The sequence below is a fragment of the Schistocerca americana genome, chromosome 1, assembly GCF_021461395.2.
Source record: "Schistocerca americana isolate TAMUIC-IGC-003095 chromosome 1, iqSchAmer2.1, whole genome shotgun sequence".
Lineage (NCBI taxonomy): Eukaryota > Metazoa > Arthropoda > Insecta > Orthoptera > Acrididae > Schistocerca > Schistocerca americana.
Window position 1 is genome coordinate 596,826,308 of NC_060119.1, and position 144,179 is coordinate 596,970,486.

At 39.3% G+C, this 144,179-nt stretch overlaps 1 protein-coding gene across 1 annotated transcript; it reads right to left on the reverse strand.

The window, feature by feature from the left end:
* Window positions 1-1,418: 1,418 nt before the first annotated feature.
* Window positions 1,419-110,910, reverse strand: LOC124606971 (cullin-4A). Its single transcript, XM_047139113.1, has 14 exons — window positions 110,377-110,910; window positions 81,957-82,130; window positions 81,674-81,863; window positions 73,651-73,839; window positions 73,334-73,480; window positions 73,004-73,190; window positions 65,232-65,424; window positions 42,490-42,626; window positions 38,731-38,895; window positions 36,508-36,735; window positions 36,320-36,427; window positions 31,144-31,314; window positions 4,519-4,671; window positions 1,419-2,162 (listed from the first exon to the last, which is right to left on the reverse strand). The coding sequence occupies exons 1-14, from the start codon at window positions 110,654-110,656 to the stop codon at window positions 2,067-2,069; spliced, it is 2,418 nt and encodes an 805-aa protein (XP_046995069.1). The 5' UTR covers window positions 110,657-110,910; the 3' UTR covers window positions 1,419-2,066.
* Between the last annotated feature and the right edge of the window lie 33,269 nt (window positions 110,911-144,179).

Consider the following 144,179-nt stretch of genomic DNA (forward strand, 5'->3'; position numbering starts at 1 on the left):
TGGAAATTTTGTCCAAGTCCTCTTGAATCTTCCTACAGTCACTCAACTTTGACAACTTACAGTACACCACAGCATCATCAACAAACAACTACAGACTGCCGCCCATCCTGCCTGCCAAATCATTTATTTATATAGAGAACAGTGGTACTATCACAGTTCCCTGAGGCACTCCTGATGTTACCCTTGTCTCTGATGAACACTCACTATTGAGGACAACATACTGGGTTCCATTATTTAAGAAGTCTTCGAACCACTCACATATCTGCCTGAACTTATTCCATATGCTCATACCTTCATTAACAGTCTGCAATGGGGGTACCATGACAAATGCTTTCCAGAAATATAGACATATGGAATCTGCCTTTTGCCCAACATCTATAGTTCTCAGTATATAATGTGAGGAAAGGGCAAGCCAAGTTTCGAAATAGCGATGCTTTCTAAAACCACGTTGATTCGTGCATATAAGCTGCTTAGCCTCAAGAAAGTTTATTGCACTCAAACTAAGAATGTGTTCAAGGACTCTGCAGCAAACATGAGTTCGGGATATTGGTCTTTAATTTTGCGGGTCCATTCTTTCACATGTACTTTTTTCCAGTTGCATGAGACTTTGTGCTGGGTGAGAGATTTATGATAAATGCAAGCTAGGTAAGGTGCCAATACTATAGAGAAGTCTTTGTAAAATCAAACTGGGATTCCATCCGGACCTGGTTATTTATTTGTGTTCATATCTTTAAGTTGCTTCTTTATTCCAGGTATGCTTAATTTCAATGTCGTCCATAAGGGAGTCTGTCCTATGGTCAAATGACTGCATGTTTGTATGTGGTTCTCTTGCATGAACCAATGAAGAACTTTGCTGGCTCCCATCATGTAAAGACCCAAGGTGGCAACCTAACTGAAAGCAAGCAGATGACAGAAAATTTGCAGGAACAAGACTGTAACGTTGTAAGTGGTCTGCAAGATGTTATGTCAAGAACGTGTGTGTACGTAAATGTATACAATAGAACTTTCGCAAATACCCAATATGGCCAAAGCTGTTTACCTTTTTTCCTTCCATTAATTGATGGCTTGACTCTAGTTCATTGATCAGGAGTTATGTTAATTATCTGACCATCCTGATTTGTGATAGCGAAATGTTAATAAATGTTTACATGTGCTGAATTATTGCACACTAAATTATAATTCAGTTTCAATAAGTCTTCCATCTGAGAAAAAAAAATTTTTTGAAGTTCTTTTTCTTCTTCTAATTTCAATGGGAGTGTTAGAAATATAGCAGAGAAAATAGATAAAATTGTGCACACCCATATCTGTATCTTTTTTGTGTAATATATTATAAAGATTAATATTTCTCTAATGTTTTTGCAAATTATCTTTTTGTCTGAGATCAAGATGGATCATGTATGTATGTGACAAAATCTCACTTACAGTTATATATTTTACAAGACTTTATTTTGTTTTGGAAAGGTGAAAATTATATTATTACATTCCTAGGTATCTATCAGCTACAGTCATTTGAATGTAAAATATGTGTCAGTGTATGGGAATTTTACATTATCTACAAATATATACTCCATCAGCACACAGAATTACTCATCTGTGAAACATTCTTTCCTTCCTCTACATAGTATGGACGAGTTTCAGTTCAATGTACAATCAATTAACAAAAGGTAACTCTCATATTATAGAATACCGTGATACAGTGTTATTGTATAAATAATAACAAAGTTTTAAAAACAGCTTCTTCAGTGGTTTTTATTCAAATCTTATGCATTATGACTTCACTTCATTTAAAGTCTCACATGTGTGTCTACACACACACACACACACACACACACACACACACACACGCCACAAGTGTGGCCTTCTAAAATAAAAAGTAAATACATTTAAATCTTCACATTTTTACACACACAACCACATTCGTGTTTCCTGCAAATGTACAGTTTTGTAAACCTGAATTACTTCCATTGCAATCATAATTTATTTTACACAAACTGCATTCTAAGAGTTAGTTTTCAGGTTTTTGAGAATCCACTTGCAAGTTACTGTTTCAAACAGTCTTTTGTATTTTATGCAACATAATTGTACTGATTAGGATTGTCCTTATCACGCTCCATGTAGTCTCTGTCAATTAAAGATTCAATACGTTTCTTCAGATCAGCAGGCTGAAAAGAAACAACAAGATGTGAGATCTTTGTTTACCACGGTATACTTACAGGAAAGAAAGAAAAATTTAATTAAACAGATCCATGAATGTGTATTGATAATGGCCTCTTGACAAGAAGTATTGTTTTTCAATTACTCTGATTACAAGGCATTTCTAAAGATAATACGTCTATAAATCAATTTACTTTGTACAAAAACATTTCAACAAAAAAATGATTTGAAGCTGTTTCTGAACAAGACATTAACAATCTTGCAGTTCCTGAGTAACAGCTGATAAAAGAACCTTGTTCCAGCGTGTGTTACCCCCCAGAGATGTCCTAAAAGTACATATTTTTCTACAAGTACATATCTGACAGAATGAAAATTATGTTCATATTCTTTATCAGGTATCACTAAACAGGTTTCTGTTGGTTGCTATAAAAATCCTTGAGTGTAAATATTCACAAGTGGTCATCCAAGAAAGAAGTAGCTAATAAAATCTGCACTTGAGCAATTCTTGAGCATTGCTCATAGTCTGAGGCCCTTAGCAGGTGGATTAACGCACAACATTCAATTACAAGCTGCATGTGTTGTTACAGATTTGTTTAGCAAGTGTGAGAGAATCGCAGAGATTCTCATCAAAATCCGGAGAGAAATGCTACAAGAGAAGTTTCATTCTAAGCACATACGTTCCAAAAACAATAGGACTACCTATTTCATCCCGCATAAAACTTACATGAACCATGAAAAAAGAGAGAGAGAGAGAGAGAGAGAGAGAGAGAGAGAGAGAGAAATTTGAGATAATACAGAGTTACCAACTGTATTTCCACACACCATTCATAACTGAACAGGGAATTAAAGAAATTATAATGGTTTCCAAAGTAACCAAACACTGTAAAATGGCTTGCAGAGGTTATGATAAATATTTGTGTAAAATGTCCTTTCATTAACCATGCAAAACATTCCCACAGTCTGCTTTTGTCCTATTAAAAATTTTTTCTATTTTCTGAGTTTCCAGAGATTATTAATTCACTGTACGAAAGGAAAGCGAATTCCTGCTTGATCTAAATTTCCTTAATTTGCTATTTTTGTGTACTAATTTTGTTAATTCATATAAGGCCCATTGAATTTATGTGTTGTTCTTAAATTAAAAAGACCTTAAAACACTGAATAGCACAAAATACTCTAATACTTAATGCCTGAACAATGTGTGCAAAGTATTAGGATCTCTGTGTAATTTGTGCAGTTGTTTGAACTAAGTCTGTAACTGAGGCACTTCCTTTTAGATTTTGTAATATCCAGAGAATATTTTAATAAATGGAGCTTATCCACACAAATTCCCAATGCTTTCTACTCTCTACATGTGGAAGTTAAGTATCCTCCTCTTTATTCTAAAAGCCTGCCCATATTCTGGTGAAACATTCAAGACATATTTATGTTTGATATATCTTTCATATCTTGGCTTGTCGCATACTTTCAGTAATAATGATAGTGTTTGGTAACTGTCTCTTCTTCACCCTAAATAATCTGGTCATAGGAAAATATAGCATTTGGAACAATACTGCGTAGTTTACGTGTCATTTGTGTGCCATATTTTCATTACAAACTGGGATACCTGTGCATTTTTTTCCTATAGTGGTCAGACAGAAGACCTAGTGTCAACAACGTTTCATATTTAGAAGAAATGCGTTGATACTTGAGTGGCTAACTTAAACGCATTACCTTATTAAAAGTTCAAAAAGAACCCAATCCTGCAAAAAGAACAGCAAGCCCAATTACTTAAAAACTTCATATTTTTGTGTGATGTTTTCTGAAAGAGGATGGATCAAATATAAATAAACCTTTGTAAATTCTGTGTCTTTTCATCATGTCCAAGTTGTAGGCAAGGAGGTTACATAAGGAGGGATACACAGCAGGGCACGTGGAACAGCCATTCTACAACCAGCATCTACTGTTACGAAGAGAGAGGACAGCAACTCATTAAAATAAATTTTCTCATGAACAAGAATATTAGTACAATTGAAAATCATAGTTATGCTCACAGTTTGAAGAAACCACTCTTTATGAGATTGGGCAAAGTATAACAAGGTGATCAATTTTTCTAAAGTTATCTGAACAATGTAGCAGTGGCACATTTGTGAAATGGTTACTCAGTAAAAACACACTTTAAAATTGCAATTATTTCCCAAAACACATTATGTTCTAGATAATTTAGATAAATAAACATTGCGAGCCTGCAGCAATTTTTTATACTTACAATGATCCCAGCATAATTAGACTTCTAGTTTTTTAAGTTGGGAGCAATTACAAAACTGATGTGTAAACAGTCAACTAAAATTTAGAAAATACATATGTAATTTATTTGGCAGCATTTACCTTCACTGGGAACTTTAGCTGATTGTATAACTCACTGATGAGCAAATTATGGCTGAGTGTTTTTCGCATCTTCATTATCCTAACAATAGCAGCATCAATCTGATATTGTCTGTCCTGGAAAACACGTTCTTCTGTGGCCTTCTGTTCTTCAGTCTGCAAAAGGTAACATTTAAGATCAGTTCCTTCTTACCAAACAGTAAATATTACACACAAGCTACATTTATTATATTATTCACCATTTATTTACAGCAAATTCTAACATTAGTACTAAAACAGAAATGCCAATTTCCATCATCACAGTTTTATCTTTCTCATGCAAATTACCCACTTTCTATTTTATTACAGGAATTACAAGTAAAATCAATTACAGAGATGTGAAGAAAGTCTTTTTGAGGACAGCTAGTTGGTGGCAACACACAGGTCAGGCCGCTATTACATTATCAAATTTCTTTGTCGAAGATTTTATCAAAGATGTAATCAAATATTCGTCAAATATATTTGACAAAGATCTTTGACGTAGCGCTAAAAAGGGGTATTACACCGTGATCATATTTTTCGTCAAAGTTCAAGATAGCTGACAACAACAACAACAACAACAACAACAGTCATTGACCACAGCAGTTGCATGTATCACAACTGCACTGTGTGCACATGCGGAAGAGAAGCTGGGGGAAAAAAGGAAACACCTGGGTTAAGCTGCGGGTTTTACAACAACATGATAAAATCATTCAACAAAACTTGTTACGTGAGCGTGGAGGATGTCAAGTCGTACATCAATTACTTAAGAATGGATGAGCACACATCTCTGGATGTGCTCAGTGAAGTGTATCCTCATATCACAAAGCACAATACTCATTTAAGAACTGCTATATCTGCAGAAGACAGGCTCACTGTAACACTCCGATTCCTTGCTACAGGAGAGAGTTAGGTTAAGGTAGGCTAGGTCAGGTCAGGTCAGGTCAGATCTCCAATCATTAATTTTGTATTCAGGGTGCCTCACGTTGTAATGCGCCTCATCAGTTTCGTACATCACTATTAATTTTGTAGTTTAGGTGCACACCAATTGTATTTACTGGCAATGTTTCTAAAAACACTACAGATGTTAGAACGCTGCAGCGATGCTAGCGCTCCACGTGGTAATATGTCACATTGCAGTGAACAGAAGACAAGCGACTTCTTTGAACAAATCTACAGCGAGGCCCTAGATTTGATAAAATATTTGATGTCACTTGACAAAGTTCCCTGTTACACCATCAAATTTCTTTGACAAAGATATTGGACAAAGAAATTTGATAGCGTAATACTGGCCTCACCACTGCAGGCTTTTGGCCTGGAGGAGGAAATGTGACTTTTCAGGGTCAAGGCAGGGAAATCAATGTAAGTCTTAGCTCTCTTTTTCCTTATCTCAATAAATGCCTATTGCTCTCAAGAAGCCTTCACCAAAAATTTGGAAGCAAGTTTCAGCTAGGCACCCTCCAACTTCCATCACCACCTTTATTCAAACCTTTATCATTAAATCACTAGTAATGGCACTAAGATGGCTACCCTCTCAAAAAATTCCAGTAAACAATTTCAGGATATTTGAGTGGATATTAGAATTATTTGTGAATAGTGGCAATCTTAGAATATATACTGAAACAAACTGGTGATGACACCTTTTTTTCCTGTAGAATGTACAAATAACTCAACCATGTTACTGTTGTCACAATTTTTTTAGTGAAGGAAGGAGATGAAAGTAAGGTTGAAGGAAGTGATGCTGTTCAGGGTACAAACATAAAAGTCACCCAGATTTCATTGTCAGAAAGAGACAACAGGACAGGATCTGAGAAAAATAACTAATGAATATATCAGCAAATATTTTACTTGCACATTCTACTGTCTTCCATGACTCTGTGTCAAGAGCAATCTTACTATTTTTTTCCTGAGTAGTTCCTTTTCTCTCAATATCATTATAACCAATACACAGAGTTAAAGAGGCTGATAAATGACAGCAAGTTCCAACACAAAATAATATGGTAGATTTTAATACTGAAGTAACACAAAAACTACAAATTATTATGTAGTGAGGAACCAGATTTTACACTAGAAATGACAGCAATCTTAAGTCAGTAGTTTTCGCCAAGAAGGACAATATATTCTATAAACATTATCCAGAAGAAACCAAAGACAGAATGGACACGGAAATGATCTCACTAGACAAGAAGTACAAATTGTACATTATGAGAATTTGTACATGCTGGTGAGCACAAAACAACCACCAGCTTAATAACATGTTGGCCCACCTCTGAAACACAATACAGCAACAATTCTATGTGACATGTATTTGATTAGTTAGTGGTAGGTTTCTGGAGATATGTGGCACTACATCTCTACAACATGTCATACAATTTCTGTAAATTACAGGCCAGTAGTTTGCAGCAATGGAGCTGGCACTCAACAGCATGCCAGATGCACTACATTGGATTCAGATTAAACAAATCTGGTGGCTAAGACATCAGCACCAGTTCACTATCAAGTTCCTCAAACGAATGTAGGAAGTCTTTCGTCTTGTGACAAGGACATTTATCCTACAGGAATATGCCATTTGCCTTTATGGAAGTCATCAGTTTGAAGGGAGGCAGGTATTCTGCAGTAATGTTCACATAGTCCACAGATGTTGTGGTGCCTTCAGTTACTATCCCAGCTCAAGTGGAGGTCCAGGTGAAAGTCACACTTATTATAATACTGCTCGCACTGGCCTGAACCTGTGGCACCTTCGAGTTGAGAAAGTAAGAAGTGCAAGCTCATCACTTCAACAGAGTGTTTATTTATGTAACTATAAAATCATATATAAAAACAAAGATGAGGTGACTTACCGAACAAAAGCGCTGGCAGGTCGATAGACACACAAACAAACACAAACATACACACAAAATTCAAGCTTTCGCAACAAACTGTTGCCTCATCAGGAAAGAGGGAAGGAGAGGGGAAGACGAAAGGAAGTGGGTTTTAAGGGAGAGGGTAAGGAGTCATTCCAATCCCGGGAGCGGAAAGACTTACCTTAGGGGGAAAAAAGGACAGGTATACACTCGCACACACGCACATATCCATCCACACATACAGACACAAGCAGACATATTTCAATGTCTGCTTGTGTCTGTATGTGTGGATGGATATGTGCGTGTGTGCGAGTGTATACCTGTCCTTTTTTCCCCCTAAGGTAAGTCTTTCCGCTCCCGGGATTGGAATGACTCCTTACCCTCTCCCTTAAAACCCACTTCCTTTCGTCTTCCCCTCTCCTTCCCTCTTTCCTGATGAGGCAACAGTTTGTTGCGAAAGCTTGAATTTTGTGTGTATGTTTGTGTTTGTTTGTGTGTCTATCGACCTGCCAGCGCTTTTGTTCGGTAAGTCACCTCATCTTTGTTTTTATATATAATTTTTCCCACGTGGAATGTTTCCTTCCATTATATTAACTATAAAATCAGACAGTCAACAGTATTATAAAAACATAGGTACGAAAATAAGTGCTCAGGACACCAATGTACAATATGCTGATCTTCCACATAGTGTATGTTTTGAGCTACCACTTGCTTGTATGGTGGCATATCTAGGAGCAACCATCAAGCTAACATAACAATAAACGTTGTTTACTTGACCAGAAGATGTCTTTTCACTGATACACAACCAAATTTGATGATCCTGTGCCCACTGCAATTATAACTGACGATGTCATCAGATGAACATAAAAACATGTATGGGTTGTCAGCTGAGGAGCCCCGCCCCACATTCAATAACGTGTGCTGACCAATATGCTCCGCAACACTTTTGCCAACACCAGCAATTTACTACGTTGTCAGATGCGCCCTGATTGCTGCCTATCTTGCTTTACAGAGTGGACAAACCTCTGACGTCCACTTCTTGTGATGACTCATGGATGTCCAACACCTTGCTGTCTATTTGTGGCTTCATCATCTTTCAACCACAGTCTGAGCTGCTGCTTCACAGCCTGTGCCATATTGATCCTTCCCACCAACACCAGCTTTTCTGAATTGCACAGGTGGGAACTTTCCCTGCAATATATCCTACTTTCCTGTAACCCTCCTAGCCTTAACCTTCGTTAGTCATTGTCCTCTCCCATCCAGCCCCTTCCCTGTTCCCATTCCAGCACTACACAGCCCTCATCCTCCATTGCACACAGTCTTTTTACTTCTCTCCTATTCTGCTATTCCCCCTCCCCACCTCTCTGCTCCCTTCGTCTAACCTCCAGACTGCACACAGCTGCCCTGCCATCTTTCCACCTCATCCTTCCACCCTCCCCAACAGCATGACACTGTCTGCCACACCTACCTTACTATCCCTCCCCCTGCCCACACCTGCATTCTCCTTACCCCCACCTAGTCACCATTCCCATCATGCGCTGGTACTGTGCTCGCAGTGTTGCCTCAGTTGCCTGAGACCGCTGTCGTGAGTGTGAGTTGCATTTACGTGAGTGTGTATGCGTGTGTTTGCCGTCTAATTATAACGAAGGCCTTATGGGCTGAAATCTATATTTGTGACAGTCTTTTTGTTGTGTCTATCTGCGGCTCAGCATCTCCGCTATATGGTGAGTAGCAACTTTCCTTTTCACAATATTGTTACATTTCATCCTGGATTTTCCACTGTTTGATTTCAACCACATTCCATAGGTGCTCACAACATTAGCTCAGGAACAACCGACTAGCTTTGCTGTTTCCGAGAAATATCATTACTGGGACTGAGCTATAAAAATTTGTCCTCTGTCCAAGTCTCTTGTATGTCAGTGGATTTTCCCATTTGCAACCCATAATATCACTGGAATGATTTCCTATTTGTCTCTGCTCAACTTACATACTTTCCTTTTCCATGTCACATGTTTGCAATGTCACCAAGTGGTACTCATTCTAGTGGTAGATAGTGGTCACAATTTTTGGCTTATTACTGTATACAAAGAGGAGGATATACCAGATTAAATTAAGGAAAAAAGCTTAGCATCTTAGAAAATGAATTTTATGTATAAAAAAGGTAGCAATTAAGAGAGGTACTTATATAATGCCTCCCACAAACCATGGGCCTTGCAGTCGGCGGGGAGGCTTGCATGCCTCTTCGATATGTACCGATGTACCGTAGGTGCAACCACAAGCTGAAAGCAAGGGAGGAACTACAGCCATAATTTTTTCCTGAGGGCATGCAGCACTACTGTACGGCCAAATGACGACGGCATCCTCTTGGGTAAAATATTCCTGAGGTAAAATAGTTCCCCGAGCAGAGACTACCCAGGAGGATGTTGTTGTTGTTTTTGTTGTTGTTGTTATGAGAAACAAAAGTAGCATTCTATGGATCAGAGCATGGAATGTCAGAGCTCTTAATCAAGCAGGTAGATTAGAAAATTTAAAAATGGAGATGGATAGGTTAAAGTTAGATACAGTGGGAGTTAATGAGGTTCAATGGTAGGAGGAACACGACCTCAGATCAGCTGAATAAAGGGTAATAAATACAAAATCATACAGGGGTAATGCAGGAGTATGTTTAATAATGAATAAGAAAATAGGAATGTGAAGAATCTACTACGAACAGCATACTGAATGTATTACTGTAACCAAGACAAGACATAAAGCCCACACTCGCCACAGTAACAGTAGGAAAAGGGACAGAAGGAAAAATAGTAGGTGAATATGGACTGGGGGAAAGGAATGAAAGATGAAGCCGCCTGGTAGAATTTTGAACAGAGCATAATTTAATCATCACTAACACTTGGTTTAAGAGTAACGAACGAAGGTTGTACATGTGGCAGAGACCTGGAAACACTGGCAGGTTTCAGACTGATTATATAATGGTAAGACAGAGATTTTGGAACCAGATTTTAAACTGTAAGACATTTCCAGGGGCAGATGTGGACTCTGACCAGTTTACTGGTTATGAGCTGTAGATTAAAACTGAAGAATTTGCAAAATGGCAGGAATTTAAGGAGATGGGACCCGAATAAACTGAAAGAACAGAGAGTTGTAGAGTGTTTCAGGAGCAGCATTACAGAATGATTGACAAGAACAGGGGAAAGGAATATGGTAGAAGAAGAATGGGTACCTTTGAGAGATGAAATGGTGAAGGCAGCAGAGGATCAAGTAGATAAAAAGATGAGGGCTATTAGAAATCTTTGGGTAACACAGAGATACTGAATTTAATTGATGAAAGGAGAAAATATAAAACTGCAGTGAATGAAGCAGGTGAAAGAGAATATAAACATTTAAAAAATGAGAGTGACAGGAAGAGCAAAATGGCTAATCAGGAACGGCTAGTGGACAAATGTAGGGATTTCGAAGCACATATCACTAGGGGAAAGAAAGATACTGCCTACAGGCGTGTTTAAGAGGCTTCTGGAGATAAGAGAACCACCTGTATGAATATCAAGAGCTCAGATGGAGAACCAGTACTATGCAAAGAAGGGAAAGCTGAAAGGTGGAAGGAGTACATAGAGGATCTATACAGGGGAAATTTACTTGAAGGCAATATTATAGCAATGAAAGAGGACACAGATGGAGGTAAGATGGGACATATGATACTGCATGAAGAATTTGACAAGGCATTGAAAGACCTAAGTCAAAACAAGGTCCTAGGAGTATACAACATTTCATTAGAACTACTGTATTGATAGCCTTTGGAGAACCAGCCACGACAATACTCTTCTATTTGCTAAATAACATGTATGAGACAGGCGAAATTCCCTCAGACTTCAAGAAGATTCCTATTCCAAAGAAAGTAGTTGCTGACAAGTGTGAAATTTACTGAACTGCCAGTTTAATGAATCATGGTTGCAAAATACTATCATGAATTCTTCACAGAAGAATGGAAAAACTGTTAGAAGCCGACCTTGGGGAAGATCAGTTTGGATTCCGGAGAAATGCAGGAACATGCAAGGCAATACTGACTCTCCGACTTCTCATACAGAAGATAGCTTAAGGAAAGGCAAACCTACGTTTATAGCATTTTTAGATCCAGCGAAAGCCTTTGACAATGTTGACTGGAATACTTTCTTTGAAATTCTGAAGGTAGCAGGGGTAAAATAAAGGGAGCAGAAGGCTATTTACAACTTGTACAGAAACCAGAAACCAGATGGCATATATAAGAGACAAGGGGTGTGAAAAGAGAGGCAGTGGTTGAGAAGTGAATGAGAGAGGGTTGAAGACTATCCCTAATTTTATACAATCAGTACATTGAACAAGCAGTAAAGGGAACCAAGGAAAAATTTGCAGTAGTAATTAAAGATCAGGGAGAAGAAATAAAGACTGAGGTTTACTGACATTGTAATTATGTTGGGGACAGCAAAGTACGTGGAAGGGCAATTGAATGAAATGGGCACTGTCTTGGAAGGATATAAGATGAGCATCACAAAAGCAAAAGAGGATAATGGAAAGTAGTTGAATCAAATCATGGTGATACCAAAAGAATCAGATAAGAAATGAGATACTTAAAGTAGCAGATGAGTTTTGCTATTTGGTCTGCAAAATAACATGATGGCCGAACAAAAGAGTATATAAAATGCAGACTGGCAATGGCAAGAAAAGCATTTCTAAAGAAGAGAAATTTGTTAACATCGAGTATAGGTTTAAGTGTCATTTCTGAGAGTATTTGTATGGAGTGTAGACATGCATGAAAGTGGAACTTGGATGATAACTAGTTTAGAGAAGAATAAAATAGAAGCTTCTGAAATGTGGTGCTACACTAGAATGCTGAAGATTAGATGGGCTGATCATGTAACTAATGACGGGGGAATACGGCAGAAAGGCAACCTGTGGCACAACCTGACTAGAAGAAGGGATCGGCTGGTAGGACACATTCCGTGACGTCAAGGGATTACCAGTTTAGTGCTGGAGGGAAGTGTGGGGGATAACAATCACAGAGGGAGACTAAAAGACTAATTCAGTAAGAAGTTGCAGTAGTTACTCAGGGATGAAGAGGCTTGCACATGATAGAGTAGTATGGACAGCTGCATCAAACCAGTCTTCAGTCTAAAGAACACAACAACACAACTTTTAGAAACAGCTGAAGATGTTATAGCAATGGAAAACCCAGGGTGGAATGTAACAATAATATTGCTAAATATGATGTAGGTATGAAGTGAACAAAAGAACATCTAACAGACTGGAGCGGAAGATATAATTATGAAGATAATGAATATGAAATGGAGTTAGGTGGGATGTGCACCAAACAAATGGATTGGTTTCCAACAGATAATAAAACACAATTAATTTGAAAAGATAGACTTTCATGTCATTGCAACACAACTGATTTCATCCCCAATGATCCATTTATTTCGTTTTGGTGTATTTAATTCATTTTATATACACCACCTGTGGCAGGGTAGGATACTGTCCTCCATCTATTCTGTACCCCAGTGGTACTATTGTCACATACTTTGTAGGAGAACCTCTGGTAGTTGGGTTCAGAAATCATAAGTAGAAATATCAGTAATAAAGAAAGTTAGCATCAGGCTTGGAGGAAGGCACTGATAGTTCAATGGTTAAATCTACTGCTTGCGGAAAGTAGATTGTTGGGTCTGAGTCCCAGTCTGGCACAGATTTTCAGTTCTCATATACTTTACACTGCAGGTTCAGCATATCTGAATGGTTAGCACTGATGCTGCTTCATGTCACTGTATATTTCGATGATTTGACTACAATCGATTCAGTCATTTCAATTGCGTCTATTTAATTCATTTAACATTTATCATTTTCTTGAATGCGGAAAGTAGATTGTTGGGTTTGAGTCCCAGTCTGGCACAGATTTTCAGTTCTCATATACTTTACACTGCAGGTTCAGCATATCTGAATGGTTAGCACTGATGCTGCTTCATGTCACTGTATATTTTGATGATTTGACTACAATCGATTCAGTCATTTCAATTCCGTCTATTTAATTCATTTAACATTTATCATATTCTTGAAATTTTTCCCTATTCTTTAACAGTTGTCTCAGTCTGTTTCGTATGTTCATTTACTTTTCTCTTTTCACACCTGCAATTACTGGTGTTTGCCTAATAATCTTTCTTAAATAATTGCCCTTTTTCCATATGGCCACATCATCTTCATTTTCTAAAACGCTGAGGATTTTGTTTAATTTCATCCCGTGTATATCCCAATTCTTCAACAAGTGCTCATAATCTAGATTTCTCACTTACTTCCTGTATAATAAGACTTTGTTTTAAGGTTATTACCCACTTTTACTATCCATGTTACAAGTCTATGATCACTTGGAGTTTGAAAAAGGCTTACGATCATCATTTCCTGTGCAATTACATTGCTGTCTGATAAAATATAAATTTTAGTCCATTTCCTCCTAGACAAAAGTAGTTTCTATTTTGTTCCAGAATAAAGTGTTACAGATAAGTATCATGTCTCAGCAATTCCACTAATGTAAAAAAAAAGTGCTAGGCTGAAACAGCACACTGGTGGCTTTGTAGTGGTGTAGATTGTGTAGAAGTGGAGGCAATCGTATGACACTCTCACTTACCTTAGTCACAGGACTGATGAGTAATGTGAGAGTCAGTTGGGTGGATAGAATTAGTGCAGTATAGTGGGTCAACATAGAGTCAAAACAGAATGGCAGAAAGGTGGTGGTGTATTTGGATGTGCCCATGATCAGATCATGAATGAAGCTGCCCAATTTGTTTGTGTACCATTCACTCACAAGCCATGTAACAAAGTCGTTAAAAGATCCTAACTGACTGGGGATGGCAAAGTTTCACACCTTTTCTATTACAGTTTCAGACCCAACAGCAATTGGTTCTGTCAATGGAAAGCTGGTCCACCTCAAGCAGATTCTGAGAGAACAGTGTGAATGGAACTGCCTGCAATGGACATTTGGAGACTGGCATCTTACAAATGGCCATTACTCACAGTGGTTAATAAAACTGCACATCATCAACAGGCCAAACAACATAAAAAATGGACACTAGCAGTCTGGAGATGTGTAGTTTGGCCTGATGAGCCACAATTTTTCCTCTTTACGAATGATGCAAGGCAATGACTGCACCAATGGCTCAATAAGACATTTAATCTGCTGTGCATGGACGTTATACTGCAGGCCAATGATGGTTCTGTGATGTTTTGTGGGACATGTATCATACCTGTACTGTGTCCCAATCATTCAGGTTACCATAAACATGAAGTTGGAAGTTTATTTTAACATTCTTTGTCACAAAGTGTTGAACTTTCTCCGACATCCTCATCATGAGTATGCTGTGCACACTCCTATCTTTATCCTATTGCACTTTCACTGGCTCACCAAATCTCAATATCAGTCTGTGCATGACAGTACATGGTACCACTAAAAATTACCATTTTTCAGGGCTTGTATCACGGGTTCTACTGATCACAGAGATAAAGGGTCAAGTGTTTTGGGCAGTTTTTGACCTGGTGATCACTTATGTACCTATCAGAAGAACGGGCTTACTGTAGGTACCGTACAGTACAGGGTCAACATTTAACTATTACAAACTTCCTCCATCACAGGCATATTGAGCAAATCGGATGGATATTTTGCACTAGACGTGGTCTACAGCAGACCTCAAGTGGTTTATAAAAGAACCAACTGTTCTTGGGCAGTTCCTTCGAAAACCCCAAAAAACTGAAGTAAATAAATTAACTGTCAAAACTTTACTGATGAATAAAATTAGTTACATACAAGCAGCACACACTGCTGTAACTTGGAAAAGAAGGGAACCAGCCAAAATATGCTCCTGTTGGAGCACCAAACAGGCAAATGTGTTCCTCTTTAAAACACTGATCAAAAAAATAGAGGAACTAGTTGTCTAAATCTTCAAGTTGTGCTGAAAGAGAGTAGCAGTGAGACAGTGACAGGAGAGGAAGAGAGCTGGCCCAAGAAAATGAGAAAATGGCAGTGGGAGACAAAGAGAGAGGAGATACCGATGGTCAGTGAGAGAGAGTGGCATGAAAAAAGAGGGATGGATAGAGGTAGAAGCAGCAGAAGCAAAACAAAGAGAAAACTGTGAAAATGAAAGAGAGAGATGATTCGAGACTATATATAGGTTTGGGGGTGGGGGTGGGGGAGGTCTCTATAATTAAGCCTATACCTGATTTTCCTCTTTAGTCTGTAATGAAATGTATGTCCTTATTTTAATTCCATTTGGACTTCATTTTTCCATTGTCTCTCTGATTACCTTACTACGTCCTTTTTCATATTATTTGACTATTATTGAACGCCTGTACACATTTAACTAGTTCCTGAACTTTTAGTGCTACTATGACATATGATAATTATTTTTTGAATGATGCTGCCGCCATTTGACTGTAATAATTTTTATTTTATTCTTATATGATCTGGATTTTGGCCTTAGGCCATTTTCAAGAATAAAAACTTATTTGTATGTCATAAAACATCAGACTGGTATGAGGTACAAGTCCTTGTCAAAACAGCATATCTGGTCATATGGGCCAGATTTGCCATTATTAGAAGTGAGATCATCACTAAAATGCATAAATATATTGAAGACTTTCCTTTCTGGACCCCATAGCACATCTGTTACATGAAACTGCTAACCAATAATACTTGTTTAGTGTTCTCAAATCACATCTGAGCTACAGAGAGCAGCAATGAGAATCTGCAATATATTTAGGTGTTTTAGAGATATTCCCACTTTACTAATGACAGATCTGGCCTGTATGACCAAATATGCTTTTTCAACAAGGACTTATTTCATACCAGTCTGACGTCTTTTGACATATTAATAAGCTTTTATACTTGAAAATGGGCTAAGGGTGAAATCTTGATCATATAACAATGAAATAATAGTTATTAATCAAATGGCAGCAGCACCATTAAAAAAATTTACCATGACTGTGGTTCCAGAAAAAAAAAAAAATAATATATATATATATATATATATATATATATATATATATATATATATATATATATATATATATATAAAGATGATGAAACTTACCAAACAAAAGCGCTGGCAGGTCGATAGACACACAAACAAACACAAACATACACACAAAATTCTAGCTTTCGCAACCAATGGTTGCCTCGTCAGGAAAGAGGGAAGGAGAAGGAAAGACAAAAGGATATGGGTTTTAAGGGAGAGGGTAAGGAGTCATTCCAATCCCGGGAGCGGAAAGACTTACCTTAGGGGGAAAAAAGGACAGGTATACACTCGCACACACACACGTATCCATCCACACATACACAGACACAAGCAGACATTTGTAAAGGCAAAGAGTTTGGGCATTTTTTGGGCAGAGATGTCAGTCGGGGCGGATGTACAGAGGCAAAGATGAAGTTGAAAGACAGGTGAGGTATGAGCGGCGGCAAATTGAAATTAGAAATTAGCGGAGATTGAGGCCTGGCGGATAGCGAGAAGAAAGGATATGCTGAAGGGCAAGTTCCCATCTCCGGAGTTCTGACAGGTTGGTGTTAGTGGGAAGTATCCAGATAACCCGGACGGTGTAACACTGTGCCAAGATGTGCTGGCCGTGCACCAAGGCATGTTTAGCCACAGGGTGATCCTCATTACCAACAAACACTGTCTGCCTGTGTCCATTCATGCGAATGGACAGTTTGTTGCTGGTCATTCCCACATAGAACGCTTCACAGTGTAGGCAGGTCAGTTGGTAAATCACGTGGGTGCTTTCACACGTGGCTCTGCCTTTGATCGTGTACACCTTCCGGGTTACAGGACTGGAATAGGTGGTGGTGGGAGGGTGCATGGGACAGGTTTTACACCGGGGGCGGTTACAGGGGTAGGAGCCAGAGGGTAGGGAAGGTGGTTTGGGGATTTCATAGGGATGAACTAAGAGGTTGCGAAGGTTAGGTGGGCGGCGGAAAGACACTCTTGGTGGAGTGGGGAGGATTTCATGTAGGATGGATCTCATTTCAGGGCAGGATTTGAGGAAGTCGTATCCCTGCTGGAGAGCCACATTCAGAATCTGATCCAGTCCCGGAAAGTATCCTGTCACAAGTGGGGCACTTTTGGGGTTCTTCTGTGGAAGGTTCCGGGTTTGAGGAGATGAGGATGTGGCTCTGGTTATTTGCTTCTGTACCAGGTCGGGAGGGTAGTTACGGGATGCAAAAGCTGTTTTCAGGTTGTTGGTGTAATGGTTCAAGGATTCCGGACTGGAGCAGATTCGTTTGCCACGAAGACCTAGGCTGTAGGGAAGGGACCGTTTGATGTGGAATGGGTGGCAGCTGTCATAATGGAGGTACTGTTGCTTGTTGGTGGGTTTAATGTGGACGGACGTGTGAAGCTGGCCATTGGACAGGTGGAGGTCAACGTCAAGGAAAGTGGCATGGGATTTGGAGTAGGACCAGGTGAATCTGATGGAACCAAAGGAGTTGAGGTTGGAGAGGAAATTCTGGAGTTCTTCTTCACTGTGAGTCCAGATCACGAAAATGTCATCAATAAATCTGTACCAAACTTCGGGTTGGCAGGCCTGGGTAACCAGGAAGGCTTCCTCTAAGCGACCCATGAATAGGTTGGCATACGAGGGGGCCATCCTGGTACCCATGGCTGTTCCCTTTAATTGTTGGTATGTCTGGCCTTCAAAAGTGAAGAAGTTGTGGGTCAGGATGAAGCTGGCTAAGGTAATGAGGAAAGAGGTTTTAGGTAGGGCGGCAGGTGATCGGCGTGAAAGGAAGTGCTCCATCGCAGCGAGGCCCTGGACATGCGGAATATTTGTGTATAAGGAAGTGGCATCAATGGCATCCCAAACCGAAACCTCTGTCCTATCCAAAGGCCTCACCTTCAGCCCCACTCCCAGATTCAACCAAACAGCCCTCGTCAAAGATTTACTGTCCTACACCCGTACTCTCTGCTGGAAATATCACTTTGCCACGAAGAAAAATGATCCTAATCCTACTCCTAAGGATCCAACTCCCCAAGACACTATACAAATTGAACCATGCCTGGAACAGTTCCGTCCTCCGTCACAGCGGGACCCACCTCCCCTTCCTCAAAATCACCCTCTCCTAACCTTCCAGGAATTTCTGACTTCCAGCCTTGCCTCTCAATCCTTTTTAAAAAACCTTAATCCTACTCCCAACATCACCACTGCTGAAGCCCAGGCTATCCGTGATCTGAAGGCTGACCGATCCATCGTCATTCTTCCGGCGGACAAGGGTTCCACAACTGTGGTACTTGATCGTCGGGAGTATGTGGCTGAGGGACTGCGTCAGCTTTCAGACAACACTACTTACAAAGTTTGCCAAGGCAATCCCATTCCTGATGTCCAGGCGGAGCTTCAAGGAATCCTCAGAACCTTAGGCCCCCTACAAAACCTTTCACCCGACTCCATCAACCTCCTGACCCCACCAACACCCCGCACCCCTACCTTCTACCTTCTTCCCAAAATTCACAAACCCAATCATCCCGGCCGTCCCATTGTAGCTGGTTACCAAGCCCCCACCGAACGCATCTCTGCCTACGTAGATCAACACCTTCAACCCATTACATGCAGTCTCCCATCCTTCATCAAAGACACCAACCACTTTCTCAAACGCCTGGAATCCCTACCCAGTCTGTTACCCCCGGTAACCATTGATGCCACTTCCTTATACACAAATATTCCGCATGTCCAGGGCCTCGCTGCGATGGAGCACTTCCTTTCACGCCGATCACCTGCCGCCCTACCTAAAACCTCTTTCCTCATTACCTTAGCCAGCTTCATCCTGACCCACAACTTCTTCACTTTTGAAGGCCAGACATACCAACAATTAAAGGGAACAGCCATGGGTACCAGGATGGCCCCCTCGTATGCCAACCTATTCATGGGTCGCTTAGAGGAAGCCTTCCTGGTTACCCAGGCCTGCCAACCCGAAGTTTGGTACAGATTTATTGATGACATTTTCGTGATCTGGACTCACAGTGAAGAAGAACTCCAGAATTTCCTCTCCAACCTCAACTCCTTTGGTTCCATCAGATTCACCTGGTCCTACTCCAAATCCCATGCCACTTTCCTTGACGTTGACCTCCACCTGTCCAATGGCCAGCTTCACACGTCCGTCCACATTAAACCCACCAACAAGCAACAGTACCTCCATTATGACAGCTGCCACCCATTCCACATCAAACGGTCCCTTCCCTACAGCCTAGGTCTTCGTGGCAAACGAATCTGCTCCAGTCCGGAATCCTTGAACCATTACACCAACAACCTGAAAACAGCTTTTGCATCCCGTAACTACCCTCCCGACCTGGTACAGAAGCAAATAACCAGAGCCACATCCTCATCTCCTCAAACCCGGAACCTTCCACAGAAGAACCCCAAAAGTGCCCCACTTGTGACAGGATACTTTCCGGGACTGGATCAGATTCTGAATGTGGCTCTCCAGCAGGGATACGACTTCCTCAAATCCTGCCCTGAAATGAGATCCATCCTACATGAAATCCTCCCCACTCCACCAAGAGTGTCTTTCCGCCGCCCACCTAACCTTCGCAACCTCTTAGTTCATCCCTATGAAATCCCCAAACCACCTTCCCTACCCTCTGGCTCCTACCCCTGTAACCGCCCCCGGTGTAAAACCTGTCCCATGCACCCTCCCACCACCACCTATTCCAGTCCTGTAACCCGGAAGGTGTACACGATCAAAGGCAGAGCCACGTGTGAAAGCACCCACGTGATTTACCAACTGACCTGCCTACGCTGTGAAGCGTTCTATGTGGGAATGACCAGCAACAAACTGTCCATTCGCATGAATGGACACAGGCAGACAGTGTTTGTTGGTAATGAGGATCACCCTGTGGCTAAACATGCCTTGGTGCACGGCCAGCACATCTTGGCACAGTGTTACACCGTCCGGGTTATCTGGATACTTCCCACTAACACCAACCTGTCAGAACTCCGGAGATGGGAACTTGCCCTTCAGCATATCCTTTCTTCTCGCTATCCGCCAGGCCTCAATCTCCGCTAATTTCTAATTTCAATTTGCCGCCGCTCATACCTCACCTGTCTTTCAACTTCATCTTTGCCTCTGTACATCCGCCCCGACTGACATCTCTGCCCAAAAAATGCCCAAACTCTTTGCCTTTACAAATGTCTGCTTGTGTCTGTGTATGTGTGGATGGATACGTGTGTGTGTGCGAGTGTATACCTGTCCTTTTTTCCCCCTAAGGTAAGTCTTTCCGCTCCCGGGATTGGAATGACTCCTTACCCTCTCCCTTAAAACCCATATCCTTTTGTCTTTCCTTCTCCTTCCCTCTTTCCTGACGAGGCAACCATTGGTTGCGAAAGCTAGAATTTTGTGTGTATGTTTGTGTTTGTTTGTGTGTCTATCGACCTGCCAGCGCTTTTGTTTGGTAAGTTTCATCATCTTTCTTTTTAGATATATTTTTCCCACGTGGAATGTTTCCCTCTATTATATATATATATATATATATATAATAAAAAAATTATACACTGATTGTATCCTTCTTCTTTCTTATTCTTAAGTGGTCAGACTCATGGGGCCACACGAGTCAATGATTAAGGTTCCCCATCCCAGTTAATTTCCTGCAATCCTCTTCCAGTTGTCACAGAATTCAGCAGTTGAAAGGCCTTTTTCACTATCCTCTCTTCCTAAATCTTCATATACGTCTTACGACATCTGGTCCACATCCAGAGAAAACTTTGACCACTAGTTTTTTTCATTCTAGCCATTTGGTCAACCCAGCTCTATGGTACTGCTTTAACCATCTCTACTATGTTGGGCTGCTTCATGGTGGAAAACTGTCCACCCTTCAGATTCACTGTCGCTAATAAGACCATAGGTTTTCTTGAGGATCCACCTCTCAAAAGTAAAGAGCTGTTTTAGTTCTTATGTTTCTCAAGTGTGACATTGATACAGAACAACAGAGAGTATGTAAGTCTTCTAGATTCTCAACTTGAGCCCTGTTGACACACTCCAGAAGAGTTCAGTAGTTAGCCAAGAAAACACATGCATCTATTATCAAGCAGGATTCTAATTTTAATCTCTGCTTCGCTTGATCTGTTTCTGACAGTATGGTTCCTCATATTTGAAATTATTGGCCCATTTATATTTATCGTCATGTATTTTTTGCAATTGCATTCCTCATAAATTTCTTCCCATCTGTTAGCAGATTAATTTGCTGGCACTATCTGACGAACGATAAGATTTGTTACACGCATATTTACAAGCTCAAACTGTTACACAAACTTTTGCGCAATACAATTTTACAGAATAAAAACACACATCTTCCTTGGTTATCGACAGCAGTGCAAAAGATTATTTAAGGAGTGAGGCATAGTTTCTAAGTTCTCACTCTATCACCATGTACTGTGATTTTAAAGTATTAACTTTTAACTCAGTCTTGCTGCTGCTGTTCATAGATCAGTGTACAATATCACTAAAATATCATCAGCATAAGCTAATGAGTGTGCAAAAACTTGGAAGCCTGGAACAATGTAATTACTTACAAGGGGACTTACAGATTGACAATCTGCTATTTTCTTTATACTCATAGCATTTAAAGCGCAGTGCTCAGACATTAATTTTCAAAAAAGAACCCTCACAAAAATTCAGGAAAAAAAAGAAATAAAATTGTAAAGTAACTGGTTCAAATCTCACTAGTAGCAACTTTTTTCACTCTATTTAAATTTCATATATATTAACAAGTGGAAATATTTAATCACAGTTCTTTAATAAAGATAATATCTTTTTATTTTTAATTATTAATCACATGAAAAATGTGTGTGTTCACAATTAATTCAAATTTTGTATAAGAATGAGGAACATTGAACAGAAAGTGAAATAAGGTTTTATTTGTAGATACTGAACAGTATTATTACTGTACAAAATTTTTTCATCTAACAATATGGCACTTTGCATGTCTGTACCAAATTTTAATTAATTTTCATACAATCAGTAATTAAAAATAAAAGATGTTTTATTAAAAATTACAATTTAATATCTATTGATTAACATTTCCATTTTATAATTGATATATAATTTAAATAACAGTAACAAAGAAGTTGTTAATAACAAGAACCTGACTGACTTCACGATTACCAGACCCGTACGTTATGCATTCAGTAAGCTACTGGCAATTACGTCAATGAGGTCAAAATTTTCTCTGCTTAGAAAGTATTCCAAAATATTCATGTATGTTCCTTTTTTTAGAAATACGTTGTACTATTTTAGGAAATTCACATAATGGGCAATGACCTCCAAATCATGTACGAATGTAGGGAACGGAAAGGGGCAGAAAAGCCCGCAAGGTTCCCTTGTTGGTTTAATCTTCACTTCTGTATCTGACACAGATAGAAACTCTGGAATATCTTGGTATTAGTCTGTGTGTATTTTAGGCAAGAGGTCTATCCATAGCCTTTAGATGTTCAGATAATTTTTCATCCTCTATAGACATTCTTTAGCTGTCATATTGGTAAGAGTGGGAAGGAGATGCACAGGCTCATGAAAGTCCTCTTGTCCTCCTTCAACTAGAGCTTTAACAAACCTCATTTTTCTCTTCTCAAAGTAGCTAGAGCTCTTCTCACTGCAACTGTATTTCTGTCCTTTTGCCTTACACCTTCTGCGTTTCCTTTTTTATCTTTACCTTACTTTACTGAACCACATTCGATTTAGGTTTACTTGTTTTAATGTAATTTTTGTAATATATCTTCGTAAGAGTCCAGATATTTTTTAAATCGAACAATGGAAAATCCAGGATGGAATGTAATATTATGAAAAGGAAGTTGCTACTTGCCATACAGCAGAGATGCTGAATCACAGACAGGCACAACAAAAAGACTGTCACAAATATAGCTTTCGGCCAGTAAGGCATTCGTCAAAATTAGATGATAGACACATACACTACACAAACGCAACTCATACACATGACTGCAGTCTCGGGCAACTGAGGCCACATTGGGACTAGCAGCACCAGTGCACAATGCTGCTTGCAGTGTGGCCTCAGTTGCCTGAGACTGCAATCGTGTGTATGTGTTGTGTTTGTGTAGTGTGTATGTGTGTGTCTGTCGTATAATTTTGACAAAGGCCTTTCTGGCCAAAAGCTACATCTGTGACAGTCTTTTTATTGTGCCTATCTGTGACTCAGAATCTCCACTATTTGGTGAATAGCAACTTTCCAGATATTTTTAGTTTTTCATAATTTGTACTGTAGCTCATTTAGGTATCAAAATGATTTGCCTAATTTATTCTAAATGTGCCTTATATCTTCTTGTACAATAACTTATCACAGTTAAATTCGTAACTTCTGAACCACCTTCAGTTCCCACTGAACACTCGAATATATGGTGACTAGAAAATCAGAGCTACATTCCACACCTCTTTCTGATGCTGACTCTACATTTAGTAACCAGTTTTTGTTTTGTTATTCAATGGCAATGTGATCAATCTGATTAATTGTTCTCCCATCTAGAGAGATTCATGTTTCTTTGCAGAATATTGTCCTATTACAACTATACTGTACCAATGATAACATGCTTTTTGAGGTGCCAAAATAGATTTAACTTATACCACTCTCATTAGTTTCATCTTTCCTTCTTTTCTGACCGTACCTACGAAAATAGGTCCTGACCACCAATTTTTGCACACACATCTCCTGTTATTATTATTATTATTTCCTTCACTTTCTCAGACGTTAAGTCCGGTTAAAAATGGAGTGACACGGACCTTGATCAAGCGTCACTTCCTTTTAACTGTACGGTATGTGTTATATTGCATTTAGGAACTTTCGGGTAATTGAACATGTATCAATAATTACGGATTTCTGTAGCTGTATATATATGTTTGGATGTAGCTGTATTGCATTGATGTACTGGTGGATATTGTGTGGTATGACTCCTGTAGTTGATAGTATAATTGGTATGATGTCAACTTTATCCTGATGCCACATGTCTTTGACTTCCTCAGCCAGTTGGATGTATTTTTCAATTTTTTCTCCTGTTTTCTTTTGTATATTTGTTGTATTGGGTATAGATATTTCGATTAGTTGTGTTAATTTCTTCTTTTTATTGGTGAGTATGATGTCAGGTTTGTTATGTGGCGTTGTTTTATCTGTTATAATGGTTCTGTTCCAGTATAATTTGTATTCATCATTCTCCAGTACATTTTGTGGTGTATACTTGTATGTAGGAACGTGTTGTTTTAAAAGTTTATGTTGTAAGGCAAGCTGTTGATGTATTATTTTTGCGACATTGTCATGTCTTCTGGGGTATTCTGTATTTGCTAGTATTGTACATCCGCTTGTGATGTGATCTACTGTTTCTATTTGTTGTTTACAAAGTCTGCATTTATCCGTTGTGGTATTGGGATCTTTAATAATATGCTTGCTGTAATACCTGGTGTTTATTGTTTGATCCTGTATTGCAATCATGAATCCTTCTGTCTCACTGTATATATTGCCTTTTCTTAGCCATGTGTTGGATGCGTCTTGATCGATGTGTGGCTGTGTTAGATGATATGGGTGCTTGCCATGTAGTGTTTCCTTTTTCCAATTTACTTTCTTCATGTCTGTTGATGTTATGTGATCTAAAGGGTTGTAGAAGTGGTTATGAAATTGCAGTGGTGTAGCCGATGTATTTATATGAGTGATTGCCTTGTGTATTTTGCTATTTTCTGCTCGTTCTAGAAAGAATTTTCTTAAATTGTCTACCTGTCCATAATGTAGGTTTTTTATGTCGATAAATCCCCTTCCTCCTTCCTTTCTGCTTAATGTGAATCTTTCTGTTGCTGAATGTATGTGATGTATTCTATATTTGTGGCATTGTGATCGTGTAAGTGTATTGAGTGCTTCTAGGTCTGTGTTACTCCATTTCACTACTCCAAATGAGTAGGTCAATATTGGTATGGCATAGGTATTTATAGCTTTTGTCTTGTTTCTTGCTGTCAATTCTGTTTTCAGTATTTTTGTTAGTCTTTGTCTATATTTTTCTTTTAGTTCTTCTTTGATATTTGTATTATCTATTCCTATTTTTTGCCTGTATCCTAGATATTTATAGGCATCCGTTTTCTCCATCGCTTCTATGCAGTCGCTGTGGTTATCCAATATGTAATCTTCTTGTTTAGTATGTTTTCCCTTGACTATACTATTTTTCTTACATTTGTCTGTTCCAAAAGCCATACTTATATCATTGCTGAATCCTTCTGTTATCTTTAGTAATTGGTTGAGTTGTTGATTTGTTGCTGCCAGTAGTTTTAGATCATCCATGTATAGCAAATGTGTGATTTTGTGTGGGTATGTTCCAGTAATATTGTATCCATAATTTGTATTATTTAGCATGTTGGATAGTGGGTTCAGAGCAAGGCAGAACCAGAAAGGACTTAATGAGTCTCCTTGGTATATTCCACGCTTAATCTGTACTGGCTGTGATGTGATATTATTTGAATTTGTTTGGATATTAAGTGTGGTTTTCCAATTTTTCATTACTATGTTTAGGAACTGTATCAATTTAGGATCTACTTTGTATATTTCCAATATTTGTAGTAACCATGAGTGGGGTACACTATCAAAAGCTTTTTGGTAATCAATGTATGCGTAGTGTAGCGACCTTTGTTTAGTTTTAGCTTGATATGTCACCTCTGCATCTATTATCAGTTGCTCTTTACATCCTTGTGCTCCTTTGCAACAGCCTTTTTGTTCTTCATTTATAATTTTGTTCTGTGTTGTATGTGTCATTAATTTCTGTTTAATGACTGAAGTTAATATTTTGTATATTGTTGGTAGGCATGTTATGGGGCGATATTTAGCTGGGTTCGCTGTGTCTGCTTGATCTTTAGGTTTCAGATATGTTATTCCGTGTGTAAGTGTATCAGGGAATGTGTATGGGTCTGCAATGTAATTTAGTTAGATGTGAATGTGTTGAGGTGAACTTCTTTAACCAGAAATTTGCTATTTTATCATTTCCAGGGGCTTTCCAATTGTGAGTAGAATTAATTGCTTGGGTGACTTCATGTTGCAAAATTATCACTTCAGGCATTTGTGGTATCATCTTGTATGTGTCTGTTTCTGCTTGTATCCACCGTGCATGCCTGTTATGTTGTACCGGGTTTGACCATATGTTGCTCCAGAAGTGTTCCATGTCTGTTATGTTTGGTGGATTGTTTATTTTAATGTGTGTGTTATCTATTGTCTGGTAAAATTTCTTTTGGTTTGTGTTGAATGTTTGGTTTTGTTTCCTTCTATTTTCACTTTTTTTGTATCTTCTGAGTCGTTTGGCTAATGCTTGTAATTTCTGCTTCTTTTCGTCTAATTGCTCTGTCGCTTCTTGTTGTGAGATTTTACCTAACTTTTTTCGTTTTTTTCCCGAGATTTCATTTCTTACAAATTGTGTTAGCTGTCCGATGTCTTTTCTCAGTTTTTCTATTTTGATCTGTAGCCTGTGTTGCCATGCTGGTTTTGTGGGTTTCTTCTGTGTGTTGGTTGGTTCTGATCTCTGCCTAGTGTGTATATTTAGTGTAGTGAGTGCTCCTATATAAACCAGTAGTTGTAACTCTTCCATAGTTGTGTTTTCATTTATTTTGTTGTGTATGATTGTGTTGATAGTTTTTATTGTTGTTTCGACTTGTGGGTTATTTGGTGGTCTATGCAAGAATGGTCTAATGTCTGTATTTGTGTCTTTGTATTCTATATATGTTAGCTGAAATTTTTCTTGTATATCTAACATCTGTGTCACTTTGTGTTCTATTTGTGCTTGTTCTGGTGGCTGTCTTAAGATTTCGTTTTCCTCTGATTGTTTAATTGGTGCATGTTGTTCTTTGTTTGTTTGCTCTGGGATGTTTGAGTCCATTACTGTATTTTCTTCTTCTTCTGATTGCACATTATTTTGTTCCAGTATTTGTTGTACTTGTTGTTTGATGTTTTCTAATTCTGACTGGGGTATCCTGTTATTTTTTATTATTACACGGATCTGATCAGCTAATCGTTGTTCTGTTAAAAATTTTAATTCTGGGTATCTGGTAATAAATGTTGTGTATACTTGTGATCTGTATCCAGTTGTGTTGGTTCCTAGGTTTGTTGCTTGGTAATAACAGAACATGAGGTGTCTAACTTCATCTGACCATCTCATCCTCTGTCTTTGTTTTCCTTCTAGGGTGGTTGCAGGAAGCATATCCTGCAAAACACCTCTATTTGGATTTAAATCATTTTCCAGTTGGCTAGCAGTGTCGTTTCCATTGTGGGCGGGCATAGGGTTCAAGCGTCGTCCCCGACCATGACGGCGCTTGTCCGAGGCTTCTTTAGTTCTGTCCTGAACCAACTAATCACACTAAAAGGGGGGTTAGCCCTATTAGTGGTTTGTTCTTTTCGTCGCCTTTTACGACTGGCAGAACATACCGGAGGCCGATTCTTTTCCCGGGCCTCCGCGGGGTTTATTATTATTATTATTATTATTATTATTATTATTATTACTACTACTACTACTACTACTACTACTACTACTACTACTACTACTACTACTACTACCACCACCTTGTAATAAAAACTGTCTTTAATAATGCCGTTGCTTTCTTGAGTAGAAACATAACAATTTTTGTTTACCCAGATTTTTTTTAAAAAAAAAAAAAAAAAAAAAAAAAAAAAAAAAAAAAAAAAAACCCCACATCATTCTAGTATTTATAGATCTAAAATCCAACATTTATTTCCCACATGCGATTTTCTGATGATGATCCATGAAACAAAACTGAGTTTTCTATTTCTACTAAATCCATTTGAGATCACCTTATCACTATAGTAGTGTGCATGTACGAAGGTGGCTATGTGATGCATTCTGTGCAGAGACAGATGGCATGCTCTCTGTCTCTGTCTCTGTCTCATACCCCACAGTCCAGCGCCATTGCCTACCCTGATAAATGGCAACACTAGGGCGACTGCTACACTGGGACACTGTTTCTGCTTCTGACTCTCTCATGTAGAATTTATATGCTCTGAAAACTGTAGATGACCCTACTTAACATAATACTTCTTGTTTTTATTTTATGCCCCCATAATAAACACTACAGTGGTTAAGCAACCTCAGCATACCTAAACTAATATGAAAATCAATGCTAAATGTTGTACATGCAACCCAAAGTGTTCGCTGTGGGAGGATGTGGCAGAGTGATGCTACTGACCGGAGCATCACGTGGTACGCAGTGCACACAACTATAGATCTAGCACATATTTATCAACTTCTCTTGTCAAACTCACAAATGCTCTGATCTATCAACAAAGATATTCAATTCATGAAAATAAAACAACTGGATTGATGAAAAAAAATCTACTCATCAAATGGTGGGGAAAAAAAAAACACATCTATATGAGGATATTTATTGTTAAGAGTCAGAATTTGGTGACAATATACATCAACATGTCTTGTTAGGGGGTTAGGGTTTTTTTTTTTTTTTTTTTTTAACGTCCCGTCGACAACGAGGTCATTAGAGACGGAGCGCAAGCTCGGGTTAGGGAAGGATGGGGAAGGAAATCGGCCGTGCCCTTTCAAAGGAACCATCCCGGCATTTGCCTGAAACGTAACCACTGCGCCACCTCGCTCGGTGTGTCTTGTCCATGTCCTATTTTTCTATGTAGTCCCAATCATGTTCTATGACCATATGTCAACGTCGTGGAAGAGCACGTATTCCCTGCTGGTAAAAGCTCATCATTTAGGTGTAGCAATGTTTTCACTGCATGACTGACACCCTCTTCAAAGTGCGTTACCCGTAGAGAATCTTTAAGCAGCCCAAAGAGATGGATATCTGAGGGTGTCAGGTCTGGGCAGTAGAGTGGATGAGGCAATGATGTCCAACCCAATTTGGCAATGTGTTCCTGGGTTCTCAGACTTGTGTGTGGGCATGCATTATCATGTTGGAGCAAGATTTCTGCTTGATTCTTATCCTATCGAGCACGTTGGAAATGGTTCTTGAGTTTATTTAGAGTCTTCATGTACGCCTCTGAATTGATGGTTGACTCTCATGGCATCACATCAATGAGAATGACAACATCACAATCCCAGGAGACTGTCACCACGACTTTTTTGGCAGAAGGGGTTGTCTTGAATTTCTTCTTTTGTGGTAAATGAGGACGATGCCACTCCATGGACTGCCTTTTTGTTTCCAGCGTAAGTGGTGCACTCAGTTTTCATCCCCCGTAATGATCCATGACAGAAAGGAGTCTCCATCGGTCTCAAACTGTTCCAACAATTCAGATGAAAAGTCCTTTTTTTTAAATCTTGTGGTTTGCTGTGAGCATTCGTGAAACCCACTGTGAGCACCTCTTTGAATATCCGAAAGTCTTGGTCATTGCAGACACACTTCCAACGCTGACTGACAACTGTAGAGCCAATTGTTGGGTTGTGATGTGCCGGTCTGAATGAATAATGGCGCTTCTTCTTCTTTTTTTAAGTAAGGGGCAATACTTATTGAACAACCCTCGTAAGTTATGGAAATGTGCAAGCTTCCAGAGGCAATTCTTCCTCCTCCTGGCAGTAGGGGAAGGAAAAGAGATGAAGGAAAAGGACTGGAGAGGTATTTTCCATAATTTGCCCCATTTCACAAACCTCATCAGGCCTCTTTCTTCATCTCTCTTCCTTCCGCTTCAACCCCTCTGTCAGAAGAAGGAGCCACTGGCTCTGGAAGCTTGCACATTTTCTTAACTTTGGATGTCCTGTTGTCACTATAGAGTAGATTTTTTATATATCATGCTATATCAGAAAAGCTCTGATTGGTGGAAGTTTCTTACGCTTTAGGTTTCTGACTACAGCCTAGATGGCTGTCCATCACATTACTTGTGTTGGTATCCTGCATTACGTTCTAAACTCATAGGTCCTAGTATAAAATTGGTATCATCATGGAGGGCATATATTTGTGCTCAAGAGTTTTAATCTCCTGTATCAGTTGCTCTCAACAGGCTGGGAGCCTGACCTACCACTTGTTTATTCTTCGAGTTCCTTCTCCTCCCCTGTGAGCAGGTAACTGTCTATACAAGGCAGTATGGGACAGCACTCTGATAGTATCACTTATTCAACATGTCACAACATTGTCACTGGACTTTGTGGTATTTGTTAGAAGTTACCTTGGCTCAAATGACTATCCCAACACACTCATAATGGTGCTGCCTCAGTTCTGGGCTGCCTATTAGGGTTCCCCTTATTCCTAACTAACCACAATATCTGTCTTACACTTAATTTTTGAACAGATTACTGCAGTAAGTTCTATAGGTTCTGATGTTCTATGAGAAGTGTACCAACTGTGTTAAGATTTTAATCACAATCCATTATTCGATACATTCAAATATTTGACAATGAGCACTGCACTTTTACTATTTTTTCCTATACTGGCTCATCTGAAACCAAATTTGCATATTGTGACAAGGCAAATAAAACATTAATAATGAATATTAGAAGAAACAAAGGGTGTAACAGATAAAAACTTTGGTGTACCATACTCAACTGCTTCAAATTCAAGAGTGCGTATCATTAAGTGATGGTGTCGCATGATGTTGGCGAGATAAGAACTTTAATAGTTGAAGTAGTAATACTGTAAAAAAATTGATCAAACTACTACACATTCTTCTCTGGTTCCTCTTTAAGGCCTCTCCCACACTACAAGCATTATCATCAAGATTTGTATACACATAGTTATAATCAGACTACATAGAACGATTTAATGAATACAATATGATTCACTTACAGTTTCCTTCATCTGAATCTGATTGATTTTTATTCGGAAAAGTTTGTTGGAGAAATCCTTGTTAAACTGGAACTTATCAGTGTCTTCCACATCTCGTCCTCTTGGTTGTTTCTGCAGTACTCGCGCTTTACCACATGCCAGGGACTGCAACGTCCGACGCAGCTCAATATCCTGAACAAACAAATTGAAGTCGGGACATTTTAAACATCACATTTATCTGTCAAATAAATGCAATAGTGAATTAAACTAATTTTAATTTTATCATTATCCATATTCAGTAAACTGAGAGAAAGAGACAGCTATGCATAATTAAGAAAATAAAAGTTACTCTGAATTATAGAATACAGAACAGAGCCTTGATGCTAAACCATAACACTGAAATAATGCAAAAGTGATATTTGTTAGTAACTTTTATGTTCACCTCGTGTCAAATTAATAAAAACCTGGACTTTCTTTCCATTGTTTGTGGTCAATTTAAGCAGCATTAGTCTGAGAGAAATACATTTGTTTCACATTATCTGCAGCTAGTCAGTATGAGTTGTTCCAGATAGTCTAGTCAGTCTAGGAAAGAAAATATTGTGAGGAAAATAAAAAGGTCAATCAAAGATTTGAAGAATAATAAAAATTTCTACATTCCTGAACACTTACTTTTATATATCTTTCAGTTGTCTACACCAGTTCATTCTCTCAAACAATTTAGTGAGGACTGCATTACGAACGTTACTTAGATACCGTCTCCTTCAATGACCCAAACCAATGAATTGTTGTTTTGTTGTGGTAGGACAAGACACCACACTCACCTTACTTCAAATGTTGAATGCCTCATTCCCAGTTTAGAGAGTATGGTGTACCTGAACTGCAAAACTTTCCCACTTGTGTAAGATCTTAAAGATGGCTGCTGGTCTATTTCCAAGAGTACACTGAATATGCTAGCAGATACAACAAACATCTCTTCAACTGTACAAGACATGAAACCCAAATCTTTAAAGTGGACACTGTTGGAGACACAGACCAACTTCCAACGTCAAGAAAATTTGACAAACCAGTAAAAGACTATAGTGAAGAGAGAGTCCCCAGTTTGAAATTGGCAAAACAATCATCACATGGAAATTTTTACGTTACACTTCTATAGGCCGACAGCAACTGAATTCCATGTACATCACAACAATGGAGGCCTATCCACTATCTCAAATAGCTAAAACATCAAAAAATAGATAAAAATATGGCAGATTGAAAGTACTGGCTGGGAGCATAAGGTCAATTCTGCAACTGGTCATGTTCTTTTGTTTTAAACTGCCATTTAGAAGCCTTTTGTTCCATCTTCAATTGTAAAAACATGCTGCTACCACAGAATCACTTCCACTATGGCCAACACCAAAGTAACATTATATCAAAACAAAGACCCTGTCACTATTCAACACTGCTGTACGGTATCAGCGCATAGTGTTTGTTTGTAGAGAGGGCTTCCATTTTCCTTGGGTATATTCCTGTTCTTTTTTAAGACTCACAACAGAACCGTCACGTTGAAATATGCTGTGTTTTTTCCACTGTTACCAAACTGCAAAAATGTCTGTATGCAAAATTTTAGCTGTCACATGACCTGGAAGTTACTCAAAAAATTAGAAATATGACATTTTTTGCATGGTTTCTGCAGCTGAAACTGTCTGGCACACAGCCCTGAAATCTCACATTGCACTACACGATACTCTCTTATCACTGCTTCCAATGGCTTATGAGGTGAGTGTTGAATCACTGACTAATAGCTATTGAAATTAACTATGTATTCATAAAGAGAAAAACTTATATTTTATTCATAGTGTTCCTTCTCAATTTGTAAGGGAGTAATATAAATAAATACAAGGTTTCCGACATGTCAAAATTAATTGTATTCCATGTAACTATTGTAAAAATGTGTAATATTTCAAACACAATTATTTGTACATCACGAACACGTACTAGTGTTTGCATATTGAGAATATGGTCACAGTGGAAGACAGGAAACTGCAGTGAGTTGTCAATGAAAATTTTCTTTGGGATTGATAATGATATAGAATCTTTTTGATCCAATGAAGAGTCTACATGGAGAAGGAATTTGTTTCCACAAAGTGAAAGAAAAGTCTGATACACGAAAAATGTAATGTTTCCATTTCCCAGACTCCGATGAGTCTACCACAAGGTCATCTGTTCAGAACATTGCTCTTTCCGTACATGCCTGAAACTTCCAATCACTTCTTGAAGATAAACATATAACACAGGTAACAACTAACCATACAGACAGATTATGGGCATTATCAGAAACTGCAGATGTGATGAACTGCTGAATGTGTCCTTTTATTACCACTTCTTTTTCAAAATCAGACTGATCTAAAACAATATACAAAAGATTCACTACAACTAGTGATCTCATGCTTTGCATTTCCAACAAAATCTTCGAAGTTCAGCCACTCTGTTAGTTCCCCTTCTTTGTAAGGAGCAGAATATGAAAACCAGGTGGATGTCGAAACAACTCCCTTACACTCAGCATTTAGTCATCTGGAAGCCCATAAAGAGCTGTACTCCACAGGAGCCATAACCCCAACCTCTACTGCATAGAGTTAACTAGCATTACAAGCCATAGCCCTAAGTCTACTACCTGTTTAAAAACTTCTTGTCTGAACTGGTCATCATCCATGTTTTGCTTCCATGCATGGCTACACTCCATACCAATACTTTCAGAAAAAGACTTCCTAACACTTAAACCTATATTTGATGTTAACACATTTTTCTTCTTCAGAAATACTTTTCTGGTCACTGCCAGTCTACATTTTATATGCTTTTTATTTCAGCCACAATCAGTTATTTTGCTGCCCAAATAGCAAAACTCTTCTACTACTTTAAGTGTTTTGCTTTCTAATCAAATTCTCTCAGCATCATCTGATTTAATTCAACTAATTTCATTACCCTTGTTTTGCTTTTGTTGATTTTAATCTTATATCCTCCTTTCAAGACACTATCCATTCCGTTCAACTGTTCCCTTCCATGTCCTTTGCTGTCTCCAACAGAATAAAAACGTCATCAGCAAATCTGAAGTTTTTATTTCTTCTCCCTTTGCACTGCTAAGGCTGAGCATCCAGCCTGCCCTACCAGCTGAGGGAGGCGATGTACTGTGCACCTTGCCAGCGGACCACTGACTCAGCCTTACGACTGTTGCAGGTTTCAGCCACTGTCAACTGATCACTCTTTCCAGTGCGCATAGAACCACTCTTCGATAATATTCTTTATAAAAATGGTATCACACTGTAGAGTCACAGTGATTGCTGTATTTTATAACCACAAAAGAGAACTTCAAATCAAACTGATCTTTCTCTTAGAAGTTTATCCCAGTCTGAGAAAAAGTTAGTTTGGAAAAACGATAAGAACTCTTTTTTTTACTTGTGATTCAAAAATTCTGTACTGTGAGATTTGCACTAGAAATATAAGTGCTGGTAACCTACAAAAACTCATTAATATTGGACCAATAATTTTCTAGATATAAAGTTTTAAAATGAATAATTACAAGCAAAGATACCCAAAATTCAGATAGTTAGCTGTTCCACATGGCAGCGAGTTGCTGAGAAACTGCACGTATTTTTCTGCAATGCTTGCCTTCTGTGTCATTTGAGAGGTGATTCTGTAAGATAATTCATCCGCTTTCACATTATATTTGTTTGTGTCAAATGTACTTTAGATTAGGAAGTCAAATTAGAGTTACTTAACAGGGTGTGCTGTTTTCTGTTCAGTGTAGTCATGAGAGTTGCTGAGATACTGCAACTGTTTTGACATACTGTTCATCTTTTGAAAGCTCTGATACATCAGTTCTGTAGGATAATTCATGCCCTTTCACATTATAAATAATTATATCATGTGTATTTTGTACATCAGGAAATCAAATTACTGTTACTTGACTCTGTTCGGCTCAGTCATTTGCTGAGTAACTGCAAGTATTTTGCTACACTTTCACCTTTGAAACTTCTGATACTGTAGTTCTTAGGGTTATTCAGACCCTTTCACATTATGTACTCATATGTTTGTATCATGTGTACTATGAGATTAAAAAGTCAATTTACATATACTTGGCTGTGCGAGAGTTACTGAGAAACTATAATTATTCTGCTACATTTTTCGCTTTTTGAAAGATCGATATGTAAGTTCTGTAGAATAATTCATGGCCTGCAGATTATACATGTTTCTATCATTGGTCTTGTGTACTTCAACAAATCAAATTGTACCTATTCAATTGACTCATAAGCAGAAAGGAACCAGGAGCAAATGAAAGCTGTAGCACTTTCCGGCATTACAAAGAAGAGCAGGTAACAATGGCATCGGCAGGAATGTTGAAATGTGGACGTCAGCAAGTCGTCGTTCTATTGTGCATGTTTACCTGCCTCCGTGCCAATCCATTAGGCCTTCCTGCATACCAAGTTTAAATGAGTGCCCTTGGCCACCTGGCCATTATACATGCTGGACATACATGTACACTGTAGCTGTCTAGCACTCAACCTACTGGGCATATATGTATGCCCGCAGCGGTGAAATTTTAATTTTGTTTCCTTTACCGATTGCTCAGTGACAGATTGAATGACATTGGCAATAGGATTCAACCCTGTCTCACTCCCTTCTCAACCACTGCTTCCCTTTCATGCTCCTTAACTCGCACAACTGCTGTCTGGGTGTTGTAAATATCCTTTCATTTCCTGTATTTTACCCATTTCAAAATTTCAAAGAGAATATTCGAGCCAACATTGTCTAAAGCTATCTTTAAGTTTACAAAAGCTATAAACATACATTTGCTTTTCCTTAACCTATATTCTAAGATAAGTCATAGGGTCAGTATTGTCTCTTGGGTTCCTACATTTCTCCAGAATCTACACTAATCTTCCCCGAGCTTGGCTTCTACCAGTTTCTCCATTCTTCTATAAAGTATCTGTGTTTGTATTTGCAGACCATGACTTATTCTTTTGGAGAGCTCCATACTCATAGCCTATATCTACAAACCGTGCTCAGAGTATATTAACTTTCAAGTAATATTACTTCCGTTAATGTAAAGGACTTTTCTTCAAAGGACATTTTTTCTCACGGTGTACAGTAGTGTGTAATATAGAATACAAATTTGATTTTTTTCATAATAGTGTTTCAAAATTTAAATGGAACATCTCACCTCGATACCTGTTGCCACTTTCAGTTCATCAAATGAAAGCTCATCTGATTCATTGAAGAGAAGTAAGACTAAGGCTTGGAAAAGTGATACCATCAGTTCTTTCTTGCCCTGGAAAAAAAGTATTTATAAGAGAACGAGCTCATAAATTGTTCTGGTACAGTTAAAATGCTGAAGATAAATATACAAACCTGTGTGAATGAAGCTTTCAGAACACAATGTCCTAAAGTAGGCTGCCACTGTAGCTTGCGCCCACTGTGCTTACCGAGATAAAATTTGTTAAAAATATTCTGATATTGTATCATCTCTACCGGCAAGTTCACATCCAACACGGGGTATGTTGGCCAATAACCCATAGTCAGAATATTCACAGTCAAATCAATATTGGCTAGTTGAGGATAACGTAAATTCCCCATATGCTGAAAATGATATGCACATCATTACAGATCTATTTTTTAAACACTACAAGATCTGTTAGAAAAGTAGCTGACCTTATTTTTTTGCGATACACTTGAATATGGTGTGCTTGCATGTGCTGTCTTGAACCTTCATGCACATAAGTGAATTTTTTTCCCACCTGTCAGTACCATCAGTTTCTAGCAAGCAGAGATTGAGTGAGGTGGTATGTTGTGCTTGCGTCGGTGTTTTTCACTGCAAGGGAAACGACAGAACGACCAGAGCAGCGCTACTGCATAAAATTTTTCTAGAAACTGGGCAACAGCCGGGTGGAAACCATTCTGAAGATTGAGATGGCTTTCGGCGACAGTGCTTTGAGCATTACACGGATTACAGAGTGGTACAACTGGTTTAAAGACGACTGCACATTGGTGGAGAGCGAGCCACGCTCCAGTCAGCTACAAATGTGCCAAAATGACCGGGTCACTGCCAAAATGAACATTGTGGTGGTGTGGGACTTTCATGTGACTATAAGAGAAGTTGAGGAAGAGATGGGTATCGGCACATTCCATTGCTGCCGAATATTTGGCTATGAAGAGATTGTCAGTGAAATTCTTACCAAAGCTGCTGATGATGGAGCAAAAGCAACTCCGTGTTAAAGTCTCACAGGACATGCTGGTCTCCACAAACAGTGACCCTGACTTTCTTAACACCATGACCACTGGCGACTAGTCCTGGAGTACGGGTATAGCCCGGAAACCAAATCCCAGTCATCACAGTGGAAGCATTCCTCGTCACCAAGACCAAAGAGAGCCTGCCAAGCACGCAATGATGTCAGAGTGATGCTGACTGCTTTCTCTGACTCCTGTGGTGTGGTATACAATGAGTATGCACCACAGGATCACACAGTCACCAAAGAGTACTACAAAACCAGACTCACGTGCTTCAACAGGCATCTTACTCTCCTGATTTGGCTGCCTTGACTTCTGGCTGTTCACAAAACACAAGATGCCATTGAAAGGAACATGATTTCAGACAAGAGAGGACATCATGGCAGCAACGACAGCTGAGCTAAACTCCATTCCAATAGAGGCTTTTTTGGCATGCTTCCAACAATGGCGGCACTGCTGGGAAAAGTGTATGGAGTCCCAAGGGAACTTCTATGAGGATGATTAGGTGTCCAACACTCCAGGTAAGCCAGCCCCCTCCCCCCCTCCGCCAAAGGTGGGATACTTTTCTAACAGACCTTGTATATTTGTATCTAGACTGTGTCCATAATACATGTACATAATGATCCATATTTATTTACAATACACAATATACTAAAACTCTCTGATGAATGGTGGTTGATTAACCAATCCCTAATTTTCAGATTAGCTACAGCCACCAAGAATATGTTTTGATGTTTTGAACGGCCTCAAAGTGAGCCTGCTCCCTCTCCTCAGAGAACAAACTGCAACCCCCCCACCCTTGAAAATCATATTTTGGGCTTCTGCTGTTGAACTGATGCCTGTGCAGGAGTATATCTTCCCATATCCTCGGTACAGCCTGAGTAGTTAATTTGTTATTAATTTAGTATCAATACCTATTAAAGGTTCTCTATACAGGATGCTGGCATTCTAAATATTTGCTCAATAGTACTGTCTTAGTATAGTATTTAGTAAACAATGTAAATGAAATTCTTGCAATTCTAATAAAAAAATCCCATATATTACAGAACATAATTTGTAAAGTGTTGGTTTTTGACTGCCGAACAGTCATCACTCACCATATATTCACAATATGCTATACAATGAACTGATGTATTTAATAATTATACGTAACAACAAAATTTATCTCCCTTTCTGCTCACTGAGATGAAACTTACAAGTTTAATGATGCCAATATAAATTGAGCTGTCACGCACTGGCGCGCAGAAAATTTTTGATTGCTTTATATCAAGCAAATAAGAGCACATTTAGGCACATCATTAATGTGAGAGAGTAATTCAAAAAGACAAACCTTCCAAAGAAGCATACCTGCTTGAAAGCAACATTGATATCCTTACTGAGCTCCATGTCTTTGAACATGCCTTCCAGTTTAGAAGTAAAACCACCACCGCATTCCTGTTTCAGTTTAGAAAGCATGCTCTTCTCCGCATCCACACTAGCTGACTTCCCAACTAGTAATCGTTTAGCTAAATCCTGCAGAGCAAAACATTTTTATTTATACCATATATCATAACTGTAATATAAAGCTATTTGTCATATTATGTAACTAAAGTAAAAAATATGTATTGTTTCACCATGAAGGTAACTAGACACATTCTATAAGATATTTTAACATTCTTCTAACATGCCTATTGAACCAATTATTCCATATTTCCTCAGGGGGTCTCTGAATTCATAATCAAATGCATTTATCTAACCTGTTTTAGAAAACCAGACCTCATGTATGCCAACAGCATATAATCATATGGTGTGCAGTCTGTAGAAAGGGGTACTTGGTACGTAATTCAAGCTGGATTACTCGAGAACCGTGGGTCATGGGAGACTTACAGTACAGAATGAGAAGGAAAGAGTCTTTCCTTCTCATCCTGTAAGGTAAGTCTCCACTGACCCGCAATTCTGAATGATTTTCCCAAAATCTACCCCTTTTCCTAGATCTCTCCAGTCCTTTTCCTCCACCCTTCTTCCCTCCCCTTCAACCCTTCTGCCTGAAGAAAAAGCCACTGGCTCTGAAAGCTTGCTTATCACAACAGTCTTATGTGTGTGTTCTGCCACCGTTTGGTGAGTAGATTTTTTATCTATCCAATTAAATAATTTGAATATCATAGGGAATCATTCCACGTGGGAAAAATATATTTAAAAACAAAGATGGTGTGACTTACCATACGAAAGCGCTGGCAGGTCGATAGAAACACAAACAGACACATACATACACACAAAATTCTAGCTTTCACAACCAATGGTTGCTTCGTCAGGAAAAAGGGCAGGAGAGGGAAAGACGAAAGGATGTGTGTTTTAAGGGAGAGGGTAAGAAGTCATTCCAATCCCGGGAGCGGAAAGACTTACCTTAGGGAAAAAAAAGGACAGGTATACACTCGCGCACACACACACACACACATATCCATCCGCACATACACAGACACAAGCAGACATTTGTAAAGGCAAAGAGTTTGGGCAGAGATGTCAGTCGAGGCGGAAGTAAAGAGGCAAAGATGTTGTTGAAAGACAGGTGAGGTATGAGCGGAGGTTGAGGCCTGGCGGATAACGAGAAGAGAGGATATACTGAAGGGCAAGTTCCCATCTCCGGAGTTCTGACAGGTTGGTGTTAGTGGGAAGTATCCAGATAACCCGGACAGTGTAACACTGTGCCAAGATGTGCTGGCCGTGCACCAAGGCATGTTTAGCCACAGGGTGATCCTCATTACCAACAAACACTGTCTACCTGTGTCCATTCATGCGAATGGACAGTTTGTTGCTGGTCATTCCCACATAGAATGTGTCACAGTGTAGGCAGGTCAGTTCGTAAATCACGTGGGTGCTTTCACACGTGGCTCTACCTTTGATCGTGTACACCCTTCGGGTTACAGGACTGGAGTAGGTGGTGGTGGGAGGGTGCATTGGACAGGTTTTACACTGGGGGCGGTTACAAGGGTAGGAGCCAGAGGGTAAGGAAGGTGGTTTGGGGATTTCATAGGGATGAACTAAGAGGTTACGACACTCTTGGTGGAGTGGGGAGGATTTCATGAAGGATGGATCTCATTTCAGGGCAGGATTTGAGGAAGTCTTATCCCTGCTGGAGAGCCACATTCAGAGTCTGATCCAGTCCCGGAAAGTATCCTGTCACAAGTGGGGCACTTTTGTGGTTCTTCTGTGGGAGGTTCTGGGTTTGAGGTGATGAGGAAGTGGCTCTGGTTATTTGCTTCTGTACCAGGTCGGGAGGGTAGTTGCGGGATGTGAAAGCTGTTTTCAGGTTGTTGGTGTAATGGTTCAGGGATTCCGGACTGGAGCAGATTCGTTTGCCATGAAGACCTAGGCTGTAGGGAAGGGACCGTTTGATGTGGAATGGGTGGCAGCTGTCATAATGGAGGTACTGTTGCTTGTTGGTGGGTTTGATGTGGACGGACGTGTGAAGCTGGCCATTGGACAGATGGAGGTCAACGACAAGGAAAGTGGCATGGGATTTGGAGTAGGACCAGGTGAATCTGATGGAACCAAAGAAGTTGAGGTTGGAGAGGAAATTCTGAAGTTCTTCTTCACTTTGAGTCCAGATCATGAAGATGTCATCAATAAATCTGTACCAAACTTTGGGTTGGCAGGCCTGGGTAACCAAGAAGGGTTCCTCTAAGTGGCCCATGAATAGGTTGGCATATGAGGGGGCCATCCTGGTACCCATGGCTGTTCCCTTTAATTGTTGGTATGTCTGGCCTTCAAAAGTGAAGAAGTTGTGGGTCAGGATGAAACTGGCTAAGGTGATGAGGAAAGAGGTTTTAGGTAGGGTGGCAGGTGATCGGCGTGAAAGGAAGTGCTCCATCGCAGCGAGGCCCTGGACGTGCGGAATATTTGTGTATAAGGAAGTGGCATCAATGGTTACAAGGATGGTTTCCGGGGGTAATAGATTGGGTAAGGATTCCAGGCGTTCGAGAAAGTGGTTGGTGTCTTTGATGAAGTATGGGAGACTGCATGTAATGGGTTGAAGGTGTTGATCTACGTAGGCAGAGATACGGTCTGTGGGGGCATGGTAACCAGCTACAATGGGGCGGCCGGGATGATTGGGTTTGTGAATTTTAGGAAGAAGGTAGAAGGTAGGGGTGCAGGGTGTCTGTGGGGTCAGGAGGTTAATGGAGTCAGGGGAAAGGTTTTGTAGGGGGCCTAAGGTTCTGAGGATTCCTTGAAGCTCCGCCTGGACATCAGGAATGGGATTACCTTTGCAAACTTTGTATGTGGTGTTGTCTGAAAGCTGACGCAGTCCCTCAGCCACATACTCCCGACGATCAAGTACCACGGTCGTGGAACCCTTGTCCGCCGGAAGAATGACGATGGATCGGTCAGCCTTCAGATCACGGATAGCTTGGGCTTCAGCAGTGGTGATGTTGGGAGTAGGATTAAGGTTTTTTAAGAAGGACTGAGAAGCAAGGCTGGAAGTCAGAAATTCCTGGAAGGCTTGGAGAGGGTGATTTTGAGGAAGAGGAGGTGGGTCCCTCTGTGACAGAGGACGGAACTGTTCCAGGCAGGGTTCAATTTGGGTAGTGTCTTGGGGAGTTGGATCATTAGGAGTAGGATTAGGATCATTTTTCTTCGTGGCAAAGTGATATTTCCAGCAGAGAGTACGAGTGTAGGACAGTAAATCTTTGACGAGGGCTGTTTGATTGAATCTGGGAGTGGGGCTGAAGGTGAGGCCTTTGGATAGGACAGAGGTTTCGGATTAGGAGAGAGGTTTGGAGGAAAGGTTAACTACTGAATTGGGGTGTTGTGGTTCCAGATTGCGTTGATTGGAATTTTGAGGTTTTGGAGGGAGTGGAGTTGGAAGTGGGAGATTGAGTAGATGGGAGAGACTGGGTTTGTGTGCAATGAGAGGAGGTTGAGGTTTGCTGGAAAGCTTGTGAAGGGTGAGTGAGTTGCCTTTCCGGAGGTGGGAAACCAGGAGATTGGATAATTTTTTGAGGTGGAGGGTGGCATGCTGTTCAAATTTGTGGTTGGCCTGTAGGAGGATGCTTTGATTTTAACAAGGAAAAAAAGTTATATAAAGCTGGATTATCTTGCTAAATCCGGGAATCACACAAATACACTCACCTTTTTATAAAAGGCTTCAAACACATCTTTTCCATGAATGAAACGAAACAACACCATGATTTTATCCAACAGTCTTTCCAGCTCTTCTTCAGTTGATTCTTTGTTGCCAGCACGAAGCTTTGAATCCACAAATTTGGCTGAAACATGTAAGATGGAACTGTAGCAATAATTTTTTTGAGACATATATGTAATTAGCACAAAAGTAACTTTTTATTATCTGAGTTAACCTAATACTAGGAGCTTCAAATGCCACAGTTTGGCCAGTTAAAACAATGTGACTGATTTTAAGAGTTTCCAATGGACAAAGAACATATTCAGTGTAAGGTATGAGATTTGGAGTACTGTTGTGATAAGGATTGAAATCCTTGCATGTTTGTCAGTGCATTGAGGATGCAATGTTCATGGACCTATGGCAATACCAGCTGAATCTGCAGCAACAGCAGCACAATCAGGAGAAACACTAGTTTTCTGACCTGCAGAAAAAGCCAATGAAGTACACAGGTAAATGGGACAATGTACGGGCTGTAACAGTGACATCACCAGTTGCTACACTTGTATTGACATCATCAATGTTTCTAGCTTTTGATGAGAGGAAGCCTGGGATACCTATCTGGAACAGTTTTTGCTGTTTACCCATGCCAGTAAGTGTTCCAATGCTAGTAATCAACAAGCATTGCAGTTTTCTTCTGATAAACATATTTATAAAATATAAATTATGGCCACTCTTTGTTCAGCAGCTTGTTACTTGGTGACTTGTGCAGTTTGTTGTCCTCAAATTTTAAGATGCAACCACATGTACTGGCTGCTAGTGAGAATGTAATGGACATATTGGAGATGGGTGTGCTGTGGTGTGGTGTGGGGTGGGGTGGGGGAGGGGAGGGTGGAAAAGGAGAAGGGGGTAGGAGGTGGGGGAAAAAGGGAAGGAGAGACATGAATAATTAGTTTGGGTAAGATGTGCATGTGAACTGGTAAAATTTTGGGTCACACTCAATATTTTGAGGAACAGAAAGACAGAGCAAGTGAGAAAGTCTTTACTTGACAAGAATATGCAGAAATTATCAGTCAACTGAACAAGGCGATCTATACAACCAGAATGTCACGGTAAGTGATGATTTCAGTATAGAGGTATGTACTTTATCTTGATCATTATATGAAGTTAAAAAAGGTGGAAGAAGACGAAGATCAAAAGCTTCTGCAGTTGCCAGTGCATAAAATGAATGAGTCCAAGTTACTATAATTGAGAAGCAGATATTTGATATGTTAGTATAAGGACTACAGTTTCATGTAGTAGCAGTTGTCCCATGTTTATATAAAAGTGTGACACTAACGAAGTAAGGATTGATTGATAATTAATGTAGCAACATTATCTCTCAGGTTTTCTCGGCATTGATCTCACTAACACACATTTGGATGTGGATACAGGGACGATCCTTGATGAAGAGCTAAACTTCATGCCAACTCCAAAAATGTTGCAAATAGTAGATTACATCAGCTGAGTATGTCACATCTTCTTTCCTGCCAGAAGCAGCAGATGAGGTTTGTCATGAAAACAGTAGAGCACTTACCTAGGTGCTAATACTGACGTTCAACCTCTCCAAGTAAGAACAAGTAACACTGAGAACTCTGTGGGAGGACAAGGAACCCAATTCTGCCAGCCTACAACACTATGGTTCTAATGTCGTTTGTGGACTGCAATAAGATTTTCAATATTTTGAATGACACTGCGCACAGATAGGTAGATGTTGATACTACGAGTCTTAGAATAGCGATGTCACCACAACTGTATGGTCTTCCTAAGGTACATTATGGTTTCCTCTTATCACGAGAATTTCACTTTCTGATTTCTTGGAACTATTTGGAGAAAAGTTTAATGATTATTTCACAGAATTTTTGAGACCTGTTCTGATGTCAACCCATTTCCTGTTCAACATAAAATATTATGAATAAACCGATGGCATGACAATAGTCTGTTATCAGCTGTTGTGGAGAATCTGTATTTGAATAACTTTGCTTCAAAGGCACTAGAATCAGTCAAATTGAAACCAACAAGTTTCTATTGGCACATGGCCATTTGTTTGCCATGTGGCCACGTGGATCAGAAAAACTTGAATGCAAATGTAGCATGTATTATTTGGGTCAGACTATCACAACAGTCGAAGAAAGGGGCAAGCAACATACTGTCTGAAATAACCAAGCAACCTGGTTGCCACAGAGCGCTGCATTGAATATCATCATGAAATGAAATACGACAAGACCAGTATCATGTTCCACACGGCAAATTTCTGGGACAGTGTAATTAATGATTCCAATGAAATAAAGATGTCAGAAAGTCTAATGAAGAGGGACAGAGGTTTCATTTTAAGCAAAGCTTCAGACTAGGTGCTTCATTTATTAACATCACACCAGCCGTTACCATGTAAGAGAATATGCAGTTAACGGAATGCCAATGTAGGCTCTGAAAAACAAGAGTACCAAATGGCATAGTGGTCGCCGAGACTCAAACTCGGTTATAAATAATGGTCCAAGACCAACAATATCCCACAGTCTGATTGGAGTTCGGGCAGTGACTACAAATAACAGCAAAACATGCTGCACAGCTGGGTTGATCATTGAAATACTGTGCATAAAAGTGAAACAACTCAGCAGAACACCTGGAAGCACACAATTAATTCAGCAATAACTGGTTTTGAAGGTGCCCTGCAAGAGCAAAGGGAGGATGGAATGAGAATATGAAGAGGGGGAGGAGGATGTGCACAGAATGCAGAAGCAAAAACGATTCGACAAGATACAAAGTTGACACACTCAGGGACATTAATGCTACAGAAAAATGAGACTAAAGGAAATATTTAGCTTGAGAGCAGTGAGTTAAGTACCATTAAACAAAAAATGTCAATAACACACTGCCATCATATATGGGGGTAAAGTTATAAATTCAAAGTGTTCCATTTTCCTTCAAAACACATGTGACAATTTTAGGTAAATGCTGACATATTATTGAGAGAAAGTACAGAAGAATATTATCTTCTATGTCATTAATATTTTGATGGCTGCTAAGAGATTGAAAGAGAACAGCAGTATTTTGACCAAAGCTTTAGAAACATGTACTACCACTAACAGTTAGAAAAGTCTGAAATGTGATACAAGGAGAGGTAATTTTGGATTCATAATAACAGTGGATAGGATTGTACACAGAAAATGAAATGCTATAAAGATATTTCCGAAGCCAGCATACAAAAAGTCAGGTAAATACTTCCTTTCTCTGGCTTGTGTAGTTTTTATTGCAAAATTGTGAAAACTCAGGTAATTGATGGACCAGCCATGAATAACACAACAAAGAAATATACTGCATGGTTATGGAGTGCAAACTTTCAGAACTTTCTGAAGTAATATATCCAGATTGGAAAAGGGAGATGCACATCAACAGTTTTGCAAGCAGTTTTTTGTTGTCAAAGATTGGGGAGGGCATGGGGGCACATTCAATAGCTCAGAAAGCAGCATTGTCAATGTACGTGCCCTTCCGTGTTTGCAGCGCTATGCTTGCCAGGAAAGAAAGTGAATGTGTATGTACCAATGGCTACATAATGTATTACCAGTTATTTGTTGACACTAGTCTTACAGAAATTTAATCTTAAAGTACATTATTGATGAGCAGATAAGTATTGAAGACATTATCGTGACTACTTGTAGGACTGGATAAGATGGTACCCACTGAAATACACACACAAGAAATGAAAGGTGTAAGAAAGTGTGTGCAAAAAGTGAAAGACAATACTTCTACATGTGTGCTGTAAGCAAGGACTACGATTTATTTCATGTAATGTCTGTGTGTTACTTACATTTACAGACATACTCTGAAAACCACTGGGAAGTGTATAACAGAGGGTGCTTAGCATGGTAGCACATAGTAGGGTTACTACTAATTCCAATCGCATATGGATTGATGGACAAAAGGCTTCTTAAATGCCTCTGTGAGTGCTGAAATTAGTCTAGTTTTTCTCTTCACGGTCCATACAAGAGTGGAAGTAGTGGGCCGAATACTACCCCTAGATTCTCCCTTAATAGTGGCTCTTGAAATTTGGTACACAGGCTTCAGAGAACAATTTGTCTCTGTCTTCAACAATCTGCCAATTTATGTAAAATAAGGGAAAGGCAATTACTCACCTATAGTGGACCAAATGCTTGGTGCACAGAAACATGTAACAGGAAAGAATACTCAAACTAGCTTTCAAGCTCTTGCTCTTTCCACTGTAAAGTACACACACTCATACATACGGCCACACAGACGTCCTAAATGTAGTTCCACAAAATTTCGGGAGAACTTGCCACAATATTTTGGTGCAGTCTTCTGGCCATCTTCAGGTGATACTGGCGAAAACTCATGGAGCTCTGGTATTCTAGGCCCTGCTGGCACATGTGTGGTGGATTCACTTGGTGTTGCATATGCACTTCTTGAGCGCGTTCGATTCTGCTGTGTCGCACAGCCTCCATGGTGAAAACTCACCAGATCAATGTCAATTCGATTGTCTTTCCACGGTTCCATCACAGAACTACACTGGCAAGAGAGGACGAAGTTTTTCAATGACTGGATTCCATGTCGAATTCAACTGAAAACTGCCATCAGAGTTAATAAGAGACTCACTGTCAGACAGTGGTATTTCCACGGATTCATTAATAACAGAGCTCCAAAAGTTAGACGTGTGGGCCACAATTTGTCTCACTGTAATTCATTACATGACCTGTGGAAATACAATGTTTGCCGATGGCAGACTTACAAGGCTGAAGGAGGCTAGTATAACGCCGATGTTCTACAATGCGATCCTGCACAGTACACGTCGTTTCCCCTATATAATATTTGCCACATTTGCACGGAATCCTGTAAACACCTGCCTTGTGCAGCTCTAGATCGACTTGGACAGATCTCAACAGCAACAAAATTTTTGCAGGAGGGTGAAAGATTGCTTCTAATTTATATATATATTTTTTAAATTCTGCCTATTTGCGCTGAAATACTACCAATATATGGTAAGTAGGCAGTCGTTTTAAAGGCCTCTTCCTCTTATTTGCTCTGTCGCTTATAGGTCTGAAGCACTCTCTCCACTTGCTGGGACGAATACCTATTCTACAGAAACACAGTTTGCAGGCACTGCAGTTCCGTTTGCAAACTATCGGCATCAGAGATAATGTGAGCTCAGTGAATCAAGATCTTCAGAACACCCATTGTTTGTGCTGGATGGCAACAACTAGCAGCTTGCAAGTAAAGGTCTATATGAGTGGGCTTTCTATATACTGAATGACCAAGTGTGACATTGCTCTTACATTGCACTAAGATGTCTAAAAACAACAAGCAACCCTCCTTCTCCAACACCATAGTAAATTTCATGTTTTCGTGTATGGAGTTGAGATGTTGTAGGAACTCTTGGAGACAATCCAAACCATGAGGCCAAACTATACAAGTATCGTCAACATATTGCCAAAATACAGTTGGTTTAAGGGGACCACACCGTGGGTCAGGTCCTAAAAATTCATCAGTTTTCATCATATTTTAATAGATTAAGGATTTATTTAAGTACTCTGAAAAGGATTTTGCTGAAAAAAATTTTGTCACGCATTTAAAGAGCATTTTCCTGCCATGTGTGTTTATGTGCCACACCCACTTTTCTGCATATATTTTAGATCTTTATATCCCCTACATTGCATGTTAGGGATTTTTTTTTTTCCCCCCCTCCCGAGTGTGTTGGCTATCCTTGGAATGCAATGGTTGGTATTCTTTTGTTTCTGCTGTTTAAAAACAACACGCTTTAAAACACACGGTTAGTTTTGTTCAAGTGTGATTGCAAGTAGTTTTTATACTTACGTTTGCAGTGTTCGTTTATGTGTGTTTTATTGTGTTTATTGAAGATGATGAAACGTAAAGGCATTTTGAAGACAATTTAGAGGAAACAAGTTTAGAAAGCTTTCTGTACAAGAGGTTATGTCACCTGGCAACGATGTTTCTAATTGTAATTCTTCAACAAGTGCATCATCAAATAAGCTCTCACCATTTCAAGAGAGTTACAAAGAATATACTGTAGGTGACAAGGGGTGCAGTAACATTATTATAAATTTGAGAATATTATCAGATGTAATTTCTAAATTTGTACCATGTAGACTGTCTGGTGAGTCACAGAGAGTGAAAATTTGTGAGAGTGCCAGTGCGAGAAAAGGCCCAGCAATTGCTTTGGATCTAATTTCCACTAAATGCTAGGCTGTGATTTCATTTATGAGTTCTTCAAAACCAGATGCAAGTGGCCCTTATGAAATCAATACTAGATTAGTTTATGCCTTACGATCCACTGGCAAGGGCATGGCTGCAAGGAGAACATTTTGTTCAGTGAGGAACTTACATCAACCACCAAATAAATTTGAAAAACTGACTGCAATGTTAGAGAAAGCTGTATGTGAGGTCAGTGAGGAAAGCTTGAAACTGGCTGCTAGGGAAGCAGTGGAAGAAAATAATGGATGTTCGGATATTGCTGTTTCACTTGATGGAAGTTGGCAGAAAAGAGGACATACTTCTCTGAATCAAGTAGTGACTGCCATGAGTGTAGACACTGGTAAAGTGTTAGATGTGGAGATAATGTCTGAATATTGCAAATGTTGTAAAGTCAATGAACTTAATGAACACAGCCATGTGGCTAATTTTAGAGGAACAAGTGGTGGTATGGAAGTTCGTGGAGTACAACAAATATTTCATCGCTCTGTAGAAACAAGAGGCATACGGTACACCGAATATTTGGATGATGGTGACAGTAAGGCATACAACAATGTGGTGAACTCTAAGCCATATGGAGATGCCATTATTAGCAAAATAGAATGTGTAGGCCATGTTCAAAAATGTTTTGGAACAAGGCTGAGAAAACTAACTGTTGATATAAGAGGAAAAATATTAGAAGATGGAAAATTATTGACCGGACAGGGTCGGTTAACTAAAACTGAAATACAAAACTTGCAGATATACTGTGGGAAGGCAATTAGGAGAAACAAAGAAAATCTGGAGGCAATGAAGAGAGATGTTTGGGCCATATTCTTCCATAAGTCCTCTGCTGATAAGCCAGGAGAAAATTCGTGGCTGGCCGGAGTGGCCATGCGGTTCTAGGTGCTACAGTCTGGAGCCGAGCGACCGCTACGGTCGCAGGTTCAAATCCTGCCTCAGGCATGGATGTGTGTAATGTCCTTAGGTTAGTTAGGTTTAATTAGTTCTAAGTTCTAGGCGACTGAAGACCTCAGAAGTTAAGTCGCATAGTGCTCAGAGCCATTTGAACCAAAATTCGTGATGCAAATACAATAGGGCTCAGTCAACTGGAGAATCTTATTCTCACCAGCATTATCTTCCTGCTGCTGTTATTACAGCAATTAAACCTATTTTCAGAGACTTGGCTCATCCTGACCTCCTAAGGAAATGTCTGCATGGGCAGACACAGAACCCAAATGAATGTCTCAACAGCATAATTTGGAACCACCTGTCTAAAAGTGTATTTGTAGGCATGCATACAATGAAAGTAGGAAATCATGATGCTGTTATTATATTCAATTGTGGTAATATTGGAAAGTGTTGGGTACTGAAAAAGCTGGGAATTAATCCTGGTGAAAATATGATAACTGGGCTGCAACACTGCGATAAAATGAGGATAGCCGATGCAGACAGGTCTGCATCTAATATGGCCAAGAAAGCAAGACAAACATCCAGGAAGGTGAAAAAGAAGCTGCAAGACCTGCTGGAAGCCAAAGAAGGGCCATCATATGCAGCAGGACAGTTTTAATTAACTGTAAGCAACAAATTTCAAAAGTTTTTTCTTTAAAGTCAATTTCCCGCAAACTAAAATTTTCGGTACATTGCCCCATTATATCAGAAACTATCATAGATAAATGAATGAAATATTCAGAGACTCTGCATAACATAAAACGCCACCTCTGGTACTACATTCATTAATATTCCCCCATTAGGAAGGTCACAAAAAATATTTTCTGTAGAAAAAACTTAATATTTTTTGTTAATAAATTTAAAAAAGTATTTCTTAAAAACTATAAAATGGATAAAGTAGATTTTAGTACAGTTGACTCTATTAGCATCATGTAACACACAGTAAAAATATTAAGGTCCTGCATCAAATAGTTTTTTTCAGAAATGGGTCAAATACCTGCCTAAATTAACATGGGTTAGATAGGCAGGGTGTGGTTCCCTTAAAAGCGGCTGAAGTGAGTGCTCGCTCCTCAAAATCTTCGATAAAAAGAGTGGCCGCATCCTAAATGTACACTTCTGCAGTTGTGGAGGGAGGCAGTGTTGTGGAAAATCAATGTGTGTGTGTGTGTGTGTGTGTGTGTGTGTGTGTGTGTGTGTGTGTGTACACTTTTGCTAGAGAAACAGCACCATTATTGTTATAATTGGCCAGTTTAGGTTTTTCAACATTTTACTAGCACACTGGGTAAATATCCACATAGTGTAAGCTACAGCAACCAGCTGGAAAGCACAGATGTGTTGATAATGTGTGATAGCAACAACTTACATTATTAACCAAATAAATTCAATTAGAAATGGGGACAGTCAATAAGGCAACATGGTTCCTCAGAAGGAGACCACACACTGACTTCAGAGGGAATGAAGATCACACTTACTTGTGCGAGTTGCAATGTACACAGTACAGAATGGATGGAGAACTGACACTGTGAAACATCTATGGACTTAGGGCAATCCAAAATTAACAATAAATTGTTACATAGATCTTGTGATGTGAATGCTAACTCAATGCCTGAGTGAGAACAGCAATGTGCTGTGTAATGAGCATTTTCAGTTAATATTTTTGTATTGTTTCTCTGAACAATCGAGCAATGGAAAAATAAAGCCAAACTATGGAAAATACGGGATAGAATCTGATAATATTATGAAACAGATAGTTGCTACTCACCATATAGTGGAGATGCACAGATAGGCACAACAATAACACCGACACAAAATAAGCTTTCAGCCAACAAGCCGTTTGTCAGAAACAGACGACACACGCACGCGTGCACACACACAAGCACAGTTTATGGCCACTGAAGCCAAACTACGAGCAACAGCAGCGCATGATGGGTGAGCAACTGGGAGGGGGTCAGGAGGTGGCTGCAGGGGGGAGAGGGAGGGACAGCAGGGTAGGGGTGGGAGATGGTGAAGTGCTGCTGGAGAACGTGCAGGGATGAGGTGGAGCTAGGGCAGCTAGGTGGAGTTGGGAGGTTAGATTGAGGACAGGGGAGAAAGGAGGGGTTACAGAAAAGGAGAGAAGTAAAAAGACTGGGTGCATTGGTGGAATAAGATGCTGTGTAGTGCTGGAATGGGAACAGGCTAGATGAGTGACGACAATGACTAATAAAAGTTGAGGCCAGGAGGGTTACAGTAAAGTACGGTATCTTGCAGGGAGAGTTCCCACCTGTGCAATTCAGGAAAGCTGGTGTTGGTGGGAAGGATCCATGTGCCACAGGCTGTGAAGCAGTCATTGAAATGAAGAATGTCGTGTTGGGTGGCGTGCTCAGCAACATGGTGGTCCATGTGGCCATTCATGTGGATAGACAGCTTGTAGGTTGTCATGCCCTCATAGAATGCAGCACAGTTGTTGCAGCTTAGCTCATAGATCACATGACTTGTTTCACAGGTATGATTCAGATCGGACTGGAGCAGCTGGTGGTGGGATGATGTATGGGATAGGTTTTGCATTTAAGTCTATTACAGGGATATGAACCATGAGGTAAGGGGTTGAAAGCAGAAATTGTGTAGGTTCAGTGGACAGCGGAATATCACTGTGGGAGATGTGGGAGGGATAGTGGGCTAGACACTTCTCATATTGGGGCACACCAAGAGATAGTCAAAACCTTGTGGAGAATGTAATTCAGTTGCTCCAGTCCTGGGTGGTATTGAGTTATGTGGCAAATGCTGCTGCGTTGCTGGACAGTGAGACTTTGGGTGGTGGTGGTGGTTGGTGACTGGAAAGATAAGGCATGATAGATTTGTTTCGTACAATGTTGAGAGGATAATTATGGTCTGTAAAGGCCTCAGCAAGACCCTCAGCATATTTTGAGAGGGACTGCTTGTCACCGCAGATGCGACAGTCATTGGTGGCTAGGTTATATGGAAGGGACCTCATGGTATGGAACGGGCAGCAGCTGTCGAAGTGAAAGTATTGCTGATGGTTAGTAGGTTTGATATGGAAAGAGGTACTGATGTAGCCATCTTTGATGTGGAGGTCTAGGAAGGTGGTTTGTTGGGTTGAGTAGGACTGATGTCACACAATCTTGTATCTCATCATACGAACACCCCCCCCCCCCTTCTCCGTTCTGTCCTGCCTGCCAGTTCACACCTACAAATTTCACCTAATCCAGTCACATCTACCATCCCCCTTCTTCACACCTATCCACCCTCAGGCCTGCAAACCAGAGAAAAATATTTTTCTATTTACATCTTTTCTTTGATCTCATTGAGACTTAATGCCAATTTTAGTGGTTTTACGCCTTTGTACTCCCTGTGATTTCATCTTGTTTCCCCTCATTTCAACCATTTCAAACTTTTCATGATTTTGCTCATATATTTTGATGTATTTTTGCGAATTTTTTCGGATGTAATTTATGTTATTTACGTATTTTTTCTGCGTTTTTTCCGCTAAAATGGATCCTTGCTCCTTCCATCTGCATCAATACAGGAAGGTTTCCTTATCCCAAGCCAGAATCCAGTCTCTCTTACTTTTTCTGCATTGTTGCTTGGCTCAAGGAATTCCCTCCCAACTCCTCAAATGGTCTTACCATCAAATTAACTGTCTCCGGGTGCCACCCTTCCTTCCACAATGGCCTCCATCTGTTCAGATTCTGCCAATCCTTAGCCCTTGCCAACACAGTCCTGCAAAACCATATCAATCAAGTCCAAACCCCCATCCAAGATTCTCCTGCTATGCAATCCCAAATCCCTGGACCCATAACATACATTGGAACACTTTCCCTCCATGAACTAGAGCAACACGCACAACGCCAACTCAATAAACTCTTCACCCTGCTTACTTCCTATTCCTGCCTTGGAGTACCATTGTCCAACACCTCTATGACAAACTCCAATCCTCCCGCCACATACCCTCGCAGCTGCCAAGCCCCGTCTCGCAAACCTACTACATTTACCCCACCCCACAAAACTCCCATCACCACACAGCATCCAGAAACTAAACAGACCTCGCTGGGTAACAGTACCTTGACAAAGCACTGTCCGTGCAGGTGGAGAGGCTTGCATATCCGCGTGTAACTGAGGGTTATGCCGAAGGTAGAGGACCTACTGCTGAAAGGCCTCAGCCAATGGATCAAACTACTAGAGTCCCACAATGTCCCATCTTCCCTATCCACTCCTAGTCCTACCCAACTCCCTGACCCAACCCAAAGTGTGATGCGATCCATGCCGAGGGGTGCGTCGCACGTGGGCAGATGTGTTGCAAACGGAGCCTCAGGGATACCAGGCAACCTCCCTGAGTAAGTAGCCTTATACAGCGTGGGGTATTCGTGGTGTGGACCTCGTAGACTCCCAAATCTCGTGGGACCAATATGGACTAAAGAAAACATAGAAAAACAAAATGATGGGCAAATTGAGACCTCAGATATCCAGACATTGGGGTCAGTACCGATGGAAGGCATTTCCACTACTGAATCAGGGTCTAGACCTGAGTCAGAAGTGGGACCTGTAACAGAGAAGCTAGACCAGATTAAGATCAAAGGCTTGTCTGGAGACCAGAGGAGGAAACTACTCAGGGAACAGAGGAAAAAGGAAGGGAAAGAATGGCATCCTAAAGACAAGTGGAGGGAAGTAAAGGGACTTGAACCTAAGACCCCCAAGAAGAAACTGTCTCAGGTTGAACGGGATACACAGACCCCCACAACATCAAAGACAGGTAGCAAGCGGATAAGGGAGGAATCAAAGACTCCCTCCTCCCTGGATAAGCGAGTCCAGAAAAAACTGAGGCAAGAAATAGGGAAACAGACCTATAGCACTGCAGTCTCTATTTCTAGGATGGCAGTTAACCAGGAAGGCTGATCCTGAATAGGGGCAATGAACCTACATTCAGGTATAGCAGAAGGGAAGAAGTAATTGACATAACCTTTAGTTCCATGATGACAGGCAGCTATGTCAAACAATGGCATGTGGTGTTTGAGCCATCCTCATCAGACCACATGTACATTAAATTCAAGGTTGAAATGGGAATCAGACAGACCATGACCTATAGGAATCCCAGGAAAACATACTGGGAGCCATATAGGAGGGACCTCGATTTAGGCTTATCAGAAATTAAAACCTCGATAATGAATCCAGTAGAATTTGAAGAAATAGCAGAGGCTTTTACCTCTTCCATAGTGACCTCATATCAATACAACTGCACAATCACCAAGAAGTGCACAAATAGGAGTGTGCCTTGGTGGAGTAACAACTTGGAAATGCCAAGAAAACAGGTACGGAGACTGTTTAATATTGCGAGACCTAAAGGACAATGGGCAAAATATCGTGAGGTCCTTGTCAACTACAACCTTGCAATCAGACAAGCAAAAGAGGGTTCCTGGAAGGCACTCTGTGAAGAAGTGATGAGCACAGCTGCTCAAGCCAGACTTCATAGAATCCTCATTAGAGTACCAACCAATCCAGGAGGTATGTTGAGGAAGAAGGATGGGGAATATACAAAGATAGCACATGATACACTGGAACTGCTCCTCAAAATTCGCTTTCCTCAACATGCTCTGCCGGACAACACAGACCAGAATGTGATCCCAGAGAGACAATGGTTCTCAGGCACCTGAAGAGAGGAATGGGAATGCGCCAAGGAGTGTGTGAACTTTAATAAAATCCAATGGGCAGTGGGAACATTCCAACTGTTCAAGTCACCTGACCCAGATGAAATTTTTCCAGCTCTCCTGCAACAGGCCGGAGAGAATCTCGTAAGAGTCCTATGCAGGTTACTCAGGGTTAGCCTAGCAGTAGGAATCATTCCCAATGCTTGGAGGGCAGTGAAGGTTGCTTTCATTCAAAAGCCAGGGAGAATTGATCATACCAAGGCTAAGGATATGAAACCCATCAGTCTGCTCTCCATTTTCAAAGCAATGGAAAAACAGGTTAATGCATATTTTGGGGAGAGGAAGCTAAGAAGGGCCCCTCCACATTCAAACCAACATGCATATCAACCAGGTAAATCATCTGAGACAGCTCTCCACCAACTCGTCGGGAAGGTGGAGAAAGCACTTCACTACCAAGAAATGTTGTTGTTGTTGTTGTTGTTGTTGTTGTTGTCGTGGTCTTCAGTCCTGAGACTGGTTTGATGCAGCTCTCCATGCTACTCTATCCTGTGCAAGCTTCTTCATTTTCCAGTACCTACCGCAACCTACATCCTTCTGAATCTGCTTAGTGTATTCATCTCTTGGTCTCCCTCTACGATTTTTACTCTCCTCTCTGAAATCTTCCTGGATATCGAGGGGGCCTTCAGTAACACGACCTTCGATTCCATGGTAAGGGCAGCAGAGGTGCATGACCTGGGGACCACTATATGCAGGTGGACCAGGGCCATGCTTAGTGGAAGGAAGGTAGAGCTACCATGACGAATGAAAAGATGGTAATTAACACCACTAGAGGCTGCCCACAAGGAGTTTTGTCCCCTCTATTGTGGAATCTGATGGTGAATGAGCTCATTGAGGAATTAAATTCCAGACAATTCTTCTGCCAAGGATATGCATATGACCTTGTCATAGTAATACTTGGCAAATTTACTGACAGTTAGAAATATGGCACAAGGAGGTTTGGACATTGTGCAAAATTTGTGCATTAAACAGGATCTGAGGGTTAATCCTAAGAAGAGAGATATTCAACACTCAAGTTGGAATCTAAAGCTCTTCGATGAAATTCTACCTGTGAAGGGGATAGTGAAATATCTAGGGGTAACCTTAGATCAGAAGCTAGCGTGGACCCCTCACATTAAGAGTTTCTGCTCCAAAGGAAAAAGTACTTTAGTGAGTATTAGAAGTGCTTATGGCAAAAACTGGGGCCTAAGCCCCAGAGGTATGCACTGGACATACACCACAGTGGTCAGGCCTAGGATTTCCTACGGGGCCGTAGTGTGGTGGAAGAAGGTAGAACAGCGGGTTGCAGCTAAGGAGTTTGCTAAGGTGCAGAGATTGGCCTCCTCAGCCATAACAGGCGGAATTAGCAGCACACCAACTGCTGGAATGGAAGCCAGGCTGGGCATGCTCCACTACGCCTTTGGGTCAAGGTGGAGGCAGCAGCTTGGGCACACAGACTTAAAACTGGGTTTCATTCGGATATCCAGAATCACACACTAAGATAGTGAGCGAGGTAAATATAGGAATGGCTGGGGAAACACCTGACGACTACATAATAGCTCCAAACTGCTTCGACAAGCCTTACAATATAAGAATTGGAAGCAGGGAGCAGTGGGAAAAAACAGTTCGACACCGTACGGGGGACATCATTTGGTTCACTGATGGGTCAAAAATAGACCAAGGCATTGGAGAAGGGGTGTACGGTGTTCAGCCAAGACTGGAGGGCATCATCTCTCTAGGAAAACTGGCCTCCGTATTCCAAGCCGAAATTACTGCAATCAAGGCATGTGTGGAGGAGAATATGCATAGGTGCTACAAGGATCATAGCATCTACATCTATTCAGACAGCCAGGCAGCCCTGAAATCATTAGCAGCTCCTGCAACAAGATCTAAGATTGTTGTAGAATGCCACATGGCTCTGGTGGACCTAGAGGGAAGCAATAGGGTAAACCTAGTGTGGATCCCTGGCCAATCAGGGATCTGTAGCAAAGAACAAGCCGACAGATTGGCTAGGATGGGGTCAACAACTCCAATTATTGGACTGGAGCCTGTCCTGACAATCACCAAGGCTGTGATCAAACTAGAACTACAGAACTGGCTTACCAAACAGCAAATAGGATATTGGAATAAGGTCCATAAACAAAAACATGGTAAGGTAAAGATGCCCAAGCCATGTTTTAAAAGAAGCTCTGTAATCCTGGGATTGAACAGGAAAGAGACCAAACTCATGATTGGACTGACGAACGGCCATGCAAATTTAAAAAAAAAAAACAAAAAAAACACCTACACACAATGGGTATAACGGAAGAGGACCCTAAGTGTAGGATCTGTGATGAGGGTGAAGAAACTGCATCACACCCAAGCTTCGAATGCACGGCATTGGAGAGTAAAAGATACAGAATCTTCAGGACAATTAGACCTGAAGAAATTGTGTCTAACAGAAAATGGTAGAGGGACTCTATGCATTATTTAAGGGCACTGGTTGGCTTTACTAGATATACAGGGAGTGATACCACACAATAAACTTAAGTTTCGGTGTGGGCAGTAGTGGGTTAGACCTATGCTGTTTTAGCTCCCCTGTTAAAACCAAATCAAATCAACTAAACGGACCTGGAACACAGTCATGAACCTTTCCTCCAAAAGCCATAGCCTCACAGAAAAATCAGTCCTTTCCAATGGCCTCACCTTTTGTCCTACTCCCAAATTCAGTGATGCAGGTCTTCTCTCCTTCTGCCGGCCTCTGCAGTGGAAACACTTTTTAGCCACCAACCCTACCAAAGAGACTCAAGTACAGATCCATTTTGAACCCTGCCTGACTCAGTTCACTCTTCCATTCAACTGTAACCACCCCCACTGACCCCAAATCACCCCGTTAACTTTCCAGAATTTCATAACCATGATCCTAGCCTCACAATCATTCCCCAGATCCACCAACACGCAAACTAACATTACATCTGCAGTACCCAACCACCCAGGATGCTCTATTGTGGCTGGTACTGTATCCCCACTGAGATAATATCTGCCCTCGTACACAAACACCTTCAGTCTATTACTCGGAATCTACCTTCCTGCATAAAAGATACCGATCATTTCCTCCGTCGACTCTCCAAATTTTTGTTCCTTTAACAGATGGTGCCCTACTCATCACTATTGATGTCACCTCCCTTTACACTAACATCCCTAATGCCCATGCCCTTATCGCTACTGAACACTCCCTTTTCCAATGCCTGATGGATTCCAAAACAACAACCTCCTTCCTAGTCGCCATGACCTACTATATCCTCACCCGCAATTACTTCTCCTTTGAAGGCACCTATAAACAAATACAGGGTACGGCTATGGGCACCTGCATGACACCATCCTATGCCAGTCTATTAATGGGTCATCTAGAAGAATCCTTCCTAAATACCCAGAATCCTAAACCCCTCACCTGGTTCACATTCATCGAGGACATCTTTGTGATATGGATCGACGGTGTGGACACCCTATCCATGTTCCTCCAGAACCTCAACACCTTCTCCCCCATTCGCTTCATCTGGTCCTACTCCAACCATTATGCTACCTCCCTAGATGTTGACCTCCACCTCAAAGATGCCAATATCAGTACCTCTGTCCATATCCAATCTCAGGGTGTATACGTGGACAAGGAAAAAAAATTCCCGGATTTTTCCCTGATCTCCCAGTTAAAAATATACTTTCTCCCGGGTGAAAATACACTTTTTTCATGTTAAGTGACTGTATATTTTCCCTCAGAACTGTAAAAATTGTCAGTCATTTAAATGGTTATGGTTTTATACAGCGGCTTATAATTTCCCGGAACTTTAGAAAACGAAACACAGGGGGGGAAAAAAAAAACATGTTTTGGAATGTTCTTTGATGTGCAGGAACATGTATGCTGCGAAAGTATTACGAAAGTATAAATTCGCGTTCCACCGAACACCGCATGTTACTTTCCGAAGCACTGAAATCAAGATTGCGATGCGCGTTTGTGAGCCAGTCATAGCTCATGTCACGTGATCTCGCCAGCCGATGCCAGCGGATATTCAGAGCATAGGACAGTTGATTTAGTCAGCCAATAGCAACATCACTGTTAAGTAGCACAAACACACGATCAGGAAAAGTTTATCGTTTAAATTAATATACATAGTGTTGCTACAAGAAAACAAAGCTTTCATATGTAATATTTCTCTCTAAGATTAATAAGCTACAAGAGAAGCTAAGCTTTCACATAAAATGTTGATCTTTTTTGCGCCTTTTACACTTTAAGATACATCACACAAAAGTGCCAGTAAAATGTTTAATACTGCCATAAATCTCTGATCTTCTGGGCTCAAAATTCTTCTGAATGGCTTGTCATCAAAGAGTTGACTTTTAAATGAGAGTCAAATGCTCTGTGATTTAAGAACTTCATCGTACATTCTCACACATAGTTCATCTTGCGTAAAAGGAAATTTACTTAAAAAATAACGCTTTTCAAACCACAATCTGCAATATTTTCTTGCGATCTGTTAGAAATAGGTTTGTTCCAGCAGTTGCCAGAGAGCGAGATAAGAGGTGTCACCGCACTTGCACAGCTACGATGACGTAGGAAGCCCGTATGTTCCTGTGTGTAAAACATTAAAAGATCTAAAATTACGTCATAAAAGAAACAAGACATCAGAGTATACTCCAAGAGCATCGGAATTTCGTTAACCATACTGAAATGAATAATTTGCCTTAAAGTGCACATTCCTATATCCAGATTCCAAAAGAAGTAGACCTTGATCTGATATCAAGCTTTTCAGTGTAGTTTTTGGGATGTAAATTTTCTTGGCATACCAGTACTGTATTATCTCAGGTTTGGTTCTTTATTATGGCATAATGCGATACATGCTAGAAGATGAAAACGTGCACTTGAAAAGGAACGAACAGTTGAAACTAGCCAATAGTGTGCAATTAAACACTTTGTTTCAAATAAATTGTTTGCCTCAGTGGAGATGATAAATAAAAGTCGAATTTCTTTAGCAAAGCGACAAAAATAACTTCATTGTTCTGCAAGGTGATTAATGCTTGACTGTCAGAAGGGTGGAAATAAAATAAAATCTGAAACTAATAACGTATTTTAGCCCTCCGTAATTTTGTGAATGTATGTATTCACTTGATAGCTCCCAGGCACAGAAATCACTACCCCCTCCCCCCCCCCCCCCCCCCCAAGTCAGATTGCTCTGCGCAACAGCCCTGGATCTACAATATAGGACTTTCTAAAAAAAACTTTTCAAAAATATGTTCATTTTGCAGCGCACATCTTTCTGAAGAGTCTGATGCATAAAAGACATAACTTCGAGGAAATGTAAGAAGTGTTATTTGGTCTTAAGTGTGCCAAAGTGCAGTGCCACGCCTCTTGACACAGCATTCTTCTACGCACGTCACTGTATTTAGCAATGTAGAACTCAAATGTGTACATTATGCAGTGGATGCCATAAAACTATACTCAGGATAGCGGAAATTAAAACGTCCTGTGGTGCCTCTCCTGCTTCTAGTCGGCCGGTTTGACATCCCGCCCCTCTTCTTTTTTCTTTTTTTTTTTTTTTTAAATGTTGCTGCAGGTTTACATGGCGTGCTTTCCTTTCTGCGAAAGAATCTATTACCCCATCAAAATTCGTCAAACATTTTGCTACATGAAAAATCGAAATATTGTTGTCTGATACTGAAAAACCGGTTAAACAAATAGTACCCAAGACTGGTGTGGTTTCTCAATCTGATTACGCCTATTTTGTCTCTGTCTACTGGATAAAAGAAAATAGGCCTTTCTAATATTGCAGCAATTGTAACACAAGCCAAATAAGTGAGACTATTTGCGTAATAATGGTCACTTTCATAATACGACAGAATATAATTCGTGAAGTACCAATATGAAGTGCCTATTTAGCCTACTACAAGCAAAAAGGTTTATGTTAGGAAATAGTTTCACATTTCATTCATATGCTCCAGTTTCTCAAGCATGAGATCAAAAAGTAGTAGTACGAAATTTTTGTATAAATTTGGAATCGTCATATTCTTCCATAATTTGTATGGTGTCCCCGTTTCTTCTCCTTCCTCATTCTAAGAAACAATCTTCTCATCACTAATTCTGTAACTATTCCTACCACTGACAAAACTCATTCTCCGGTTAACTCTACTAACCCTGACAGAATTACCGATTTAGTTATCCAGTGCAATTATTCTCCGGTTAGGCATTATTACATGTTCGTACTATGCGTTTTCCATGCTACTCCCAGAATAGAACTAAGGCGGCTGCTACCGGGGTCTGTACAACTGGCCGTTACTAGTGTAGTGGTCTGGCCAAAAATTTTCTATAAGAATTTCATTTTCTTGGATGCACATAATCTTTCGTACCTGTTATTACTGTTAGGAGTTTATTTCCACTCTGGTAGTCTGAATCCTGGATTTCGCTGGTAATTATTACAACGCTCATCATTCGCAAACCCAGTCAATCACATAAACAAACAGCGATTGACATTCACCCGTTCGGCTTTATTCCGGTTGGCTCATATAACCCTGTCCCCTTCTGTCTGCAAGAAAGTTTATTACTAGATGGATTCCCTGGCAGAGACTTCACGTACACTATGCACGCATTCAAATATCAACTTCTAATTCATTCAGAAATCAACTTGGAATGTGTTCAAAAACCAATAGGGATGCGTTTCGAAATCATCTAAACTATTGATAGACCAACATGCGCTAGATGCTAGGCGCTTTGCGAAACAAGGTTTTTCTCCTCAAGAATATGAAATTGCCGCCCCCCTCCCCCCCCCCTCTCCGCAATTGCCACCCGGTTCAGATACTCCAGTTTGCTGCTTACACAGCCGCTAACAGCAGCATTTCTGTAGCCAGAAGCAGGAGAAGGTACTACTCATACGCGACTTAATTGCTCAATCGCATGAGCTCGTAACTGCTTAAATGAATCTAATGTAAACAATTGTGACGTCACGCTCATCGGTGGTAATTTGTTATTAAGGAGCATTCCATAGTCTTCCTAAAGCCATTTTGCTGTTGGCAGGCGCTTTTATGAGCTCTGTGTATATTTATGTGGCGCACTTCCTTTTCCATTTAAGTTTTATTCTCTCGTTCATGTTGCTGCAGTATTATTCTGCAGTAGCAGGATACAGAAATAGACAGTGTTAGAGCATCAGTTCTTACCAGTCAAAATTACAAAAAATTCACTGAAAACTAAAACAAGAAAAACTTCCCGGAATTCTAAAAAATTCCCAGGTTTTCTCCCGGGTGAAAAAATTCCCGTGTCTTTCCCGGATCTCCCGGTTGTCCCAGGTCGTATACACCCTAAATCTACTAACCACCAGCAATACTTCCACTTTGACGAATGGTCCCTCCAACATACACAGAGGGTCTCACCGAGACCTTTACGGATCGTAATTATCCTTCCAACCTTGTAGAAAAACAAATCTCCTGTGCCTTATCTTTCCAGTCTCACCGTCTGGCCACAGAGCAGTTTTCCCCTCATAACTCAATGCCACCCAGGACTGGAGCAACTGAATTACATTCTCCACCAGAGTTTCTACTGCCTCTCATCGTGCCCTGAAATCAGAAATGTCCTGCTCACTATCCTTTCCATCCCTCCCACAGTGGTATTCTGCCATACACCAAACCTACATAATATACTCACCAATCCCTAGGCAGCCCCGGCTCCCAACCCCTTACCTCATGGCTCATATCCCTGTAATACACTTAGATGCAAGACCTGTCTCATACATCATCCCACCACCAGCTACTCCAATCCGGTCACAAACATCATCTATCTATTAAAGGCAGGGCTACCTATGAAACAAGTCATGTAATCTACAAGTTAAGCTGCAACCACTGTACTGCATTCTATGTGGGCATGACAACCAAAAAGCTGTCTATCCACATGAATGACCACCGACAAACTGTGGCCAAGAAACAAGTAGACCACCCTGTTGCTAAGCCCATCACCCAACACGACATTCATTTCAATGACAGCTTCACAGCCTGTGCCATAAGGACCTTTCCCAGCAACAGCTGCTTTTCTGTATAGCAAAGGTGGGAACTCTCCCTGCAATATGAGGTGCATTCAAGTTCTAAGGCCTCCGATTTTTTTCCTAATTAACTACTCACCCGAAATCGATGAAACTGGCCTTACTTCTCGACGTAATAGCCCTGCAGACGTACACATTTTTCACAACGCTGACGCCATGATTCCATGGCAGCAGCGAAGGCTTCTTTAGGAGTCTGTTTTGACCACTGGAAAATCGCTGAGGCAATAGCAGCACGGCTGGTGAATGTCCGGCCACGGAGAGTGTCTTTCATTGTTGGAAAAAGCCAAAAGTCACTAGGAGCCAGGTCAGGTGAGTAGGGAGCACGAGGAATCACTTCAAAGTTGTTATCACGAAGAAACTGTTGCGTAACGTTAGCTCGATGTGCGGGTGCGTTGTCTTGGTGAAACAGCACACGCGCAGCCCTTCCCGGACGTTTTTGTTGCAGTGCAGGAAGGAATTTGTTCTTCAAAACATTTTTGTAGGATGCACCTGTTACCGTAGTGCCCTTTGGAACGCAATGGGTAAGGATTATGCCCTCGCTGTCCCAAAAAATGGACACCATCATTTTTTTCAGCACTGGCGGTTACCCGAAATTTTTTTGGTGGTGGTGAATCTGTGTGCTTCCATTGAGCTGACTGGCGCTTTGTTTCTGGATTGAAAAATTGCATCCATGTCTCATCCATTGTCACAGCCGACGAAAAGAAAGTCCCATTCATGCTGTCGTTGCGCGTCAACATTGCTTGGCAACATGCACACTTTTCGCATTTTCAGGTCGTCATGCAGGATTGTGTGCACAGAACCCACAGAAATGCCAACTCTGGAGGCGATCTGTTCAACAGCCATTCCACGATCCCCCAAAACAATTCTCTCCACTTTCTCTATCATGTCGTCAGACAGGCTTGTGCGAGCCCGAGGTTGTTTCGGTTTGTTGTCACATGATGTTCTGCCTTCATTAAACTATCGCACCCACGAACGCACTTTCGACACATCCATAACTCCATCACCACGTCTCCTTCAACTGTCGATGAATTTCGATTGGTTTCACACCACGCAAATTCAGAAAACAAATGATTGCAAGCTGTTCAAGAAGGAAAACGTCGCCATTTTAAGTATTTAAAACAGTTCTCATTCTCGCCGCTGGAGGTAAAATTCCATTTGCCGTACGGTGCTGCCATCTCTGGGACGTATTGGCAATGAACGCAGCCTCATTTTAAAACAATGCGCATGTTTCTATCACTTTCCAGTCCGGAGAAAAAAAAAAATCGGAGGCCTTAGAACTTGAATGCACCTCGTATACCCTATGTTCCTGTAACCCTCCTGGCCTCAACTTTTATTAGTCATTGTCCTCACCCATCTAGCCCATTCACAGTTCTCATTCCAGCACCACATAGCCCTTTGTTCCACTAACACATCCAGTCTTTTAACTTCTTTCCTTTTCCGCTAACCCTCTCACCCTGCAACCTGATGTGTTTTGTTTCAATATCTCCTTCCATGCATAACATAGACATGACTCCCAATCCTAGCACATCTTGACCTACACCATGTTTCCCAATCCTAGCACTTACTGATGAACACCATGTTTCAACACAATAAGTTCACAACAGTGTCCTGACAGCTGAATGACCTGTTCTGAAAATTATTGCTGGACAATTAAGTTTGCTTGGAGAAGCAGAGCAATTGATCAAAAAGAACAATAAATACTAAGAAATTATAACTATTAACAGATTGCTACAACTAGCTGATCACAAAAAAAGAAGCTTCCTCATGAACTGTTTATCAATACATGAATAATTGACAGACAAACCATTAAGTAATTCATGATGTAAATACCTATAAGTTCTGCAGGTTTATTTGCTCGTTGATTAATGAAGTGTTCAAATGCTTCCTTAAGACTGTTGGCAAACTTTTCATTTTTCTGGAAGCAATAATTCACAATGTTGTCCATTTTATCCTTAAAATCGAGTAGTTCTTGCACCATTGTTTTGTCCTTCTCTGGATCAATGACAATTGTTCTTCCCTTTTTCTGCAACACAATTTTCACATTTAATCCAAAAAATTATCAAACATACATGTTGAAAGTATGAGTAACAAAAAATAAAGATTCCGTGCTGAGGACAAGCAACAAATGTCATGACAAATGCAATAGCCACACTTGGAAATAAAAATCATTTTTGAGCTTACAGTGAATGCATGGGGAGGTGACTAACATTAGGGTAGGCCATCAAGAAGTATTGGACCACAAAGCCCTCTTCTCTTTCTCTACTGCTGATAATGCGTCTCTCTCGATCCACTGCTGGCTTTCCAGTATTATCTACACCATCTCTTCCAGTCTTTTACTTTTTTTAAAGAGATATTTATAAACATTAGCAAAGGCTACTCATTCTCAAACTATTTCATCTACATAATACATATTGCTTAATTTACAAGACCAGTGGGTTTATTTATTCACTTTACCTTATTTGAGAAGTTGGTGTACAATACTGGGAAGTCCTAACAGAAGGAATTTAAATAATGGAAGGCGGAAAGGTTATTACACTCTGTATAACTGTGCTGAGCGGTTGACAGGCATAAAAACAAAACTGGTATGGTCACTATGCTTTCAATGTCTTTGCATTGTCCCAATGCCGCTCTCCAATTCTAAACGTATCTGTGAAGTATCTAAAAAGCCCTCTGCAACTGGTAATGCACTCACAGAAGGCCATCTGTGTTCTTCCACATTTAACTTCAATCATAACAGAAGAAAAGAGAAAGAAAGAGAAAGAGAGAGAGAGAGAGAGAGAGAGAGAGAGAGAGCTTTCTTCACCACATTTCACTATGCTTATAACCTCACATGCTTCTGATTATATTTGCTATCATTACGGAAATCACTTTTCCATCCTGGATTTACCACTGAGACATCAACATGAATATTAGGACACAATGAAGAAAGTAGGAAATTGTACATGCAATTGAGTGATCACCAAAAAATCTTGAAAAATATTATGTAAACATGGCTGTATCAACAATACCATCAGACTTCAAGAAAAATGTAATAATTCAAATTCCACAAAAGGCAGGTGCTGAATGATGTGAATATTGGTAAACTGTCGGTTTAGAATGTGAGGATTGCAAAATACTGATATTAATTGTTTACAGAAGAATGGAAAACTGCTAGAAACCAACCTCAGAGAAGATCAGTTTGGGTTTGAGAGAAATGTAGGAACATTCAAGGCAATACTGACCCAGTGACTTGTCTTAGAACATACGTTAAAGAAAGTCAAATCTACACCCATAGGCTTTGTAGATTTAGAGAAAACTTTTGACAATGCTGACCACAATACACTCAGATTCTGAAGGGATCATGAAAAGGATGCTTTGGTTGAGAAGACAGTAAGATAGTGACATATCCCTTGTGTTATTCAGTCTGTACATCAAGCAATAAAGGAAATCAATCAGAAATTTAAAAAGCAAATCTGAGTTTAGGCATATCCTGTGAGGTTTGCCAAAGCTATTGCAATTCTGTCAGACAGAGCAAAGGACTTGGAAGATTGGTTGAAAGCAAAGATAGCAAAAAAAGAGTGATTGTCAGATGAACATCAACAAAAGCAAAACAAAGGTATTGGAATGTATTCTAATAAAATTAGGCCACGATGAGAGAATTAAGATCCAGAAATGACACTAAAAGTAAACAATGAGTTTTGCTGTTTGGGCAGCAAAATAACTAATGACAGCAAAAGTAGAGAGGCTGGCAACGGGAAGAATTGCGTTTCTGAGAAAGATGAATTTGATAATATCTAAAAGAAATTTAACTGCAAGGAAGTCTTTTCCTGAAGACATTTGTCTCAAGTATAGTCTTGTTTGGACGTGAAATGTGGACAATAAGCAGTTCAAGAGAATAAAAGCTTTTAAAATGTGGTGGCAGAGAAGAATGCTTAAGGTTAGGTACGTAGATCAATAAAAGAGGAGGAGGTGGTACTGAATTAAACTGGGGGGGGGGGGGGGGGGGGGGGGGGGGAGATTATTGCACAACTTGTCCAAAAGAAATGAATGTAGGTTGCTGTAGTTATTTACAGATGAAGAGTCTTGCACAGGATAAACCTGTGTGCTGAGCTGATCAAACCAGTCTTCACCACCAAAAACGTTGCATTTTGGAAAACCTTTCAATAGTTCAACATTTACCTAATTAAACGATTCTAAAAGAAAATCAAGAGTTAAAATCAACTTTTGGCTCTGAAACACATCAGGTTTTCTTTGTACACTCCTTCCTATAAGTTCCTTTTTTCTTTCTTGTGTATGTATTGGGTGGGTGGGGGTGGGGGAGGGGGGGAGGGGGGGGGCGCGAGGGGTGTGTTTCGATTCACAGATTAACAGAAGCTTTTAAGCACAAGGAGCTGGTGGAAAAATGCTCTTTATTTTGTGGAATGAACAATATGATGCGAATTTACCCAATCCTGCTCCTGCATTCAACAGTGTGTTGAGACAAATAATTTATTTTAATGGCCACCATGATACAAGAATACATTGAAAGGACAAAAATGTGGTAACATAGGACGGATTAACCAAATTAAAAGCATGTTAACAGCTGAAACTATGTGGGATGCTAATTTCAGTGAGATGTTTATATTTCAGTGTCTCGTAAATTTGTCAGTAATCATCACCTGTAATTTGTTATACAGCAAGACCACAGCCCGATGTCACTTGTACAAAAAATTGAGACGAATTGTAAATAAAACCACAAAAGGAAAAAATGCATTAATTCCTAGCAAACTGTAGCTGCCAGCTGAGATGGTTCCTTGTTCACCAACATGTGAGAATTTTGAACTGCCAAAAAATCCTTACCCTATCTCAGAAAACTTAACATTAACAGAGGCTTTTCAAAAACTTTTATTTACTGGTACAATCACAAGATAGTTCAGAGAATTTGCTACTTTTAGCCAACTTTGGTCATATTCATATCCATAAAACAAAATAAGAGTGTTGCTCTATTTTCTAAAATCCATAAAAAAAGACACACCATGAAGGAATTATCTGAATAGGATGGAAATCTGTAGATGTGATGTACATGCGTAGACAAGCAAACGATTACAATTTCAGAAAAAATTGACGCTTTATTCAAGAGAAAGAGCTTCACAAACTGAGCAAGTCAATAACGTGTTGGTGTCCCCCTCTTGCCCTTATGCAAGCAATTATTGGGCTTGGCATTGATTGATAGAGTTGTTGGATGTTCTCCTGGGGCACATCTTGTAAAATTCTATCCAACTGGCACATCAGATCATCAGTATCCTGAAATGGATGGGGGTCTTGCTCATAATGCTCCCAATGTTCTCAACTGGGGAGAGGCCCAGCAACCTAACCTGACTGTGTGTGGACAGGCATTATCTTGCTGAAGTGTAAGCGCAGGATGGCTTGCCATGACGGGGAGCAAAATGGGATGTAGAATTCGCCAACTTACTGCTGTGCCATAAGGGTGCTGCAGATGACAACCAAAAGGGTCCTGCTATGAAAATAAGTGGCATCCCAGACCATCCCTCTAGCTGGCGAGCCGTGTGGCAGGCGACAGTCAGGTTGGTATCCCACCACTGTCTGTGCACCTCCAGACACACCTTTGCAAGTCATCGGGGCTTAATTCAAAGCTGGACTCATCAACTGAAGTCAATTCTACTCCAGTCAATGAGATTGCAGGCAGAAGATGTGCAGACAGCAGTGGGATACCAACCTGACTGTCACTCACAATACGGCCCGACAAACACAAGTGATGGTTGGAATGCCATTTCATTCAATAGCAGGACCCATTGGTTGTCATCCCTATCTTCGTCAGCAATGTCATCAAATTTCTCCCCAACTGGGAACATTTGGAACATTATGAACAAGGCCCTCCTACCAGCTCGGGATTTTGACAACCTTAACGCACCAATTGAACAGAATGTGACATGATATCCCTCATGAAACATACAAAAACTGTTAGTCAGTACCAAGCCTAATAACTGCTTGTGTAAAGGCCAGAAGTGGACCAACATGTTACTGACAGGCTCAATTTGTGAAGCTCTTTCCCTTGAACAAATTATCGAATTTTTCTGGAACTGTAATCATTTGTTTGTCTGTACATGTACATCACATCTACTGATTTTCATCCCATTCCAATGATTCCTTTGTGGTGTGTCTTAGAGGGTACATAAATGTGGAATATCATTTACACTTAACGTGCAGCTGAAGTAATGTTATAGTGACTGTGGGAAACGAGAATGTGCAGTAGACGTACTATGTCATGCTGTTTACGATTTTTTTTTTATCGAATATATATATTTACGATTTCTGCAACGATGTGTAAAGTCAGCAGACTTTGTAGTTTCTACTATGACCACTAGGTGGCATTAGCACAAACACCGCAAAAATTGTTTTATGAAACCTTCGTTACTGTCGCTTGCTTCATAGGCGTTAATTGATGTCTGATTTTTCTCCTTTTCATGTGTTTTGTGTGCTTTTGTGTCGATTTCGTGTTCAAAATGTGCAATGAATGGGAGAAATGTTTGGAGCAAATGATTTACAAAGTCCTTGGTGAGTCTACAGATGGTGAAAGCGTAGTATTTGATGACGATTCAGATTACACATAATCTGAAAGTAGTACTAATTATAGATGTTTGCGTACGCGATTTTGAGTTTATACGTACATTCAGAAAAACTTAATCTTCACACTATTGGTAATAGTGAAGCAGTTGTGCACAGATTCCAAATACGAAGATTTTTATTGAACGACTGAAGTGACACTGATTTATCCAAGATAATGGTGGTGTAACTTCATGACTATAGATTAAATTACTTGAAGAAATAAAGCAACTAGCCACTTTTTATTTAGCTTAATTTATGCCAAGACATTCCAGACTTTTACTTACCTTCAGCTGGCTTAATACAAATATCTTTATCAAGACAACATTTTTGTTGACTGCATTTTGAATGCTGCAGCTGCCCCACAAAAATTAAAATTCGTTTACCCACTATGTTTCTCTGGTTGTACACTTATGTTTAGTTAATAGTTAGGTGCACAGAACTTTTATTCTGTCACTTTTAACTCCTTTTTCCCACTTTTATATGCATAATGCGCTTACTTTTAGCTCCACTGATGCCGTGCACCATTCCCCATGCAGTTGATATATGCATTTGTTTACATCAGAAATTACACCTAAAACCAAGTTACAACCTTCTCATACACTGTGAAACTACATTTGAATTCAATTGTATTTACATACTTAACATTGCTAACCTTAAAACATGATACATGTCCCTGTATGGCCAAAAAGTGAATGGACTCAAACCTTGCTCACTAAACATACTGGAAGGAGTCTTGTAAGGTTATTTTACACGTAGTGTTTTTCCTCCTCGGTTAATGTTATAGAAGAAAATATATTAGCATTTAACATGAATGGTTGTCTACTGAGCAGTGTAGTGACTTTGTAGTATTAACAGAATAGAAGTCATATAGCATGCTGCAATTCTGATGAATTAATTACTTTCAGTTCTCATGAATTAATTACTGTTATCAAAATTGGTCATGCTGGGAAGAATAGTGGGAGGAATATTTCACACATCAGCAAACACTGCATAGGACGCACAGGTTTTGATATTTCATACCCACTGAGATTAATTTATAAATGGTGGAATGATATCCCTCTTCCCTATTATTTTGTAGTGAATGAAACATTTTGTTTCTGTAACCATTCTCAAAAAAATCTGGGCAAAATGAAAAGAATTTTTTATATGGCAGTTCAAGCAGAAAGAAGGGGAAAAAATACTGTATACATGTTTAGGAACTTTTCCAAGTTCACCAAAAATTTTTTGATTTAAAAAACCTATTCATTCACCATCACGAAGATCCACATGCTCTCTCAAACATTGCACATCCTCTCTCAAACCTGAGGAATTATAGTCTCAGAACTGAGAAACTACAGTTAGCAGTGACCAATACAGTTGGTCACCTGCAACTGCTTACTTATTAATTTTTAATTTCATTCCACTGAACTTTGCAGGAAGAGACAACAATGCCTATTGGCAATTCACATCAAACTTGTTCATTGTGAGCAGATATGTATGCACCTAATCTGAAATCAGTACCACTACGTTCTAAAAAGCTGCGGGTGAAAATGCAGTTCTTCACACAGTCATATCTCGGGTTCTATCGATCACAGAGATATGGGGTCAAGTGTTTTGGATACCCCTTGGTCTAGAGACTGTTTGAATATCTATCAGAAGAATGGGCATACTGTCACTGTACTGCAGTACAGGGTCAAAATTAAAACTTAGGTACCTTATAAAAGCACCATTTTGTCATGAGTAGTTCCTGAGAAAACCCTGAAAAATGAAGATTTTTAGGCACAAAAAGTACAAATTGTGGGAATGGCCACTTCTATAATTTCTATTCATGACAGATTGTCGAAATTTTTACCATGTGTTCAAACGATGATGATCTCAGATAACCTTGTACATTTTTTGAGCTCAGTATCCATGACAGAGATCCATATGTTCAAAGTTACCATACTCATGGAAATAAATCATGCACCATACTCATGGAAATAAACCATGCATGTAATATCTGGCCTGAGGCATAAGTGTAGTTTTAACTGATATAATTAACACATGACAAGGGTTCTACGGTCATGCGCTATGGTTCTGAGATCACCAAGCTAAACAAAACACAGGTATACGAGAAGGCGCATTTTGGAGCAAAATTTTAAACGTTGTTATGGGAGAAACATAAGTTAGGCCCCAGAATTTTTAAGCTGCTGAGGCATAGTGCAGACAGTGACAGTGGGAACGGAAAAAAAAGAAAATAAGAAGGGTGACAGTGGCAGTGGGATGTATTGTAAATCTAAGGCGGGCATGGGGGGATGGGGGGGGGGGAGAAGGGGGGGGGGGGAAACGAGACAGTGTGGTAGACAATATACACAGACAGTAGCAGTGAGAAGCAGACACTGAGTATGAAGGCTGGACTACAAATACAGACTGGGGGAGATTTAGAATGTTCTGCATTAAAAGAGCGTAGATATGTTCGCATAACAAAATTTTTGGTGAGGAAGGTGGAGTGAGGATTGGGTAGCTCGTCCCCCACTTTCCTGTCAGAATCATTTAAAGAGGAACACGTTCACCTTTTTTGTGCTCCGACCAGAGTATTTTTACACTGGTTTTAAACAGGATAATGATGCATTCCAGTGGCGAAAACCTGAACCCCTTGGAGGAATAGAAAGTTCAGAATACTGATATCACAAGATTACAACATGGAATGATAGACAATTTAAAAAGAATGAGCACGATCCTTAGAACAACTTTGTGCTATAACTGAGAGAATTTAGCTCTGCATATTACATCAAACCTCAAGAGCAAACAATAAAAAAATGTTTTATCTCTCAATATGTTAAAAAATATGTATATCTCTCTTGTCTTTACGTGGCATTGCCATTGTAACTGAACCAGCTGATTTAGATTGTGCAATACAAATGTGTCTGTACAAAGACAAGTTTATACTTTCTTTTAGTTTCATTAAATGATACATTAAAATATTACTTAACAACATGCGAAGCACACATGAAAGAGAGTGACAATATCTAGCAACTAAAATAAATATTAATACTAACCTTGATATATGTATTGAAATTCAGACATAGTTCCACTAAACCATTTTTCACTCTTGTAAACAAACTGTACAGCAATGTCAAATCAGAAACTCTGTTTTCTTCTAACAAGTTATCCAGTCCTTTGTGTAAAATACTGCTTAAGTGCTCCGATAATAACTGCTTTTCTACTGTATGTATAAGCTGCCACCTAAGGATTTGATAAATAAATTAAAAATGCTATTTCAAACACTTCTTATCTTCCTTATTAAATCATTAATGTATTCAAACAAACAACACGTGCAAGAAAAAACACACCAATTGAAGTACCACCCTGATATTTAATAAACTTACTTTGTTGATGGGTCCAGGTAGTGTATAAGTCTTTCCATCTCCTCCTTGAGTCTCTGATCAACATGAGCTAAGTATTCAGGAACATCATGCTCTTGCATTAATCTCTGCCCTTCAGCAGCATACAATCTGTCTGTTGCAGCTAGGAACCTATGAGTGTTTTATAAATTATTTCCTAATCCAGCAATCACTTTGGTACTTTCTTACTAATTCCACTGAACTTGCAACTTTTTATTTTTTTCTAAATACAATCCACATCAAGTAAAGAGTATTCTAGTAGGTACAAGAGATGCAAATGTTTTAGTAATTCAGAAACTTACTTGCTCTCAAAAGCATCTTGATATATCTGGAGATCTGATAGCATTCTTAGCAATGATTTTAATAGTGTCCTATCAACAGTATCTCCTTGCCTCTCCTTCTCAATTAACATAAGAAGGCCCTCCACAGTTCTTGTTTGCACAAGAGTGTTTAAGACTATGTGCTGACGGAACAAGTCTAGGCCCATATCCCTAGTAAAGAAACAAAAGGAGAATGCTATCAGTATTACGTACAGCAGCCATAGAAAGAATGTCAAACCATATGAAAACTGCTGGTAACTTGATGACAAGCACTGTAAATACAAATATGTACTACTTCGGAAAATACGGAATGATCAGCCAATCTGTTAGTATCTGAAACCACACGCAATTTTCACATACACAATTTGTTCAAAGTTTTCCCATCACATGTAATTTTTTATTAAACTGAGGACATAAATAGAAAATAATTATTACAGACTATTAAAATAGGTCAGATCAGATACTCTTTTTGTGGATCCATAAGGAGTAGACTTTCAAAAATGACGAACACGTCAGATAAAATTAAAATACATAATACATATTTACGAAAGAATTGATATGCTGATGTAAACTAGGCATATTGCCTTAGAGCTTCAGATGAAAAAAATACAATAAAATAATTTTACTGACCAAGTGGCCACAGGACAACACACACATCAAGGCATACAGATTATTTTCAAAAATAAAATAATTCTGGTATGCAAATGGTCTTCACACAGCTCCTAAGTCAGGAATTACACAGAAATTAAAAAAAATCTTCCCACAAACATTTAAATGTATACATTTAAATGTATTCATTCTAAGATACATAATAAGCATACCAGATAAACAATTCACTCACAGAAGAAATCACGCTAACACCGTGTAACACTGCCTTTAGCCTTGACACATGTCTCAATTCAGCAAGAAAGGGTGCCTTCTAGTTTCTTCAGGTGTCCAGACTCACAAGGTCCACCCTCATAACTTTACTTCTGCCAGTACCTCTTCTCCTACCTTCCCAACTTTACAGGTGTTCTCCTGCATACCTTGCAGGACTAGCACACTTGGAAAAAACAATCCTCTATGCTATAGTTAAGCCATTTCTCCAGAATCCTGTGAAGTTTGGAAGGTAGAAGAAGAGCCTCTGGCAGACATTAAGCTGTGAGAGAAGATCACAAGTTGTGCTTGGACAGCTCAGTCAATACAAGCCTTCCCCAAGGAAGGCAAAGGTTCAAGCACCAACCCTGCAAACATTTTTTAACAGCCAGGAAGTTTCTTTTGGTATCCTGTATCCAGCTGAAGTCACTCATTAATGGTTAGATTCTCTAAAGTTATTAAACCGTGGTGATGTTTATTTCTATGTTTCATCTGCTGCTTCAAATAGTCCCAGACATTCTACGTGGGATTAAGATCAAGCTGCTCGATATGCAATAGGGTGCCTAAGTATCTGTCAAACCAGGAACGTACAGCTGCAGCCCCATAAACAAGTCAGTTGTCATTTTGGAAAATGGGACAGTCCACAACAGACACATAATGAAGATGGAGAAGAAAGGACAAAAGTTGGTCACCGAGAAACATCCTGGTTTGTCTCGACGCTAACCTCAATGAGTGACACCAAGCCACAGTATGAAAAATATCCTCTAAATATCATGGACCTTGAATTAACAATATAATATACATAATGCAAGTCATAGATCTCATTTGGCTATACCTTTTATCATTTCAAAAGAGGCAAAAACAACTTAGTGGACCAAACTACATGCCTCAAGTCCACTATTGTCTAGTTTCTGTGCTGTTTGGCCTACTGAAGACTTGCAGCTTTATATGCCGCCGTGAGCAATGATATTTTGCGAGGTGCCCAACTCCAAATGTCCACTGCATGTGCTTAGCTTTGCAACGTTCACTGGGAAACAAGTTGTGATGGACCCACATGAACAGAAATTCCAGTGGGCCTGAAATCGCTTGTCACTGACAAGGCGTGATACTCTTTCTCCCACCCCACCAAGGGGTGCACCATTTCTCGTGGATACGTTGCACAGTCTATTGATGAACCAACAAATGGGGTAATTTCATTAACAGTGTAGCTACCAACATGTCTGAACACAGTACCTCTTTTCTGTCATTCTATCAAGGCTCCATGTCCACCCAACTTATGTGCCTATTGCGTACAACTTACTGGCACATACACACCACCTCACTGTCACAAATCGCATTCATGGGGTAGGGTCACGTGACAGTCTGATATCTGTTATGTACCATCTGCACCATTCCAAAGCAACCAGTGTGCTCTTTTAAGAGGGTATCTAATATTTTGTATGGTGAGCTTTTAATTCCTAAGCTACAGTAACCAATTATCTTTAAAATGAAAACAGTTAACAAGGGTTGGTAAAACAGATTGCTTTACTACATTAGATATTATGTAGGACTCATTTTAAATTCGGCAATGGAGTAGATGTTGGTCACCATTTAATCCTTAACATCCTCTGAAGCTGGACATTATTACTAACAAAACTTTTTAAAGTTGCTGGTAAACTACTGAAAAATGTTTGTTCCTGAATGAGTGACTAAGTTTTTTTGACGATTGTACTTATTCCTGGTTTTATTCTGTGAATTGAGCTACTAGTCTGAAAGAGAGCTATATCACTTATGGCTAATTTTATCAATTAACAAATATACTGAGAAGCAGCAGTGCATAACCTGTTCTTAAAGAGACTTCTACTATTAATTCTTGAATTTACACCAAAAATACTTTGTGTTACATTGTTTCAAGAACTGCAAAACTTCAGCTTCGTTTGATGATTGGCTTAAGATAGAGGTCTGCAAATGATTATGGCATTATAAAATACCACTAAGAGCTCTGTCATTCAATTACAATAAGACATATTATATCAAATTCTTGAAGTCGTCTAGATTAGAACTGAGCTATCATTTGCATACAATGAACGAGATGTATTTCAAATACAGAACGGAGGAGAAAAGGAATATCAGATGACCCCAGCAGCAGCTGCTACCTTAAAATGAAGAGCATGTGTACAATCAACTCTGTAGAATGTTATGTATTTTATGACTGCTCTATTATGAGATATCTTACTTCAAACCCCAAGGATTTTTTTAGACATAACTACTCGCATCATATCATTTCTAAAAAACACCACATGCATAGCGGTTCTGAGTTAAAACAGAATCTGTCAAAGTGTATTTTCTCACTCCGAAGTTTCACTGTTAAAAATAAATATATCTAAAAAATAAAATAAAATAAATAAATAAATAAAATAAAATAAAAAAACTTTTCCAACCACTCTGGAAATCTGCAGTATGCATAGGTTTTCTTAGAAAGTGCATTCAATGTTTTAAGATCTTGTCAAAAGTGACAAAAGAGATTATTAAGTCTCTTCTTTTTTGTACATTTTAAAGTTTACAAGTAATCCAGATTTATGTAGTTTACTTCTTTGTGTTTTTCACTCAGTAAAACATTCAAGATAGGAGGAAAACACTGGAATTAGGGTCCAGCAGACCAGTATACGTTCCTTGATGTGACAGCCATACTTGACTTTCTGTGATTTTTTTATGTTGTTCTGCTGAATTAGAATTGTTAAGAAATCTGTCATGTGCTTTGGAATGGTGTGGCCCAGATCACCAACAGAACACCCTGTATTAATGATTCTTTAGTCCCCCAAGATCACCTTGGACAAATGCTGAGACTGCAATTTCAACAGATCATGGTTGATTCCTGCCCTCACAACTGAGATAGCATTCTGTCTCAAATAGATTTGATGTGAATAAGAGGTCAAGCACTCAATTTTCTTTGTTTCTTATCAACTGCAACAGCCACCTATTTCTCCAGATGTCTACACTGCAATCTGTTATTTTCTTATTTCATTCTTTTTCCGTGTACCTGTATCACCCTCATTACAGTGCTGAACACAGAATATTAGTAAATTGTCATAAATACAAACTAAAATATTTTACTTACAGTCAGGATGTAGTTATAAGATTAGCTTATTGATACTTGCTAACTGATCATGTGCAAAACATTCACAGACTGACGCTAATAGTAAGTATGCAGACCACGTAATGAATATGAATGGTTAATATTATTTTATATAACACCATGAGGTGAAAGCCACTGCATCACAGTGAATAGAAAACCATTACCACGGCTAGCCAAATTTAAGTACTTCGCCTGTCTTAAATTTGAATGGAAAGATGGAAGAATAATCTTGGAAAGCCTCATCAAAATGTATAGAATCTGTTTAATGAAATTAGACAGAACACTTCCTTAACAGAAGAGAGACACTGAAGAAGAGAAAAAGCTCAATGTTGCTCCAAATGTAACAATGGAAAGTCCAACCTCCTACCTTCTACATGTTTCGTTAAGCTCACAAACCCAACTGCCCATGATGCCCCATTGTGGTGGTTACCCTGCTGCCAAAGAGAGAATCTATGCCCTTGTGGACCAACATCTTCAGCCTGTAATCTGTAACCTATCATCCAATACAAAAGACGTCAATCGCTTCCTCCACTGACACTCTGCACTTCCTGTTTCTTCAATACCTGGTGCCCTGCTCATCACTTTCAATGCCACCTTCCTCTACGCTGACATCCTCAATGTCCAAGGTCTTGCTGCTATTGAACACTATCTTTCCCAATGTCCGCCTGACTCCAAACCTACAATCTCCTCCCTGGTCACCATGACTAACTACAGCCTCACCCACAATTACTTCTCCTTTGAAGGCATCACCAACAAACAAGTCAGTGGTTGCAATGGGCACCGGCGTGGCAACTCAAATGCTAAACCCCTTACATCGTTTAGATTCACTGACATCTTCATGATATGGAGTGAGGATGAGGACACCCTATTCGAATTCCTCCAGGTCTCGACACCTCCTTCCATTTTCACTTTGCTTGGTCTTCTTCAGCTCAACAAACCATCTACCACGATGTCAACCTCCACCTTAAGGAATGCTACATCAGTACCTCTGTCCACATCAGATCTACCAACCACTAACAACACATCTACTTCCACAGCTGCTACCCATTCCACATGAAGAAGTCCCTACTATACAGCATAGCCACCCCTGATTATCACATCTGTAGTGGCAAGCAGTTCTTCCCCAAATACTATGCTAAAAGGTCTCACTGACACCTTTGCAGACTGAAATTACCTTCCCAACTTTGTTCAGACACAGATTTCCTGTGCCCTGCCTCATCAGTCACCTACCAACCTCCACATGACCACTGCCTGGTCGCAAAGCAGCACTTCTCTCTTAACTCAGTACTACCCAAGATTCTAGCAACAGATCACATTCTCCACCAGGGTTTCTTCTATCTTCCATCATGCCCCGAAATGAGAAATATCCTCCGCGTTCTCGCACAGAGGTATTCCACCACCAACCTACACAATACTGTTGTCTGTCCCTACTCCATCCTTGCTCACACCTCTTGCCTCATGGTTCATATCCCTGCAATAGACCTAGACGCACAACATTTTCCCACTACTCTAGTCCTGTCACTGGCATCTCATACTACAAAGGCAGGGTTACCTGTGAAAGCAGCGATGTCATTTACCAACTCAGCTTAAACCACTGTGCCGCATTCTATGTGGACATGACTAGTAACAAGCTGTCTATCTACAGGAGTGGCCACTGGCCAACTGTGGCCATGAAACAGCTGGACCAGCCTGTTTCTGAACATGCTGGCAAACACTATGTGCTTCACTTTATCAAATGCTTCACAGCCTGTGCCATCTGGATTCTTCCCACCGATAGCAGCTTCTAGACAGCCACTGGCAGCATTAGGATTTTACCCCCACCCCTGCCCTGCTATCCCTCCCCCCCCCCTTGCCGCCTCTTTACTCCCACTACCCATCCCAGCCAGAAAACTGAAATATTTCTAGAATTCTTTTTTTTGTGCCTCCATGTGTAAGTAGCAATTAAGTCTTTTCAATCTGTTTTCATAGGTTGCTCTAAATCTGGGATTTTTTATTGTGAGTGAGAGCAATTATGTTGGAGTCCAGCTGTAAAGTTAATGTACATATATGGGACATAGAGGAACAGATAAAATCAAGCAATGGAAAATCCAGGATGGAAAGGAACAATATTATGAAAAGGAAAGTTGCTACACACCATATAGCGGAGATGCTGAGTCGCAGATATGCACAACAAAACGACACTGGCAGCGTGGTTTCAGTTGTCTGAGACTGCAGTTGAGTGTTGAGTTGCATTTGTGTGTGTGTGTGTGTGTGTGTGTGTGTGTGTGTGTGTGTGTGTATTTTTGACGAAGGCCTTACTGGCCGAAATCTTTATTTGTGACAGTGTTTTTGTTGTGCCTGTCTGTGACTCAGCATCTCCGCTATACAGTGAGAAGCAACTTTCCTTTTCATAATACTGTGAGAAACAGATAAAGTGAGACAGGGCAGGAAGCACAGTCACTCATGCAAACTGCAAAGCCAATTGAGAAGATTATCCAAAAGCAACACCTGAAGTGGATGAGACCTGGCCAGAGAGTGTCAAAGATCAGTTGCTGATACAAAAAAGCAGATACAGGTGAACAGTAACAAAGGATGACAAGCACCGAAAATGATATGGGAACACTGGTCAGCTGTCACTGGAAAAGGTAGCAGCTATGATTGCAGACATGAACGGATGGAGGTCTCTTGCAGTCTAAAACAGAAGGTAGATGAGGCAACTGACTGAGAACTAAATAAAACACAGCATTAAGATAAAGGTGCACATCTTGACTTCCATTTTACCTTAATAAATATCTGTAATGGGGTATGTAACAGTGTCAGGAACAATTCATATTTTTAGCACAGTAACCAATTCGGTTTCATGTGGGTAACACAGAAAGTTTGCCACACCGTAATTCCAATGGAATCAATATAAAAAAGAGGAATATTAATCAAAGAGAGAAATAAACATTGAAAATTAAAACCAATCCATCATTGAGTCTGTGGTGAACGTAAGGCATTTACCATGGATTGTGTGGGGTTCTTTCACCTGAAATACATTCTGTAAATCTTTCCTACTTTCTCCTGGCCTTGTCTCTTATCTTCATGGGGTCAGCATATTAATCTAGATTTGGCAATATCCGTGGTAGACAGTTGTTGAATGCCCTTCCTGCCACAGCCACAGAGATATATTTGCAACCTGTGCAAAAACCAGACTGCAATTTTAAGAATTGAAGGACATAAAAGGGAGACAGTACTTTAGAAAATAATGAGACACAGTTGCAGGCTGAGACACAGTTGCAGGCTATAACCTATGTTGTTGAGTACAATGTAATGCTGTCAAGAGAGAGAAAGGAACTAGGAAGATCTACGGAACAGGATGGACAGCATCTTCAAAAGGGGTTATAAGATAAATATGAATAAAATAATCAAGGTTTACAGAGGGTGACATAAATCAGGTGATGCTCAGGGAATTATGTTAAGAAATGATACACTAAAAGCACTCAATGAGTTTTACTATTTGGGCAGCCAAATGTCATGACGACAAAAGTAAAGAAGACAGAAAATCGCAAGAAAAGCTTTTCTGAAAATACCTGTGTGGTGTTCAGTATAAGAGAGAACAATAGAAGCTTTTGAAAAGTGGAGTTATCGAAGAATGTTGAAGATCAAGTAGGAAGATTGAGATAATAATAATGAGACTAAATTGAACTGGGAGAAAAAAAAAGCGTTTTGCTACAATTTCACTAAAAGAAGTGATGAGTTGATAGGACATATCCTGAGGTATCGAGCAATAGTTCATTCAGTAATCAAGGGAAGTATGGGGATAAACACTATACAGAGTGATCAAGGCTCCACTAAAGTAATCAGGTTCAAGTGGGTGCAGGGTGCAGTAGTTATGTAGAGACACAAAGACTTGCACAGACAGACTAGCGTGGAGAGCTGCATCACTCTCTGCCCATGTTTCCTGAATTTTGGAAGTTTTATTCTATATTAATTTGTAATTTAAGAGTGGGGTTCCTTAATTCCAACTTTTAAGAAGCACCAAAAATCTAATTTGAATTTCTAAATTTCACTTACCATATAGAATGGATTGTGGGATTCTGTAAAACATAAGTCCTATCGAGGTATAAGAAGATACTTCTAACCATTATCATCTGCTGACAATGGGACTGCCAACATTCATTCATCTTCTTTAAAAATATTTGTCTGTCCATAGATTCTGCCATGAACTGTTCGATGTTTGCCTTCACGTGCTGTTCTGTGAGAGCTGTTTGGTAAGAATAGTTTCCAACTTAACAATAAATTTACATGAATGTACAAGATTACACACACATATATAGGTACAAATCCAAGAACATACCTGTAAGATTAACATACAGAGTAGATGCCATTTTGTGATTGCACATGTTTTCAACTGCCTGATACAGCTCTTCAAGACTATAGCGTATGGATTTTGATGTTTGAATTGCTATAACAGCTTCTTTCAGTTTTTCCCATGTTCTTTCTTGATAATTATCTGGAAGTTTTGGTTTTTCTGAAAACAAAAAACAATGAAATGAATGTCTAACATTATAGAATATTATTTCGTCAAGTTTTCTCTGCTTCTACTGTTTTACAGAATGATCACAATAATTGAGAAAAAAGGTCTTATAAACAGAAAGTCTTTTACTACTAAAATATAAACAGAACAGTAAAATTTAATATCTTAATTGTCCCTGTTTCTTGCCAGTTTCTTTTTATTTGAGTTAATAACAAAATATAGTGTCTACTTATTACAGGCATACATTTATACAACTGGCTACCATGACACAGGAATTGTCTAAGGAAAGTCCTGATAGTGAAGCATAAAAACATCTTCTCTACTTTAACATCACATTACGTGCGTTTCATTGACATGATGGCTGGAATCTATTCCAGCATTACCTTCTGTCACTCTGATTATATCTGCTGTAAACCATATTAATCCAAGCCAGAGAATCTGAAATGCTCTGTATTTCCAATTTCACTTTTTTCAGATAAGAAACCAAGCAGTTCAACACACTGTAGGCCTACTATTCTGGGACACATTGCCAGAACTATCCCTTCGTCTTTTACCAAAATTCATGTATAATTGACTTCACAATTAGTGGACACAAGCACAGATATGTTGATAAATTTTTGCCTCAGAGGCTACTTTGGTGGAGACAATAATTATTAAGCATTAAATAACAAACAAAGCATATATTATTGCTATGCTTGTAGGCAGTACACCACAAACATTTCAGCCTTGTACTTCCAGTGAGACATCTACCATTTATCTTTGACTAGCAAACAATCACAACTGAATCAACTCAAGTGTCTCATATAAATTTATTTAACTGGAGCATTAGTATACGGGGCAAGTGTTAACTGCCTGTTGTCTGCACACAAATGAAAGCTGTTCTGTACCAAACAACCTCTTAAAATTGATAGTAATTTGTATATCTCTCCACTGACTATTTTTCATTATTGACTTGCTGTTCTGATTCTATACATCAAGTTTCTCTGCTATCTTGCTGTATCCATAATTAAATCTGTCATTTGAAAAACAGCAAAAGAGTGTACATTCAATCACATAATGCTAACCAGACCTATAATGAAGCGTGCACCTTTTTCCAAATCCATATTTATACACTGCAGGCCTTATTCCATTCACAAAACATGGGCACAAAGAGTGACCGCTATTAAGCCTCTATATTGAGCTTTAATACGTCTGATTTTGCCACAGTCAATAATTCACAAGTTGTATGTTGAGGAGGCTGCCCTCCCCCTCTCCTCTTTCCTTTCCCCCATGAATCAAGGACCTCGCTGAGAAAGGGTGTCTTGTGTGCCTCAAAAATACAGATGAATAGACTGAAGTCAGATATAATGGGAATTAGTGAAGTTCAGTGGCAGGAGGAACAAGACTTATGGTTAGATGAATACAGGGTTATAAACAGAAAATCGAACAGTGGTAACGCAGGAGAATGTCATCAGCATAGTGAGCCCACTGTTGTAGCCAAGATACATGTGAAGCCAACATCCACCACAGTAGTACAAGTTTATATGCGAACTATCTCCCACAGATGATGAAGAGATTGGATAAATGTAAGATGAAACAAAAGAAATTATTCAGATACTTAACAGAAAGGAAAATTTAATAGTGATGGGGGACTTTATGGGCTGGTGCAAAGCAATTAAACAGATACTCCACACGGTAGAATTTTGCATAGAGCATAAATTTAATCATGGCTAACACCTGGTTTATTAAGGGGCTCCGGAAAGGAGCATGAAAAGTTCAATTTTTACTTTTTTGCATTTTCTGAATCTGCAGACTATTACCTTTTAATAGATGTATAATTTATTCAATTCCGAAGACTACAACTATTTTTAAATTTTTTTTGAAATGTGTTCTACATGGGCGTGCCCACTGTGGCGCTGTTAAACTGCTGTCAAATGGCGTTATTATTAACGTCCGTGTTCATCAGGTACATCTTAGTCTGCCTCATGCAATAATGGAGGTGATAAAACCTATTTTCAGAGACTTAGCAGCACCTGAACTGTCGAAAAAGTGTATTCACGGAAAAACTCAAAACCCCAATGAAAGTGTAAATAGTGTTATATCGTCGAGAATCCCCAAGGCTGTATTTGTTGGAATAGAAACACTTCACTTTGGTGTGTATGATGCTGTTGCGACTTTCAATGATGGCAACATTGTAAGGTGCAAGGTATTTAGAAATATGGGAATGAAGATAGGTTCTAACATTGTACGAGCGATGCTTGCTTTAAACAAGGAACGCCTTCGGGCTGCAGACAGGGCTGTAAAGAGTCTAGAAATATAAGCAAGAGTAAACAGGAGGAGGAACAAGAGGAAGCTGGAGGAGGAGTTTGCAGAGGATGAAGATAATCCATCCTATGGACCTGGAATGCACTAAAAAGTTAATCCAATCTTTGTCGCTCGATTCCCAAAACTTTTATTTTCTCATTTTAATTACATGTTTTCTAAGGATCTTCCAAATATATTTGTTTCAAACTTTCAGTAAATGTTACACAGTACCTTCTGCATAATTTAACACAGCCTTTTTCCAAAAAACTGTATATTTTTGAACATATAAATAAAAAATTGCAAAAAAATGTTGTGAATTTTCATTACAATTGAAAAAAAATCATCTTTAATAACTGAACTAAAATTTTGTAAAATCCCTGTGTTAAGTTGTAGCCCATATTCCAATAAACAATCTGTAAAAAGTTCAACTTCCTACCGCAAATACTTTGTGAGGAAAGATGTAATTTATAAGCGTTATTTTAACATTGCAAGTATAGGGCGTTCCGGAGCCCCTTAATCATGAAAGAAGTTTATATATGCGAAGGAGACGTGGAGGCACTGGTCGGTTTAAGGCTAATATATAAAAGCAACAGAAAGATTTTGGAACCAGATTTTAACCTGTAACACATTTCCGGGACAGATGTGAACTCTGACCATAATTTAATAGTTATGAACTGTAGATTAAAACTGAAGAATTTGCAAAAAGATAGGGAATTAAGCAGACAGGACCTGAATAAGTAGAAAGAACCAGCAGTTGTTGAGAGTTTCAAATGAGGCATTAAGGAACAACTGAAACAAGGGAGATAAATACAGTAGAAGATGAATGATAAGCTCTGGGAGTGAACGCAGCAGAGGAGCAAGTAAGTAAAAAGACAAGGTCTAGTAGAAACCCTTGGATATCGTGGGATATATTAAACTCAACTAATAAAAAGAGAAAATATAAAAATGTAGCAAATGATGTACGCGAAAAAGAATACATCAATCCAAAAATTAGTGACAGATAGTGCAAACTAGCTAAGCAGGAATGGCCAGAAGACAAACGCAAAGCTACAGAAGCATGTATAGCTATGAGAAAGACAGATCTGCATCTACATCATTGCTCTGCTATCCACAATTAAGTGCCTGGCAGAGGGTTCATCAAAGCACCTCCGGGTCTTTCCTCTACCATTTCACTCTCAAACAGCACAAGAGAAAAAATGGCTCTGAGCACTATGGGACTCAACTGCTGAGGTCATTAGTCCCCTAGAACTTAGAACTAGTTAAACCTAACTAACCTAAGGACATCACAAACATCCATGCCCGAGGCAGGATTCGAACCTGCGACCGTAGCGGTCTTGCGGTTCTAGACTGCAGCGCCTTTAACCGCACGGCCACTTCGGCCGGCCACAAGAGAAAAACAAACACTTATATCTTTCCATGCGATCTCTGATACTTCTTTTTTTATTATGATGATCATTCCGTCCTATGAAGGTGGGTGCCAACAAAATATTTTTACACTCTTAGAATAAATTTGGTGACTGGAATTTCATGAGAAGATCCAGCCATGACGAAAATCATCTTTGTTTTAATGACTGATATCCCAATTTGTGAATCATATCCACAGCACTCTCCCCCCCCTATTTTGCAATAATACAAACCAAGCAACTTTTTCAGTGTCCTATCAATTCTATCTGATGCGGGTCCCACATTGCACAGCAATACTTCACTGCATTTTCTACATGTTCTGTTAATAAATTGCAGCCTTTGGTTTGCTTTTCCCATAACATTATCTATGTGATCATTTCAATTTACGTTATTTAGTTGAATTTACAGCCTTCAGATTTGTGTGTTTTATACTGTAGCATAAATTTAGAGGAATCCTTTTAATACGTGGATGACAATCACACTTATTACTTACAATCATCATCTGCCCTTTTTGTACTATACAAATATCTTGTCTAAATTGTTTTGCAATTTGTTCTGATCATAAGCAAACAATCTAAGAGGATTGTTCAGACTGTCTCCTAAATCGTTTATATATAGATTAGGAACAGCAAATGGCGTATAACACTTTTTTGGGGAACATCTGGCATTACTTCCATTTTACTCAATGACTTTCTGTCAATTACTACAAACTGTCACCCTCTCAACAGGAAACTACGAATCCAGTTGCACAACCGAGATGACACTCCATAGGCGCGTAATTTAATCAGAAGCTGCTTGTGAGGAACAGTCTCAATAGCCTTCCGGAAACCTAAAAATATGGAATCAATTTGACATCCACTGCCAATAACACTCATATAGGTACTGCCTACAAGAAAATTAAAGAGGCTGTTGAAGAAAAGAGAACCAACTGTATGACTATCAAAAGCTCAGATGTAAAACCAGTACTATGCAAAGAAGGGGTAGCTGAAAAGTGGAAGAAATACACAGAGGTGCTATACAAGGGAGAGAAACCTGATGGCACTCTTATAGAAAGGAAGAGGGAGTAGATGGAAGACAAGGTGGGAGATATGGCACTGCAAGAAGAATTGGACAGAGCACTGAAAGCCCCAAGTAAAAAAAATTGCCCCTGGGCTAGACGACATTCCCTCAAAACAACTGATGTCCTTGGGAGAACCATTCTCAACAAGACTAATCTGCCTGGTGTGCAAGATGTACGATACGCATGAAATACCCTCAGATTTCAAGAAGAATGTAACAACTCCAAGTCCAAAGAGAGCAGGTGCTCATAGGCATGAATATTACCGTACCATCAGTTTAATAAGTCATGTTTGCAAAATACTGAAATTATTTACAGAAAAACAAAACCCTCAAGAAAGATAAGTTTGGGTTCCAGAGAAACTTAGGAACATACAAAACAATACTGTCCTTACAATGTATCTTAGAAGATTAGTTAAGGAAAGGCAAACTTAAGTTAGTAACTTTTGTAGATTTAAAGAAAGCTTTGGACAGTGTTGACTGGAAAGCACTTTTTGAAATTCTAAAAGCAGCAAGGTTAAAATACAGGGTGCGAAAGGTTATGCACAACTTGAACAGAAACCAGACAGCAGTTATAAGAGTCAAAGAGCATGAAAGGAAACCAGTGGTTGAGAAGAGAGTGAGACACAGTTGTAATTTATTCATGATGTTATTCAGTCTCTACATTGAAGCAGCAGTGAAGAGAAACCAAGAAAAAATAGGAGAAGGAATTAAAGGTCTGGGAGATGAAATAAGAACTTTAATGTTTGCTGGTGACACTGTCATTCTGTTAAGAGACAGCAAAGGACTTGGAAGAACAGCTCAATGGAACAGACAGTGCCTTAAAAAAAGAATTAAGATAAATATGAACAACAGTGAAACAAGAGTAAAGGAATGTAGCCGAACTACATCAGGTGATGCTGAGGGGATTAGATTACGAAATGAGGCACTAACACTAAAAACAGTAGATGAGTTATTGTATTTGGGCAATAAAATACCTGATGATGACCAAAGTAGAGATAATATAATCTGCAGACTGGCAAAGGCAAGAAACATGTTTCTGAAGAAGAAAATATAAATTTAAGAGTTATGACTCTTCTGAAAATATTTATCTAACGTATAGTGAAGTGAAAACGTGGACGTTTAGCAGTTCATACAAGGCATACTCCGTATCATTTCAGGTAGTCCGGTTACCTTCTTCACAGTCTCGGATGTTATTGAATTTAGCATATGTTAAAATTCTCTGTTGATTAGTACCATATAATGCTACATTCCCTGAAAAGGAAAGCTCCCACTTTTAAGTTGAACTGGTTTTATTTTAAAAAATAATTTTTTTTAACTTTCAAGTGTAAGGTATGTCTTCACTGAAGTTGTTTCTTACTAATTTGTCTGTTATAATGTTTATTTCTATTGTCTTTGTTGCATTTATTTCTTAAACTTTGTTGCAGTTTCTTGTCAGGTTTTTTTTGTAGTGGCTGTTCATGGCAAGTGTCTGTATTTTAGTTTTTCAGTGTTAATTTGTTTATTGAAGATACTTCTAAGAAATCTGAGACTATCCAGTGAGTTCTGTGTTTTAGTGAGAAATTAGCCAGTTGACACAGTTGCAGAGTGTTTTGTGAAAAGAACTGTTTGAAATGTCTTCTGACTGAGCCCACAGGAGAGTGAAAAGTGGTGACTATTTGTGTATCCATAAAAGTATTATATATAAGAGAGAGAAAAAAAAAAAAGGACAGACTTTGTTCAGGTTTGGAATAGGTGTTCTCATTTGAAGACTCTGTATCAAAGTGAAGATGTTTCCAGTGACGACTTTTTGTGTTCTACATGTTTCGGCAGAATAACAACAATGATACTATCTGAACAAGGTGAGGCCTCCCATGGTGCAGATTTTGCATCAACAGAGGAAGAATTAAATACCGTGAATCACTCAACTAAAGAGATACGTATTAGTGCTGTTAAGAAACTGGTCAGCGAAGTCGAGTCATAAGCTCTATGCGTCAAGAAAGCGCACTGAAATTACCAACGCTATGGATGAATACACTACAGCAAAACTGACCACACTCTTCAAAGTAGGAACTCCCTCTTCAGAAGAAAATGAGCCAAAGCACTCTAGGACCTCTTGCCAGGAATTTTTCACAAATATCAATTCAGCTGTTGAATATTGTGCACCCTACAGCGAAAATGCGCAAGTTTTAACTATTATTCCAGAGACATTTTCAAAGAAAATAATTTTGAACCACATTCAATCAGTATCAAAGTACATGGTAGACAAGTCAAGAAATGTGAGGTCTGTAAAAGGAGTCATTGGACAACCACATCCCTATTATGGTCATCCTGTAACAGTTGAAGGTCAAAAAGTTGTGAAAGTAAAGAGGTACATGACTCGCAGTATTAAAGAAACTTTTGCAATTTATAAGAGCAACTATACAACTTCACATATTGGAGGATCAAAATTTTATGCACTACAACCTAAGTGGGTAGTTCCACACCCACCTAGAGATGTCTGTCTATGTGTGTTACTGCGCGAATTTTGAACTTTGAGTGGTAACTTTGAAGAACTTTGTGGAGCACGTGACATATGACACCTTGCTTGGACGTTTGAAGTCATTAGTAGTCTGTGCCGTAAAGTGAGAGACATGTTTGTTTCAAGATTGTGGTGACTGCCCTGGAATGGGAGGACTGTCTTTACAGACACTTGGCCTGGAACGTGTAACAGATAACTCTGCAGGAATTACATATGTGACATGGGAGGAAAATAAACCAATTAAGAAAACTTTTGCCTTTGACAGTTTCACTTATGAACTTGGTAAATGGTCAGTGAAAGCAGTAACACACCAGCATCTGAAAAAACTGCAACAACACCAACAACACATTGCAGAAGTGAAAGGGTGTGTACAGGCTGAAGAAGTATGTTTAGTGCTTCACTGCGATTTTGCTGAGAAATGGTCTGTAATTCTCCCACAAGAAGTACAAGAGCATAATTAGAGTAATGCCCAAGTTTCAATTTTTACGGGATTGATATATTTTCAAAACAAAACCACAAGTGTTGAAGTTATAAGTGATGACACAGGACATGACTCAGCACATGCTTTGCTAGCAATGCACAAAATTCTTCCACAACAAACAGAGGCAGAGAAGGACATCATCATTTCTAATGGTGCACCTAGTCATTTTAAAAATCGTTACCAGCTGTTTGAATTAAGTTTCTTGTGCCAACTGACTGCGTATACAGTGCTACAGGTCACAGGAAGGGCCTTGTGATGGTGTAGGAGGCCTGCTAAAGCACTGTGCTACAAAACAATCTTTCCAGACCAAACACAGCTGCAATTCAGAACACTGAGGATTTTATGAGAGTCGTGGAATGTTTCACATCCACAGCCCTCATTATTTTGTCCAAAGAGAAAATTGAAGAATTCCATGAGCAGAAAAAAGAAGAATGGTCCAAACAACTACTCCTGTGAAAGAAAATCAGAAGACACATTTCTGGACTCAAAGTGATGGGCGAATTCATACTGCACACACTTTAAAGAGCAAGAAAGAAGAAATTTTGTTTGTTTGGCCAACACCTCAGAAACAGCAGGATAATATTCAGAACAACCTGAGAAGGGGGATATGTGTGTGTGTGTGTGTGTGTGTGTGTGTGTGTGTGTGTGTGTGTGTGCGCGCGCGTGCGAGAGAGAAAGACTGGTGGATTGCAGATATTATAGACACCAGTTATGAGTTAAATGAAATTGTAGAGATCTTTATGCTACCACATGGACCAGCTGCTGAATATAGGTTTCCAGCTGAAGGACAGCAACAACGCCATCAGTGCTCACTTCCTGTTCACAGTGTTTTGAAGATTGTAAGCGCTCCAGTTCCTGTTGCTTCAACAGGAAGGCATCACTCTATATCAAAGGAAGATGCTGAAGCAGCGGAATACTTTTAGTTCATTGACTGGCTAATTTCAGTACAAAACAGTGTGCACAGAAGTTGTATAAATTGAAACCTTTAGGTCTTTGGACCTTTCACAAACATGTTGGAACCATTTAAAATGCTTGAAAAATGAGTCTCTTACTCCTCTTTCAAATCTAAAATTATGTTAAATAAGACTAGGTTTTGATTTTTATGAGCCTGTTATGTGACAATGCTGTCAAAAAAAAAAAAAAAGAAAAAGAAAAAAAAAAAAAGGGAAAGTTTTATGTATCGCAAAAATTTCAGTTGTTTATAAAACCTGTTCATCCTAAAAGTAAAAGCTCTCCTTTTCAGGGAAAAATCAAAATTTTATGGCTTGGCATATTTGGAAAAAAAAAAAAAATCCAACAAAATATCTAGAACTGTTTCCCAAATTCGCATCTTCAAAGTGGTATGCACAGGGTTATCTTTGGACGGCTGTATCTTGGAGCAGAATTTTTTTTGGAGAAAACAGAAATATACGTGTTCCTTACTTAGTCCTTCATTTTAATATATGCAAACATCCGAAACTATGAAGGTAAGAGTTTTTCCTAGCCTGTCTGAACTGATATGAACTATGCCAAAAGAAAAAATAATAAAGGTAGAATCTCTTTAAATGTAGTGCTACAGAAGAATGTTGAAAATCTGATGGGTAGGTAGAGTAACTTGTGAGGAGATACTGAATCAAATTGAGGGACAAAATAAATCTGTCGCAATACTTGACTAAAAGAAGGGATCAGTTGGTACGATATATTCTGAGACATCAAGGAATCGTCATTTTAGTACTAGAACGAAGTGCAGAGGGTAAAAATTGTAGATGGAATAATACAATAAGCAGGTTCGGATGGACTGTAGGCTGCTGTAGTTATTTGGAGATGATGATACTTGCATAGGATAGAGTAACATGGTGAGTTGCATCAAACCAGTCTTTACACTGAAGATCATCAACAACATCATGTGTAGGAGGGAAGAGTAAAAAGTTGCTTGACTCATTTTGGAAATAGAGTTCACGAAATTATATTTACATATCACACAATGCCTATCCTACAGTCTACTACTAAAGTTAGTTTAGCATATCCATAATGCTCCTATGCTTACTACACAAATCCGTTACAAAATGCTCTTCTTAGAGTTCTCTATGCTCTGTCTATAAATCCTACCTGGAAAATGTCCTATAGTAATGAACAGTATTCAAAAAATGGTCACACAAGTTGTTAGCTAAGTTATCTTCTAATGAATGAATAACAAATTCCCTTCTGATTTTCTGAATGAATCTCAGTACAATACCTACATCTACATTTATACTCCACAAGCCACCTTGCGGCGTGTGGTGGAAATTACTTCATATACCACTGTTAAGAACCCCTTCTCCTGTTCCAGTCACGAATAGTTTGTGGGAAGAACGATTGCTTCCAAGCCTCCATGTGGGCTGGGCTCTTTCAAATTTTATCTTCAGGGTCTTCTTGCTGGATGCACAGAAAGCAATACATCTGTTGAGTCTTTGAATTTTAACAATATACCATGCCAGTGTACAGAATGCCTCTCTTGCAGCACCTGCCATTGGAGTTGGTTGATAATCTCAGTGACTTTTTTGTGCTTACTAAATGAACCTGTAATGAAATACGCTGCTCTTCTTTGCATCTTCTATATTTCCTCTGTCAGTCTTATCTGGTACGGATCCCATAATATGAGCAATTTTCAATTACTGGTCAAATAAGTTTTGTAAGATGCTTCCACTATTGATGGACTACATTTCCTATGATTCTTCCAATGAATCCCAATCTGGCATTTAATTTGTTTGAAATTCATTTTATGTGGTACCTCCACTTCCAGTTACTCCATATGCATACTCCTGGATATTTTATGGACGTAAATGCTTCCAGTGATTGTTCTGCAATTGTGTAATCATACAATAAAAGGTCTTTCTACTGATGTATTCACAACACATTACATTTGTTTATTCTGAGGATCAACTGCCATTCTCTGCACCAAGCGTCAATCATCTGCAGGTGTTCCTGCATTTCACTACAATTTTCTAGTGTCTAAACTCCTCTACATACAACAGCAACATCTGTGAGAAGCCTTACAGAACTTCAGGTGTTATCTACTACGTCATTTATACACACTGTGAAAATAATGGTCCTATAATGTTCTCCTGGGGCACACATGAAGTTAGTTTTATGTCCGAAGACTTCTCTCTGTTCAGAATGACATGCTATTTACTGTTTGCCAGAAACTCTTCAATCCAATCACACAGTTGGTCTGCTAGTCCATACACTCGTATTTTGTTAATAGATGGCAATGCGGAACTGTATTGAATACCTCCTGGAAGTCAAGGAACACAGAATTTATCTGGGCACCTGTATCTATTGCTTTTTGGATTACATGGATGAATAGAGGGAGTTGGGTTTCACACAATTCTTTTTTTCAGAACCCATGTTGGTTCCTAGAAGGGAGATATGGCTTTCTTACAAGTTTTTTATGTAGTCATTTCACTTTAAATGACTCCACTTTGAATATTAATAGCATTAGCCCACCAAACATAAAATAAAACGATAGCTATATATTCAGTCTATGTATGTAAAATAGGTTTCATTTGTGTATGTTGATGGTCACTTGTCACTTCCTGCATCATGTGTCCATCTTCTGCGTTATTTCCGCATTTCTCTATGAGTGTCAAGTATGGTGATGTTTGGTTTGTGGGGCGCTCAATTGTGCGGTCGTTAGCACCCGTACTAAGTCCCAATTTTTACACAGTTCAATCTAGCAACTGTCAAGAATGATGATAATAAAATGATAAGGACAACACCCAGTCCCTGCAAAGAGAAAATCCGCAGCCCGGCCAGGAATCAAACGTCATTCAAAGGAATCATCTGTGAAAAATCTCAGGGATTTTGCAACATTATCCACCATTTTAATGAGAGCTGTGAGCCAACTGTAACTTTCTTTAACCAAATCTTATACTTCCGAGACCGAATTGCTGGCCAGGTGTTCAGGAGGCTAAATTCTTAGTACTACTAACAGTCACAAATAATGGTATACGAAACTACCCTAGGTTTCATAATTATTAGCTGCCTCCTTGAAGAAGAAAAGGAAACAGTTTGAAGAAAGTTTAATATGTAAGGAAGATCACCCAGAATGTCTGTGACCACCTCATCCCCCCCCCCCCCCCCCCCCCTCCAAGGGGAAAAAGAAACACGGGTGGCTTTCTTTCAAGAAAACGATTTAAAAGTCAGCACCTACATCTATGCTTTGCAAACCACCATAAGTGCAAGGCAGAGGGCACATCCCATTGTACCAGTTATTAGGGTTTCTTCCTGTTCTGTTCACATGTGGAGTGTGGGAAGAAACTGAATGCCTCTGCGTGTCCAGCAATTATTCTTATCTTGTTCTCACGATCCCTATTTGAGCGATATGTAGGAGGTTATAGTAGATTCCTACAGTAATAATTTAAATCCAGTTCTTGAAACTTTGTTAATAGACTTTCCCAGGATATTTTATGTCTATCTTCAAGAGTCTTCCAATTCAGTTCCTTCAGTATCTCTCCGACACTCACCTATGGATCAAACAAACCTGTAACCATTCGTGCTGCCTTTCTCCGAATACGTTCAATATAATACCCTGTTAGGCCTGTCTGGTATGGGTTCCACACACTTGAGCAATATTCTGGAACTGATTGCATGAGGGATTTGCAAGCAATCTCCATTGTAGATTGGTTGCACTTCCCCAGTATACTTCCAATAAACTGAAGTCTACAACCTCCTTTACTCTTGTCTGAAACTATTCGATCATTCCATTTCATATCCCTACAAAGTGTTACTCTCGCGTATTTGTTTGAGTTGGCCGACCCCAACAGTGACTCACTGATATTATAGTCATAGGACACTACATGTTTTCATTTTGTGAAGTGCAAAATTTTAAAAAGCTGCCAATTTCTGTACAACTTTGAAATCTTATCAAGATCTGACTGACAGTTTATGCAGCTCTTTTCAGATAGTACTTCTTTCAGGGACCTGTATCATTTGCAAAAAGCCTGATTTTACTATTAATATTGTCTGCAAGGTCATTGATATGCAAAATGTACAGCAAGGGTCTCCACATACTTCCCTGGGGCAGTACTGAAGTTGCTTCTACACCTGATGATCAGTCTCCATCCAAGATAACACACTGCTGCGTTCTCCCTAACAAATAGCCCTCAATCTGGTCAAAAACTGTACTTGATATCCCATAAGATTGTACTTTTGACAATAAGAGTAGGTGTAGTATTGAGCCAAAAGCTTTTTGGAAATCAAAAACTACTGCATCTACCTGACTGCCTTGATCCAAAGCTTTCAGTATGTAAAAAAAGGGCATTACAGAGGTCATCTTGTTCAAGGTACCTCATTATGTTTGGGCTCATAATATGTTCTAAGATTCTACAACAAATCATTGTCAAGGATACTGGATGGTAGTTCTGTGGCTCACGTCTACTACCCTTCTTGTAGACACGTATCACCTGGGCCCTTTTCCAAGAACTGAGCACAGTTTTTGTTCAAGGAATCTACAAAATATTATAGTTAGATGAAGGGCTAACTCAGCAATAAATTCAATATAGAAACTGACAGGGATTCCATCGGGCCCTAGAGCTTTGTTCAATTTTGAAGATTTCAGCTGTTTCTCAACACCTCGCCACCCTCAATTTCGTTTCCTGTCTCATTCATTACGGACTGTACGTTAACTTTGGTGCCACTAACAGCCTTTACATGTGACTAGAATTTCTTTCGGTTCTGTGAAAGATCACTTGACAATATTCTGGTTGGTGAAAGACTATCTTCCTTTTCCTGGCAGCCTTTACCCAATTTATCAAACATTCTTCCAGGATTATAGCTGTGACCATGAATACGGAAACTATCTACTGGCTAATTAAATGTTCCACTTTCTTGGTTTGTGTGCACATCATGACTGTATTTTTATTTTGACTGTTACAGGAGTTAGGAAAATGAATTTCATTTACACCATTTTCTGGCTCCTGGGGAAATCAATAGAGCAGAGGCTACTTGACTGCATCCTTTTTGTTCTTTGTTTCATGCCAAGTATAAAAAGCAACCCTTTCGTTTGTCTGGGCTTGGGAATCAATCATTATGCACAAATTGTACAGACAAACCAATATGGAGAGCTTCGGTATTGGCCAATTCTCTTGTATATCAAAACTTATTTTAGCCCCATTTGGATTTTCTTCCTTTATTGTTGAATGCAACTTCTTTTGTGTGAAGTCTGTACAATCTGTGGTTGTATTAATTGATTCTTTTTCTCCACATCTTCCTTTTGAGAGTCTGTCTTTGGACACCTTGGATGTTGCTTGAAATGTTGCAGCACATACAGGTACTGTCTGGTCACCTTTTTTCCCTCATGCTGTATGTTACTGAAACATTATTCCTGCATTTTGTTTCTTTTTTGATGTTCCATCTCCCTGACAAAGTTGGCTGAAACTGAGAAATAATCAGGAGTTAATGTTTTTGTGTAAACTACTAACTTATTTCTATTGTTGGTTCTGGTGGCAAGTGCTTTTGCAGAAAACCCTCTGACATTCTCACTGACAATGATGTCCTACATTGCTAGTCTCCCTTCAGGTCTCTCAGAAGAAAAGCACAGTTTGCATTTATTGATTTTTGCTTCAACTGGCTGAGAGCAAGTATCAAGTTTTGCAAAAACTCATAAGTCTCAACACCCTATACCAACAGCAAATATAATCTTTTGACAAATCTGTTTCAACAGGTCATGCCTGGCAACAAACTTGATTTGTAACTACAGAAATCTACATTTTGAGCAACTGAGAATTCACCAACTTTTGGAAAAAATGCTCCTCGATTGTCACTGTCAAGATTAGCCTAATATGTTCACACTGTGTGCAGTATTTTATCCACTTGGTTGCTTCTAAAGCACTAAATGAATTTAAACAGAGGATGAACAGGCTATCAAAGTATCATCTCATCTATATGCCAGCCATCACCGTTGCTTCTGTTTTTGCCTTTATAAACACAGATTCTGCTGATAAATAATCAAAACGCAATGCTGGAAAATAAAACTCAACAGTAACCCCTGCTTAGAGTCATCAGCACATTTATGTATGTGCTGTAACAAGAAAAGGTAACCTGGAATAACTGAGCCCTAAGTTTTAGCAGCAGTAGACATCAAATTAATATAAGCCATTTTGAAAGTTTTGAGAAAGCAAATTAAAACTGTGTTTGTCCCAAATGCACCTCATCGTCTCAATGCACTAACTTCTGCATTGTGTGCAGCAGTAGGTTCTCTTGAAAGCATTTACTGGATGTATCACAAGGGGTCCTTCAGATAACTATTCAGGAACAAATCCCAAGGAGCCACAACAGTATGAAGGTACTCAAAATCATGCCATGTTTCATTTCATTGCTTTTAGAAGTAGAAATAAATCATATGGCACAAAGCCTGCACTTTATGAAGTGGCTGCAAAGGTGCTGGGATTCAGAACTCTGGGACGGACTAGTGTTTTAATAGCACTATGAGAAGACATGCCGTGGTGGAACAAAAGATCCTACGTTGACCGACTTTTTACTCTTTCTTTTGGACTTCCTTGAAATGATTATGAAAGGATACTCCAGCACACAAATCTTCATTTGCTATGTCTTACCTTCAAATGATGTATCCACTTCCTGTGAAAAATATCCTCCTCATTCTTTTGCCCAAATGCAGAATATTAACTTTGACTTTGTGGTCTTGTGGAAGCAGGCACTTTGAGAACTGTGGTTTGTACTACAATTATATGATTACACATTAAACAGCAACCATCCACAAGTATGGTTTAAAAATTTATTGAAGTCAAATTATTAACTGCTCTGGATTTATTTCTAATCCACCTTCATATGGTTCTTACAGATTTCCTTGCTTTCCTGCTTGGGGCCTCGTTTTGTACTTGTTGCTGATTTTGTGCACTTGTGTATACTTCTGTGCCATAAGTTTGCCACGTAACTGTGTTATGCATTTCAAAGTTAACACATTTTTGCACATTCTCTACACGAGTGCCATTAAATTCTCTACAAGCTGCTGTAACACAAACCACTCTACATTTTATGACAGCACACATGCTCAGCATTTACAAAATGTGTCCCAGCTTCTCATAAGTAGCAAAAATTATGGAAAGCAAGGAAGATTGATTTGTAATAAATCCAAAACCGATAATCATTTGATTTAAATAAACTTTTTTAAACCACACTTGTGCGTAGTTGCTGTTTAAAATTATAAGCCATACAATAAGCGTACGATGTTGCCATTATACTTCTACAATGCCAGTTGACTGATTTGCTGACACTGAGTCCTCTGTATATGAGCTAAACAACGTGGCATATAACAAGTGCAAATTTTCTTTAGATGATGTCGCAAAAGTCAGCAACTCAGTGAGAATGTTGCTGAATGTACTGATGGAATATTAATTTCACACATTCTTTTAAAAAATGAGCTTTTGGAACGGATGTTGCTGAATACTAAGGCAAACTATTATCTTCACAGGAATTTATTCCATATGTGTAACTTTGCTGAAATAATGACTAACAGAAGGATGAGAATCTTCAAACATTAAATGTAATTGTGTAGGCCACCTTTCCACTCTCATGCCCACACAGATATAAAACAAATCACCACAGAAAAAAAATTATTTTCAACTGCATCATAGATCGTGACTAAAAACCAATGGAGGCTCTCCATACTACTTCCAATAGTCCAACAAATTTTATGCTATTACAGCACACAATGTACAGGGCAGCCTAAAGTAATAACCATAGCAGGACATGAATCACGTAGTGAGAATATAGACTCGTCCATTAACACAGTATCTGCTGGACATTACGTTTACTGAAGAAGCCACAATAATTGTCTGTGGGGTTTCAATACAAATTTTCTGAATGGAACTGCACCCAAGGATCAATTTATGAATGTACTGCACAACATACTGCACAGCAGTACTAAATAGAACCCCAAGAATAACAAAGAGACTTATTGACAATATATTTTCAAATGTGGATGCCACTGGGATAAAAATTATTAAAACTAATTTAGGGATATCTGATCACAGTGAGCTCCAACTGTACCAGTGTTGAAAGGGGATGTGAATCTCATCTATAGAAGAAATTTCCTGTGGACAATTTTTCAAGTTTTATAAACAGCCTGAGTAATGAATTCTGGTTAAAAGTGTTGACACAAGCAGGTACTGTCAATGTCGAAAATCGTTCCTTTTCTACATCTACACCAATACACTGCGAGTCACCTGATTGTGTGTGGCAGAGGGTACTTCTGATACCACTAATTGATACCCCTTCCCTGATCAACTCTCAAATAGCGCAGGGGAAGAATGACTTGTCTTTACACCACCTCTGTATTAGCTCTTAATTCCTGAAATTTCTCGTCATGTTCATCTCATGAAATGTATGCTGGAGGAAATATGTTATTGGACTCTTCCCAGAAAGTGCTCTCTTACAATTTCAAAAGAAAACCTCTCTGCAATGCACAACACCTCTCCTGTAGCATCTGTCACTGGAGTTTGTTGAGCACCTCTGTAATACTTTGGCACTCTCTCTCTCTCTCTCTCTCTCTCTCTCTCTCTCCCTCTCTAACTGAACGTTAGATAAGCCATGACAAAAAAAAAAAAAAATCACATTTCCTTGAATATAAAGATTCCGCAGCTCGTATTATGGGCATTACTAGGAAGAAGAACAAAAGATTCAAACATTAGTTTCCTCTACGACAAGTGGTGAAGTGGACAGCTTTAATCTCAACATGTATGATGCTTTCGTGACTACTAATGTGCCATGGAACATGCTAAAGAACACTACTTTTAAGAGCTTCCTGGAGAGTATCAGCAGTTTACCGGATGAGTCAACATTGCACAAAAATTATTTGTAACAGGTATATGAAAACACTACCACTGATACTAAAAGTGACATAGGTGACCACTGTGTTTGGTTTTCACTTGACAAGACCACTGACAGTTGTGACAGATTTATAGCTAATGTCATGGGGAGGGAGGGAAATCACATTCCACAGCACCAGGAAAATTCCACCAACTCCTGTGTAAACAACTGGAGAAGGCAAAATCACAATACTGCAGCCCACTATGTCAGGGAATCCCTACACATACTACAGCCAGGAGAAGATACAGATGAGCAATTTCTGCTGTAGGTGACAGACTGTGCTGCCTAAACATTTAAAGAGTAAGTAACACTGAAAGAATTCTATCCCAATATGATCCAGTGCACCTCGTTTATACCCATAGCTTACACTGTGTATCAGAGGTAGTCGCAAATCATTTTCCTGAAGCTAACAGTACCATTTCCTCTGTTAAGGAAGTATTTTGCAAAGCTCCTACCTACACTCAGCACTTCAAGGAAATAGCTCCAAATATTCCCCACAATTGGACTCATACTTACACGTTGAAGCACCTGACTATGGGTGGCTTTAATATTATGCCAAACGCTATCAAAAAGTCAAAGAGGTAGTACACACATTTAACTAGTGACTCAGCTTTTACTGAAAATGCCAAGATGGCCCTTAAGAATGACAAGTATGTTGCATCCTTTGCATTTTTATGAGCTCACTTCCAACATCTACTTGTTACAAGTCAATGTCAACAATCCACATCTCTACCACTGAAAGGTACTGTAGATGTTACCTCATAGGAGCATATACATCTGGAGGAAATATCTGGTTCAGTGGGTAAAGGCATCTATCACTAAATTAAGGAATATCTTTATAAGGAATTTCAGATATGAAGAAAGTGTCTGCCATTATTCAGGAGGATAAGTTTGGAGGTGGAATGGATTAAAGAGCCACAAGCAACTCTGTCAATGAAGAACACACCACTGGCCTCTTGTGGTGTAGAGAGTTCTTTCTTTCTCAGCCAAAAAATATTTACTGAGATATAACAGATAAAGTTACACTTTACAAAACTTTGAAATGTGGTTAACTGTGTACTGCAATACCAAAACTTAATATAAAATTGCTTGTTAGTTGTAGCTTTGGGCCACAGATTATGGTCACGGGAATTTAAATATCAGAGGTGGATCATAAATAACGACATAATGGGTGTCTGCACTCCAGAGGAGTCTGACTTCCACATCAGGGGTGGCCTGGAAAATTAGATTGCCATTCTGTTCTGAAGCAAACAAAGTGATTATGCTTCTTACCTTTGACTCATGATGTGTGGCAGTAAGACAAAATGATCTGGAATTAAACTAGCCCCATATTCAGATACCACTTTCAAATCTGCACCTATAGTTGTCATCGCTAGCAAATGAAAAGTTAAGTGAAACAGATGAAAATTAACTGGAGCATTGTTGGCTTAACTGCATTCAAGTAATCTCTCAAATTACTGTGGTGTACCAAATGGAAAACCAGATGGAAACAAGTTTTTATAAACAAAACCACAGTACATAAGATAGTGGCATTAGAAGGAACTTCAAACAGAATTGCACATTTGGTCATCAAAATATCAGAAAGATATAACATCCAAATAGTTCAAGCACACGCACCTACCTCTAGTCAATCAAATGAGGAAACAGAATCCCTCTATGAGTGCCTGAAAGAAACATGATAAAGGGAGAGAGTGCTTTTATAAATTAGTAATTGGTGACTTTAGTGCTGAAGTTGGAATGTGAAAGGAAGGTGATCCACTCACTAGCAAATATGGAAGAGATGAAAGGAATGATGGAAGTGAGAGACTGGTTTAATTTGCAAACTGTATGCAAAAATCTCTTATGAATACGTTCTACATGAAACATCCTAGTCGCAAATGGACTTGGAGAGGTCCTAACTGTAAAGCAGAAAATTAAGTAGACTTCAGTCTTGCCAACAGGCCTCAGAAGTTTAAAGATGTCTCTGCACTGAACAATTTCTGATTATTATGAGCAAGATTTGAATTGAATACAAAAGATAAAAGTTTGAAACTAATTAAAGGAATAAGAAAAATTTTAAACTTCAAAAATCTTGAAGAACGGAATGAGGAATTTCAAGAAAGAATTAAAAAAAATGTAACGCTGAAGTAGTAACAAGGTGCTAATCACAAAAGCTGACGAAGTGGGACACTTATTCAGATCTCAAAACCAAAAAAGAAGCTGACAAATAAAACAATAAGTTTGATGGCCAATAGAAAAAAATAAAACAACCGAAGATGATAATAAGACAGAATATACAGAAGTGTGCAAGGCTCTGAGAAACAACATGAAAGAAGACATCGAAAAGTATGAAAAAGATACACTAAAAAAAAAAAAAAAAAAATCTAGTTTAAATGCGGCCAAGCAGAAGATTATGATTGGAAAGAATCAGCTAATGGCATTAGACACAGATCAAGGTCAAATTACAGATACAGAAATACTTGAATGTACTGAGAATTTTTAAAGTAGCCGATAATGTGAATGATGATACCTTAATCCTAGACGAACTTTATGGCCCTGCTTCCCAAATCCCAGAAATTCTCCCCTCAGAAGTCAAAAATGCTAGAGCAAAGACGAAAAAAGGAACTGTTCCAGGAAGTGAAGGTCTCTCAGTCAATATTTTAAAGGTGATGGATGAGAAATCTATAAAGCAGTCAATTAAAATATTTTCGAGGCATTTGCACAGTGGAATATCACCAAGACATTGGAATGAACCCAAAATAATCCTAACGCACAAGAAAAGTAGTACTAAAGATATACAGATCTATTGCCCTGTCAGCCTCCTGCTCATACTGTACAAAGTTTGTACTAGAATTTTGACTACCAGACTGAGAGCTACACTTGACCTAGCAGGGTTTAGTACAACTGATCATATAATCATTCTACACAAAACAATTATTTGAACAAATGAGTACCATCTACTTCTTTGCCTTGCCTTACAGATTTTGAAAATGCATTTAATTTAATCAGTCACAAAGCTGGGTTTGAGGCTCTAACAGAGCAAGTAATGGAACAAGCCTATATTAAAATCTTCTACAACATACACAAAACCTCCACAGCATTTGTGAATGTTGTTGAAGAAACCAATGAAGTTCCCATTTTATGGCTGTGAGACACATTCAGTAAATGAATTCATTGTTAGAAAACTAAGAGTAACCTAAAGAGTAAAGAAAAGATCATTGTTGGGCTACAGGAAAAGAGCAGTCGATATCAGACAGAAAACAAAGGTCAGTGCCATAATAGAGAGTGAATGCTTAGAAATGGCAGTGGACTGGAGACCAGCAGACAGATGGGACAGAGGCTTCGGAAAGAACTGACTATGCGAAGAAAAAGATTGGCGGAAATGGAAGAACCTGCACAGATACTATGTCGCATGCCGACCGATTGAGGCCATATCATCAAGTGATTGAATTGGATGACGATGATAACAATACATGAAAAGAACTCTTCAGTAGAAGAGTTATCATTGAAATACTGTATTATAAAAATAGAAAATAACTATTGCATGGGTTAAAACTTCAACAGTTTAGGCACTTTTTCAAATGCCAGTGTAAGAAATAGTTAAATGTTTATATTTCACAAAGACCTAGAACAACAGAATCTTAATTACAATATTCTCAATGTTAATATTGGCATAATCCATATCAATACAGACAGGCCAGGAAAAAATCTTACCTCCATTGTCTTAATGAAGAACAAAGTAACGAACGCATATTTCTTTGTTTTCTCCAGAAAATTTCTGCTACGAGATACAGCCGTCCAAAGATAACCCTGTGCATACCACTTTGAAATTGTGAATTTAGGAAAAAAAATTTAAAATTTTGTATCTCTGTAACAGTTCTAGATATCTTGTTGGTTTCTTTTTATTTTAAAGATAATTACTTTATGATTACAAAGAAATCCTCCATCTGGGCTTATCTGTCAATGTTCTTTTACCATAGCATTTTCACCTTTTTTTATAATTTATGGAATTTTTTATTTTTTTTTTCTTCAAAATTGCCAAACCATAAAATTTTTATTTTTTCTGTTGATTAGTACCATATAGTTCTACATTCCCTGAAAAGGAGAGCTTTTACTTTTAGGATGAACAGGTTTTATAAACAACTGAAATTTTTGCTATACATAAAAATTTTCTTTTTTTTTTTTTTGACAACATTGTCACATAACAGGCTCATAAAAATCAAAACCTAGTCTTATTTAACATAATTTTAGATTTGAAAGAGGAGTAAGAGACTCATTTTTCAAGCATTTTAAATGGTTCCAACATGTTTGTGAAAGGTCCAAAGACCTAAAGGTTTCAATTTATACAACTTCTGTGCACTCTGTTTTGTACTGAAATTAGCCAGTCAATGAACTAAAAGTATTCCGCTGCTTCAGCATCTTCCTTTGATATAGAGTGATGCCTTCCTGTTGAAGCAACAGGAACTGGAGCACTTACAATCTTCAAAACACTGTGAACAGGAAGTGAGCACTGATGGCGTTGTTGCTGTCCTTCAGCTGGAAACCTATATTCAGCAGCTGGTCCATGTGGTAGCATAAAGATCTCTACAATTTCATTTAACTCATAACTGGTGTCTATAATATCTGCAATCCACCAGTCTCTCTCTCTCTCGCTCTCTCTCTCGCACGCGCGCGCACACACACACACACACACACACACACACACATCCCCCTTCTCGGTTGTGCTGAATATTATCCTGCTGTTTCTGAGGTGTTGGCCAAACAAACAAAATTTCTTCTTTCTTGCTCTTTAAAGTGTGTGCAGTATGAATTCGCCCATCACTTTGAGTCCAGAAATGTGTCTTCTGATTTTCTTTCACAGGAGTAGTTGTTTGGACCATTCTTCTTTTTTCTGCTCATGGAATTCTTCAATTTTCTCTTTGGACAAAATAATGAGGGCTGTGGATGTGAAACATTCCACGACTCTCATAAAATCCTCAGTGTTCTGAATTGCAGCTGTATTTGGTCTGGAAAGATTGTTTTGTAGCACAGTGCTTTAGCAGGCCTCCTACACCATCACAAGGCCCTTCCTGTGACCTGTAGCACTGTATACGCAGTCAGTTGGCACAAGAAACTTAATTCAAACAGCTGGTAACGATTTTTAAAATGACTAGGTGCACCATCAGAAATGATGATGTCCTTCTCTGCCTCTGTTTGTTGTGGAAGAATTTTGTGCATTGCTAGCAAAGCATGTGCTGAGTCATGTCCTGTGTCATCACTTATAACTTCAACACTTGTGGTTTTGTTTTGAAAATATATCAATCCCGTAAAAATTGAAACTTGGTCATTACTCCAATTATGCTCTTGTACTTCTTGTGGGAGAATTACAGACCATTTCTCAGCAAAACGCAGTGAAGCACTAAACATACTTCTTCAGCCTGTACACACCCTTTCACTTCTGCAATGTGTTGTTGGTGTTGTTGCAGTTTTTTCAGATGCTGGTGTGTTACTGCTTTCACTGACCATTTACCAAGTTCATAAGTGAAACTGTCAAAGGCAACAGTTTTCATAATTAGTTTATTTTCCTCCCATGTCACATATGTAATTCCTGCAGAGTTATCTGTTACACATTGCAGGCCAAGTGTCTGTAAAGACAGTCCTCCCATTCCAGGGCAGTCACGACAATCTTGAAACAAACATGTCTCTCACTTTACGGCACAGACTACTAATGACTTCAAACGTCCAAGCAAGGTGTCATATGTCACGTGCTCCACAAAGTTCTTCAAAGTTACCACTCAAAGTTCAAAATTCGCGCAGTAACACACATAGACAGACATCTCTAGGTGGGTGTGGAACTACCCACTTAGGTTGTAGTGCATAAAATTTTGATCCTCCAATATGTGAAGTTGTATAGTTGCTCTTATAAATTGCAAAAGTTTCTTTAATACTGCGAGTCATGTACCTCTTTATTTTGACAACTTTTTGACCTTCCATTGTTACAGTTATAGTGTCTTTTTGTTGGCATTCTGGTGAGAACAGTCCCATTTATCTTCCAGATAAAATGACTGCACTATTTGAACCTGAGCTGCTTCTACAGAATGACCGTAAAGGGGACCTGGTCTTCCAAAGACTCCTTTTAGAGGCCTCACATTTCTTTATTTGTCTATCATGTATTTTGATACTGATGGAATGTGGTTCACAATTATTTTCTTTGAAAATGTCTGGAATAATAGTTAAAACTTGCACCTTTTCACTGTAGGATGCACAATATTCAACAGCTGAATTGATATTTGTGAAAAATTCCTGGCAAGATGTGCAAGTGTGCTTTGGTTCATTTTCTTCTGAAGAGGGAATTTTCACTTTGAAGAGAGTGGTTAGTTTTGCTGTAGTTGTTTCAACCATAGCTTTAGTAATTTCTCTGCACTTTCTTGACGGATAGAGCTTATGACTCAACTTCAGTGACCACAGTTTCTTGACAGCACTGATACCTACGTATTTCATTAAGTGATCCACTATATTTAATTCTTCCTCTATTGATGCAAAATCTGCATCATTTGTACCACGGGAGGCCTCACTTTGTTCAGATAGTATCATTGTTGTTATTCTGTCAAAACATGTAGAACACAAAAAGTCGTCACTGGAAACATCTTCACTTTGAAACAGATTCTTCAAATGAGACCACTTACTCCCAGCCTGAACAAGTCTGTTTTTGTGTTTTTTTTTTGTCTTACATATCATTCTTTTATGGATATGCAAATAGTCAGCACATTTTCACTCTCCTATGGCTCCAGTCAGAAGACATTTCAAACAGTTCTTTCCACAAAACACACTGCAACTGTGTCAACTGGCAAATTCCTCACGAAAACACAGAACTCACTAGATGGTCTCTTAGAAGCCTCTTCAGTAAACAAACTAGCATTGAACAACTACAATACAGCAATGAACAACCACGACAAAGAAATTCACAAGAAACTACAAGAAAGAGTAAAAAATATCTGCAAAAATTGAAGTGAAAGAAATAACTGCAACAAAGACAATAGAAATAAACATTATAACAAAGAAATTAGTAAAAAACAACTTTAGTTAAGTCATAGATCACCCTCGAAAGTTAAAAAAAAAATGTAAGAATAAAACTTGTCCAACTTAAAAGTAGACACACTCCTTTACAGGGTATATAGTACTGGATGGTACTAAGCAACAGAAAAAAACTTAACTTTTCTGAATCGGCATTTTGAAAAAAAAAAAAAAAAAATCTATAAACTATAAAAAAATCCAAAGGAGACAGTGAAAGAACTTTGACAGGTATGTGCAAACGGAGGATACCATTATAATCATAAAACAATTATCTTTCAAGTAAAAAAACTAACAAAAGATCTAGAACTTTTACAGAGATATGGCATTTTAAATTTTTTTGCAAAATTCGCATCTTCAAAATGGTGTTCGCAGTGTCATCTTTGGAGGCATGCATCTCAGGGAAGGAATTTATTTGGAGAAAACAAAAAAAATGTGTGTTTCTTGTTTCTTACTTACTCCTGAATTTTAACATATGCTAAATTCAGTAACATCCCAGATTATGAAGATAACCGACTGCCTGAAGTGATACATGTTAGGCCAACAACTTCTCCTGGATATTGACAAAAGGTAAAATTCCAGCTGCAGAAACAAAACTACACTTCAACATCAAAACCTATAAAACACATACAATGAATGTGGTCCACTTGGATTTGTCATACTTTATCAGGTGGTAGTTAACGTTTCACGATGAAACACTTACTATAACAATTAATGACACTAATTATCTTTCTGAGCAATTCAATGCAGTAAATGAATACTGTTTAGATGTGCAACAGCATGTGCCTAGTATACAAAGGGTGCAAAGACGCATTTGATTACTGTGGAGCTTATATTATTGTAAATGGAACCAAACATTATCGTCAAAATTTCAGAAACACTGGGTTCAAAGTCCAGTATTGCAAATGTCATATTATTAGCAGGTAACTGTTTTATATTAAACAATGATGTTATACTGACTGTCTAGAAAGTTTAGGTGTCACAGATGAACAGAAGAACAATTACTTAGAATTTTTCCTTGCTGTGTATCATGTTCTTATAGTCATAATAGCTCAAGGCAAGTTATTTCGTAAGACAACATTTATTCTCTGCAGCAACAATTCATAGTTTTTACAGTAATAGCTGGTAGCATTCAAACTATTTCTGTCTTACTTATAATTTAAGAATGTGGTTCAATAGACTGGGTTCTCATTATAAGGTTGCAAAAAATTAATCACGAGATTAAAAAAGTCTACCAACACAGTAGCTGCCCCAACTCCCATCACACACTACACCAGCACATGGTCTACTGAGCTCTTGTGGTCTTCAATAGTGTCAAGTTGACACTCTTTGAGCCCACAGCACATCCGCAGGACAAGGCCTGGTATAATGTGCAGTGTGAACAGCTACTGACAGGAGTCGATGTTTCCAATGTAAGAGGGGACCCACAGTCCAATTTGTCTTATTCTATTTTATTAGGAGTGCCACAATTGTGCTGATAAAGTTCTTAGTGTTCTAATCTCACGAGTTCAAGCTTTTACAACCTGAATGAGAGCAATGTCTGTCAAAATGTGTGGTTAAGCTGCATGTAGGATAGAAATATGATTGACTGCAACCAAAAGATAACTACCATTACCTCACACCCCTGATGGATGATATTAAATTTATAGTTGCTCGATACTTATCACCATATGCTCTGTTGCTAAATATAACAAATGAACATGATAGCATTGTTATAAGCCATCATTTGTTCCTAATTAATAAGCCTTCGATTCCTCTCCCAACATGCTGCGATGTCACAAATGTAAAACCAAAAGAAAGAATCTGCAGGTATCAAACTACATCTTTATTCCACTTCATTTCATTTTTATTTTCACAGCAACACTAAAGGAAAACAGATGGTCACCAAAAGCAAAGGAGTATCATCCCTTCCAGAGAGAGAGAGAGAGAGAGAGAGAGAGAGAGAGAGAGAGCAAACTACCTTCAGTAAACACTTACAAAATAGTAACTGTATTTTTTAATGACAACTTAATGTTTCCAACTGCTAAAGTTGGAGAATGGAAAAAATAGTGAATATCTGTTCAACTAATCTGTGCCTTTTACAGTGAACAATGCACACCACCAGAAATGATACACAGTGAACAAAAAAAGTATTACACATATTTTTTTGCTTATTGTTCTTTTCCATACTCAACAGGTAAAAAAATTATCATTTGGGTAACAAATAAGATCATGATTTAAGGTAACTATAATTAAATAAATATGGACAACAAGCAGTTCAAAAGAAGAGAATCAAACCTTTTCAAATGTGGTACTGCAGAAAAGTGCTGAAGATTGAATGGATAGAGAAAATAGTAAATGAGCAGGAACTGAATCAAATTGCGGGGAAAAAACAAATGTATGGCACAAACTGACAATGAGAAAGGATTTGTTGGTATGACACAGCCTGAGGTGTCAAGAAAGTATCAACTGGGTAATGGAAGAAGGGGGGTGGGGTGAAAATCAGAGGGCAAGACCAAGCCTTGAATATAGTATGCAGGTTCAAATAGATGTATGTTGCAGTGTTGGGCAGAAATGAAAACTTGCAAAAGATAGACTTGAATGGAGAGTTGCAGCAACCCAGTCTTTCAACTGAAGACCACACCAGCAACAAAAACATTGAAATAAGGGAACAGAGCACTAATAACATCACAGTAACAAAATAGGCAGTGTTCAATGCAAAGTATTTTTTGTTATATAAGTGGTATTGTTCTAAATGAATGAACACTAGAATTCAGAAGGAATGTAAATAACTCGTCAGCAGTGAAAGTAATTTTAGATTGGCAATCAATAAGAATAAACCACTATTAACAAGACATATGTTCAACATATGGCATCTTGTTCCCATCAGCAACCTGAAAACGTAAACTTTGTTTACACGACAAGTAATAACACTCGTGTGTTAACAATGTTCCTGCACAATAATATTAGTGTAGTGTATCAAAGCAAGGCGCCCTACGGTATTATTACCAATCTCTGACGACTGAGGTAGTGAGGGCAGAAAGAAAATAAGATATTCGGAAGCTATTCAACGACAGCATGTTACGGCCGCTAAAAACGGGATGTGCTCCAGCATGATTAAGCTGTTTATATTCCCTAAGCAAAAAATTGCGAACTTTCAGATCTAGCGGGTGATTTCATGACGTCCAACAACATTACAAGTACCGTATGAATTGCAGAACTCTTTGCTTCGTCAAGCGAAATTCTGGTATAGACCGTGATAAAAGACATGTCGCTTTACGAATTTCTGATAATCCTTTGAGTGTTTCAACAAAATTAAAAGGCCGTCAAGGTATGTGTCCTGAATGATTTGATCGTAATGCATTCAAACACAATCAGAAATCAAACATTAATACAGCGCATACTACCATCACATAGTTGCTAAACTCTCATTCTTCGTAAATCAGGAACGTCGATGTATAGTTTGTCATTAATATTTGATAATTTTTGCAAAAAAAGTTAAAAATCTTCCAAATTTGCCCCTGAAACGTTCATGGAAGCGTTGCCTCACGTACAGATCTTGTAACAAGCTACTGCTCAAGATCACAGGCTTTTGAAGCTATAATACACTAGTTCTTTTCTAGACTATTCGCAACACATAACCTCAAAATTAATAGTGTTACCTTTAAAATTTTTAATCACTAGTTTCTTGGCAGCACCGGGCTTTGTTGTGACTAGCGACGCCTTGTTTACTCCATTCTGATTTGACAGAGCTGAGAAGTTAGCTCTCTTCTGATTATTCGTTGTTGTGTCATTCATAGTTCTTTCCTCCTCCTCCACCTCCTCCAGTTTCAATTTCTTACTTATGTTATCACTGTCAGTGGTTGTTTTTTTTCTTTTGGGGCTCACACGGTCCTCGGCCTGCTGGGCTTCATGAACATGAATCCTTGTGTAACTTGACATAGAAATGCATGACACGGCCGGAGCCTCGCAAGTAGTTCTTATTTCAAACTGTAACCTATTAACTTGACACAATCACAAACGCCATTCTTCTCAAAGACGAATCTGAATAACCTAATAACTGCATTAGATGGTAAAATCAATGATTATATAAATTTCTGTAGTCTTTGGGTCCACACAAACTTTGCACCTCACTATTTAGTTCACCTCACTCCAAGAAGGTGACACTAGTAATCAAAGAATTGTCTTGTACACATGAATACCAAAGACGCACCACGGTATTGTATGCCGATCGCACAGATGGCAAACTGCCGCAACTGCGTTATTTCAGAGATAATAGATGGCAAAATTAACTATTCGCAACTATACTCTGCAGATGACCGTGAACTACAACACAGAGTAAAATGATAACTATGCCCCCACTAACAGTTTTGTTCCAGCATCAGCCCCGACGGAGCATGGGAAGAATGACGATCACGAATTTCTGACTATTCTGAAATCGTAGTCTGCATTCGATCGGGTTCTATATAAATAAATTCGTACGTGCGTGAAAGTCGTGTATTATGGAAGATCAACGTCAAAACTAATTTTACTTCTATTTTGTTGGTACTTCTCAACCATGAATGCCGGTTATTTAAATATCTGCGAAGTTCATTACCCACTGCAAATCGAATTCGTCCGAGAACGTGGCTGACTTAAATGGTTCAAATGGCTCTAAGCACTATGGGACTTAACATCTGAGGTCATGAGTCCCCTAGACTTAAAACTAATTAAACTTAACTAAATTAAGGACATCACACACATCCATGCCCGAGGCAGGATTCGAACCTGCGACCGTAGCAGCAGCGCGGTTCCGGATTGCAGCGCCTAGAACCACTCGGTCACAACGGCCGGCGTGGATGACTTACCTGTGCATAGCTAAAGTCTATTGAAATGCTACGGTATGGATCTGATATGTTCGATCAATAATTCACATATTTCAATATTTGCATTACTGTTGGAAAACTGTCAGTATAGTTGTAAAAATGTAGAACACTTGGCACCACATGTTGTTGCGGTCTTCATTCCAGAGACTGGTTTGATGCAGCTCTCCATCCTACTCTATGCTGTGCAATCTTCCTCATCTCCAAGTATCAACTGCAACCTACATCTTTCTGAATCTGCTTAGTATATTCATAGATTGGTCTCCATCTACAATTTTTTCCCTTCACACTGCCTCCAATACTAAACTAGTGATCCCATGATGCCTCAGAGCATGTCCTACCAACCAGTCTCTTCTTCTAGTCAAGTTGTGCCACAAATTCCTCTTCTCGCGAATTCTATTCACTATCTCCTCATTAGTTACATGATCTACCCATCCAAACTTCAGCATTCTACTGTAGCACCACATTTCGAAAGCCTCTATTCCCTTCTTGCCTAAACTATTTATCGCCCAAGTTTCACTTCCATACATGGCTACACTCCATACAAATCCTTTTCAGAAAAAACTTCCTGACACTTAAAGTTATACTCAATGTTAACAAATTTCTCTTCTTCAGAAGTCCCTCAACAAGCAGACTAATCTTACATCCACAGAAAGAACCACAATCCACCATTTAAAAACTGATCCCAACTTCATAATCCCACCTCCTGACAAAGGCTCCACCACAGTTATTTTAAACTGCAAGGATTACCTGGCAGAAGGTGTCTGCCAGCTGACAGATTCATCCACCTATAAACCCTGCCACAGTGAACCCATTTCAGAATTCCAGCAGGGTTCTTTGACACATCCCCGAACCTCTCCCCAGAGTCTATCTCTCTCCTCAACTATACCACTCACTGCACCATTATCTTCTACTGTTGTTGTTGTGGTCCTCAGTCCCGAGACTGGCCTGATGCAGCTCTCCATGCTACTCTATCCTGTGCAAGCTTCTTCATCTCCCAGTACCTACCGCAACCTTCATCCTTCTGAATCTGTAGTGTATTCATCTCTTGGTCTCCCTCTAAGATTTTTACCCTCCACACTGCCTTCCAATACTAAATTGGTGAGCCCTTGATGCCTCAGAACATCTTCTACCAACCGATTCCTTCTTCTAGTCAAGTTGTGCCACAAACTTCACTTCTCCCCAATCCTATTCAATACTTCCTCATTAGTTACGTGATCTACCCATCTAATCTTCAGCATTCGTCTGAAGCACCATATTTCAAAAGCTTCTATTCTCTTCTTGTGCAAACTATTTATCGTCCATGTTTCACTTCCATACATGGCTACACTCCATACAAATACTTTCAGAAATGACTTCCTGACACTTAAATCTATACTCGATATTAACCAATTTCTCTTTTTTTTCAGAAACGCTTTCCTTGCCATTGCCAGTATACGTTTTATATCCTCTCTACTTCGACCATCATGCCCGCATCTCGTGGTCGTGCGGTAGCGTTCTCGCTTCCCACGCCCGGGTTCCCGGGTTCGATTCCCGGCGGGGTCAGGGATTTTCTCTGCCTCGTGATGGCTGGGTGTTGTGTGATGTCCTTAGGTTAGTTAGGTTTAAGTAGTTCTAAGTTCTAGGGGACTGATGACCATAGATGTTAAGTCCCATAGTGCTCAGAGCCATTTTGAACCATTCGACCATCATCAGTTATTTTGCTCCTCAAATAGCAAAACTCATCTACTACTGTAAGTGTCTCATTTCTTAATCAAATTCCCTTGGCATCACCTGATTTAATTCGACAACATTCCATTATCCTCGTTTTGCATTTGTTGATATTCATCTTATATCCTCTTTTCAAGACGTTCCATTCAACTGCTCTTCCAGGTCCTTTGCTGTCTCTGACAGAATTACAATGTCATCAGCAACCTTCAATTATTTTATTTCTTCTCTTTTTAATTCCTACTTCAAATTTTTCTTTAGTTTCCTTCACTGCTTGCTCAATAACATCGGGGATAGGCTACAACCCTGTCTCACTCCCTTCCCCACCACTGCTTCCCTTTCATGCCACTCTACTACTATAACTGCCATCTGGTTTCTGTACAAATTGTAAATTGCCTTTCGTTCCCTGTATTTTACTTCTGCCACCTTCAAAATTTGAAAGAGAATATTCCAACCAACATTGTCAAAAGGTTTCTCTAAGTCTACAAATGCTAGAAACGTAGGTTTGTCTTTCCTTAAGCTGTCTTCTATGAAAAGTTTTAGGGTCAGTATTGCCTCATGTGATCCACCATTTATACGGAATCCAAACTGATCTTCCCCAAGATCAGCTTCTATCAGTTTTTCCATTTGTCTGTAAAGAATTCATGTTAGTAATGTGCAGCCGTGACTTATTAAACTGGTACTTTGGTACTTTTCACACCTGTCAACACCTGCTTTCTTTGGGATTGGAATTACTGTATTCTTCGTGAAGTCTGACGGTATTTCGCCTGTCTCATACATCTTACTCACCAGATGGTAAAGTTCTGTCATGGCTGGCTCTCCCAAGGCTATCAGTAGCTCTAATGGAATGTTGTCTACTCTTGGGGCCATGTTTCGACATAGGTCTTTCATTGCTCTGTCAAACTCTTCCAGCAGTATCGTATCTCCCATTTCATCTTCGTCTACATCCTCTCCCATTTCCATAATATTGTCCTCCAGTACATCGCCCTTGTATAGACGCTTTATATACTCCTTCAACCTTCCTGCTTTCCCTTCTTTGCTTAGACCTGGTTACCCATCTGAGCTCTTGATATTTATACAAGTGGTTCTCTTTTCTCCAGAGGTCTCTTTAATTTTCTTGTAGGCGGTATCTATCTTACTCCTAGTAATATATGACTCTACATCCTTATGTTTGTCCTCTAGCCATCCCTGCTTAGTCGTTTTGCACTTCCTGCTGATCTCATTTTTTAGACGTCTGTGTTCCTTTTCGCTCACTTCATTTAAGGCATTTTTATATTTTCTCCTTTCATCAATTAAATTCAATATTTCTTCTGTTACCCAAGGATTTCTACTAGCCCTCGTCCTTTTACTTACTTGATCCTCCACTGCATTCACTATTTCATCTCTCAAAGCTACCCATTCTTCTTCTACTGTATTTCTTTGCCCCATTCTTGTCAATAGTTCCCTGATGCTCTCTCTGAAACTCTCTACAACTTCTGGTTCTTTCAGTTTATCCAGGTCTCATCTTCTTAAATTCTCACCTTTTTGCAGTTTCTTCAGTTTTAGTCTGCAGTTCATAACCAATAGATTGTGGTCAGAGACCACATCCGCTCCTGGAAATCACATACAATTTAACAGTATACGGAATGAGTTTTTCGATGAAAAAATCGTTTTTTGGGTAAATGCATTTTCGAAAAATTTAGACACTCCCGTTTAATATCATGTATAAAATATTTGGATGACGTAAATAGAACTATTTTAAATAATTTTTTAAAATAATTTCGACACACGATGTTCTGCACCTTGTATATGAGACGCTAAATATACCTGATATAGACATCCGTGCCAGAGATATAACTGACCACAAGAGAGTTAGCTTTTCTGTTGGCTACACTGCTAGACAGTTGACAATTGATTCTGCACCATTTGTATTGTTTCCTTTGTAAGTACATCCACGTCATTGTTGTGAAAGTCGTACGTGGAGAAGTCATTCAGTTTTCTTTCCTTCAACATCCCAAGACCTAGTCTGAAGGTATTTAGAAAGCGTGTACGTTGGCGCAAGAAAGTAAAATGTACTAAAAATTCGTCTGATTCATCTTCATCAGTATCTGATGTCCCAGTAGCGACTAACCTCAACACTGGTAGTGATACATTGAGTAATGCTGCTGCCACTACACCGGAAAGTGCTTCAAGAAGAAAACTAGCTGGAATTGAAGAAGAATACAAGAAACTAAATGCTCTGACTACAAAATATGAGGTAATTAACGTCTCTTTACTATCAGACGTTTTGGAGAACAATGTGTGCTGCAAACAATGTGGAAAATGTGGTGTTTCATTGAAAACAAACTTACATGTAGGACTTGCTTGTGAATTAGAGTTGATGTGCAGTTATTGCAAACACAGTGTTACTTTCTTCAATTCCTCACATGTTACTGCAGATAAAGGTAAACTATACGATATAAACATTAGACTGGTTTATGGATTACGGTGTATAGGAAAGGGCAGGGCTGCAGGTGCCATGTTGTGTGGTGTGATGAACCTCCCTCCTCCACCTTCAAAATTTAACAAACACATAATTGCAATAGGCTCTGCTGTAGAAGATGTGGCACAGGAAAACATGAAAGATGCTGTTGAGGAAGCAGTTATTGAAAATAATAATAGCAGAGACTTGTCCATAGCTTTTGATGGAAGCTGGCAGAAGAGAGGCCACACATCTCTGAATGGTGTAGTAACAGCTACAAGTGTGGACACTGGTAAGGTAGTTGATGTGGCAATACTTTCCAAGCATTGCAGATGCAAGGAGAAAATGAAAAATAAACATGAAGAGGAGTGCATGGCAAATTACTATGGGTCAAGTGGTGGTATGGAAGTTGCTGGTCTAAGAAGTATTTATCAACGCTCAGTAAAATGGTACAACGTTAAATACATAAATTATCTTGGAGATGGTGACTCAAAGGCTTTCAAAGAAATTGAGGAACTGAGACCCTATGTTAACGATGTGAAAATTTCCAAACTGGAGTGTGTTGGCCATGTTCAGAAAAGGATGGGATCAAGACTTTGACGGCTCAAGGCTAGCATGAAAGGCAAGAAATTGAGCGATGGAAAAACTTTAGATGGGAAAAATAGACTGACAGATGCTACAATAGACCATATTCAGAAGTGCTATGGTCTAGCAATAAGATAGAATACAGCAGATGCAGAATTAATGAGACGAGCAGTCTGGGCTCTGTTTCTTCATACAGCTTCAAACAATGAGAATCCCGAACATGGGCTATGTCCAAAAGGAGACGATAGTTGGTGCAACTACAACAGAGGCAAGGTAACTAAGAAACAATACAATCACTCTCATCACCTGCCACCTGCCATAATGGATGAAATAAAACCAATAGCCCGAGACCTCGCAGATATTAGTCTACTAAAGAAATGTCTTCATGGCGGACTCAAAATCCAAATGAGTGTGTGAACCATGTGATATGGAATAGACTACCTAAAACTGTGTTTGTGGGTATAAACACACTTCACTTTGGCGTTTATGATGCTGTTTCATCATTCAATCAGGGCAATATAACAAAGTGCAAAGTTCTGCAGAAGTTGGGGCTCTGTGTAGGACTACGAACTGCCGCAGCTATGCTTTGTTTGGACAAGGAACGGCTCAGGTCTTCAGATAATGCCATAAAAGTGTATTCAAAGATGGCTGGACAGCATAGCAGAGCCATCAAGAGGAAGCTGTTGGACGATTCTGATGATACAAGCTATGGAGCATGCTTGTACTGAAGTAAAAACTTTGATGCTAATTTCCCATAACTTTAGTTTTTTTGTGTATAAGGTACATTTTCTCAGGGCCTATTTATAGTAGAAAGATGATATTTTCTGTAGTTGTTCCTTAAGACCTTCTAATATATCTGAATTACAAGATATGTGGAATTATTTTGTATTAATGGATGTAAATTTTAAAATACTTGTTAAAACGTATATCTTTTTTTTAACATTTACAAAAAATTAAATATCTGAAAAACTATACGTTATTTTTTCAAAATTAATAATTCAGCATAAAAGCAGAACATATCTCTGCGTTCTGTGAAAAAATCAAGAGTATCGTCCAAATAACAAATGAGAAAATGTCCCTAACTTTTAGCTCAATTTAACATTGTAAGCATAGGGCGTTCTGTATACCCTTAAAACCTGGTTCCTAAATCTCTGCCTTACCATTATATAATATATCTGAAACCTTCCAGTGTCTCCAGGCCTCTTCCATGTATACAGTGTTCTTTCATAGTTCCTAACCCAAGTCCTAGCGATGATTAAGTTGTGCTCTGTGCAAAATTCTCTTTCATTCCTTACCTCCATTCCATATTCACCTACTACTTTTCCTTCTCTTCCTTTTCCTACTATCGAATTCCAGTCACCCATGACTATTAAATTTTCGTCTCCTCTCATTATCTGAATTATTTCTTTTATCTCGTCATACATTTCTCCAATCTCTTCAGCATATACAGAGCTAGTTGGCATATAAACTTGAAATACTGTGGTAGGCATGCGCTTCGTGTCTGCCTTGACTGCAATAATGCGTTCACTATGCTGTTTGTAGTGTCTTACCCATGCTCCAAGTATTTTATTCATTATTAGGCCTACTCCTGCCCTATCCCTATTTCATTTTGTATTTATAACCCTGTATTCACCTGACCAATCCTGTATTCACCACATATGACATCAGAAATAAGAGGTCATGCAGTAGAGCTACTAGAATCTTCAGAGGATTGCATATTATGTTTGTCTTTAAGACGTTCTTCCAGATGAAAATCAGTAGAAACTTGACTTAATAAGGATGGGAATTAAAAATGAAAACTCTAATATTTTGTGAAATATCACTGAAATTGCATAGCATGTGGTCGTTCTAGAGCAGTTGAGAATTTCAAATGACCGTAGACTCAAAAGAAGCTGAGTAAAGATAATGGAAATGCAGAAGGAAACAGACTCATTATATAGAAAGTCAGATGACGTTTATGAAAGTTTATTTATGAATACAAAGTGATAACAGATGAAATTAAGCTTGGGGAAAATGAAATTTTATGCACATAGAAAAAAGCAGCATTTATATTAAAGACCTCAAAGATGTCATAGGTATAAATAAATGAAGAAAAATTAAAACGTAACTAAGCATCTGTTAAAGAGAAAGCGAGATTCAGAAGAAAACTATAACAGGCATATGACAGAGTACACTGAATTAAACAAGACCATTCAGGAATATCAGTAAGAGGATGTGAGAAGCTACAATGGGCTTTTTGTTATGGCAAACAAATTTAAACATCTAAATTGTGAAGATAAAGAAAAACAGAATATTAGGTTGGGAAGGCAATACATATCATCATTTAAGATGGTAGACGAAAAAGTAACTAACAACAGAGGGAAAGTGATAATGACATTCGAAAATTTCATTCAATATTTGTATAGTTGAGAAGATTATACGTAAACCATATTGTTAATAATGTAAAGAAACGTGTGCTGGAAATTATGTCAGATGAGATATGTAAAATTGTTCAAGGTATAATGAAAGGAAAGGTGACTAGAGATGATGGTGCTTCAACAGAAATTATTAAACCTTAAAAGTAATGAGATAAAAGTAATTTTCAAAATTAATTACAGTCACATGTGGTTTCCCATGTACGACTTTTTAGCTCAACTTTTGCATGCAGTTAGACATGACAAGAAAGCTCTTAGTTTAGAAATGGTGGTTGAAGAGGTAGCCACTCGGTTTTCCCATAATGCTCATTGTCATAAAAAGCAAATTGACAGTACTTGATAACACTATGTTCTTGGAATGCACCACAAAAGGTTTGCACAAATACTTGTAATGCAAACACAATGGCAATGTGTTCTCTTGGACATGTTTGAAAGAACAGACACCTTGTTTAATGCAGTGGCCATAGGACGAAATGTTCGCCTCCTTTAAGCATTTACCAAGCGAGGTGGCGCAGTGGTTAGCACACTGGACTCGCATTCGGGAGGACGACGGTTAAATCCCGCGTCCGGCCATCCTGATTTAGGTTTTCCGTGATTTCCCTAGATCACTCCAGGCAAATGCCGGGATGGTTCCATTTGAAAGGGCACGGCCGCCTTCCTTCCCCATCCTTCCCTAATCCGAGCTTGTGCTCCGTCTCTAATGACCTCGTTGTCGACGGGACGTTAAACACCAATATCCTCCTCCTCCCTCCTTTAAACATTTGGTCATATGGCCACTGGATCAAACAGGGTGTCTGTTCTTTTGAACATGTCTGAAAGAACACACTATGCACACACACACACACACACACACACACACACACACACACACACACACACATGCGCGTGCACACACACACACACACACACACACACACACACACACACACACATATATATATATATATATATATATATATATATATATATATATATATATACCATTTACTCTTCTCTTAGATCCTTGATCAGCCATTAATTGTGTCTACCTCCACCAGTGATTTTCCGGTTTTCGTTGGTGTCATGTCCTTTCTAGTAGTGCAGTAAAGATCAATAAAGCACAACTGACAAATCCTTCCTTATTTCTCATTGCATGTGAGTGGACATCAGTATTTTTTCCAGTCCAATCAATAACAGTGTAAATAGCAATATGTATAGCGATTGCTGCATCGAAGTACGTCAATCACATCATGATGATGAGCAACGTGGGTTCATGCGTGCATCTTAGGACATACAGTTACGATGTGTTCCGTTAATTTCAAGCTTCAACTTCGCTTTGCAATTCTCGGGATGTAACTGACATATTGTGAAGCAATCAACAAAATTAGTTTGGTGATTTTAAAAAAATCCATTTAAAAAAACATAAGATTGCATTCAAAATAATATTTATTTACGTTCTAGACTGTCTCATAGCATTTACTTTCATGAGCTCCCTCACACACCCATGAAAGTCTTTTTTTTAATATCTATTGCTGTTCTAGAGATGTTTGCACTAAACCGTTTAAGTGACCTGCCCTATACAGGGTGGTCCATTGATAGTCACTGGGCCAAATATCTCACGAAAAAACTACAAAGAACGAAACTTGTCTAGCTTGAAGGGGGAAACCAGATGGCGCTATGGCTGGCCGGCTAGATGGCGCTGTCATAGGTCAAACGGATATCAACTGCGTTTTTTAAATAGGAACCCCCATTTTTATTACATATTCGTGTAGTACGTAAAGAAATATGAATATTTTAGTTGGACCACTTTTTTCGCTTTGTGATAGATGGCGCTGTAATAGTCACAAACATATAAGTACGTGGTATCACGTAAAATTCCCCCAGTGCGGACGATATTTGCATCGTAATACATTACCCATGTTAAAATGCTCCATTTACCAATTGAGGAAAAGGTCGATATCGTGTTGATGTATGGCTATTGTGATTAAAACGCCCAATGGGCGTGTGCTATGTATGCTGCTCGGTATCCTGAACGACCGTTCGCCGGATAGTTGCGTTATTTAAGGAAACAGGAAGTGTTCAGCCACATGTGAAACGTCAATCACGACCCCTGCAACAAATGATGATGCCCAAGTAGGTGTTTTACCTGCTGTCGCGGCTAATCCACACATCAGTAGCAGACAAATTGCGCGAGGATCGGGAATCTCAAGAACGTCGGTGTTGAGAATGCTACATCAACATCGATTGCACCCGTACCATATTTCTATGCACCAGGAATTGCATGGCGACGACTTTGAACGTCGTGTACAGTTCTGCCACTGGGCACAAGAGAAATTACGGGACGATGACAGATTTTTTGCACGCGTTCTATTTAGCGACGAAGCGTCATTCGCCAACAGCGGTAACATAAACCGGCATAATATCCACTATTGAGCAACGGAAGATCCACGATGGCTGCGACAAGTGGAACACCAACGACGTTGGCGGGTTAATGTATGGTTCGGCATTATGGGAGGAAGGATCATTGGCCACCATTTTATCGATGGCAATCTAAATGGTGCAAAGTGTGCTGATATCCTACATAATGTTCTACCGATGTTACTACAAGATGTTTCACTGCATGACAGAATGGTGACGTACTTACAACATGATGGATGTCCGGCACATAGCTCGCGTGCGGTTGAAGTGGTATTGAATAGCATATTTCATGTCAGGTGGATTGGTCGTCGAAGCACCATACCACGGCCCGCACGTTCACCGGATCTGACGTCCCCGGATTTCTTTCTGTGGGGAAATATGAAGGATATTTGCTATCGTGATCCACCGACAACGCCTGACAACATGCGTCAGCACACTGTCAATGCATGTGCGAACATTACGGAAGGCGAACTACTCGCTGTTGAGAGGAATGTCGTTACACGTATTGCCAAATGCATTGAGGTTGACGGACATCATTTTGAGCATTTATTGCATTAATGTGGTATTTACAGGTAATCACGCTATAACAGCATGCGTTCTCAGAAATGATACATTCACAAAGGTACATATATCACATTGAAACAACCGAAATAAAATGTTCAAACGTACCTACGTTAAGCATTTTAATTTAAAAAACCTACCTGTTACCAACTGTTCGTCTAAAATTGTGAGCCACATGTTTGTGTCTATTACAGCGCCATCTGTCACAAAGTGAAAAAAGTGGTCCAACTAAAACATTCATATTTCTTTACGTATTACACGAATATGTAATATAAATGGGGGTTCCTATTTTTTAAAAACGCAGTTGATATCCGTTTGACCAATGGCAGCGCCATCTAGCGGACCAACCATAGCGCCATTTGGTTTCCCCCTTCAAGCTAGGCAAGTTTCGTCTTTGCAGTTTTTTCGTTTGACGCTTATTTCGTGAGATATTTGGCCCAGTCACGATCAATGGACCACCCTGTATTCAGGGTGTTACAAAAAGGTACGGCCAAACTTTCAGGAAACATTCCTCACACACAAATAAAGAAAATATGTAATGTGGACATGTGTCCGGAAACGCTTAATTTCCATGTTAGAGCTCATTTTAGTTTCGTCAGTATGTACTGCACTTCCTCGATTCACCACCAGTTGGCCGAGTTGAAGGAAGGTAATGTTGACTTCGGTGCTTGTGTTGATATGCGACTCATTGCTCTACAGTACTAGCATAAAAGCACATCAGTACGTAGCATTAACAGGTTAGTGTTCATCACGAACGTCGTTTTGCAGTCAGTACAATGTTTACAAATGCGGAGTTGGCAGATGCCCATTTGATGTATGGATTAGCACGGGGCAATAGCCGTGGCGCGGTGCGTTTGTATCGAGTCAGATTTCCAGAAGGAGGTGTCCCGACAGGAAGACGTTCGAAGCAATTGATCGGCGTCTTAGGGAGCACGGAACATTCCAGCCTATGACTCGCGACTGGGGAAGACCTAGAACGACGAGGACACCTGCAATGGATGAGGCAATTCTTCGTGCAGTTGACGATAACCCTAATTCCGCGTCAGAGAAGTTGCTGCTGTACAAGGTAACGTTGACCACGTCACTGTATGGGGAGTGCTACGGGAGAACCAGTTGTTTCCGTACCATGTACAGCGTGTGCAGGCACTATCAGCAGCTGATTGGCCTCCACGGGTACACTTCTGCGAATGGTTCATCCAACAATGTGTCAATCCTCATTTCAGTGCAAATGTTCTCTTTACGGATGAGGCTTCATTCCAACGTGATCAAATTGTAAATTTTCACAGTCAACATGTGTGGGCTGACGAGAATCCGCACGCAATTGTGCAATCACGTCATCAACACAGATTTTCTGCAAACGTTTGGGCAGGCATTGTTGGTGATGTCTTGATTGGGCCCCATGTTCTTCCACCTACGCTCAATGGAGCACGTTATCATGATTTCATACGGGATACTCTAGCTGTGGTGTTAGAACATGTGCCTTTACAAGTACGACACAACATGTGGTTCATGCACGATGGAGCTACTGCACATTTCAGTCGAAGTGTTCGTACACTTCTCAACAACAGATTCGGTGACCGATGGATTGGTAGAGGCGGACCAATTCCATGGCCTCTACGCTCTCCTGACCTCAACCCTCTTGACTTTCATTTATGGGGGCATTTGAAAGCTCTTGTCTACGCAACCCCGGTACCAAATGTAGAGACTCTTCGTGCTCGTATTGTGGATGGCTGTGATACAATACGCCATTCTCCAGGGCTGAATCAGCGCATCAGTAATTCCATACGACGGAGGGTGTATGCATGTATCCTCGCTAACGGAGGACATTTTGAACATTTCCTGTAACAAAGTGTTTGAAGTCACGCTGGTACGTTCCGCTGCTGTGTGTTTCCATTCCATGATTAATGTGATTTGAAGAGAAGTAATAAAATGAGCTCTAGCATGGAAAGTAAACGTTTCTGGACCCATGTCCACATAACATATTTTCTTTCTTTGTGTGTGAGGAATGTTTCTTGAAAGTTTGGCCGTACCTTTTTGTAACACCCTGTATATTCGTCTGTCCACGTGTAAGTGATGTTATGTCAGTAATGTGTAACAGGCCAGGAATTTGTGTCGATTGGGAAGTGCGCTCAGATGGCCAAGGCAGTTAAGGCATCATCTCGCATGAAGAGGGAAATCTAAGTTTGAGTCCTGGTCCAGCACTAATTTTCACCTATTACCACTGATATTTTTCAATCCCCAGATGCAGCTAGCATCAACAAAACCTTTGATCAATAACAAGTCTTACAATTTCGTAAGAATGCCTGTGAAATCTATTCATCAATTGTACAACTTATAAACTATCAAATTGAAGAGATGGATACAGATTTTCACCAGAACATGTGCCCAGAAGAGAAACTCATACTCACCTTAATCTATTTAGGTGCAATTGCTGTAATTATCTTTCTGTACCCACAGGAGAACATAGACTGAAGCGCCAAAGAAACTGGTACAAGCATATGTATTCAAATACATGTAAGTGTAAACAGACAGAATACGGCGCTGAGGTCGGCAACGCCTATGTAAGACAACAAGTATCTGGCGCAGCTGTTAGATCGATTACTGCTGCTACAACGGCAGGTTATGAAGATTTAAGTGAGTTTGAATGTAATGTTATAGTCGTCGCACGAGCGATGAGGGACAGCATCTCCGAGGTAGCAATGAAGAGGAGATTTTTGTGTACAACCATTTCACGAGTATACCATGAATATCAGGAATCCAGTAAAACCAGTAAAACACCAAATCCCCGACATGGCTGCGGCCGGAAAAGGATCCCACAAGAAAGGGACCAATGATGACTGAACAGAATCGTTCAACGTTACAGAACTGCAACCCTTCCGCAAACTGCTGCTCATTTCAATGCTGGGCCATAACCAAGTGTCAGTGTGTGAACCATTCAACGAAACATCATCGATATGGGCTTTCAGAGCCGAAGGCCCACTCGTGTAGCCTTGATGAGTGCACGGCACACAGGTTTACGCCTCGCCTGGGCCCATCAAAGCTGCCATTGGGTTATTGATGACTGGAAACATGTTGCCTGGTCGGACGAGTCTCGTTTCAAATTGTATCGAGCGGATGGACATGGGTGGGTTTGGAGACTATCTCATGAATCCATGGGTCCTGCGTGCCAGCAGGGGACTTTTCAAGTTGGTGGAGAGTCTGTAATGGTGTGGGGCACGTGCAGTTGGAGTGATATGGGACCCCTGATACATATAGATACGACTATAACAGGTGACACATACATTAGCATTCTGTCTGATCACCCGTATCCATTCATGTCCATTGAGCATTTCGACAGACTTGGGCAATTCCAGCAGGACAATGCGACACCCCACACGTCCAGAGTTGTTACAGAGTCTCTTCAGAAACACTCTTCTGAGTTTAAATAAGTCCGCTGGCCACCATACTCCCCGGACATGAACATTTTTGAGCATATCTGGGATCCCTTGCAGCATACTGTTCAGAAAAGATCTCCACTCCCTCGTACTCTTACGGATTTATGAACAGCCATGGAGGATTCCTGGTGTCAGTTCTCTCCAGCACTACTTCAGACATTAGTTGAGTGCATGCCACATCATGTTGCAGCACTTCTGTGTGCTTGCAGGGGCCCTACACGATATTAGGCAGGTGTACCAGTTTCTTTGGCTCTTCAGTCTAGTAAAGAAATGTAATAATACCTTTTACATATTAGTATACATAATAGATTTCACTATTTTCATTACATTAATCAACAGAGAAAGTGCAAAATAATTCTTAGTCATATCTTTTTGTGAAGGCTCAGATTTAAAAAAAAATTCTCTACTTACATCGGCTTTTCCATACAACACAAAATCCATTTGTATGTTTACTTATATGTGTTAATTAAAAAAAAAATCTATGAAATAATTCATTGCCCTTAGAATCTTGCAGAATAGTGTCTGGGGCTACAGCAGAATGCTCAAAGGAGGGGTCGCTACTCAGTGCCCCGCTGCATATAGTGATAACTACAATCTCGATGGTATGATCAACTCTTGGTAGCAGTATCACTATTTACACTCATCTGGGCACTGGGATGTGGCACATATTGTTGATGGTAGTTGTGAAAATCTGTTTGAGACTTACAATGTTGAATCGGTTTTATCAATTCTTTTGATGCGATTATACATTGCAATGTCAAACATGATTAAGATGCAAAGTTTATATGCTCCACAACCTACCTGATGATACACGTTTATTCTTTGTTTTATATAATTATTCCTTGGCTTTGTCTTTCGATTTTTTTTCTTTGTTTTTGTGTGTCCTTGTATGATACGTCATATTATTAAACGTTGCCAATAAAATGAACACTTTTAAACAGCAGCATTTTTGGTTACCCCAACGTGATCTAAGGCCTTTAACTGACGTACAATGCTGCTCCAAACAGAAAACACAAAACACTGTGCCAACTGCGCAGTTCACATTCTGCATATTGAACCGTAATACTGCAATGCAGGACATCCCACCGAATGTAGGTGTGGCTACAAGTGTACTTATTTACCTTGTCAAGGTCAAACAACCACCATTCTGTCAACAAAACCCAGTCTTGTGTTTTGCACAATTGGAGAATCAATTTGTGCTATCTCACACGACTGCCGATGAAACAAAGCCCAATTACATTGTCACTGCATTGGATGAAGATGTGGGCTATGGAAGTACAGGACATTTTGGCTTCACCGCCAAGTATCGATCGTAATCAACCATTAAAAATGCCTTAATCAACTGTCGCAGTCCGAAACAAAACACCTACAAAAGTTACTTCGTACCAGTGAGTTACTCTAGCAAATAACCCCATCAACAAAGATATTCCATGGAACATCTGACAGTTTCGCCGACCACCAGAAGATACTTACAGTATACGCTGGCGATCTTGATGCACTTGCACAAAGTGCAGAAAGTATCACAGAGATGTACCTGTCCACACGTGTGGCAGCTATTTGCCCACAGTCAGACAATACTCCCGCATCATTGCAAGGACGAATCACTGAACGTACTGCGCAAGTCGCTGCCCTGCAAACATAGTGTTCCATCCGCCAGTCACAGCGCCACTGCTCGCCAAGAACAAGCCACCGATTGCCTTCAACCACAAAAGTTTGTTGGTACCACAACGGTTTGGCTCTGGTGGGTGGAAATTCTGTCCCCCATGTAGGATGGGAATCGTGCACAGAAGTCAGAAATAATGGCGGCTGGCTCTTTAAAAGGCAGCCATTGGCTGTTTGTCACAGAGGCCTACACAAAACTACAGTTGCTAATGGTTACAGGTGCCACAGTATCATTGACATATCTTCCCATCTGCTTCGCCACAGAAGTGATAACTGTCTCCTCGTTGCTGCCAATGTCTCTGCTATCCAGACATATGATTGTGCGAATAGAAACAAGTACTGTATCACTGTAAGAGACACAGAGGGGACTGAGTGTGCTGGGGCTTACCGCTCTTCACTACTGCCAGCACTACATCATCGTAACATGACTGTGCTTAACATACAAAGGACTGTGCCATAATTTAAGAATTAAATTAAAAATTAAAATAACTTTTCCAAAATTTGTCAGTGTATGCTTAAGTGTGTTAATGTTAACATTGTAAAGTCTCAGAATGATGAAATGAATATGTTACACAAACTTAGAGAAAAATAAGTGATGCTGAATAATAAAACTAGGAATATAAAAAGTGCTCAGAATATGTAATAATTAAAAGTTACAACTCTCAACGCGATCAGAGCAATATTTGGGTTAAAACCGGCATTTTTACGAAAAACTGAAGCTGGAAATGTGTATGTAGCTTCAGTTTCATGTAAAAACATTAAAAATGTGACATCAAAAAGCTACCTCTATTATTTTTCAAGTTATTTACTAAAAACCAAATTTGGAACGAAAGCGTCCTTATTCATGGTAGATTAAATATCATTTGTGTTTATAATAGAAAGTACTAGTTAGAGTGCTCGATTACATTCATGAAATAATACAGCTGTATTATAAGTAACAATGGTTACAATGAATCTTAAAGAGGCAATGGAGAAGTCATGTTCTACTTTTGGTTCAGTTCTAAAAATTCTAGCTGGCAAAGTTTAAATGCAGTGGAGCTAAAATTTTTCAGTAACTGAGGCAAACTGAAGTCTTTATGCACAAAACTTAAGAAGATTGCAAATTGTTTAACGATAGAGCTGTTAGTGGCTATGTTTCCAAGAAAGGGGCCATTTAAATACTGCTACCTGTGCCTAGGGTGGTTGACAGCAAATATTTCATTTTGTGGTCCTCTGTGTTCCTATATAAATACAGCCAGAGATGCAGTGGTATGACACACACTTTACACCAAGATGTCAAACTGTCCATGTCAGTCAAAAGCCCACGTGTGTTATGCCTCGGATGATATCAGAGCTGGGCAGACTTGACTGTTTTCGGTAAAAATAGGAAGTTAACTCTCAAGGACTGTATGTCGCCCTGGACTGTATAGTTTTCTTGAAGGTAACTGTTTGTGTGCCACCCGTAGTATTGACAAAACAGTACAGCAAGTGGCGAGATTATTTTCCACTTTGAAGGCGAGCAATTACTTGGAGCTTCCCATAGAAGTTGCCTCTGAATTGTTAATAGTGCTGTTTCTGAAAGGGACATTAGTTACAATTTAAAACTTATATTTGATGCAAGTGAACTTTTACAGAACGTATCAATCAGTTAAAAGTCAAAACTTTTATTTATAGTCACAGTCCCTGATCCCACTAAGTGAATAGCAAGTAGGTACATTTTCTTTCAGTGAGCACAAAGAGTAATGCGGACTTGCAGACTGGAAATTATGGTCAGTATGTGCTACATTGCTTTCTGGTTGACCGCAAAAATGGTTTTCAGGCTCTTGTAGACAATGAAGGTAGGTGGAAAGCAAGCTCAGACAATTTAAGAGTCTTTTCATAACGACATAAGGAAGTAACGACCATCTGATCGTTACCTGCCGCTTCACGATTTGACAGTGTTACTAAACTCAGGCCTCTGTCACAATTCTGACTGGCAGTTCCTTATGGCAGATGTGGTGCAGCCTATTCTCAGAGTAGACTTTCTGTTATTTTACGGATTGCTACTGGTTCTTCATCAACGACACCTCTTCGACACTATCACTAACTTAGTCAGTCATGGACGTTTATGCTGTGTTGAAGACACTGCTGCAGGTGAGGCTCCATACTTAGAATTTTTCAAGCTGTTTCCACGGACCGCTCGGCAGCTATCCACGCTAACGCCGGTATAGCACTCAACAGTGCATTACATACTAATTATTCCAGGACCAGTGATTCACGCTCGATTTCGTCACTCAGCACCAGAGAAATTGAAACTAGCGAAGCAAGACTATTCCTACATACTCGCTCATGGAATCTGCCGCCTGTTGATCGTTAACTGGGCCTTACCTCTGCACACAGTTGCTAATGGATGGCACCCATATGGTGGTTATAGACAGCTTAGCGCCAGAACTATTCCTGGCCATTATGTGGTCCACGTACATTGAAGATTTTGTATCTAACATCCACAGCAAACACATCTTTCCCATGTTAGTACATATGTTTTAATCAAATATCTGTAGTTCCAGAAGACATAATTAAAACCGCTGTCTCTTCGAATTTACTAGGATGCCATTTAATTGATGCGATCCTGTGCAAACCTTCTAGCACTTTTTGGACGAAGTCATGCATGATGTTGACTTCTGCTATGTCTTTGCTGATCATGGCTTGGTGATGTCGAGCTCTGAAGTCTAATATCTGGAATATTTACACCAAGTATTTCCTCTCCTCCGTATGCACTGATTACTCATACACCTTTGAAGTGCTTATTTGCATCTGCAGAAGTCCATCCCCTGTGTTATACCATCAATGCCTAAGGAATATGGCCACCACATGAGAAAATAGAAGCCATAACCAACTCCCCTCAGCATGTGACATTTCCTGAATTTTGACGAATCCTTGGCGTCTATTATTTCAATCTCTGTTTGGTGTGCAAACTTGCACTCTTGGCTGCTCCACTGAATGAACTCTTGTGAGGCTCACCAAAACCGAATGATAAAATGCTAGGGGCTACTGAAGCTGAGACGCCTTTATAAAAGTGAAGATGACTGTTGCTGAGGTTGCACTTTTAGCACACCCTGTCATGAAAGCATCTCTCACTTTAATGGCTGATGTGTTTGCAACTGCAGTAGGTACTGTACTTCAGCAACGAGTAGACCAACACCGACAGCCCAAGACGTTCTTCAGCAAGCAGTCGTTTTCATTGCAGCCAAGTTGGTCAACATACACTACTGGCCATTAAAATTTCTGCACCACGAAGATGACGTGCTACAGACGCGAAATTTAACCGACAGGAAGAAGATGCTGTGATATGCAAATGACTAGCTTTTCAGAGCATTCGCACAAGGTTGCCGCCGGTGGCGACACCTACAATGTGCTGACATGAGGAAAGTTTCCAACCGATTTCTCATACACAAACAGCAATTTACCGGCGTTGCCTGGTGAAACGTTGTTGTGATGCCTCGTGCAAGGAGAAGAAACGTGTACCATCACGTTTCGGACTTTGATAAAGGTCGGATTGTAGCCTATAGCGATTGCGGTTTATCGTATCGCGACATTGCTGCTCGCGTTGGTCGGGTTCCAATGACTGTTAGCAGAATGTAGAATCGGTGGGTTCAGGAGGGTAATACGGAACGCCGTGCTGGATCACAACGGCCCCGTATCACTAGCAGTCGAGATGACACATGGCTGTAACGGATCGTGCAGCCACGTCTCGATCCCTGAGTCAACAGATGGGGACGTTTGCAAGACAACAACCATCTGCACGAACAGTTCGACGACGTTTGCAGCAGCATGGACTAGCAGCTCGGAGACCATGGCTGCAGTTACCCTTGACGCTGCATCACTGACAGGAGCGCCTGCGATGGTGTACTCAACGACGAACCTGGGTGCACGAATGGCAAAACGTCATTTTTTCGGAATGAATCCAGGTTCTGTTTACAGCATCATGACGGTCGCATCCGTGTTTGGCGAAATCGCAGTGAACGCACTTTGGAAGCGTGTATTCGTCATCGCCATACTGGCGTATCACCTGGCGTGATGGTATGTGGTGCCATTGGTTACACGTCTCGGTCACCTCTTGTTCGCATTGACGGCACTTTGAACAGTGGACGTTACATTTCAGATGTGTTACGACCCATGGATCTACCCTTCATTCAATCCCTGCGAAACCCTACATTTCAGCAGGATCATGCACGACTGCATGTTGCAGGTCCTGTATGGGCCTTTCTGGGTACAGAAAATGTTCGACTGCTGCCCTGGTCAGCAAATTCTCCAGATCTCTCACCAACTCAAAGCGTCTGGTCAATGGTGGCCGAGCAACTGGATCGTCACAATACGCCAGTCGCTACTCTTGATGAACTGTGGTATCGTGTTCAAGCTGCATGGGCAGCTGTACTTGTACACGCCATCCAAGCTCTGTTTGACTCCATGCCCAGGCGTATCAAGGTCACGGCTTACATATCCCATGTCAAGGGAGAAGTGAATTGTTCGCAGCTGACGTAATTATGCTAATGTGCATTTAACCACATCAGAAATTGTATGTTCGGAAATGCTCTTAGGTATGGATGTGTGTGGCTTAAGAAACGTTGTGTCAGTTCTGAAACATAGCTTGAAGATTAATTTCTTTGAGTTTTGGTGTACGGCTTGACGTTTTTCTTCTCCCTCCAACGGTATACAACAATGCTGGGGTGGCTGCAGCAGCTATTCCCTCTTCATGTTGAACCCTTCTTCGAAAAGGTCCTTTTAAAAATGCATGTACTCATCACATCGAGAGGTGGAGGTTAGGAAGTAGCTCGGTAGGAGAATCAAAAGCTGCGACTTATGAATGTTATAACTTTTGATTAACATGATACTGGGAGATTAAAGTTACCTATATATATACCACACCAGCTCAAGATATCAAGATTGGTGGAAAAAAAGAAACACAATGAGGAACATAAAATAATTGATAGCTTTCAATTTTCTGTCATTTTACCCAGATATGTTCGTACCTCCCACCCCCCACCCCCAGCCCCCGCTGTATACTGACGTAATCCATATCACCGGACGTTAGCATACAATGGTGGTGCATTACACTATTTGCACCTTTTGTCTACTTTAAACTCTTGGCCTGTCAGTATACCGAGACCTTTATACGTGACCATGTTATCTCATTTACTCCAGAACATGTCATTATGTAACATATATATCTAATTTTATTTAATGCACACTTTAAAAAATACTACTATTATTACTTCCAAAAAGTTTAAGTGTTAAGTGTTGTGTCAACAGGCGCATTTGAATTCGCAGTCTATAGTTTGATTATTGGAATCTAACTGCTGTTATTGCAGCATGGTCCAGTTCACGCACCTCATGGTACGTATACTGTATGCAGACTTGAGTTTGTTAATGCTGTAGTTAAGTTGTGCTCTACATGTGTCTGCTAAAATTTCACTTATTTACTCGAAGTCAATAAAAGTGTTCAGCCCATTGCTGCAACGTGGTGTTCTGAGGCTTGTGCATAGTGGAACCCTCGATGATGTGGCGAGGATGTTCATCATTTATGGCCCAGACATTTGTTCCTGTCGTAATCCACAAGTTTCAGTGGTTGAACCAGCCTATCAGCATCCTGAAGACACTTGAATTGCTTCAAGGTAAGTCTCTAATATCTTTATTCATTTCTGTACCCTCTCTGTGGTAGAATGTCTTGTCGATACCTGAGTCCACTGAGGGTATAAATGTTCGTTACTGCCCAACACTGGCACACATTTTTATGGAGACACATGGAATTACAAGCTTCAAACATTCACAAAATGTTCGTAGCACATTCACAGTTAATAGTTCACATATCCAGTCGTGGAAAACATATTCAGCTTTCCATTATGTCTTAGTTTTTACATTTCATCATTGTCAGAATGATGTAAGAATTAACATTTCAAAATATATTAACATGCTGGATTTGCACATTTCTTACTTCATATACATACATTTTCATATTGCATTTACATTTCTTTACATAAATATTGTACAAAAAGTTACATAAACTCTGTATAGAAATTAAATGTACAAGATAGTTAATATTACACACATTTCTTGTGATTTTATGTTATGTAACATTTTTCAGTTTTTGCATTATCATTTTTATCACAATTTGCTCTCAGACAGTACTTTTTTGAACATTCATTTACGAACAGTCTGTATTCATAATCTCATCTTACTTTAACATAACACATGTTGTCATTTTTTCAATCTCATTCTCCAGTATTGACAAAATATTTGCATACAACATTATCACATGATGTGCATGAGTTTTGTGCTCATATGTCGCACTTGACATGAATATCCATTGTTACAGATGCTGAGGAAAGAAAGCTCCATAACTTGTAATCACGATAAACCTATATAACTTCGTTTAACTGCATGTCTGACAAGTTTACTAGGATGTGTCTACTGGTGTCTACTGGTCTACAGGAAATGTTAGGGAAGAAAGAAGCATTCATTTTTACTGTACTGCTGCAATGTTTTCATGAGAGAACTATTGATCACATCATTTTATGACTATCTACTGGTGTTAATCCACTTACCTCGTGTTTACTATCTACTGAGAGATCCTGACAGTACAATATTGGGTTACACAAGTATCATCATCGACTGCAAATGATGTACTTCAATGTCAGCGACTTATGCTTTCTTTTGCTACATGATAATACTCTTGTGTATTCTGTTGAGCATGCATATATCGCTATGAGAATTGTGCCAATGAACAAGCTTAAATGAATGTTAAGACAACTTGTGTTCATGTGTAAACATACTTTAATAACTCTTGCTTGCAGCTCTTCTGAGTCACATGCTTGGTCTGACCCAATTTCATTTGGTAGCACAAGACCTAAGTTCAACCTTTTTATACAACTGGAGTAATGTAGCATTTTCATACACACATTCACGCCATCACACTCACATATATTTTTATACATGTAATTATACATGTAATTATTTATTTTCAGTATGGCCTTACGCTTTGGTACCAAACTCTTAACTATTGTGTTTCCTATTTTACCCAGGATGTGAGTCCATTGTTCACTGGAAGAACCCTTAAATATTAACTTAAAACTAAGTGCATTGGGGCTTTCTGGCTACCAATGCATCACACTTTCAATACTCATATATTCAATTTCTATCAGTATGCTGTTCATTCATCATGAATTTTTTCATGAGTTCTAAGAGCATACATGTTGGTACTGCAATTGTCGTTTCGACTTACCTTTTTGCACCTAGAAAGAAAAGTGTAGTTGTAGGTGGGACACAATCCTATTTCTCATAGTATATTCCAGACTTAATTTATATTCCTTCATTACTCATGTAGATACACCCTTTTATGTAGTGTGTAAATAGCCACTTTTATAAATGTAGATAGCTTGTACATAGTATCATAGCAAGTGTTTACTTCATGCTCTATACACATATATGTATATTTTCCTTGACTTAGTTCTTGCTAATTTCTTAACCTTAGTTTAGTTCTGCAGAGCAGACTTTTTAATATCTTCATAGTCAAGTCATATTATAAAGTTTTCTCTATGTGTAGATTGCTTGGCATTTCTTTGCTAAGCTGTGATTGTCATCTGGCAGCAATCCGTTGGATTATGCTGACTGTGTGCTTGCCAAGAGGCTGTCAACCTTAAAGGTAGCTACTGCACATGCACAGTTCTGTCCTCACTCCACTTCACTACTTACATGCACTGCATCTCATCACACGTCTATGGTGTGTTTAAACAATACAGCATCAAATTAAATAATTTCTCGTGCTCGACGAGGGTAACTTTTTACGACCTTCTCTGGCTTGTAAACACAATGAAAATCTTACACAACTAAATCTCACATCCTAATAAGGCAAAACACACAAATAGGCAAAATTAAATCTCTCCTTAATACTAAACTCCAGTCGTAATATGTATATTCATGTAGATAGTGTGTCATCTCCTATATAAACTTACAGGGTGTGTATATTTGAAACGGCAATAAAAACTAAACGAGCAGCGATAGAAATACACCGTTTGTTGCAATATGCTTCGGACAACAGTATATTTTCAGGCAGACAAACTTTCGAAATTACAGTAGTTACAATTTTCAACAACAGATGGCGCTGCAAGTGATGTGAAAGATATAGAAGACAACACAGTCTGTGGGTGCGCCATTCTGTACGTCGTCTTTCTGCTGTAAGCGTGTGCTGTTCACAACGTGCAAGTGTGCTGTAGACAACATGGTTTATTCCTTAGAACAGAGGATTTTTCTGGTGTTGGAATTCCACCGCCTAGAACACAGTGTTGTTGCAACAAGACGAAGTTTTCAACGGAGGTTTAATGTAACCAAAGGACCGAAAAACGATACAATAAAGGATCTGTTTGAAAAATTTCAACGGACTCGGAACGTGACGGATGAACGTGCTGGAAAGGTAGGGCGACCACGTACGGCAACCACAGAGGGCAACGCGCAGCTAGAGCACCAGGTGATCCAACAGCGGCCTCGGGTTTCCGTTCGCCGTGTTGCAGCTGCGGTCCAAATGACGCCAACGTCCACGTATCGTCTCATGCGCCAGAGTTTACACCTCTATCCATACAAAATTCAAACGCGGCAACCCCTCAGCGCCGCTACCATTGCTGCACGAGAGACATTCGCTAACGATATAGTGCACAGGATTGATGACGGCGATATGCATGTGGGCAGTATTTGGTTTACTGACGAAGCTTATTTTTACCTGGACGGCTTCGTCAATAAACAGAACTGGCGCATATGGGGAACTGAAAAGCCCCATGTTGCAGTCCCATCGTCCCTGCATCCTCAAAAAGTACTGGTCTGGGCCGCCATTTCTTCCAAAGGAATCATTGGCCCATTTTTCAGATCCGAAACGATTACTGCATCACGCTATCTGGACATTCTTCGTGAATTTGTGGCGGTACAAACTGCCTTAGACGACACTACGAACACCTCATGGTTTATGCAAGATGGTGCCCGGCCACATCGCACGGCCGACGTCTTTAATTTCCTGAATGAATATTTCGATGATCGTGTGATTGCTTTGGGCTATCCGAAACATACAGGAGGCGGCGTGGATTGGCCTCCCTATTCGCCAGACATGAACCCCTGTGACTTCTTTCTGTGGGGACACTTGAAAGACCAGGTGTACCGCCAGAATCCAGAAACAATTGAACAGCTGAAGCAGTACATCTCATCTGCATGTGAAGCCATTCCGCCAGACACGTTGTCAAGATTTCGGGTAATTTCATTCAGAGACTACGCCATATTATTGCTACGCATGGTGGATATGTGGAAAATATCGTACTATAGAGTTTCCCAGACCGCAGCGCCATCTGTTGATGAAAATTGTAACTACTGTAATTTCGAAAGTTTGTCTGCCTGAAAATGTACTGTTGTCCGAAGCATATTGCAACAAACGGTGTATTTCTATCGCTGCTCGTTTAGTTTTTATTGCCGTTTCAAATATACCGGTCATTTTTGAAACACCCTGTATATACATTGCTCCAATCCGTGCTTGATCAGTGTCAGATTCTGTTTAGTAAATATCTGTGTAGGTAGAGCCCTTTTTCCATACCACTATTTAAGTATACTGACTTATAGGCTCCTGGCTGATGAATATTTAATAAATAAATGGCCTTGTGTACAGCTGTTGCCACTTGCGATACAGTTTACCATAGTTGTCGATTTTCGACGAGTCCTGAGGTGTACTTGTTGTCAAAATCAGTTTGGCACTGCTTGGTCCATAATCAGCGGTGGTTCTTCCATAGAAGATACCATAGAGCATCACTATTTAAAAACTGCTGCGGTATAAATTTTCTGAAGAGAGATGCTAATCCAAGATATTCCTGCAGCTGTTTCTTATTTTGAGGTTCACGGCAGTGCTTGACAGCTTCGACCTTCCTGGGGTCTGGAAGTATTCCTTGAGGCTATATTACATGTCCAACGAATCTAACCCTTTCTTACTGAAATGTGACTTCATTAGGTTGGCTGTGAAGCTGCATTCTGAAAACAGGAGGCAGACACTACCGTCTTATTTGCTAACAGCCAAAAAGAGGTTACTGTATGCAGATAAACATGGTTGTATTATTTCCCAGTTTAGTATTCTCTTGGCCTCTTTCCTCACAGCCTCCTTCTTTGCCCATGCAATGGGGTATGACGAAAAGTGGAAGGTTTCGTGTGAGTACACCTCCATTTTGTATTTGCATCCTTTGATTATGCCACGGTGTCGTTCGAAAACATGAGCATAATGTTAAAAGCTCCTGCAATTCTTCCTTTTTGAAGCCAGCCATGGTGGCCGAGCAGTTGTAGGCGCTTCAGTCCGGAACCGCGCGACTGCTATGGTCGAAAGTTCGGATCCTGCCTTGGGCATGAATGTGTGTGGTGTCCTTAGGTTGGTTAGGTTTAATTAGTTCTAAGTTCTGGGGGACTGATGACCTAAGATGTTAAGTCCCATAGTGCTCAGAGCCATGTGTACCGTTTTCTTCCTTTTGTTCATCCATAAGACACACTGAATCACTTACATTGGCATGCAAGGTCTCAGAGCCTGTTTCCTTTTCCTGTGATTGCTCAATTCCCTGTGTGTTTACAAATATGATAGTAGGATAGAAAAATTGCATCCAAACTTCATCAGTGTGTTTTGGTTAGCTTCATCTGGTTTATGACTTGACTAGGTCTGCTGATTATTGTTGCTCGTTCACAATGAAATTACACTTCTTCTTACCAGTGTCAATTTGTGTTTGGCATTTCCTAAAGGTGACCATGCTGATAAAGCAGTTTCAACCTTCAAACCACAAGAAAAATGCATTGAAAAGAGAGGCTATAAATTTGACTAGGAATCTGTGTCTGTAATTTTATGACTTTAGACTTTCCTCCTACAGCTGTTTGGATTTTGCAGTTTTGGACTGAAAGTGTTGGTATATGTCCTCATCTTTGTAATTGGTCAAACAGATCCTTGAAATTGTATTTGTGGTAGCTCTAGTGTCCAGTACTATGAGTACCTTTGAACCAAGTATTTGTGCATTGATTACTGCCTGTACTGTGTCTTCATTTTCATGTGCACAGTTGATAATATCTCCCTGACAAAGGTCATCTTTGATATCAGCACAGTTGTCACATCTAAGACAACAACTTTTCACTAGCTGCATGCCCCAAACCTATCAGTGGTCATCGAATGGGGGCTTATCGAGACCAGTTACAGTTTTCTGAATTACCCTGAGCCCTGACCTCCTCATATTAAAAGTTGATGTTCACATTATGTGCCTGGTTTCGCCAGTTAGTATCTTGCAAAACGTGAAATTTGTTTTATTCATCTCATAACATACAGAATTACAGAACATATGTCTGATGGACAGAAGACACGTCAAGGTTACAATTCGCTTATTTGAAATTATGTCACACTTACAACATTACTTTGTAAAGAATTTACTTACTTAAATTTTGTCATGCCTACAATATTTACATCCACTAAAACTACCATAAATTTTTATTCCATTTTAGGGATCCAGCTCAAAGTATCATTTTGTCCTCCCACAGTGCAGTAGCGTCTTTCAAATAGAATATCACGTAACTTGCTTACTAAAATATTTATCCTCATATTTGCTGTGTCACACCCTTTTATTGTGCTTTTAATTTTCATCGCAATATACTGAGCAGTCTGAGCATAAAATTTTATGCGATGTGAGGTGAGCATCAAGTTTTCTTTATGTATTGTGTTGCATGAGTGTTCAAAATGGTTGTTTTTAATAGATTGGCTCTGCTGTGTAAGAAAAGTATCACCTCAAAGAGGTATAAAGAGAGGACAGTTAATATTTTTATATCTTTAAATAATGGTCGACATGATGCCCTCGGCTGTGCAGTGCACAAGTCATGAATGATTCTTTTTTGCAACTTTCAAAAATGTGTAATGTTTCCCGAGCTTCCCGAAAAGTTGAACCATATCTGATAACAGATTCAAAGTAGCTATAGTATGTTATTTCCCTGGTGTCCATATGAGTGGCAGTGGCTAAAATTTCAATTGCAAATGCAAGGCTGTATAATTCATTTCCTACATATTGTAAATATGAATTCCAACTCATATTTGTGTCTAAATGTACTTCTAGGAATCTGACTGATTATTGTGAGTAATACAGATTTCTTCAAATGTTGTCTGTTTGGTTTTAAAATTCATCTTGTGGTTTTTTAAATTGTTTAGCCCTAAGCCATTTAGATTGAACCTCATTTCTAAGTTACTTAAGGTATTCATGACACTCTGTGGTATAGTGTCAGAATATTAATTTTCAATTATGGCAGAAGTATCAAATGCAAACAAGGTTTAATGAGTATTTCTATTGAGAGGCAAGTCATTTACATAGAACAAGAATAAAATTGGTCCAGGATTGAGTCTTCAGGATCACTTTGTGAGATTGTTTTCCCCTCTGAGAACTAATCTCTCCCAGTTGATGTGATTATTATTCTTTGTTTCCTCTCCAGGAGATATGATTCAAACCTTTTCAAAGCCACATTTCTTATTGCATACCTGTTGAGTTTGAAAATTGGCGGGGCATGGTTTATAAAGTCGAATGCTTTTGTAGGATCACAGAATACTCCTGTGCCTTTAGTCCTGAAATAATTTTTTCAATAAACTCTTTCATTGTGTCTACTGTGTTTATGCCTTTGTGGATCCAAATTCGTTATTTGATATGATATCATACTGTGTGATAAAGCTTTGTAACTGTAAAGCAACAATTCATTCATATATTTTTGATATGACTGGGAGTATAGAAATGGGGGAATAATTTCCCATATCACCTTTTGAATGCTTTTTAAACAGTGGTTTTACTACTGTTTATTTCAAGAGATCAGGGAAGTAACCTTCCTCAGATGATGTCTTACTATGGGAGAGAGAAGATGAGCTATTATGCTGTAAACTTTTTAAATTACTTTGTCTTGTAGAGTATAACATTTTCAACAAATTTCGCTGAGACTGTGTTGAATTTTTTAAGACATTCACTGATATTGCCTTTCAAAACAAAACTATTTACTTTCTGCTCATAATTTGCTACATGTAAATCTGAAGTACCCATTGAAGCACTCAGATACATAAGCTCAATATACAACAGATTTTTCCTTAAGTTTCATTTTTAAAAAGTGTTATTTGTGTTTTTTGACACCAATTCAGACGTAAGCACAGACCATACTGCCCTTGTTTTTTCCCTATAATGATTTTATTATTTGCCATTTGTTTTGAATCATTCACAACTTTTTTTAAAATAATTTTATAGTCCCTTGCATATATGTATTTCAAAGTTAGCATCTTTGTTGCACTTCAGCTGATTGTGTAGGTTCTTTTTCTCTCACTGGAAATTCTTATTCCTGGAGTGATCCATCTTATCTTACTTGATGTTTTATTGCAATATGATCTTGATGGGAAAGTTTCATTAAATTCTTCAAGAAAACTGTTGAAGAATGTATTATTGTTTTTATTTGTTGAATCACCATTCTCAAGAAACCACTTTATGTACTTTCTCATAGAGTACTTCAATATTTGTTTTTTTGAAATTTGTTTTAATATAAGTTTTTCTTACTTATGTTTATCAGTTTTTGGAAGTGAGACAAACAAGGTTGAGTGATCAGAAAGTCCTACGTCTAGACAAAATTTATGTACATTATCAAAGTAGTAATTTGTTACAATGTTATCAATGCATGTTTCTAGTGAATATTTTCTCTGGTGAACACAAAAAATTTATTTTAAAACCACAGTTTTTAATTGAATCGATAAATTTGGTTGGTTCTTTATTGTCATTTCCAGGAGTTATATTCACACCCTCTGCTATTACAATTTTCTCTTCTTTTCTTCCCTTTAATTTATCTAGCAAGCACTGGAATTTAGAGAGAAATGGTGTGATTAATGCCCTTTCTGGTATTCTATAAATTGAAATGGCTATCATATTAAACTCTTTAAGCTCTAAGTAACAGCTTTCGAATATACAAGCTTTATTTAAACAATACAAATCTTTTTTCACTTCTTAGCTAATGAAGAATCCAGGACTATGCAGCAACTTCTGTGTGATTTAATGAAGAATCCAGGAGTATGCAGCAACCTCTGTGAGATTTTTTTCTCCCTGCAATAGTTGCGGCAACATCAAAATTTTCAATTTTATATAAAATATTTATTGTATTAGAACTAAGCCAATGTTCATTTAAACAAATAATTTTTATGTTTTTACATTTTGAGAGATGTATTTGTAAGTTATCAAGTTTTTAGCTTAGCCTTCTGGAAGATTTCGAATTTAAGCCATTTATATTCCAGTGCATTAAATAATTTTTATTTATTCGCTTGTTTTAATGATATTAAGCACACATTTTCATAAACATTGTTTAGCAGTTTTCTTTGCAGCTAACAGGTGTTTTTCTTTCACATCCCCTCCAGTAAATATTACTTTCCCTTAGTTTTAATGATTTTACAAATACCTATAAACATTTTGCTGAATTTCATCGAACCTAGTCTGTTTATATGCAGTCTGTTCTTGGCTGGACATACCTTTCCAAAAAAACTTATTTGAGTTTATAGATATAGCACCTATTTTATCACAACCCTAATTGATTCTGCAAGCTGATTCGATTTATTTAACTGTCACTCATTGATCTTCTGTTTATGATTCTGCTAATATCTATCCTGGAACCAGGGTAAATTTTTCAAGATGATCAGATTAAATTTTTTGTTTTGTCTATAATGTCTTTTTCACTGTATCCTCAGAGGGAATTTGTCGCAACATGGATGTAAATGGATTTGTAATTTTTGATCGCTTCTTTTTCGAAGTTTTCTCTTCAATTTATAATATTTTTAAAATAGTTATTGAGCTGATGGGACCTAAATCCCAGGCAGACTTCAATTTTACAGATTGGCACTACGACATTTTTCAACGTGAAATCGCCAGATATGAGAACATTTTTTTCAGCTACAATTTTAATACTATGATGCCTTTTTTTTATTTGCATACTTTTCTCTTGTCCATTTATACGTAATATTTATACATACTGAATCTGTACTTCGATTTAATTCACTTGACGTGAAACCAGTGATCTCTATACAACCTGTATGTTTAAGTCTGGTCTCTGAATATAGAAAACTGCTACCCCAATTTTGTGGATAGCATTCGTCTCACGCTAGATGAGGAGAGCCCAACCTCATACCCTCCATCTGACAGTAGACTAGTTTTTTGTTTTGAGCTTTATTTCAATAGGCAATATAACAGACTGATGTGGAAGCGAAATGCAAAAGTATTTTCTTCTCGTGTTCTAGTGACATTTCCTAGCAGCCAGGTTGTAGTTTGGCAGAAAACGAAATATGAGCATCTATGGCTGGCATGATAAGACAGCTGAAGTTCAACAGCAGGCAGTATAGAGATCACTGTATGAAACGCTTGTTTCGCAGAGAGCTCCCATTTGTGTCCCTCCGCAATTGAGGTACTTCCTTGTGTACAGCGATCATTTTCTGGAACTCGTTTCACTCCCAATTTTCTTTGTGAATAAGATCCTCACATTCATTTCTTAGCGCCAATAGTTCTGATTGTCGTTGTATTGCTACACGGGATGTGTCATTATCGTTTTTTGAAACGCAGTTTGTATCACTCCGCATCCACAGATTTTCACCGTTTCTGTCGCGAAGTCCCTATAATCACTGCCTTTTTGACGTACAAGCTCGGTGTATTCGTTTTTTAACTCTGACAAGTCTTTTTTGAGGGATTCAATTTCTTTTTGCAGCATTTGAATAACATTTTCTTTTGCATTCCCTTCACTTTGGAAATCAACCTTTTCGATACATAAACAGTTAAGTAAACAATCTTGGCAGCACCACAAGAAATCATCATTTACTAATTTTAGATTCACTTTTGCACATTTTTCGTGTAGCCAGAAGCGACAGTTTACACACTAAATTCCTTTTACAACACTTTTTTTACGTTCCTTGCACACTGCACTGCTAAAAGTTGGTTTTTTGAGAGAGCTCCATTATTACAGTGACCTATTGGCGCCATCTTTACTATCATACGCGGCTCTCGATTCGAAATTTCCTTGTCCCTGGGCGCTATTAGAGACGTAAGTTTGATTGTACTAATTATAGACAGGCGACGGAAGAGTATTTTGTCACCCAGTTGCGTTTTGCCCTTGCTAGTTGCCTTTTGGGCCGTTGCCCCTGGTCGACGACGCATTGTATGTTTGCCTACTATAACCTCTCTGGCCATTGAATCCTGACCGATTGAAATTCTGTCCTTGGTTATTTATATATCGTCACTCGAATTTTTGTACCTTTCCGTTGCCAAATTGGTTCCCATTGGTATTGCTGCGATGTGGATATGGCTGCCAACTGTGTTAGTTGTTACTGCCATTCCCGACGTGTCGTTAGTTCGTTCGTGTGGGGTGTGCCTGCGCGCTGTCGCTTTGTGGTTGTGCAGGTTGTCTCTTTGTATATAACATCAATGGGTCGAGAACCAAGAGGAAATTCTCTGTATTGTGCTAAGAAGTGGTGACCAGCATGTCACGAATGATAGCCGATAGTCGGTTTTTCAAAATTTGTAGGACGTTTACGAGTGATATCGAGTCTGTCCAATAATGAGCTGTATTTAGAAACTTCTAGAAGTATCTTCAGAGCTCTCTGCGTTAACTGCTGAATAGCGCTGGGTTAAGTACTTCGCCCATCAATCTCTCTTGTACTGTGTTGGACCAGAATTTGTCTAGGAACGCCCTTTCAAACTTCTCGTAGGTGTGACATTTTCCCGCCACATCAGTGGCCATAGCAAGACATCACTCTATGTATAATCTAACTCAAAGCATATCCTTTGCGCTTCGGACGAACTCCTTAGCAAAACGTCCCGTAAGGCTCTTATGAATACGACTAGGTTTGTTCGCTTATCTTCGAAAGAAAAAATCGGAAACTGCCTGTGTCGTAATAAGCCTTTATCCACGAGCAAAGTAGAAAGGCATGCAGCATTGTCCGTTGCCGGTGTGGCATCGTTTTGATGTTTTGGATCGTATTTTGAATACCTCTGCGCAACAGGGACAAAAGTCGGCAGCACCATTTGCATGTTATAGATGCGATCTATTTTACCCGACAGGTTACATTGATAGGTACTTAACCTATTGTTCTCCTTTGATTGGCAGGTACTTAACCTATTGTTCTGCTAAAAGGATCCTTCCTTTTGATTGATAGGCACTTCGGATTATCTAGTCTGTCTGTTGACATCTGAAATCTTGGGGTTGAATGTTCCCTTTCCTTTTCAGTGTTACTAACGATGTTACTGCGGTGTTTTTTCTCGACTGCTTTCAATCTTTGATCTATTTCAGCTATTAGTTCTGCCTTCTGTACCTTCATCGCTTCCTCGTTGACATCTACATAACCCTTGTGTTCCCGGACTACCT

What these genes read in the sequence shown, in the direction of transcription:
- LOC124606971 (XM_047139113.1), bottom strand. Translation starts at nt 110,656, where the DNA reads ATGTCAAGTTACACAAGGATTCATGTTCATGAAGCCCAGCAGGCCGAG. An exon ending in TCTGTATGTTAATCTTACAG is followed by an intron (nt 81,864 to 81,956) that starts GTATGTTCTTGG and finishes CTTACCAAACAG; the next exon opens with CTCTCACAGAACAGCACGTG. An exon ending in AGCTAAAGTTCCCAGTGAAG is followed by an intron (nt 2,163 to 4,518) that starts GTAAATGCTGCC and finishes GTTTCTTTTCAG; the next exon opens with CCTGCTGATCTGAAGAAACG.